The sequence below is a fragment of the Apostichopus japonicus genome, chromosome 9 (assembly GCF_037975245.1).
Source record: "Apostichopus japonicus isolate 1M-3 chromosome 9, ASM3797524v1, whole genome shotgun sequence".
In the NCBI taxonomy this organism is placed as follows: Eukaryota; Metazoa; Echinodermata; class Holothuroidea; order Aspidochirotida; family Stichopodidae; genus Apostichopus; species Apostichopus japonicus.
In genome coordinates, this window is record NC_092569.1 from 32,354,964 (window position 1) to 32,499,142 (window position 144,179).

Sequence of the window (144,179 nt, forward strand, 5' to 3'; positions counted from 1 at the left end):
CAAAGCGAACGCATCAGGCTGACCAAGCAAGTTATGAAACCTTCTGTACCAATATTGTAGATCTGTGTGATGGGAAGAATCTAAGACTAAATTGCAAAGAAATCTAAGGAAATGAGAATATAAATATTAAACATGAAGGTCTCATATCCTGTAAGTTAACAAAAATCTCAATTAAAGATGCGGAAGTAGAACGCACTCGTCATACAGTATATCTAGGTGTTTATATGATGATAAACTAAGTTTCACTGGTCATATAAGCAGAATACTGAAACGGGTGAACTTCATCAAACAATTAGTATTATGTGAGAAACTAATTATAAAAAACGACGTGTAATATGCAATTATATAGAACATCTCGCAGTGCATAAACACTCGTACCATCCGGCGCCAGTAACACCTATACGTGAAGAACCTGTCTATTTACAGAACAATTGTAATGATTTAAAAGATTGTCAAGATATTCATTGATTTACCATGCAATTCCCCCCAAAAAATACTTTACATAGTAAACATGAAACTAGCAATCTAAGTAGGTCTTTATTTTGTGCCACGAGTTTTCACAATTCCGTTGATGACAATATTTGCAAAAAACTCACACACAGTTTACAATAAAATAACCCGATTTAACTATCAAGCCTGAACCGTTTTCATCGGTTTGTTTTTTGTTTTTACATTACTTTTTTGTTCTTTGTTGTACAAATCAGACTATTGGAAACAACATATTGAAGTTTTTTAATTGATGGGGATCCTATGCTATTGAGCAAATTCTCGTCTACAAACAATCACCAACTTACCAACAACTAATAAAGTCAAAATTTCCTATTGGTCGCTCTTAGGAAGTGACTCAAGAGTTTTCATAAAATTCATTATACTGGTAGTCCATCCTCTTCCGAACTAGATGTACAAACTCTGTGCAAACTCTAAACACTATGGCAGACACCGGTCTTGTTGGGTTTCTACCAATTTAGCCATATCACGACTAAAGTGAGCATTATCGTCACTAGTTGAAAAGACATGTAACTGAAGGGAAACAAATTCCAAAAGGTAACCAATGGACCATTGGGACCACATTAGTCCAATTTTTTCTGTTTTTTTTTTTTTTTAAATGTGATGCAAGACTGCTATTGACAAATTATTGTATACGAACTGAATCCTCGGTACAAAGAATCAGTTAAACAAGAACAGAAATAAAATGTTAAATATTCTTTAACTGATTCTTTCATTTTAATCATGTACACAAACTCCCCGAACTATTAATTTTATGATAAATTGTCGTTATTTTGTGTCTGTTTATCCAATAACTGTGCATGTAATTATCGACCTGTATTGTCACTATATACCATTGTCTGCTCAAATCAGTTTTGTCACAAATCTTGAAATTTTGCAACAGACATATTGCCTATTTACATGTCTACCACAGACAATATGTCATATTAATATTTAACCAGTTTCTGTCTGTCCTAGAATGAACATATGAAAAAGCTTATTCGTAGATACCTACGTCAAAAACATAACGATATTAGCGATTTTATTATTTTTGTTATCGTTCATTCACTGTCAATTTTATAGCATCTGCTGTAACTTATTTTATTCTTCGATGCTTACTAACAACTGCTTTAATTCGGGAGGGGAGGTTGCCTACTTATTCTTTGTGTTTACCCTTAAAGATTGGAAACACGACAACCTTACAAGAAAAAAATATAAAATATGACAGTCACAGTGTATGAGAAGGTTGTTTACTACTGTCATCAGTGACGTCACATAGAAGTGGGGGTCATTCTTGCCAGTATCCCTCGGTGCCCCACCCAGTGGTAGATACAGAATTTCTCAGAATAGTTATTACGTGAGAGAAGTATCAATTGATATCGAAATTATACAAAGATAGTCGTCCGTCAGAAATCACAGGTAAATAGAAAAGGAGTGCCCTGACGCGAAACAAACATTTTCTTTTGTTGAAAAATCCTTTTTTCAGAAGCAGAGGTTTAGGCACTCCAACCCACTCCCTGGATCCACTCTGCATATGGCGTCTCATCATTCTTCCCTTATGTGTTGCGCACCGTGGTTAGTAATAGCAACTGCAACTGACGAAACGTTTGCGGAAACTTGCTCGCGGTGATGAAATTGTTCTTTCCATTTGAGGCAATGCGGCTTAGCAATCGGTGTCACAGGAAACATTTAATATTTAGAAACAGCCGCAACCTTAATGGTCCGTTTTGTTTTCCTAATATTTCGTTAGTTCATAGGCTAAATTAGCATATATCTTTCGATACATTATCCGAGTACTTAGGGGTAGAGAAAATCTTGGTGCCAATTTTTTTGAGTAGTATTTTTGTAGTATGTGTTAGTAGTAGTAGTAATATATTTTGGAAAATATAAATAAATTAAAATATAAACAAATAAAATAAATAAACATGACATCTATTTTGGCTTCCTTATGTTTCGTTAGTTCATAGGCTAAATTAGCATATATATAGCCGAAGGTTAGAAGGTCATTTCGGTTAGTAAATTTTACAAATATAGTCATTATTGGCACATTGCCAAGGTTCTGGATTCGATCTCAGGCCAGGTCGTAGATATGTGGGTTTTTCATCCAAGAGCAATCTACGGTTTGCCCATCTGAAATGACTTTCTAAGTTAAAAAGATTCCAAATTTGAGTTACAAGTATGAACTGGAAGCCACCCGACGTGTAAGTTGTAATCCATAAGCCCCATCGGTCTTCTCCCATGTACAATAGTGGTCGCTTAAACGTCGTAAAAAAATAAGTGCATCATATGGACAATACAAGACAAAAGACGAAAACAAAAACAATATATTGCTGTTTTTCTTACTTTCATGTATTTGCCAAGATTGGTCTGTTAATTTTAATACCACAAATTGGGTTAAGTGAATTTCATTTATGCTTCTTATAATTTTTTTTTTTCAATATTAAGATTAAATTAGTAACAGTTGATTTTTCAAGAGTAACTTCAGATGCTTTACTTATTATTCAAAAAGTATTGAATTATTTTTCAAACCACCGCAAGATAGATGTATATTAATTACAGTGTAATATTCCTTCTCTTCAAACTTCAAAACAAAGTCACCACATTTTGAATGCATATCCTTAAAGCTAATTGACGGTTCGAGGACGTAATTTCATTTCTGTATATTTCACGTTATAACTACCTCCTGGGAGATTATTCCATTTAATGGTTTTGTAAGAGTCTTGACTGTCGAAGTAGAGACCGTTCATGTGACAATAGTAATAACAATTGTTGAACCACCAGCCTCCATGATATTTAGATGCACAGTTAGTACTACTAGCTTTGTCGTTGTCACGGTCCCGGGTAGAGAAGGTCATGTTTTTGTTATAAGTACCCAAGTAGTCATCACCTAAAAACAAGAATGAACAGAAATATCTTTGAAACTTTCCGAATGAGAAAACACCAAATGAAAGTTATAACTTCTGAATAGAATCTGTGATATTTTAGCTATACTTATAAACTGATTACAGGGTATTTTTTTAAGCCTCGACGCAGAAATAAGGAAACAAGTGTGAAGTTTACATAAATAACATTTTCCATCCACCTATTGGGTATTTATGCACTTAATCCACAACGTAGCTTACTATTTTCGAATTTTTTATCTGCAAAATCGCATTTTTTGTGTCTTCTTGATATCATGACATACATATCAGTGGTTTCATGAATGCATTGAAATTTGTTGTTAACACTTTCAACCGTTTCCCGTTTACTCCACTTAAAATAGCTGGATTGTACCTTTTTTTGCATTCTGACCAAATTATCTAATTTTTACCATCGAGTAATCACCTTTAGTGGTTTTAAATCAATACAAAACTTGGTGTCCCACAAATTTAATATTTCATTGAGAAACCTTGAAATTTATAATTATGATTACTTTCATCTTCCCGGGTGCGGCTTCACAGGAATAAGGTAACATTCTAATTATTTTCTATGTAAGTTATCTGTCATCTTACGGTCAAAACTGGTAAGGCCTAAATGTGGAATGGGTTTTGCTCATAATTCAAGTTGTTTCGTTTTCCTTTTTGTTCATCAGCTACTGATATTGCTAATAAACAGTGATGAAACATAAAATAAGCGATACCAGAGTTATTCATTTTTTTAAGTACGTCGTTTTCTTGTTGTTTATGTGAATATCGATTATTCTCCCTAAATTATTTCCATGAAAATAACTCATATTTCACAGCTTTGTGTTATAATTCAATCTTGTAATACTAACTGTGCACAACTAATGAAGAACAGCACAATGTTGCTTGGTCATTTCTAAATGGTTTTACTTTACCTTCATCTTAGTCTCTCTAAAAAGAATGGTTCGTGGAGACATAGACGTTGCGCTACCCATCAAACAGTAAATGGTCTCAATTAACCCTGAGGAAACATTTTCTTACATATTTTGAACGTTCACTTAAAACAAATTAATAAGTGTTTTCACTCATTTGAAGGGATTAGTGATCTGTTCTATACATGTTAATATTGTACATTAAGCTTTAACATTTCTGTTATGAAAGGAAGGACTTTCAACGGATGTCTAATTTAAAGCTCGAATTGTGAGCCTCAGGGACTTCCTGATCGGAAAGACTGTCGATTAGAGTGAAAACGTGTTTGACAGCTCACCTTGCTACGCAGATTATATGGAATGTTGTATCAATCGTTCGAAATGTTATGTAAATGTACATTAGGGGTGAGTTGAATGAACTAAAACATGCGTTAAATATACTAACTTGATGCTGTGCTTTCAGGCAGATAGGTACCAAGATCTGTCATTCTATATTTACTGATTTCATCGCTGATTCTGAAGAGGTCGTACTTGGCGAAGTAAGAATTACCATTCCTGCTGACCAGGTCGATACGTAGCTCGTAGTCACCCTGGTTAGTCAAGTAGGATAACTTGTCGTTACCGAGCCAGAATTCTCGTTGTAAAAACCCAAAGCCGTCTCTGTAGTCGTCCCAACGTCGGTAAAAATCTACAGCTCCATCAATCCTACGTTGAAATACACTCTAAAAACAAAAGAGTGAACTTTTCACTCTTTTCACGGAGTGAAAAAAATTTAACTCCAAAGGAGCGGAAATTCACTCCATTAGACAACAGAAATCTTCGTATTTCAAAGCTAAAGTACTTAATATTCACTCTTTACAAAGGAGTGAACAAATGAGCCAATCAAATGCTAAGAACGCTCACTCTTACTTTGGAGTGAAGGATCAACCAATCAGTCAGTACGCTTTTCTTCGAATACAGAAATATTTGTAGTTACGCCATTTGTTTTACTCGTTTGCCTTCGCTCGTTCTTGTCGTTTTACATCTTAAAACATGTCAGTTTCGCAGTGGCTTGAAGAAAGCGGATTTGGACGTGATGGTATTCAGTTGTTTGGAGGTAAGGTTAACAAGCAAATGTTGAAAGAACGTGAAATTATATAGAATTTAGAAGGTTGCCATGGCCGCAGGTCGTCGTTGCCTACAGTCGATTGGCTAGGCTCTTAAACGTTACGCTTAACAGTGTAGCGGAAACATTTTACATTAGGCTTGGTACCATACACATTAACACATTGGCTAGTTGTTTGGAGGCACAAGCACTCGTAACGTTATGTATAGGTGTATAGTATATAAACACGCCTACATAACGTTACGAGTGCCTGTGTTCGGAGGTAAGGCCTATGCCTAAGGCTAATGTTAGGCCTATGAGTAATGGGCCAGAAGTTAATGCAGCTAAGGTCCAGGAATTGTTTTTTCTTAATGAACGTTTTCCTTTATGATTTTTTGTTATTTCACGTATCAAGATGTAACGTCACAAACTGAAACAGAGACAGCAGAATTACCAGGTTGTTTTTGGATACATTTATTCACAGGTGGAAAATTCGGAATAAGGGGAAATTTCCTGAAAGAAAATTACAAAATAATAGTAGAAACAATCAACTTCGGACGACAAACAATTGCAATGTTCAATCATAACTATCATGAATAGCAATAGCTAATAATATACAGTATATGTATGTCCCTCTTTACAAAGTTCACTAGGTCTATATCAATTTAACCTCAATATACGGGAGAAAAATACTAGCCTACATGGCATTAAGGTTAAATAGCATTTACAGTACAAACAATTCAGGTATGTTTATGGTCCTACGCAGCTGAGAAAGAAACTTATGCCAAAAGATTGCATGACCTTCTAACCCCTTAAAAGCGAATATCCGAAGAGAGTTACAAATGCCTATACACAGTGTATGGACATAGCAAATGAAACACCCTCCAAAGCAAACACAAGATTCATCTACTTTAAGATGGGTTCTATCTGTGATGTTGAGTAACTTCTTCATTCATAGTATAGACAGCAATGAGTAATAATGTAGAAAACCAGTCAGGGTCTGAAAGGAATATCAATAATTATAACGTTGCCCTTTACCAGTTAATTATACAACAAAGATGTATCCCCTTTCACTATTTAATTCACAAGGGAATACAAAATTAATATGGACAGAAAATAGAATTAATCTATCAACTGTGTTGGAAAATCTGAATGATTGCTTACAACAGGGATGTTAATGGTCCTATGCAGCAGAGAGAGAAACTTATGCCAAAAGATTGATTGAACTTCTAAGCCCTAAAAGGGAATATCCTAAGAGCGTTATATATGACTACACACACTGTATTGTTCTGTTAGTGCAGTACCAAAGGTAAGGACCATTTGTTGTGTTTGGTGTAAAGGTTATTACCCTTCCTGCTTCAACTGTTGGATAGTTTTTAATAGACAAAATTGATAGTGATGTAAAGACGTTATTTTGTCAACTAAAGTGTACCACAGAATTATAAACTAAAAAAATCTGTCCATTATATCCATAACCACACATTTTTAACTGGGTAATAATGATTTGAAATAACTTTGTCGTTTCAGGTAGGCTGTGTGCACCAACGTTGGCCAATTTGTTAAGGAGAAGCCCCTGAAGTGTACCCAACCTTTTCTGCTGGGCCAAGGTCCAGACAGGAGGCCAACCCAATTCTTTTTCATTTTTGATTCAACAAGCTCACCAGTTTGGGACTCCATCACAGTTGCAATTGGCAGGATTTTTAAATTTCACTTGTTTTAATATTCATTTTGCCATTCCATTAACAACATTTTACAATTATATTTTTGAAGGGCTAATATTTAAGGTGCATAGTAAGACCAGATAAGGTAAGTCCGAAAGTTAGGTCTCTGAATGTTTCTCTGGCAAATGTGTGAGCATTCATAGATTCAAAGATTAAAGGTATGTAGACAGGTAGCTATTACTTCAGTTGAAATATCATAACCCCCCCCCCCAAAAAAAAAGTATATATATATATATATATATATATATATATATATATATATATAAATATATATATATATATATATATATATATATATATATACTTTTTTTGGGTGGGGGGGGGGTGGTTTATGATATTTCAACTGAAGTAATAGCACCCTGTCAGAGGGGTTATGACATTTTGCTATCAAATTTTGTCAGCTTAAAATTAAAGTGGATATTACTTGAAAAGTGCAGCTGCTATTTTGACTTTTCAGAGACCATCTTACTCAGAATTACATATACTTCTATATGAATGGGAACTTTGACCTGTCTGTTTACCTTTAAATTCCAACTTTGGTTATTCTTTATTAACAAGTCTGATAGTTTTAAGAAGCATATGAAGGTGTGTTTTATTCATTACGTACTGCTATGTTAGTAATTAAAAAGTTTAATTTAACCTTTAATGAATGATGCATTCTTTGTAAAGGAATTATTCAATAGCATATTATGAACTCAAAATTTAGACTACTTGACTAACTTTCTATTTTGGTATATTTTTCATTCATCTTTATTACTTTACATGGTACCAATTAGAGCGGGAGCCCAGAGGGTTTGGTTAGCTGGGAAGGTAACCAATTGCCTTATACGTCACAATGTTCACAGTGCATTCCTGTATATGAAACCAGACGACTGGCAAACCGGCTGTGGTGGGTGTGGCTGGGAGAGCAATGTTAAAGTCACCTAATAGCTAACCTAGATCAGCTTTCATGGTAACCACATCAAAGTAAGTACAATGTGTCAGGTACAGTATGGCCCCAAGAGCAACAAATGGCCATCGCCAGTAATTATTGGTGGTGGGGTACCCCTGCCAGTCATCAATAATTGACCCCTCACGGCTGACCTAGGTCAGCTCACGAGGTAACCAATTGAAACCTACTGGAAAATGATGGTTAGGACTTCAGATACAAGGGATGGGCATTGTCAGTGATTTTTATTGGTGGGGTACCCCTGCCAGTACACCCCCAAAATGCCCCTCCTCTCATTGACCTAGGTCAGCTCATGAAGTAACCAGTTGAAAACTACTGGAAAATGATTGGCAGGACTCTATGTGTAAGGAATGGGCATTTCCAGTAATTTATATTGGTGGGGTACCCCTGCCAGTAGACCCCCAAAATGCCCATCCCCTCATTGACCTAGGTCAGCTCATGAGCTAACCAGTTAAAAACTACTGGAAAATGATTGGCAGGACTATATATGTAAGGGATGGGCATTTCCAGTAATTTATATTAGTGGGGTACCCCTGCCAGTAGACCCCCAAAATGCCCATCCCCCTCATTGACCTAGGTGAGCTCATGATGTAACCAGTTGAAACCTACTGGAAAATGATAGGTATCACTTCATATGTAAGGGATGGCCATTTCCAGTAATTTATATTAGTTGGGTAACCCTGCCAGTAGACCCCCAAAATGCCCCTCCTGTCATTGACCTAGGTGAGCTCATGAGCTAACCAGTTAAAAACTACTGGAAAATGATTGGCAGGACTATATATGTAAGGGATGGGCATTTCCAGTAATTTATATTAGTGGGGTACCCCTGCCAGTAGACCCCCAAAATGCCCATCCCCCTCATTGACCTAGGTGAGCTCATGATGTAACCAGTTGAAACCTACTGGAAAATGATAGGTATCACTTCATATGTAAGGGATGGGCATTTCCAGTAATTTATATTAGTTGGGTAACCCTGCCAGTAGACCCCCAAAATGCCTATCCCCCTCATTGACCTAGGTGAGCTCATGATGTAACCAGTTGAAACCTACTGGAAAATGATAGGTAGGACTCCAGATTTAAGGAGAGTCATTTCCAGTAATTTCCACTGGTGGGGTACCCCTGTCCATTGTCCCAATTGTCAATTGTACTAAAAACAGTGAAAAAATTAAAGTTTACCTCTAATAATAGGTCTTCATATAAAGTTAGTACACATACTGACATAGGGGAGGGTTATAAAAAGTCATAACTTCTTTCTTTCATTGCATGGAATTTGTTTATTCACAGTGGTTATCGAGAGGTCAAAGTCAATGATCAGAGTTTATATATAGTCCTCTCAAAGAAACCAAGTTTCAGGTCATAGGTCGTAGATTATTGTTTTATGGTTTTTCACAAAAAATTTCCCCATGCTAAAAGAAATTGGAATGGCAACAAAAATCACAAACAGTGAATCATTCACCAGATTAATATATTTTTCCTTGACCCCTGGAAACAGGCTGGTGACACTGGCATGGACCACGTGTTTCAATCAGACAATCACCTTGGCATTAGTAAAGCTACGGTAACTTGAACGGACCACTTCAGAACAGCTGAATGAAATGAACGTAGACTGTCAAGAACATACTTCCTGAATAACCACACAGGTTGTATTCAGTCATTTGAGGCCACCTATGAGTGGTTACACTGTATCTGGGGTGTTTCGGGGAGTTTGGGGTGTGAGCTATAATATAATGTGAGACAGTGGTTGGAGATGTTGGGACAATGGACAGGGGTACCCCACCAGTGGAAATTACTGGAAATGACTCTCCTAAAATCTGGAGTACTACCTATCATTTTCCAGTAGTTTTCAATTGGTTACACCATAAGCTCACCTAGGTTAATAGGGGGGGGGGGGGGGGCGGACTCTGGCAGTGGTGGCCCACCAATATAAATTACTTGAAATGCCCATCCCTTACATATAGAATCCTGCCAATCATTTTCCAGTAGTTTTTAACTGGTTACTTCATGAGCTGACCTAGGTCAATGACAGGAGGGGCATTTTGGGGGTCTACTGGCAGGGGTACCCCACTAATATAAATTACTGGAAATGCCCATCCCTTACATATAGAGTCCTGCCAATCATTTTCCAGTAGGTTTCAACTGGTTACTTCATGAGCTCACCTAGGTCAATGAGGGGATGGGCATTTCTGGGGTCTACTGGCAGGGGTACCCCACCAATATAAATCACTGGAAATGCCCATCCCTTACCTATAGAGTCCTGCCAATCATTTTCCAGTAGATATTAACTGGTTACTTCATGAGCTGACCTAGGTCAATGACAGGAGGGGCATTTTGGGGGTCTACTGGCAGGGGTACCCCACTAATATAAATTACTGGAAATGCCCATCCCTTACATATAGAGTCCTGCCAATCATTTTCCAGTAGGTTTCAACTGGTCACTTCATGAGCTGACCTAGGTCAATGAAGGGATGGGCATTTTGGGGGTCTACTGGCAGGGGTACCCCACCAATATAAATTACTGGAAATACCCATCCCTTACCTATAGAGTCCTGCCAATCATTTTACAGTAGTTTTTAACTGGTTACTTCATGAGCTGACCTAGGTCAATGAGGGGGAGGGGCATTTTGGGGGTCTACTGGCAGGGGTACCCTACCAATATAAATTACTGGAAATGCCCATTCCTTACACATAGAGTCCTGCCAATCATTTTCCAGTAGTTTTCAACTGGTTACTTCATTAGCTGACCTAGGTCAATGAGGGGAGGGGCATTTTGGGGGTCTACTGGCAGGGGTACCCCACCAATAAAAATCACTGGCAATGCCCATCCCTTGTATCTGAAATCCTAACCATCATTTTCCAGTAGGTTTCAACTGGTTACCTCATGAGCTGACCTAGGTCAGCCGTGAGGGGTCAATTATTGATGACTGGCAGGGGTACCCCACCACCAATAATTACTGGCGATGGCCATTTGTTGCTCTTGGGGCCATACCTGACACATTGTACTTACTTTGATGTGGTTACCATGAAAGCTGATCTAGGTTAGCTATTAGGTGACTTTAAAATTGCTCTCCCAGCCACACCCACCACAGCCGGTTTGCCAGTCGTCTGGTTTCATATACAGGAATGCACTGTGAACATTGTGATGTACAAGGCAATTGGTTACCTTCCCAGCTAACCAAACCCTCTGGGCTCCCGGTCTAAATGCATCTGTTTAAAAATTGGACACTCTTAGACTGTTTTCAGACGCCACCACTATTTTGAACTTTGAAACTCTGTTATGAGTACCCTATAACATGAAATTCTTTTAGGTGGGTATTGTTTTCAAAAAGCAAATTGAATTGTTGTGATCCAATTCCCATAGTTAAAATATTTAGATATTTTTTTTTATTTAAATATATTTACTAGTGCCTTAATATGAATTAATAATACGTGGTATGTACTGAGTTAATTTCCTTTCATATGTTTGCATAAATTACTATTCTAAACCTAAAAGTGTTGCCACCCAGAGGGTTGACGGGTTTAGATGTACATAGGATGGAGCGTTTAATTACTATCTGTCAGGAATTAACCATTTTGCTGTAAAATATCGGTTCACCAGTCATAAACAGTAGTATCCCAGTGTGATTGTTGTTCTTCATACATTTTTCACAGATTTATAAAGACACCAAAACGAGTTCGAAAATGATAAATGTTTGCATATTGCAAATTGAAATTGTAAGATTGAGTTATTTGCAAAAACATTTTTGAGGTATTGCCAGCACACTCTGGTACATGTTTCATAGACGTAACTAGAATTATTTTTTAATTATAAGAAAATCACATTTGTATGAGAGGAACATACAAGTGGGGTGAGTGAATCATTCATTGCAAATTTTTGTGCCTTTGTATGTTTGTAATTTTGCTTCATTCTGTGTTTGTATATGAAACTTGGTATCATTTTCACTATTTAATATATATTTAGTACCATAAATTGTTGTCTTTGTCCTTTTTTATATTTGTTAACAGTGTCTAAATCTAGTAAATCGTCTTATCATCAGCGTAGTAGCCCATTCCATTGTCTTGATCTTTGGATGCATCCTTGTTTAGCAATATTTCTGTGAATAGATAGGGCCTTTCCATTGAGTCTCAAACTCATTCTATCAATCCCGTCCCTCAAAATCAGCTGTAAAATATCATTAACTCTTTAAAGAGTGAAATTCACTCTTTTAAAAGAGTGATTCTCACTCTTTCTAGAGTGAAAAAGCCCACTCTTTCAGAGTGAAAAGCTCACTCTTTGAAGGAGTGAACATTCTCACTCTTTTGAAAGAGTGAATTTCACTCTTCATGGAGTGATCACTCACTACACTCTCAGAAAGAGTGAGAATTCACTCCAAACGAGTGAAAATTCACTCTTTTGTTTTTAGAGTGTACCTATTGGGAAAAACAGGTATGATTTCAATGATCAAATATATGACCATATATATCCTGCATCCATTGTGTATTTGATAAATCAACAAATTAATAACAGGTTAATATACAACCTCCCACCCCAAATACGAAACAAGAAAAAAACCGTCTCGAACTCACCGTCCATCCGCCTCCATCTATTGAATTATTACAGTGGACGTTGAAAGGTTCAGGAGCACCGTCTGGCTGAATCATGAAAATACCAGAGTCAGTTTGATCATCACATTGTTCATAGACTTCCTTGCAATCTCTCGGATACTGAGGCTCTTGGTAGTAGAAGTAAGAGGAACCTGATGAAATAGTCGTCGAGATGAAAATACAAAAATGTGTGTTGTAGAAAACTCTCTTAATAACCAGATTAACCAGATATAAGTAATTCAGAGATATGATGCCCTTCTTAAATAGAGATATTTACCTTTTTGTTTCCCTTCACATTGATACATTATAATACAATCTAAAATGTATATTTATAAAGTTTCTATCGTTTTTTCTCACAAAAGGCGATGACATCTCGTAAAAGTATGTTAAAAAATTAATTTTTGTAATAGCTAACATTTCGTAATAGTTAATATTCGTAATAGCTAATATTCAAATAACTCCATTGCTCAAAACAATTTTTTAAACTATAAGGCTAGGTAGCAAAAGCTAAACTTTAACACGGGTTTGATGTTTAATACTAAAACTTAGAAATAAATCTTAAGAATTAACACTGTCACCCAATTCAAACACACAAAGAACTTAATAGTTAACTTTTGAAAACAATTACTTACTTTCAGTCTCTCTTCTTTGTCTGTTTCTGCTGATCTTTTCAGAAGGTCCCATATCATTCTGTAAACAAAATAAATTATGACAATCGAAGATTTATTTTTTTAGGGAGAAAGCTGTTAAAAATATTTAGGGAAAAGTATACACCGTAAAACACAGCCAAAAGACACAACCAATTTTAGCTGCAGGTTTATGATAAACATATAAATGTTATCAGCGTATTTGTTCTCCCTGGGATAGTTCTCAACATATTTTTTCAATGATTATCCAGTTACTATAGTCCATAACATAACGATAGTATTCTCAACAAAAAAAATTGCTAGATGACCTTATAAATCACGGAAAGTGAAATTTCCCCATTCTTTATAATATTTAAAGCAAAAATCGTATTTATAACATTATCCAGAAGGTTAAGTTCTTTTATTAATTTTAGTATCATTTAGGAATCTTTATAGACGAGGAATCATACCAATTTCTTTAAGAATCAATCTCAAATAAATGACATACGTCATTAACACGTAAAGATAGCAGAGAGATTAAACTTAGAATGTTGTATATCAATTAACAAAAAGTAATAGAATATAATACCATCAGTATGACCTGATAACGCTAGGAACAAGAACAGAACATCTACAACAACAAAAATACTGCCACAAGGTAAATTGCTTGGATGAAGAGTAAAGTTTGCCCATTCTGCGATATTTACAGAAAGAAAAATTGTATAACTTTAAATTATTCAGAATACATGTTTATTTATTTTAACAATTAACAAAACGATTATAAAATATATTAAATTAAAGATATAGTGATAAAGAAAGTTGCACTATGTAATTTTATCGAGTTTGATTTCGATAGCATTTTTATTTCAAACTTTCAAACTTAATTGAGATCTTAAAAAAAACATACATTCAACGGTTAAATTGCCAATTTGAAACGCACTGCTATTTCTTTTTTAATGTCGATGGAATATTCAAAATAACAAATTTAAACTAAAACTAAAAATTCCAATTTCAATTTCAATTTAAAAAGTTAATATTTTAAGCAGCGCGTATTTGACCAATTTATGAGTAAACCAAAGTTTAAGGATCGCAAGAATGAATACTCATATTAGTATAGATTGAGTATACAAATGAACAAGTAAGGGTGTACACGAGAGTTTAGATATTATTATAAATATTTAATTCACATGAAAAACTCACTTAATCACAGACTACATGACTGTCTTCAAACAAGCTAGTTAGAACAAATTTGATTAAGTACATTCTCAACTAGATTTCAATCTACAGTTCTGAGAATTTGTTGAAACGAGACCCATTTTATTAAGAGAGTTTGCTTCAAAAATTATCTTAAATTGAGTCGTCGAAAGATCAAATACTACTATATATGTTCGAGTTGGGAATAAATTTGTTGTATTTAATTTAAATTTAAAATTTAAAACAAAGTGATACAAGTGTTTAGAGTGTGTTTTTGTAAGTAATACAAATTGTTGTAGGTGATAAATATCTAATGAATCGTTCAAATTTATTTCAGAAACAAGATAGTATCATTTTTTCTTCTTTTTTTATGTCTGTAAATTACAAATTTAACACTAACGGGAACAATTAAGAACTAACTTCGATCCTTGCGGACTAAATGTTAGTATATTATGTTACAGATCTGACTAATTTATAAATAAAATCGCTCTCGTTCGGAAGAATTGAGTCTTATTAACAAAAAACTCATATAAATAACTGGGATTATAGTTAAGAGTTGAAATGATACCTAGATTATTAGAATACAGAGTTGCTTCATATATCTGTTTTGGTCTTGCTTTAGTATAAGTCGTTTTTTTTTTAAGTACTTTGAAAAAATTGCTTTTGCAAATTTAAATTTTGCTGCAGCTTAGCAAAAATACGCTTCGAAAAGAAGTTAAAGAACAGAAAGCAGAGAGATTATACGTTAACATTAAGCCATTGTCTATTACCAAACGTTAAAACGTGAAAATATTTGAAGACTTACCACCTGTCCCGATGATTCGGTGAAATCCAACCGTTGCAGGCAAACACCAAAGACGCACAAACACAGCAACGTCAACTTCATTTTTTATGGTGGAAGCGATGAACTTTACAGAATGAAGTGATCTGATGAGAGTCTATCAGCAGAATGAAGAAATCTCAACTAAACACGATACATCTTATGAATCAAGGAAACAGTTGACAAGACTAAGGAGACCTTGAATTATCTCATAGCATTATATGAATATTCATAAACTTCAATTGTTATGAAGATAAACATATGGATAAGAAGAAAAAACTTGGTACAAAATGATGAACTTGATGTGGTGGTTGGTGTGAGAACCGTAGATAGGATGTTGGAAGACTTTACGTATACTCATGAATTATGTATGAGATCGTCATCAAGCAGGTTTGGGACAAGTTAAAGTTGTACGCATACACGGAAGAGAAGATTGATCTCTATTTGTTATGAGTAGTGAAAAGAAACCTTAGCAATCAGGCAGCATTAAAATAGTGCGCCATGAGATCGTTATGATAAAATCAATATAAATACTAGGGAAAACATTTAGTTATCATTTTCTTAGAAATAATGCTGTATACTGACCGGATGCTATCTTTGAATGGCAAAATTTGTTAATTATATTCATTACAGGTAATCATTGTAGACGTTTGTTTGTAATGACTAACTATACAGTGTTTGGGTAACATACTGCAGTATTTGATGTGAGTGAAACAATAATCAGGTTAAATTTCTACATACAAATACAGACTATGTCTGCCATCATCGCTGTCGTCATTTTTTTTATTCTCTCATCTTGTTTTCTGATCTCTTGAAAATGAGGACTTCTTTTCTGACATAACATGTTATAGCGACATACATTTAACACATTAAAAGTTTTGATGAATTTTTTTTTATTGCTGCAAATATTGGACTAATACGAGTCACCATGCAATATGAATCCTAACGTGATAATATGAGTCCTCATGTTATCCGGTATGAATCCTAACGTGATGATATGAGTCCTCATGTTATCCGGTATAAATCCTAGCATGAAGATATGAGTCTTCATGGTATCTGGTAAGAATCCTATCGTGATATCACTCCTCGGGCTCTATAACTTCTGCATGTTTTCAGCTAGGGTAGCTTCGATTTATAATAACAAAAGATCTCGGTTTTAAATATTACCGGTACTTAAATGTCGAATTGTGAAATTTGGTAAGGAAGCATGCCAAATTAATTGCGCCATCATATCAATTATAAAGGCCCATGCTAGAGTACAACTACACTACACAAACTGCAATCACTCTCGGCTACTATGTTTCAAATTAAAACAACGTAATTTAGCTTATGTTCTTCTTAAGAAATATTGCAATAACATGAATGTTTTTTTGAATTTGTTAACAACTATTAATGATTGCTTGGAGAATTATTAATGGATAATGTACTATAAACTAATGAACATGATTGTATATGTTTATAATTCGTATTCCGGCAGAAAGAGTTTCCAAGGGTGTTAACGCATAAAAGAAAATATGGACTAGCTTTCGTATGGTATTTTGAATGATCATATTTCTATATTCTACAAATAATATGGACAATGAAGCTGAATGGTGCAAATAAGTAAATAACGAAGGGTACAGTTAACTTAAGGCGCCAGATAGAAAGAATTAACTAAACTATTAAGACTGTGTCTGAAATCGATGAACTCGATGGTGCAGTAGAGTTGGGCCTTTGCGTTGCTCCGCAATATAGAGTGCTTCATCGAAAGGCACGACGGGGAATTAATAAATAATTAAAAGTCCATCCAAGGACATTTCTAGTTGTTATATTGGGGTCCACTTCAATTCATTGGTTGGATGTCAGATATGGTATGGAAAAAGGAAAGTCCATTCCGGAGTAGAAATGATGAGATAATTAGATGAAAAGAAAGTCACTAAAGACTTGAAGATCCTTCAGTCGAAACTGAACGGATTCACAGAACGTAGTGACGATAGGAATATAACGGGTAACGCATTATATCTATAATTATAGTACTGTAATTTAAAAGTGTAGGCTATAAATTATATAGGCTAACCTAGTATGGTGGTAACATCATTTGCGCACTTAATGTTCTATATTTATGTATTTCTCCCGTTTTGAAAGTTTAAAAGAAAGTAGGCATTGCGTACAGCTCCCTACTCTAGGCTAGGCCTGTATCGAAAAACTGCACATTCTAACCTTGAAACTTGGAATGCATTCATGCCTAGGCTATATCGAAAACCTGCAAATACTAACCTTGAAAAGTAGATTCATAATGGGAAACAAGTCAGAGCTTTCACCCAAGTAGCCAATATAAAAACTTGCTAGTCCAAAGTCGAATTGATTCAGGCCTAGCATAGGCTCGCCAATACCGAAAACCTGCAAATAGGCATATTACTACCTTGAAAGAATGGATTCATAACTGCCAATTCTAACCTTGATTAGTTGAAATTGAATGGGTTCAGGCCTAGGCAATATCGAAAATTGCAAATACTAGCCTTGAAAGTTGAATGGAATTCATAATGATGGCAAAGAAGTTGGAGCTGTCACCCAGTATATATTAGTTCAAAATTGGTCAAGCACGTGTGATGCTACGGTGAATAGGAATTATTTCATTTAAGTTTAAACGGTGACGCACTAACGACAGTGTCGTAAGGGCGGGTTAGCCCATGGATGTGTATACGACTATACGCTACGTTTCACAAACCTACACACTAGCAGCTAGAGTCCATGGTGGGTGTGCAATAAAATCATGCACGATTAGGATACGCCTAAGCTGTATCTGTGATAAGCGAGTTCACCATTTAGAGCATAACGGTGCAATGTGGCAAAGGTCAAAGGGCCAGCTATACCAAACAACGCTCCGCGTTTATTTTTGATTGTTTCGTAACAAACACGATATATGCGTACACTGTGACGTAGTTTTAGAAATCGATTTTGAAGTTGTTTATTGTAACAAAATATTACTATGTGCGCTCACTGTATGTTACAGCTGACCTTTGACATTTTCCCACAATGCATCAATGTCTCTAACGGTGAACTTCCTTATTACGTCACACTGGCGACCAGTTGTAATTCGAGTTAGCGGGCTCCATTGACAAGTTTAATCAAAATTTGTCTTTCCTCGCCGAGTTTATTTCTAAAAAATGATCATAAATATTGTCCATGCTGAAGGATGTGCTACGCACAGTGTTGTAAGAAAAAGTTATTTATAAAGGTGGATAAGAATCGTACAACAACAGGCCACTATGTGGCGTGTAAAGAATTTTAGTATGTGTTCACAGAACAGTGACTCTTTGTGGAGGAAGCTGGTCATTTGGACGTTTCGCCCAACATTCCTGGATGTTTCGCCCAAATTGGCAGTTCTTAGGTGGATGGGATAGCTCAATGACAATATAATAATTAATATACATTACATATTAAATTTCCAACCCCAGGAATTATTATTAGTATTTATGTAACACGGCCAACCTTTAATTATTTTATTAATCAAACCACCCAAAATATATTTATAAGCACTTAAATTAATAAAGGATCCAGCCTTCCTGCCTTTAATTATTGATGAAGCCCCAAATTGAATTTCCAAAACTCACCAAAAGAATTTTGGTGGTAAAACTAATTTGATACTAGTGCTAGGCCTAAGATTAAGAAACATTTCTGGTCGGAAGAAACGTCCAGGCGTGTTGGGCAAAACGTCCAAGTGGGTTTGGCGAAACATCCAGACAGGTTGGGCGATGTGTTACAAGTTGGGTGAGATAACAGTTGGGTAAAACATCTCGAAAGCGTTGTGGAGGTTTCAAAACCGTAACAGACAGTCATGGCATACCATGACTATACCAATAACGCAGTATCATTATCACCCCCAGACGTATTTAGTCCTGAGATATAGCGTAAAATTACATCTTTGCCGATGAAGCGGAATATTTTTACTTAAATTTCTGGCCTGTGCGTGCTCCACGACCTCGAAATAAAGCTAAATTGAGACAGCATAGGATATCACCAGGGACGATGGCTTGGCCACTTTAACGTCATATTCGGGCAGCGAGGCTGATCGTGCCAGGAAAAAGCTCGTCGGCTTTTCAAGGATTATGGCCCCTGAAAATCACGGTCCAGACGTACTTAAAATCTGCAACCTTTCTAGATGTCGTCCTAGACCTAAAGTCAGGCGCCTAATAACCCTAAAGAAAACCAAACGACAAGCCAGTTTACATCAACCGCCATATTAACCATACTTCACCTATCACAAAGGGCCATCGGCAAAAGAACCTCTATACCCTCTCATCAAGCCATGATATTGTTTAAGAAGCAGCACCCGTCTACAACGCAGCCCCCTGGAAAGCTGGATAAAGGGGGAAATTGAATACACACCGAAGAGCAGCAACGATACCCAGAAGAAAAAAAAAGAGCCAATAATATGGTTCACCCCTCCAAACAGTAAAAGCGTTAAAATTAAGGTGGGTGCGCAGTTTCTGAAACTCGTTAAAAAGCATGTCCCTAGTGACCATGTCTTACACAAGATATTTAATAAGACCAACATCAAAAATGGCTACAGCTGTATGTATGAGGAATATGCTGCAAATAATAAAAGTCCGCAATAACAAGATCATATCGAAAGCAAACCCAGAGACCAGAGAAAAAGCTTGCAATTTCAGAAAAAAAGAGCGACCGCCTGCTTTGCGGGAAGTCTCGCCAGCGATATAATCTACAAAGCAAAGGTTACTACTGGGCAAGACACAGCCGTGTATCTCACTGGCTATTGGAAGCTTTGAGGCTATGTACAACAACCACACCAAATATTTACGCAACGAGCGTTACCAAAAAGAAATTGATCTCTCAAAACATATTTGAGACTTAAAAAGAAATAAACTTGGTCACTGAATTTCTTGAGAAATCCAAAAGCGCTCTAATATGCATCAACGCAATCACGACAACGCAATCAACACGCATAGCGAATTTGTATCCCAATGTCGTCATGGCAACCGTTCAAAGAAGCCCTCTGAAAGCGTCGAAAGGAAATAGTCGTCATACAGTCGTCAAATGAAAACAATTTTTACTTCGTATATAAGTACTATTCCATTCCAAATAATGGGTTAATTAATGAGTACAACTTGTACATGTAGGCACTTGCACTAGCCTAAACCCAATAATTTTGAATATGATTTGTACAGTAAACTTAAGACTGCATATTGGAGATTTATTTATGAATTTAAGAGATATACCATTATCTATTCGCCATTGTTGATCTTATATCTGATCGTTTTCTTGCTTTCCTTACTTCATTATTGCCTTTGTAAAGTTAAATTTGAGACGTGTATGAAAAAGTCACCAATAAAGGAGGTTTTAACATCTCAAATTGACCAGGAGTTTATCGATGGTTAAGTTTTATAGATCCATGTACACACCCATCACTCTCTATCTAGTACGGATTCATATCCAGTGTTGCTCGAGCTTTTTTCACCCTACCTATTTGTGAAGAGTTATTGTAAGTCCATCGTATTTTTTTTATTTGGGTGGGGATGAACTATATTAAGCAAGATTTACCTGTCTTCTGTTAAGTCAACGACAATGGCATCTTGGTGAGCATTGGGAAATTATAGTTTTATTATAGCTATGGATAAGAGAGAGAAACAATTTTTCCTGGTCTGAGAGGTAAGAATAGAGTCCAGGATTGATATTCAATTCCACCTGGGCTCATACATAAGTTATGTGGTCCCACAAAAGAACTATTTGCTGTCATGCAGTGCCTCCCGTTTTCATGACATGGTTTTAGTAGGAGTTGTAAAGTCTTTACTTTTGAGGTGAAAGGAGGGGAAGGTTCGATATGGGCAAAGTTTAATAGCCATTTGTGTCCAGGGTTTGGATGCCACAACAATTTTACTGTCCTCTAAAAATTGTGTTTGACATGTTTGCACTGCAAGACTGCCTTTTTTCAGTTAGAGAGACAGGACTGATTCCGTATATTGTGGAAGGTAGCAAAATGATATTTAAACGCGGCAATGTATTATTCTGACGAATATGTACCATAATTAAATAATACATACTAATATATATATATATATATAAATGATATTTAAATATATTAAATATATTTGTGTATCTTGGGTCACGTACAGGAAAAAAAAACATGGCATTATTGTGAGATACTCATTTAAAAAATCTCTAGCCCACGGAAATATATTATTGTAAGAATGTTAAAACATATTACTTTCATTTCTTCAATACGTAAGACGATGATCATGTTGATTTGAAGTATGTATAAGTTATATATGTTTAAGGTATTGAAAGAACTATTAACTGTATTGACCAGGCCCTAACAACTCGCTGCATTGTCTTAGGTCTTTCAAGTCTTAATAAATACAAAGTTTCTCTACACTTTGATAACAATGGGATATATGACGAAATAGTCCAAACAGTTTCAGTGTTGCTGATGTGAATCAAAGTACATTTAACATAAATAAAGATCGTTACACATTATTTTAATTTTGTTGAAAAACCCATAAGCTTTCAAAAACAATGAAAACAAGAATACAATAAAAAGGGTTCTTTTCTTTCATATTTATTTTCGATAGGTTTCTAAATCTTTTGACAGAGTAAGAGCTTATTAAATATGAATAATGTGAAGTTTACAACATTGGCTTGAGATTTTTCAGTATCATCGAATCTGTGTCGCATAGTTTCTTATGGAACAGTAAGGTTTAGAAATTTGTTAATGGATATCCGCAAAACATATTTAGAGAAGTCTCTACTTTTTTACATGTATACCTCTCCTTTCTAACTATCTCGCGGAAACGGGGCGTAGTTTCATTTCTGTATATTTGATGTTATATTGCCCACCTGGAAGACTGTACCAATAAATGGTCTTGTAAGAGTCATGGCTGTCGAAGTAGAGACCGTTGAGGCGAGAGTAATAACAAGCATTGAACCACCAGCCACCATGATCATAAGATGCACAGTTATAACTACTATGCTTGTCATTATCCCTGTCCCAGGTAGAGAAGGACATGTTTCGATGATAAGCCATGCGGTCAGCATCTATCATGAAGAAAGAAGATAATACATTGTAGTTAGCGAAATCGTCATATTAGTAAATGAGAAACTTACGAAACATTTTCTTGTATCAAAACATACCAGATTTTACGATGAAGCATTCCACAAACTTCATCAAGGTGGATTAAGAAAATCGATATGAGTCATTCTCAAAAGGGAAATAATGATGCAATATTTACACAATATTGGAAACACGTTGTTGCAAAGACTTTGTTTTTAATCCAAGTACAGGTAATTCGTTTATTGTAGTCCGGAACATTTTACTTTTTTTATTTAAATAATTCCATTGTTTCATCTGTACACGTTTTAAATATTTGGCTACTTTCATCGTTTCTCAATTGTAGTAGTAACAGATAAGTCACCGCTTTTCTTATACATATTCTTTATCGGAAAAGACGAGGGAAATGAGTAATTTCCGATTTGTAAAAACTGGTGACTCGAAGCCACTTATTTTATGTGTTTTCCGTTGTTCTAGTTGTTAATTTTTGGCGTTGATTGTATTTAATTATAGTCTTATTTCTCTAGAAGAGAAGATAACACGTCTTACTTCTTGTTAAAAAATCGCATATCTTGTTTATTTTCCTCTTGTTATCAAATGTATATGTATAAATAACAGTGCAAAGTGTGTTGACTTTCATAAAGCAATATTTTAATGTAAAGTACATTAATGGGGCTTTAACGTGTGTTTGTTTGTTGTTGGTTTTTGTCACCGATAGAGTAATTCGTACGTTATTATCTTCCTACATTATCGAAAAACTCAAAGAGCACAAACAACCCTTGCTAGCATTGGTACAGTTGTAAGCTTACATGATGAGGTCACAATCTGTGTATTGCAATCCCCTCTGCTTGCCTTTGCCAACATCCATGGGGATTTTGTTTTTGTGAAGAATATAGGCAAAGGAAAACGTTTACTTATGTTCATGCAAATGGATTTTCCTTCGGATGTACTCTTAAATTTAGCCCTTAATATGGTAGTAAGTTACCCCGTAACAATAACATCGAATAGGAGGAAAGAGTAAGGAGCTCATTTATATTTTTACGTTAGGTTTCGCCTGAGGTTAATACTATTGTAGTTTACATTATCCAATCGAATTTATGATCGCATTTCATTTACTTTATGTTTGCATTAACAAAAAATGGAAAAGAATTACATTTCCCTCATAACACAATAAAAGATACTTTGGGTATAATGAGACTATTAGCATGTAATTGATTTTCACTTCCAAACTACCAATTTAAGCTTTTTAACCTATTTCGAGCAACATTTTTGTTATAAAATGTCTGTCCCATGCGTCAAGTGTTACTATTCTTGTATTAATTCCTTGCAAATATCAAATATACTAACTTGCTGTGCTTTCAGGCTGATAGGTTCCAAGATCTGTCATTCTATATTTACTGATTTCATCGCTGATCCTGAAGAGGTCGTACTTGGCAAAGTAAGAATTACCATTCCTGCTGACCAGGTCGATACGTAGCTCGTAGTCACCCTGGTTAGTCAAGTAGGATAACTTGTCGTTACCGAGCCAGAATTCTCGTTGTAAAAACCCAAAGCCGTCTTTGTAGTCGTCCCAACGTCGATAAAAATCTACAGCACCATCAATTCTACGTTGAAATACCTGTTGGGGGAAAAACATGTATGATTTCAATGATCAAATGTATTTATAATTCCGATGAGTTCAACTCCATAATATTCATATAAAGGCTGATATATATTTAATGTCATTCGAAGATGTATACAGTATACGTACACATGCACATACCTTTCGTAGCCCATAGTTCATTTTCTGGGAGTGACTGAAAAATATTCATTGTTAACAACAATTTCATTGTTTGCCGATGGTTGCAATTCTTCAGCCCAAAATTAATATTGGTTAACGAAGACAAATACTTAGGATTTGACATTCCGTACAATCGCCCCCCCCCCCCCACCCGCCTCGCTCACACCGTAATCACGAAACAAGAATAACACAAATTTAGCCAACTCACCGTCCATCCACCTCCATCTATTGAATTATTACAGTGGACGTTAAAAGGTTCAGGAGCACCGTCGGGCTGAATCATAAAAATACCAGATTCAGTTTGATCATCACATTGTTCGTAGACTTCCTTGCAATCTCTCGGATACTGAGGCTCTTGGTAGTAGAAGTAAGAGGAACCTGTAAGACAGTATTGGGGAACAAAAACCTTTGTCTGACTTTATCAGATAAAAAATAGTGTCCATCACTTTGCACATGAATGAGTATTTTCAGTTGCAGTAATTTCCGAGTTTGTTCCAAATAGTTAAAATAACATCGAAATAGTTGATGTCTTTACGTATCAGGTAACAGTTCTATTCCACGACTTTAGCTAAAATGAAACTCTGTCTTTATATCACTTTACTCTGGTTACATACTATATATATACATAGTATACATACTATATATCGCAAAAGCGATTAGATACCTCTAAGTAAGAACGTATAATTGGGAGAAATATAAAATTATTATCAAGCATCAATAAAACATGCTACGTAAATCTCTAAGAAAAGTGAGGCACCATTTTAACTAGCTTAATTACCTTATGATATAGTTAAGGCTAAAACAATTGGAAATACAAGATATACAATATGAGAAAAACCAAAGACCACCACAACCTCTATCGCCCCTACCCCCCCCAATTCGATCCCTACCCCCCCCCCCCCAATAAAGCTTACTTTCAGAATTTCTTCTTTGTCTACTTTTAATGTTGCTTTCAGCGATGTTCAAATCATTCTGTAAACAAAAATGGAAGAAGTACACATATTTGTTTGAAGACAGGCGAAGAATTGGACATTTTTTTCTAGTTTAAGCTGTTGTAATGATTGCATGTTATGTACATTCTAAACCAACATTGTCCACTATACGTGATCTTACAGTACAACTCATGAAGTCGTAAATATATTGAATCTCTGCTGCAATCATTACTATTTCTTAATAGTTATGACGAATTATAAGGTGCATAGCAATAGCAGAATTATTAAGAACATCAATTTTCGGCGAGTATACAGAAAAAAACGAGCTACATCATATGGGATATAGCTCTATTGCTTTACACAACTGCATAACAATTAAATTATTAGAAACAAAACTGTGGGTGACGAACACAGAGAAGCTGTATGGTTTTCTTACCATTAAATGAGAAGTAAAACAACATATACTAATATATGATAATTAAATAATAAATACGTTGACATGTCGAACGTCTTACTAACAAATTATGCACATAAGCATGGGCGTCAATCCAGGGGGGGACGGGGGGACACGTCCCCCCCACATTTCGATGGATGGTTGAAACAATATCAAATGTCCCCCCCACACATTTGGAAAAAGAGTAGTGTCGTGGCTCTATTTGGTTACGGCTTACACATCTTAGGATTCATATCCTCGAATATCACTCAATGTTGCTGAATGGAGAATTCCACCCAGATCTCGTGAGTTGGTACCCTGAGCTCTCCAACAATCTTAAGCTTAGTCTGCCTTTATTTCGAGGCCAGTTAAATTCGTTGTCGGTTGAAGGGTATGGACAAATATTCAAGTTGATGAATCCAGTGGTACGGGCTATGTTTGGTGAAGTCGAAGCTCTTGCGGTTGCTCCTCGTCTCCTCTGCCAGTTCGACGGAAGCCGAGAGATCTTTTAGTGCTCTGAGGCGTTTGAAGACAAGGCTACGGAGCACCATGACTCAACAGAGGCTGAACCATGTGATCGTGTTCCATATTCAGCGCGCAGGGACGGCGTTAGAGGGGGTGTGTAACGACTTGCCCGATAAATATAACCAAAATTTTTCGCGCGCTTCGCGCGCATCACACATGGTCATGTGCATATCATACAAGCATGCATCGGTTTTAACATCGCATGCAAATAGCACACAATCATTTTCCGTCTTATTACCCTTCCGTATTGGTGATAATTGTTGGGTAATAATAATATCAGTATAACCACTGAAAAACACATTGCAAATTATCAAAAAAGCTATCAGCATATTGCCCGAATTTCACAAAAATATTTGCTTGGGGTGGGGGGGGGGCAATAAGTTTTTGAAATGAGTGCCAGTGGGTACAAATGTATCGCAACAAGTTCGTAACAGAAGTGCAGTCGCGAAGGATTGGGTTTTCTGACTGGCACTGACCGTATCGTTGACGAGTAGCGGGAGGGTGGGGGTACAAAGCAGCAGTTGGAATTTTCTGGCTTCAAAACCGATTTTCAGCCACTACACCCCCCCCCCCAATCATCAGGCCTTAGCTACGTCCCTGAGTACATGGTGGTTACATAGTACGCTCCGACCAGAATTCACCCGATAACCAGATGCAAATCCACCTAGCAACCGAGGTAACTTGCTTCAGGACTCCAACGAATTAACAACCACTGATTTATTTTCATGCCTTCATCACTTTAGCCACCACTCACATGGGACCTATTCTAAGTCTGACGATACATGCGCATGTGTGAGGTCCTGAAAACATAATAAAAGTTGTTTGTCTTGCTATCCTTGTTTTCAAATTTCATGTAAATGTATTCTCGTAGACCTAGCAACCTAGTTTAACATGCTGGCGCCAAATTTGCGCTAAGCTCGCTATACGAACTCGGATATGGGCTGTGCCTTATTAGTTAGTTATTTAAATTATTAAAATGGCGTATGAGGAAATGCACCATTTTGTGGTATGACTCCCAGGACAGAAAGTCGAGAAACTCACATGCAGTCGCGGCGGATAGCTTCCTTCACCTATATGTCCGGGGAAATTTTGGGACATCGTTCCGATAGACCAGAGGTGGGCAACCTGCGGGCCACATGCGGCCCGCCAGTGATTTTTTTTGCGGCCCGTGAGATGTCTCAAGAAAAAGAAAAAAATCAATCTATTTTGCATCATCACCAAAAACGAGCTAGCTGTTTAGAATTTATCTGCACTTATGATGCTGTCAGGTTGATCTATTATCACCATTAATTATCAACAGGACTGTATTGACATTATGGTTTTGTGAATACAGATTAAGTACACACACCTATTGCTTGAACGTCCTCGGAATCAAAGGTTTGAAATCAGCAGCAGGCCGTTGGTTAGGTGCGGCCTTGTCAATCTTTCACTCCTAAAATCTGGCCCATTCATTCAAAAGGTTGCCCACCCCTGCAATGGGCCTATATCTGAGGCCCTGGGGTCAGTGGCGTCGTGCCCATTGGGGCCCGGGGGCACAGGCCCCCCCCCCCGAAAAAAAATCAAAGGTGTCATAAAATTTTGTCATAATTTAAAAAAAAAGTGTTTTCGAAATCGAAAAGTAGACTAAATATTCAATTGCTCTTTGATGGTCGTTGCGGATTTTCCACACACCTCAAAGACGACATATCGGGATTAGTAATGCCATTACCTTTGAATATGTTTGTCCTAAGCTCGCGTTTGATACAGTCTCAATTAACCTGGAAAATAATCACTTCGTTATCGCGCGTTTTACCTTAGGTTTCGCTACTTTCACTTTTTCTGCCCATGTTTTCAAACGGCATGGCTTTTTCTTCACCCAGTCACCACTTCTCACGGGCATGGGCGGCAAGGGCGGCGGAACCGGGGGGCACAGGGGGCACGTGCCCAAACTTTTCCCCAGGTTAAAAATGTGCCCATTTTCTACATAAAAATTGAGGATTCTCAAGTTAGCAAGAGGCCAGGGAACCAGAATGAACACTCGGGAAGGGCCTTTTTCCGGCCATCTGAGGGGTTTGTAAAACCAAAAATTTTCTACTACGCTCTGCGCCAACCGATGGTGGCGCTCCGCTCAGATAGTCGTGCATACAACTTTGCAACTCCTGGCTACGCCTCTGACTCTTAGTGAATTTCTGTGGGTCAAACGCAAAGCTATTTCGAATGAAACAAATTTGTTAAGATATTAACAAGAAATAAACTCTAATTCGGAAGATTCCTACATTAGCAATTAGCATGATTTCGCCTCATTTTGTCTCAAAAGAAAACTTGTTCCTTGTTTCCCAATTTGCACATTGGATATTGCAGTGCTAGTATGCATATTTTCCTTGAGAGGGGGGGAGGGGGGCGTTGATGGAGTGATGTGTGTACAAATAAGATAATACAATAAGAGTTGTAAAGGGTACTAAATATATAAGGCTGCATCAGTCCAATCGAATTGCTGCAAAGTGCCCTTTTATGTCGGTGCCCCCCCCCCCAGATTAAAAGTGCTTCCGCCGCCCTTGATAGGCGGTGATCATGGATCAGCCAACACGAAAATGTTTCGATATCTTAAATGTTGGGCGCTTCTGGGAGACGAGGAATTGGTAAACTTAGGAATAAATGGCGATCACTTCCTTCGAGAATATTTCCCAAAATAAAAAATTGCTGGAAATTTTTATCAATTTTAGGGATGTTGCTTTCTGCCATAATGCACGGGAAGTGCCGTTTCCTGCAATCTGAGGGGTCTGCCAGAAAAAAAATTTTCTTGTACGCTGCGCGCCAACCGATGGTGGCGCTCCGCTTAGATAGAACTTACGGCCGGAATACTCGGATCGATTCCGTCCCCCCCCCCCCCCACGTTTCAAATCGGATTGACGCCCCTGCACATAAGTGTCAGTTCCATATATATTGCTAGAAACAGATGTTTTTTAAAACCATAATTGAATTTAAAGAAATGGTCGAAGGACTGTTGCGGCTTTCAAATCAAGTTCACACCAAACAAACAAAAATCAACTTTTCACTATCACACGAGCTGATACGAAGTTATTCTACCCTTACTAAAAACGGTCAAAAGACAATTACTTTTGTCTAATTAACCCTTTGATCCAACCACAATTAAGAAAGAATTGAAACAACATGCTAACGGATTAATGCAATATCACCTAGTTGACCAATTGACGCAACTTAATTCTGCAAAGCCTAAAATGAGATCAAGAAAACTTTTCCGAGGATTTTACTAGCACAATTAGAAACTGAATGGTAATTTCGCTATAACATCATTATGTAAAAGGGATATATCATGCAGGACGTTGGTTTTATTACACTGCTTTTCATCTACTATAGATGCAAGTCACACTTTGAGAAAATGTTTTATGTGGTAAATGTGTTCTGAATTTGATAAAAAGTTTCGAAAATAATGAAGCAACAGAACTGAGCAATATTTCAAAGAAAAATCATATCTGATTGAGTTATATAAATATATCAATTAACAAAAGGTATAATAATACATTTATAGCTATAAAATTACTAAAATTGAAACTAAATTTTTACTTTATGTTGATGATGATCTTAACAGAGTAGTTTTAGAAACGTTCACGCAAGCTTTTTAATTGTTCAGAAGATATGTGTTTTTCGAAAGTTTTTCAATTTCGTGATCAGTGATATGAAAAAGTCCAACGTCAACAGTAAAATCCTAATCAGGATAGAGCTAACATGTATAAAGCCAAACTCTGAGCGTTAAATGAAAATAAGACATTAGGCAACATATGACACCCGATGTACACAGTGAACATAGTACCTACTGTATATCCTAAAGTTTTGTACCTCATTAAAAACTGGGTGGTTCTATAAATCGGTAGCATGTGCTATTACAGGATTACAGTAAGAACTGGGGATATGTGTAATCCCAACAAGTGCAGTTTAATAAATTTGTCCTTTAATGAATTTTGTTAATGAATTTGTAACCCTTATAGCACATGCTACCGATTACACAGATTTATTTGCACGATCCAGGTTTTACCGTAGTAAAAACCTTTAAGAGTTACAGTACTTACTGTGATCTCTGTGTGAATCGGATAAATATGGACATGCAGAGTTAAAATAGCTTTGAAGTCACTTTGCAGGCGAAGGTTAGGATAAATATAATGTACCTAATGTGAGATTTTTTTTCTTTTAACTTATATTTATCGTTCCTCCATCTTAGTAAATATCAACAAGTGAAAAAGAAGAAACAAAAGAAGTGGTATTATCTAAATTAGAATTTCACTGACTGTTTCTAAATAAGGACATCACAATACTATACATTCAATTTAAATAAAGTGATTATAATCACACAAGAAAGTTCTAAGTCCGTACAAAGTGTGGAAGTAAACGTACAATCAGGTATACTAAATATAACTAGCAATATAAAATATTTCTCAACAAATGAGAATTTGCAAAATATCTCTAGATTTCTGTTGTGCAGTATTTATATCTTATAATTTCTAACTAAGAGTGAATATCACGAAGAGATTGTTTGTATGATGTGAAATTTTAATTACGAATTTTGTTAACAATATGCAGGTTACGGAACGAGCTTCATGATACGTTTAGTGATTTGGGGGTTATTTTACGACATACGGTAATACCAACTTCAAATTGCTCTCCATTTAAAATGACAAGAGGAATAACACTGTAATAAATCTTATCAAATTACTAGTGACTCAGAAATCGTTAGATACAGTATTACGAAAACAAAAGGGTCTAATCGCTTCAAACGAACTATTTGTCGTTTTAACAAATTGATTTGCACTGATCTTCTTGACTTTATTTCCTTTTTTCAAAACAATTGTTATCAACTTAGTTATTTTCAACAACAAAAAATCAGTCATAATTTAATTCACTTTGATAAAAATATGATGAAGCATTTATAATGATGTGAATGGACTAGATTTAGCAAAATCGTTAAACGGGGAATTTCAATAATGCTTTGATTCGAGCGCAAATGTTAAAAATCTGCAGAATTATATGAATGAGCTGAAAATAAGTCAAAGATAATGTCAGGAGAAAGCAAAGAATTATCGCGCAATAATTGAAGCAGAATTTCACATTTACCAAGCCTTGACGACAATGATAAAAACCGTGAAATGTATGTAAACTTACCATCTGTCCAGATGTCTCAGAGAAAACCAACTCTTGTAGAAAAGCACCAAAGATGATCAAACACAGATATGTCAACTTCATTTTTTTTTTTTTGGTGAAAAAATGAGACTTTTAGAATGAAGTGAACCAGAACGAGACTGACAACAGAATGGAGAGATCTCAGTTTAACGCGATATATCTCACGCAACAAGCAAAATATTTGACAAGACTAAGGAGAACGTTAATGTTCTGACATCATCCAAAATTGTTCCTATTTTTGTAGAGAAGGAACTCTGTTATGATGGCTGCTGCAAGCTCCGTAGGTAGGATGTTCAGAAAGTAAATACTTATATTTATACATGCTGTTATTTTGAGGATATGACATACGCGAAGAAAGAAAGCTACTCATTCCTCTTATTTGGATTTGCGTAAGAGTGTGCAATTTGCAACAATGTGCATTTGTCAAAATTTCAACCAAAAAATGAATAAAAGAGACTCCAGAAAATTGCTAATTACATAATTATGTATTGTTTGTCACAATTTACTCATTTACTGAAGAAAAAATCATTGATATTAATTAAGGTCAGCTCACAATAGCTAGTTCATTACATTATAGCAACCGTTATCTCGCCATTAAAATATACGCCTTAACAGAGACTGGTTGTTAACTCACATGCCAGAATGACCAATGAATTTGTTTGTATAGGAGGGAGATGAAATGTTTATCAACAGTAATGACTTTATCGTCGTCATTTGTCTTAATACGATCACATAAACAAAATTTCGTGACATCGTACGAATAACAGAGGCATTGGTGAAAAGAAATGTTCCAGGCATTGTTACGGCGCCCTGAAACACATAAATTACATCGCAGTATAGGAGATAATCTGTTGCGTAGCGGAATGAAGTTGGTAACAACCTGGTGGAAAGTGGAACATGGTTATGAGACAATAAACACTATCATAGCTGTACCCACATCAGTGTCGTATAAGTCACTGTGGATTAATACCTAACATTATTATACTATAATAGACACATTCAAAGATATTTCAAGCACTCGCCATGTTGTCAGCATATTTCCGGTTAGAAAAACTCAGTAATTGCAATTTGTCAGACTAACCTTACTTCTCATCTGGCATTTTCATGACAAGACATAACCCAACAATGTTCCTGTAACGCTCTATATCTTAGCCTACATTATCACGTACATAACCAACTTTGAATGGGAATAAACTACTCCACGCAATGAATCCGTCACTGAAAGTTGCTTTCCAGAACACAGTTGAATACGGCCTTCACCGCTTATTCCCCAAACAATGGGAATTTACTGTCTTGGATCGAGAATTGGCTTGGTAATAAGAAACAGAGGGTGGTAATTTAAAGGCTGTGCTTCTTCTTGACAGGACGTCACTAGTGGGGTTCCACAAGGGTCTGTTTTGGGTCCCTTGTTGTTTGTTGCCTGTATCAATGACATTGACGGAGATATTTTGTGTACAGCTAAGAAGTTTACTGATGACACCAAATTGTATTCTGAGGTCTCTTCCAAAAGCTATGCTGAGAAATTTCAAACGGATTTGAATATGGTTTTTACTGGTCTCAGGGATGGCAAATGCTTTTAATAACGATAAATGCAAGGTGATGCTTATTGGTAGTAGTAACCAAAAGTATACCTACAATCTTAAATGGTGTGGAGTTACAGGAGGTCTTTGTTTAAAGAGACCTAGTTATCTACATTGACTCATCTCTGCATTATAACCTTTGTCTTGAAGCTGCTTAAAGAGGTAATAGGGTTTTAGGTATGATCAAGAGGAACTTCAGTTTTCTGAAAGAGGACATAGTAGTTAGGCTTTATAAACAGTTGGTTGGGCCTCATCTGGAGTATGCTGTTAGGCTTGGAACCCACATTTTGCTAAGGATAAGGAAGTACTTGAAAAGGTCCAGAGGAGGGATACTAGGATGATTAGATCCTTAAAGGGTGTGCCTTATTATAGGCGGTTACAACTGCTTCAAAATTCAAATTTATAGTTGGGGTTTTCCTGAATGGTTCATACAATGACGTCTGTGTGTGTTTCACGACATGGAAAACGGTGTCCCATCAAGTCAAAGTGACGACGATGGTTAAAAACATTGTTTATAAATCGTTAGTTGTTTGATTACAAGACTTTTGTTCATAAGTAGTAGATGGTCAAGTTTTCTCGAATAAATTTCCAATAACGAAACCCTTTAACTATTTTTCAATTGGTAGACGCAGTTGAGGTACCTTTTACAATTTCAGAGCTACAAAGTTTGCAGAACGGTATAGTGATATTTATGGGATGTGTAAACGCGGTAAATTAAATGTAAAGATATCAACATTCTGAGGAGATTTGAAGAGGTCACAAGGTTAGATATCCAAATGGTAATACGAAGTTTACCATATCGTTGCGAACGCCTGTGTGTCAGACCACAAACGTTTTTATCTTTGTTTACTTAAAGTTATGTTACCTTCTATCGGATGATGTCATGTGATCATGACGTTAATTAAAGTCTGTGTGTATTATTCTAGTACGCAGCTGCCAATAACTTTCTGATCAACTTTCTCCCATGACGTATTAAAAGGAAAAGATTGAAAGGAAATTCCATCCGATCAGAAATGATATTTAGACGCGGCAATGTATTATTCAGACGAATATGAACCGTGACTACATATATATATGTATATATATATATATATATATATATATATATATTATATATATATATATATATATATATATTCACATACATAATACATATTAAATTCTAAACTATATATATATATATATATACATATATATATATGTATATATATATATATATATTTATATATATAAATATATATATATATATATATATGTATATATATATATATATATATATATATATTATATATATATATATATATTCACATACATAATACATATTAAATTCTAAACTATATATATAAATATATATACATATATATATATGTATATATATATATATATATTTATATATATAAATATATATATATATATATATATATATTTATATATATATATATATATATATATATATATATATATAAATATATATATATATATATATGAGCATGAGGTATAGTGTAGAACTGTAGCACTCCTGTGTGTCAGACCACAAAGTTATGTTACCTTCTATCGGATGATGTCATGTGATCATGACGTTAATTATAGTCTGTATATATATATATATATATATATATATATATATATATATATATATATATATATATATATATATAATGTAGTTCTACACTGTACCTCATGCTCATAGAAAATGGCCCCAAACCACACACATTTGAACAGTACAAACACGTTTGTGACGCCTTTGATTCAGTATGCTTCCATACATCAAACACTGATTAGGCCACCCTTACTCACTTGAACTTATGGCTGTTGATATTTAACCATCGAAGGCATAAAGCGTTGTTTATGTATTTGGGGTCACTAACAGGAAGACAAAATGAGAGTATTGTAAGATACTCATTTAAAAAAATCTCTAGCCCACAGAAATTTGTAATTGTAAGAATGTTAATACATATTGCTTTTATTTCTTTTATACGTAAGATGATGATCATGTTGATTTGAAGCATGTATAAGTTATATATGTTTAAGATATTGAAAGAACTATTAACTGTATTTACCAGGCCTTAACAACTCGCTGCATTGTCTTAGTTCTTTCAATCTTAATTAATACAAAGTTTCTCTACACTTTGATAACAATGGGATATATGACGAAATAGTCCAAACAGTTTCAACAAGTTTCAGTGTTGCTGATGTGAATCAAAGTACATAAAACATAGATAAAGATCGTTACACATTATTTTAGTTTTGTTGGAAAAATCATTAACTTTCAAAAACAATGAAGACAAGTATACAATAAAAAAGGTTATTTTTTCATATTTATTTTCGATAGGTTTCAAATCTTTTGACAGAGTTAGAGCTTATTAAATATGAATAATTTGAAGTTTACAACGTTGACTTGAGATTTTTCAGTATCATCCAATCTGTGTCGCATAGTTTTTTTGTGGAACCATAAGTTTAGAAATTTGTTAATGGATATCCACAAAACACATTTAGAGAGGTTTCTACTTGTTTACATGTAAACCTCTCCTTTTCTAACTATCTCGCGGAAACGGGGCGTAGTTTCATTTCTGTATATTTGATGTTATAATTCCCACCAGGAAGACTATACCAATAAATGGTCTTGTGAGAGTCATGGCTGTCGAAGTAGAGACCGTTGAGGTTAGAGTAATAACAAGCATTGAACCACCAGCCACCATGATCATAAGATGCACAGTTATAACTACTATGCTTGTCATTATCCCTGTCCCAGGTAGAGAAGGACATGTTTCGATGATAAGCCATGCGGTCAGCATCTATCATGAAGAAAGAAGATAATACATTGTAGTTAGCGAAATCGTCATATTAGTAAATGAGAAACTTACGAAACATTTTCTTGTATCAAAACATACCAGATTTTACGATGAAGCATTCCACAAACTTCATCAAGGTGGATTAAGAAAATCGATATGAGTCATTCTCAAAAGGGAAATAATGATGCAATATTTACACAATATTGGAAACACGTTGTTGCAAAGACTTTGTTTTTAATCCAAGTACAGGTAATTCGTTTATTGTAGTCCGGAACATTTTACTTTTTTTTATTTAAATAATTCCATTGTTTCATCTGTACACGTTTTAAATATTTGGCTACTTTCATCGTTTCTCAATTGTAGTAGTAACAGATAAGTCACCGCTTTTCTTATACATATTCTTTATCGGAAAAGACGAGGGAAATGAGTAATTTCCGATTTGTAAAAACTGGTGACTCGAGGCCACTTATTTTATGTGTTTTCCGTTGTTCTAGTTGTTAATTTTTGGCGTTGATTGTATTTAATTATATTCTTATTTCTCTAGAAGCGAAGATAATACGTCTTACTTCTTGTTAAAAATTCGCATATCTTGTTTATTTTCCTCTTCTAATCAAATGTATATGTATAAATAACAGTGCAAAGTGTGTTGACTTTCATAAAGCAATATTTTAATGTAAAGTATATATCGAGGGGCTTTAACGTGTGTTTTTTGTTTTGTTTTTTTGTCACCGACTGCGTAATTTGTACGTTATTATCTCTCCTACATTATCGACAAAACTCAAAGAGCACGCACAACCCTGGCTAGCATTGGTATAGTTCCAAGCGTACAGGATGAGGTCACAATCTGTGTATTGTAATCCCCTCTGCTTGCTCTTTGCCAACATCCATGGGGATTTTGTTTTTGTGAAGAATATAGGCAAAGGAAAACGCTGACTTATGTTCGTGCAAATGGATTTTCCTCGGATGTACTCTTAAATTTAGCCCTTAATATGGTAGTGAGGTACCCCCGTACAATAACATCACATAGGAGTAAAGAGTAAGGAGCTCATTTATATTTTTTACGTTAGGTTTCGCCTGAGGTTAATACTATTGTAGTTTACATTATCCAATCGAATTTATGATCGCATTTCATTTACTTTATGTTTGCATTAATAAAAAAATGGAAAAGAATTACATTTCCCTTATAACAGAATAAAAGATAATTTGGGTATAATGAGACTATTAGCATATAATTGATTTTCACTTTCAAACTACCAATTTAAGCTTTTTAACCTATTTCGAGCAACATCTTTGTTATAAAATGTCTGTCCCGTGCGTCAAGTGTTTCTATCCATTTATTAATTCCTTGCAAATACCAAATATACTAACTTGCTGTGCTTTCAGGCAGATATGATCCAAGATCTGTCATTCTGTATTTACTGATATCATCGCTGATCCTGAAGAGGTCGTACTTGGCAAAGTAAGAATTACCATTCCTGCTGACCAGGTCGATACGTAGCTCGTAGTCACCCTGGTTAGTCAAGTAGGATAACTTGTCGTTACCGAGCCAGAATTCTCGTTGTAAAAACCCAAAGCCGTCTTTGTAGTCGTCCCAACGTCGATAAAAATCTACAGCACCATCAATCCTACGTTGAAATACCTGTTGGGGGAAAAACATGTATGATTTCAATGATCAAATGTATTTATAATTCCGATGAGTTCAACTCCATAATATTCATATAAAGGCTGATATATATTTAATGTCATTCGAAGATGTATACAGTATACGTACACATACACATACCTTTCGTAGCCCATAGTTCATTTTCTGGGAGTGCCTGAAAAATATTCTTCAACAACAATTTCATTGTTTGCCGATGGTTGCAATACTTCAGCCCAAATTAATATTGGTTAAAGAAGACAAATCCTTAGGATTTGACATTCCGTACAATCGCCCCAACCCGCCTCGCTCACACCGTAATCACGAAACAAGAATAACACAAATTTAGCCAACTCACCGTCCATCCACCTCCATCTATTGAATTATTACAGTGGACGTTGAAAGGTTCAGGAGCACCGTCGGGCTGAATCATGAAAATACCAGATTCAGTTTGATCATCACATTGTTCGTAGACTTCCTTGCAATCTCTCGGATACTGAGGCTCTTGGTAGTAGAAGTAAGAGGAACCTGTAAGACAGTATTGGGGAACAAAAACCTTTGTCTGACTTTATCAGCTAAAAACTAGTGAACATCACTTTGCATATGAATGAGTATTTTCAGTTGCAGTAATTTCCGATTTTGTTCCAAATAGTTAAAATAACATCGAAATAGTTGATGTCTTTACGTATCAGGTAACAGTTGTAATCCACGACTTAAGCTAAAATAAAACTCTGTCCTTATATCACTTGACTCTGGTTACTTATTATATCAGTTCGAATCTACACACGTTTGGACTGTTTCTTGTAATATACAGAAGATGCAGCTACTTAAGGACCTTGATGGTTCCTTATAAATATGTAATTGATGACTAGAAACTGTCAAATTATGGATAATTTAGTATGAAAGTTGAATTTGTATTTGTTGACGGTATTTTGATTCTCCAATTATATGTTATGAAATGATCCAGGATGGTGTACACATGGCAATGGTTATTTTCTGATGCAAAAGCGATTTGATACCTCTAAGTAAGAACGTATAATTGGGAGAAATATAAAATTATTATCAAGCATCAATAAAACATGCTACGTAAATCTCTAAGAAAAGTGAGGCACCATTTTAACTAGCTTAATTACCTTATGATATAGTTAAGGCTAAAACAATTGGAAATACAAGATATACAATATGACAAAAACCAAAGACCACCACAACCTCTATCGCCCCCTACCCCCCAATTCGACCCCTACCCCCCCCCCCCAATAAAGCTTACTTTCAGAATTTCTTCTTTGTCTACTTTTAATGTTGCTTGCAGCGATGTTCAAATCATTCTGTAAACAAAAATGGAAGAAGTACACATATTTGTTTGAAGACAGGCGAAGAATTGGACATTTTTTTCTAGTTTAAGCTGTTGTAATGATTGCATGTTATGTACATTCTAAACCAACATTGTCCACTATACGTGATCTTACAGTACAACTCATGAAGTCGTAAATATATTGAATCTCTGCTGCAATCATTACTATTTCTTAATAGTTATGACGAATTATAAGGTGCATAGCAATAGCAGAATTATTAAGAACATCAATTTTCGGCGAGTATACAGAACAAAACGAGCTATATCATATGACATATAGCTCTATTGTTTTGCACAACTGCATAACAATTAAATTATTAGAACCAAAACTGTGGGTGGCGAACACAAAGAAGCTGTATGGTTTTCTTACCATTAAATGAGAAGTAAAACAACATATACTAGTATATGGTAATTAAATAATAAATACGTTGAAATGTCGAACGTCGTACTAACAATTTATGCACATAAGTGTCAGTTCCATATAAATAGCTAGAAACCGATATTTTTTAAACCATAATTGAATTTAAAGAAAGGGTTGGAGGACTGTTGCGGCTTTCAAATCAAGATCACATCAAACAAACAAAAATCAACTTTTCACTATCACACAAGGTGATATATACGAAGTTACTCTTACTAAAAACGGTCAAAAGACAATGGGTTTTGTATAATTAACCCTTTGAAGTTTGATCCAACCATAATTAAGAAAGAATTGAAAGAACATGCTAACGGATTAATGCAATATCACCAAGTTGACCAATTGACGCAACTTAATTCTGCAAAGCCTAAAATGAGATCAAGAAAACTTTTCCGAGGATTTTACTAGCACAATTAAAAGCTGAATGGTAATTTCGCTATAACATCATTATGTAAAAGGGATATATCTTGCAGGACGTTGGTTTTATTACACTGTTTTTCATCTACTGTAGATGCAAGTCACACTTTGAGAAAATGTTTTATGTGGTAAATGTATTCTGAATTTGATAAAAAGTTACGAAAATAACGAAGCAACAGAACTGAGCAATATTTCAAAGAAAAAGCATATCTGATTGAGTTATATAAATATATCAATTAACAAAAGGTATAATAATACATTTATAGCTATAAAATTACTAAAATTGAAACTAAATTTTTACTTTATGTTGATGATGATCTTAACAGAGTAGTTTTAGAAACGTTCAAGCAAGCTATTTTAATTGTTCAGAAGATCAGTGTTTTTCGAAAGTTTTTCAATTTCGTGATCAGTGATATGAAAAAGTCCAACGTCAACAGTAAAATCCTAATCAGGATAGAGCTAACATGTATAAAGCCAAATTCTGAGCGTTAAATGAAAATAAGACATTAGGCAACATATGACACCCGATGTACACAGTGAACATAGTACCTACTGTAAATCTTAAAGTTGTGTACCTCATTACAAACTGGGTCGTTCTATAAATCGGTATCATGTGCTTTTACAGGATTACAGTAAGAACTGGGAATATGTGTAGTCCCAACAAGTGCAGTTTAATAAATTTGTCCTATAATGTAATTTTTAATGAATTTGTTACCCTAATAGCACATGCTACCGATTAAACAGATTTATTAGCACGATCCATGTTTCACCGCAGTAAAAACCTTTAAGAGTTACAGTGCTTACTGTGATCTCTGTGTGAATCGGTTAAATATGGACATGCAGAGTTAAGATAGCTTTGAAGTCACTTTGCACGCGAAGGTTAAATATAATGTACCTAATCTGAGATTTTTTTTCTTTTAACTTATATTTATCGTTCCTCCATCTTAGTAAATATCAACAAGTGGAAAAAAAGAAACAAAAGAAGGGGTATTATCTAAATTAGAATTTCACTGACTGTTTCTAAATAAGAAAAACAAAATACTACATTCAATTTAAATAAAGTGATTAGAATCACACAAGAAAGTTCTAAGTCCGTACAAAGTGTGGAAATAAACGCACAATCAGGTATACTAAATATAACTAGCAATATAAAATATTTCTCAACAAATTAGAATTTGCAAAATATCTCTAGATTTCTGTTCGGCAGTATTTACATCTTATAATTTCTAACTAAGAATCAATATCACGTAGAGTTTGTTTGTATGATATGAAATTTTAATTACGAATTTTGTTAACAATATACAGGTTACGGAACGAGCTTGTTGATACGTTTTAGTGATTTGGGGGTTATTTTACGACGTACTTTCATGCCAAATTTAACTTGCTCTCCATTTAAAATGACAAGAGGAATAACACTGTAATAAATCTTATCAAATTACTAGTGACTCAGAAATCGTTAGATACAGTATTACGAAAACAAAAGGGTCTAATCGCTTCAAACAAACTATTTGTCGTTTTATTGAATTGAACTTGAAATTGATTTGAACTGATCTTCTTGACTTCATTTCCCTTTTTTCAAAACAATTGTTATCAACTTAGTAATTTTCAACCAAAAAAAAAATCAGTCATAATTTAATGCACTTTGATGAAAATATGATGAAGCATTTATAATGATGTGAATGGACTAGATTTACCACAATCGTAAAACGGGGAATTTCAATAATGCTTTGATTCCAGCGCAAATGTTAAGGTTGTTTTGCTAGTGTTGGAAAGGATTATTGTTTACGGTTTCACCAACGCTTAGGTGGGTGCCTATTATGTTCTTAATACGACATTTACTGAGTTACAGTCAATATCCAACATGATTGCAGAAAGAAAAAAATTCTGCAGAATTATATTAAACAGTTGAACATAAGTCAGAGATATATGATAGGAGAAAGCAAAAAATTACCGAGCAATAATTGAAGCAGAATTTCACATTTACCAAGCCTTAACGACAATGATGAAAACCGTGAAATGTATGTAAACTTACCATTTGTCCAGATGTCTCAGAGAAAACCAACTCTTGTAGAAAAGCACCAAAGATGATCAAACACAGATATGTCAACTTCATTTTTTTGTTTTGGTGAAATAATGAGACTTTTAGAATGAAGTGAACCAGAACGAGACTGACAACATAATGGAGAGATCTCAGTTTAACGCGATATATCTCACGCAACAATCAAAATATTTAACAAGACTAAGGAGAACTTTAATGTTCTGACGTCATCCAAAATTGTTCATATTTTTGTAGAGAAGGAACTCTGTTATGATGGCTGCTGCAAGCTCCGTAGGTAGGATGTTCAGAAAGTAAATACTTATATTTATGCATGCTGTTATTTTGAGGATATGACATACGCGAAGACAGAAAGCTACTCATTCCTCTTATTTGGATTTGCGTAAGAGTGTGCAATTTGCAACAATGTGCATTTGTCAAAATTTCAACAAAAAAATGAATAAAAGAGACTCCAGAAAATTGCTAATAACATATTTCTGTAATGTTTGTCACAAATTATTCATTTACTGAAGAAAAAATCATTAACTTTAATTAAGGTCAGCTCACAATAGCCAGTTCATTACATTATAGCAACCTGTTGAGACTTCTAACTACGTTATCTCGCCATCAAAATATACGCGTTAACAGAGACTGGTTGTTAACTCACATGTCAGAATGACCAATGATTGTTTATTTTGTATAGGAGGGAGATGAAATATTTATCAACAGTGATGACGTTATCGTCGTCATTTGTCTTTATACGATCACATAAACAAAATGTCGTGACATCGTACGAATAACAGAGGCATTGGTGAAAAGATATGTTTCAGGCATTGTTAGGGCGCCCTGAAACAAATAAATTACATCGCAGTATAGGAGATAATCTGTTGCGTAGCTTGGTGGAAAGTGGAACATGGTAATGAGACAACATACACTATCATAGCTGTACCCACATCAGTGTCGTATAAGTCACTGTGGATTAATACCTAACATTATGATACTACAATAGACACATTCAAAGAAAATTCCATCACTCGCCATGTTGTCAGCATATTTCCGGTTAGAAAAACTCAGTAATTGCAATTTGTCAGACTAACCTTACTTCTCATCTGGCATTTTCATGACAAGAAATAACCCAACAATGTTCCTGTAACGCTCTATATCTTAGCCTACATTATCACGTACATAACCAACTTTGAATGGGAATAAACTACCCCACGCAATGAATCCGTCACTGAAAGTTGCTTTCCAGAACACAGTTGAATACGGCCTTCACCGCTTATTCCCCAAACAATGGGAATTTACTGTCTTGGATCGAGAATTTGCTTGGTAATAAGAAACAGAGGGTGGTAATTTAAAGGCTGTGCTTCTTCTTGACAGGACGTCACTAGTGGGGTTCCACAAGGGTCTGTTTTTGGGTCCCTTCTTGTTTGTTGCCTATATCAATGACATTGACGGAGATATTTTGTGTACAGCTAAGAAGTTTACTGATGACACCAAATTGTATTCTGAGGTCTCTTCCAAAAGCTATGCTGAGAAATTTCAAACGGATTTGAATATGGTTTTTACTGGTCTCAGGGATGGCAAATGCTTTTAATAACGATAAATGCAAGGTGATGCTTATTGGTAGTAGTAACAAAAGTATAACTACAATCTTAAATGGTGTGGAGTTACAGGAGGTCTTTGTTGAAAGAGACCTAGTTATCTACATTGACTTATCTCTGCATTATAACCTTTGTCTTGAAGCTGCTTAAAGAGGTAATAGGGTTTTAGGTATGATCAAGAGGAACTTCAGTTTTCTGAAAGAGGACATAGTAGTTAGGCTTTATAAACAGTTGGTTGGGCCTCATCTGGAGTATGCTGTTTAGGCTTGGAACCCACATTTTGCTAAGGATAAGGAAGTACTTGAAAAGGTCCAGAGGAGGGATACTAGGATGATTAGTTCCTTAAAGGGTGTTCCTTATTATAGGCGGTTACAACTGCTTCAAAATTCAAATTTATAGTTGGGGTTTTCCTGAATGGTTCATACAATGACGTCTGTGTGTGTTTCACGACATGGAAAACGGTGTCCCATCAAGTCAAACTGACGACGATGGTTAAAAACATTGTTCATAAATCGTTAGTTGTTTGATTACAAGACTTTTGTTCATAAGTAGTAGATGGTCAAGTTTTCTCGAATAAATTTCCAATAACGAAACCCTTTAACTATTTTTCAATTGGTAGACGCAGTTGAGGTACCTTATACAATTTCAGAGCTACAAAGTTTCCAGAACGGTAAAGTGATATTTATGTGATGTGTAAACGCGGTAAATTAAATGTAATGATATCAACATTCTGAGGAGATTTGAAGAGGTCACAAGGTCAGATATCCAAATGGTAATACGAAGTTTACCATATCGTTGCGAAGGCCTGTGTGTCAGACCACAAACGCTTTTATCTTTGTTTTCTTAAAGTTATGTTACCTTCTATCGGATGATGTCATGTGATCATGACGTTAATTAAAGTCTGTGTGTATTATTCTAGTACGCAGCTGCCAATAACATTCTGATCAACTTTCTCCCATGACGTATTAAAAGGAAAAGATTGAAAGGAAATTCCATCCGATCAGAAATGATATTTAAACGCGGCAATGTATTATTCAGACGAATATGAACCGTGACTACATATATATATATATATTCACATACATAATACATATTAAATTCTAAACTATATATATATATATATATATATATGAGCATGAGGTATAGTGTAGAACTGTAGAACTCCTGTGTGTCAGACCACAAAGTTATGTTACCTTCTATCGGATGATGTCATGTGATCATGACATATATATATATATATATATATATATATATATATTTATATATATATATATATATATAAATATATATATATATATATATATGTATATATATATATGTATATATATATATACATATATATATATATATATACATATATATATATATACATATATATATATATATATACATATATTTATATCTATATATATATATATACATATATATATATATATATATTTATATATATATATATATATATATATATATATATATATATATATATATATATATATATATATATATGAGCATGAGGTATAGGGTAGAACTGTAGAACTCCTGTGTGTCAGACCACAAAGTTATGTTACCTTCTATCGGATGATGTCATGTGATCATGACGTTAATTATAGTCTGTGTGTGTATATATATATATATATATATATATATATATATATGTATATATATATATATATATATATATATATATATATATTTATTTAGACAGTACAATGTAGTTCTACACTGTACCTCATGCTCATAGAAAATGGCCCCAAACCACACACATTTGAACAGTACAAACACGTTTGTGACGCTTTCGATTCAGTATGGTTCCATATATCAAACACTGATAAGGCCACCCTTACCCACTTGAACTTATGGCTGTTGATATGAACCATCGAACGAATAAAGCGTTGTTTATGTATTTGGGGTCACTAACAGGAAGAAAAATGAGAGTATTGTAAGATACTCATTAAGAAAAATATTCTAGCCCAAAGAAATTTGTAATTGTAAGAATGTTAAAACATATTGCTTTTATTTCTTTTATACGTTAGACGATGGTCATGTTGATTTGAAGCATGTGTAAGTTATATATGTTTAAGATATTGAAAGAACTATTAACTGTATTGACCAGGCCTTAACAACTCGCTGCATTGTCTTAGGTCTTTCAAGTCTTAATTAATACAAAGTTTCTCTACACTTTGATAAAAATGGGATATATGATGAAATAGTCCAAACAGTTTCAACAATTTTCAATTTTTCTGATGTGAATCAAAGTGCATTGTACATAGATAAAAATCGTTACACATTATTTTGGTTTTGTTGAAAAAATCATTAACTTTCAAAAACAATGAAAACAAGTATACAATAAAAAGGGTTCTTTTCTTTCATATTTATTTTCGATGGGTTTTTAAATCTGTTGACAGAGTTAGAGCTGATTAAATATGAATAATGTGAAGTTAACACATTGACTTGCAGTTTTTCAGTATAATCGAATTCGATTATCTGTGTCGCATAGTTTTTTATGGAACAGTAAGTTTGGAAATTTGTTAATGGATATCCGCAAAACACATTTAGAGAAGTCTCTACTTGTTGACATGTATGCCTCTCCTTTCGCACTATCTCGCGGAAACGGGGCGTAGTTTCATTTCTGTATATTTGATGTTATATCGCCCACCAGGAAGGTCATACCAAGAAATGGTCTTGTAAGAGTCATGGCTGTCGAAGTAGAGAGCGTTGAGGTTAGAGTAAATACAAGCATTGAACCACCAGGCACCATGATGATGAGATGCACAATGATAACTACTATGCTTGTCATTTTCCCTGTCCCAGGTAGAGAAGGACATGTTTCGATGATAAGCCATGCGGTCATAATCTAGAATGAAGAAAGAAGATAAAACATTGAAGTTAGCGTTATCGTCATATTAGTAAACGAGAAACTTACGAAACATTTTTCTTGTATCAAAACATACCAGATTTTACGATGAAGCATTCCACAAACTTCATCAAGGTGGGTTAAGAACATCAATATGAGTCATTCGCAAAAGGGAAATATTAATGCAATAGTTACACAATATTGGACACTCGTTGTAGCAAAGATTTTATTTTTAATCCAAGTACAATTCGTTTTTTAAATATTTCCATTGTTTCATTTGTACACGTTTTCAATATTTGGCCACCTTCGTCATTTTTCATTTATAGAAGTAACAGATAGGTCACCGCTTTTCTTATATAAAGGCCTATTGTTATCGCAAAAGACGAGGGAAATGAATTATTTCAGATATGTAAAAAGTGTTGACTCGAAGCCACTTGTTTTATGTGTTTTCCGTTGTTCTTGTTGTTAATATTTTGCGTTGATTGTGTTAAATTATATTTTTATTTCTCTAGAAGCAAAGATAACATGTCTTACTTATTGTTAAAACTTCGCATATCTTGTTTATTTTCCTCTTCTTATAAACTGCATATGTATAAATAACAGTGCATTGTGTGTTGACTTTCATAAAGCAATATTTTAATGTAAAGTATATTAATGGGGCTTTAACGTGTTTGTTTGTTGTTGGTTTTTGTCACCGATAGAGTAATTCGTACGTTATTATCTCTCCTACATTATCGACAAAGCTCAAAGAGCACGCACAACCCTTGCTAGCATTGGCACAGTTGTAAGCTTACAGGATGAGGTATCAATCTTTGTATTTACCCCATGATTGCCCTTACCGTTCGCTTGCCAACATCCATGGGGATTTTGTTTTCGTGAAGAATATAAGTAAATGAAAACGGTTTCTTTTGTTCGTGCAAATATATTTCCTTTGGATATACTCCTAAATGTAACCCTTAATGTGGTTGAAGGTACCCCCTCCTAATAACATCGCATAGGGGAAACGAGTGAGGGGCTCGTTTATGAATAGTCTAACGTTAAGTTTTACCTGTACTTGAAACCATTGTTGTATACATTATCAAAACGAATTTATGATCGAATTTCCTTTAATTTATGTTTACATTAACAAAAGATGGAATAGAATGATATTGCCCCAAAAACACAATGAAGGTGACTTTGGACCTAATGACATATTAGCATATAATTGATTTTAACTTCCACACTTCCAATTGATTTTGTTACCCTCTTTCGAGCAACATCTGTGCTATAATATTGCTAAGTAGAATTTCTCTCCCATGCGGTAACTGTTTGTAGAAATGTATTAATTACATGAAAATACAAAATAAACTAACTTGTTGTGCTTTCAGGCAGATAGGTTCCAAGATCTGTCATTCTGTATTTACTGATTTCATCGCTGATCCTGAAGAGGTCGTACTTGGCAAAGTAGGAAATACCATTTCTGCTGACCAGGTCGATACGTAGCTCGTAGTCACCCTGGTTAGTTATATAGGATAACTTGTCGTTACCGAGCCAGAATTCTCGTTGTAAAAACCCAAATCCGTCTTTGTAGTCGTCCCAACGTCGGTAAAATCCACAGCTCCATCAATCCTACGTTGAAATACCTATTGGGGAAAAAACAGGAATGATTTAATGAGTTAAACTCCGTAATATTCATATAAAAGCTGATATATATGTAATATAAATTCAAAGTTGTCTACAGTATACTTACATATACCTTTCGTAGCACGTGGTTCATTTTCTGGGAGTGACTAAAAAATATTCTTCTACAACAATTTCTTTGTTTGCCGATGGTTGCAATACTTCGGCCCAACATTAATATTGGTTAGCGAAGCGAAGACAAAACCTTAGGATGTGACATTCCGATCCTTAGAGACATTCTTCAGATACAAACTAACAAAATGAGCTGATAACACAGATTGGTAAATTTCTTTACTTAATACATCTGCCCTACTGGAGGATCTCAATAATATATAAAGACGTGTATGGCTTCTATACATTTGTTGCATCCATAGTGTATTTGGGGAATCAACAATTTGATAACAGCTTAATGTACCACCCCCCCCCCCCAACCCTCGCTCACATCCCAAACACGAAACAAGAATAAAACCAATTTCGCCAACTCACCGTCCATCCGCCTCCATCAATTGAATTATTACAGTGGACATTAAAAGGTTCTGGAGCACCGTCGGGCTGAATCATGAAAATACCAGATTCAGTTTGATCATCACATTGCTCGTAGACTTCTTTGCAATCTCTCGGATACTGAGGCTCTTGGTAGTAGAAGTAAGAGGAACCTGTGAGACAGTATTGGGGAACAAAAACCTTTGTCTGACTTTATCAGCTAAAAAATAGTGTCCATGACTTTGCATATGAACGAGTATTTTCAGTTGCAGTAATTTCCGAGTTTGTTCCAAATAGTTATAATAACATCGAAATAATTGATGTCTTTACGTATCAGGAAACAGTTCTATTCCACGACTTAATCTAAAATAAAAATTCTGTCCTTATATCACTTTACTCTGGTTACTTTATATATCAGTTAGAATCTACACACGATCGGACTCTTTCTTGTAATATACAAGAAGATGCAGCTCCTTAAGAACCTTGCTAGTTCCTTAGAAATATGTAATTGATGACTAGAAACTGTCAAATTATGGATAATTTAGTATAAAATAGTATTTTTGTTTGTTGTCGTTACTTAGATTCTCCAATTATATGTTATGAAATGATCCAGGATGGCGTGCACATGGCAATGGTTATTTTCTGATGCAAAATATTCTTGTAGCAGGAATGTTATCTTCCATAACACTATACTCGGATAGATGGGCCTATTTCAATTTGTGTGTGTTATAATTTGTTGTCATATTAAAGCGATTTGATACCTCTAAGTAAGAACGTGTAATTGAGAAAAACTATACACTACTAGCAAGCATCAATGAACCATGCTACGTAAATACTAACCATCTCTAAGAAAAGTGAGGCACCATTTTAACTAGCTTAATTACTTTATGATAGAGTTAAGGCTAAAAAATTGAAAATAAAAGATATACAATCATAAGAAAAAACAACAACAAAGACCACCACAACCTCCACCCCCCCCCAACTTCCACCCTTCCCCAATTCAAACCTACTTTCAGAGTTTCTTCTCTGTCTGTTGCTTTCAGCGAGGTTCAAATCATTCTGTAAACGAAAATGGAAGAGGTACACATATTTGTTTGAAGACAGGCGAAGTATTGGACATGCTTTTTATTTTTTTATTTTAAGCTGTTGTAATAATTGCATGTTATGTTCATTCTAAAACCAAGAGAGTTCACTATACGTGATCAAAGAGTACAACTCATGTAGTCGTAAATATATTGAATCTCTGCTGCAATCTTTACTATTCCTTAATATTATCACAAATTATAAGGTACATAGCAATAGCAGAATTATGAAGAACATCAATTTTCGGCGAATATACAGAACAAAGCGAGCTATATCATATGCGATATAGCTCTATTGTTTTGCAAAACTGCATAAAAATTAAATTATTAGAAACAAAACCATGGGTGGCGAACACAGAGAAGCTGTATGGTTTTCTTACCATTAAATGAGAAGTAAAACAACATATACTAATATATGATAATTTAAATAATAAATACGTTGACATGTCGAACGTCTTACTAACAATGTATGCACATAAGTGTCAGTTCCATATATATTGCTAGAAACCGATGTTTTTAAAACCATAATTCGAAGGACTGTTGCGGCTTTCAAATCAAGTTCACACCAAACAAACAAAAATCAACTTTTCACTATCACACGAGCTGATACGGAGTTATTCTTACTCTTACTAAAAACGGTCAAAAGACAATTACTATTGTTTAATTAACCCTTTGAAGTTTGATCCAACCACAATTAAGAAAGAATTGAAAGAACATGCTAACGGATTAATGCAATATCACCAAGTTGACCAATTGACGCAACTTAATTCTGCAAAGCCTAAAATTAGATCAAGAAAACTTTTCCGAGGATTTTACTAGCACAATTAGAAACTGAATGGTAATTTCGCTATAACATCATTATGTAAAAGGGATATATCATGCAGGACGTTGGTTTTATCACACTGTTTTGCATCTACTATAGATGCAAGTCACTCTTTGAGAAAATGTTTTAAGTGGGAAATGTGTTCTGAATTTGATGAAAGTTTCGAAAATAACGAAGCAACAGAACTGAGCAATATTTCAAAGAAAAAGCATATCTGATTGAGTTATATCAATATATCAATTAACAAAAGGTATAATAATACATTTATAGCTATAAAATTACTAAAATTGAAATTAAATTTTTACTTTATGTTGATGATGATCTTAACAGAGTAGTTTTAGGAACGTTTAAGCAAGCTATTTTAACTGATCAGAAGATCAATGTTTTTCGAAAGTTTTTTCGTGATCAGTGATATGAAAAATTCCAACGTCAACAGTAAAAATCCTAATCAGGACAGAGCTAACATGTATAAAGCCAAATTATGAGCGTTAAATGGATAATAAGACATTAGGCAACACATGACACCCGATGCACAGAGTGAACATAGTACCTACTGTAAATCTTAAAGTTGTGTACCTCATTATAAACTGGGTCGTTCTATAAATCGGTAGCATGTGCTATAATAGGATTACAGTAAGAACTGGGAATATGTGTAATCCCAACAAGTGCAGTTCAATAAATTTTTCCATTAATGTCATTTTTTTAATGAATTTGTAACTCTAATAGCACATGCTACCGATACACAGGTTTATTAGCACGATCAGTGTTTTACTGTAGTAAAAACCTTTAAGAGTTACAGTACCCACTGTGATCTCTGTGTGAATCGGTTAAATATGGACATGCAGAGTTAAGATAGCTTTGAAGTCACTTTGCACGCGAAGGTTAGGATAAATATAATGTACCTAATGTGAGATTTTTTATTCTTTTAACTTATATTTATCGTTCCTCCATCTTAGTAAATATCAACAAGTGAAAAAGAAGAAACAAAAGAAGGGGTATTATCTAAATCAGAATTTCACTGACTGTTTCTAAATAAGAAAAACAAAATACTACATTCAATTTAAATAAAGTGATTAGAATCACACAAGAAAGTTCTAAGTCCGTACAAAGTGTGGAAATAAACGTACAATCAGGTATACTAAATATAACTAGCAATATAAAATATTTCTCAACAAATGAGAATTTGCAAAATATCTCTAGATTTCTGTTGTGCAGTATTTATATCTTATAATTTTTAACTAAGAGTGAATATCACGAAGAGATTGTTTGTATGATGTGAAATTTTAATTACGAATTTTGTTAACAATATACAGGTTACGGAACGAGCTTCATGATACGTTTTAGTGATTTGGGGGTTATTTTACGACGTACTTTCATGCCAAATTTAACTTTCTCTCAATTTAAAATGACAAGAGGAATAACACTGTAATAAATCTTATCAAATTACTAGTGACTCAGAAATCGTTAGATACAGTATTACGAAAACAAAAGGGTCTAATCGCTTCAAACGAACTATTTGTCGTTTTAACAAATTGATTTGCACTGATCTTCTTGACTTTATTTCCTTTTTTTCAAAACAATTGTTATCAACTTAGTAATTTTCAACAACAAAAAATCAGTCATAATTTAATTCACTTTGATGAAAATATGATGAAGCATTTATAATGATGTGAATGGACTAGATTTAGCAAAATCGTTAAACGGGGAATTTCAATAATGCTTTGATTCGAGCGCAAATGTTAAGGTTGTTTTGCTAGTGTTGGAAAGGATACCAGGTTGAATAAAAAAAACACATCTATATTGGCTTTATTGTTTACGGTTTCACCAAAGCTTATAGGTGTGTGCCTATTATGTTCTTAATACGACATTTACAGACGTTACAGTCAATATCCAACATGATTGCAGAAAAAAATAAAAATCTGCAGAATTATATGAATGAGCTGAAAATAAGTCAAAGATAATGTCAGGAGAAAGCAAAGAATTATCGCGCAATAATTGAAGCAGAATTTCACATTTACCAAGCCTTGACGACAATGATAAAAACCGTGAAATGTATGTAAACTTACCATCTGTCCAGATGTCTCAGAGAAAACCAACTCTTGTAGAAAAGCACCAAAGACGATCAAACACAGATATGTCAACTTCATTTTTTTTTTTTTTTTTTTTGGTGAAATAATGAGACTTTTAGAATGAAGTGAACCAGAACAAGACTGACAACAGAATGGAGAGATCTCAGTTTAACGCGATATATCTCACGCAACAAGCAAAATATTTGACAAGACTAAGGAGAACTTTAATGTTCTGACATCATCCAAAATTGTTCCTATTTTTGTAGAGAAGGAACTCTGTTATGATGGCTGCTGCAAGCTCCGTAGGTAGGATGTTCAGAAAGTAAATACATATATTTATACATGCTGTTATTTTGAGGATATGACATACGCGAAGAAAGAAAGCTACTCATTCCTCTTATTTGGATTTGCGTAAGAGTGTGCAATTTGCAACAATGTGCATTTGTCAAAATTTCAACCAAAAAATGAATAAAAGAGACTCCAGAAAATTGCTAATTACATAATTATGTATTGTTTGTCACAATTTACTCATTTACTGAAGAAAAAATCATTAATATTAATTAAGGTCAGCTCACAATAGCTAGTTCATTACATTATAGCAACCGTTATCTCGCCATTAAAATATACGCCTTAACAGAGACTGGTTGTTAACTCACATGCCAGAATGACCAATGAATTTGTTTGTATAGGAGGGAGATGAAATGTTTATCAACAGTAATGACTTTATCGTCGTCATTTGTCTTAATACGATCACATAAACAAAATGTCGTGACATCGTACGAATAACAGAGGCATTGGTGAAAAGATATGTTTCAGGCATTGTTAGGGCGCCCTGAAACACATAAATTACATCGCAGTATAGGAGATAATCTGTTGCGTAGCTTGGTGGAAAGTGGAACATGGTTATGAGACAACATACACTATCATAGCTGTACCCACATCAGTGTCGTATAAGTCACTGTGGATTAATACCTAACATTATAATACTACAATAGACACATTCAAAGAAAATTCCATCACTCGCCATGTTGTCAGCATATTTCCGGTTAGAAAAACTCAGTAATTGCAATTTGTCAGACTAACCTTACTTCTCATCTGGCATTTTCATGACAAGAAATAACCCAACAATGTTCCTGTAACGCTCTATATCTTAGCCTACATTATCACGTACATTACCAACTTTGAATGGGAATAAACTACTCTACGCAATGAATCCGTCACTGAAAGTTGCTTTCCAGAACACAGTTGAATACGGCCTTCACCGCTTATTCCCCAAACAATGGGAATTTACTGTCTTGGATCGAGAATTGGCTTGGTAATAAGAAACAGAGGGTGGTAATTTAAAGGCTGTGCTTCTTCTTGGCAGGACGTCACTAGTGGGGTTCCACAAGGGTCTGTTTTGGGTCCCTTCTTGTTTGTTGCCTGTATCAATGACATTGACGGAGATATTTTGTGTACAGCTAAGAAGTTTACTGATGACACCAAATTGTATTCTGAGGTCTCTTCCAAAAGCTATGCTGAGAAATTTCAAACGGATTTGAATATGGTTTTTACTGGTCTCAGGGATGGCAAATGCTTTTAATAACGATAAATGCAAGGTGATGCTTATTGGTAGTAGTAACCAAAAGTATACCTACAATCTTAAATGGTGTGGAGTTACAGGAGGTCTTTGTTTAAAGAGACCTAGTTATCTACATTGACTCATCTCTGCATTATAACCTTTGTCTTGAAGCTGCTTAAAGAGGTAATAGGGTTTTAGGTATGATCAAGAGGAACTTCAGTTTTCTGAAAGAGGACATAGTAGTTAGGCTTTATAAACAGTTGGTTGGGCCTCATCTGGAGTATGCTGTTTAGGCTTGGAACCCACATTTTGCTAAGGATAAGGAAGTACTTGAAAAGGTCCAGAGGAGGGATACTAGGATGATTAGTTCCTTAAAGGGTGTTCCTTATTATAGGCAATTACAACTGCTTCAAAATTCAAATTTATAGTTGGGGTTTTCCTGAATGGTTCATACAATGACGTCTGTGTGTGTTTCACGACATGGAAAACGGTGTCCCATCAAGTCAAACTGACGACGATGGTTAAAAACATTGTTTATAAATCGTTAGTTGTTTGATTACAAGACTTTTGTTCATAAGTAGTAGATGGTCAAGTTTTCTCGAATAAATTTCCAATAACGAAACCCTTTAACTATTTTTCAATTGGTAGACGCAGTTGAGGTACCTTTTACAATTTCAGAGCTACAAAGTTTGCAGAACGGTAAAGTGATATTTATGTGATGTGTACACGCGGTAAATTAAATGTCATGATATCAACATTCTGAGGAGATTTGAAGAGGTCACAAGGTCAGATATCCAAATGGTAATACGAAGTTTACCATATCGTTGCGAACGCCTGTGTGTCAGACCACAAACGCTTTTATCTTTGTTTTCTTAAAGTTATGTTACCTTCTATCGGATGATGTCATGTGATCATGACGTTAATTAAAGTCTGTGTATATTATTCTAGTACGCAGCTGCCAATAACTTTCTGATCAACTTTCTCCCATGACGTATTAAAAGGAAAAGATTGAAAGGAAATTCCATCCAATCAGAAATGATATTTAAACGCGGCAATGTATTATTCAGACGAATATGAACCGTGACTACATATATATATGTATATATATATATATATATATATATATATATATATATATATATATATATATATATATATATATATATATATATATATATATTCACATACATAATACATATTAAATTCTAAACTATATATATATATATATATATATATATATGTATATATATATATATATATATATATATATATATATATATATATATTTATATATATATATATATATATATATATATATATATTCACATACATAATACATATTAAATTCTAAACTATATATATATATATATATATATATATGTATATATATATATATATTTATATATATATAAATGTATATATATATATATATATATTTATATATATATATATATATATATATATATATATATATATATATACATATATATATATATATATATATGAGCATGAGGTATAGTGTAGAACTGTAGAACTCCTGTGTGTCAGACCACAAAGTTATGTTACCTTCTATCGGATGATGTCATGTGATCATGACGTTAATTATAGTCTGTATATATATATATATATATATATATATATATATATATATAATGTAGTTCTACACTGTACCTCATGCTCATAGAAAATGGCCCCAAACCACTCACATTTGAACAGTACAAACACGTTTGTGACGCCTTCGATTCAGTATGCTTCCATACATCAAACACTGATTAGGCCACCCTTACCCACTTGAACTTATGGCTGTTGATATTTAACCATCGAAGGCATAAAGCGTTGTTTATGTATTTGGGGTCACTAACAGGAAGACAAAATGAGAGTATTGTAAGATACTCATTTAAAAAAATCTCTAGCCCAAAGAAATTTGTAATTGTAAGAATGTTAATACATATTGCTTTTACTTCTTTTATACGTAAGACGATGATCATGTTGATTTGAAGCATGTATAAGTTATATATGTTTAAGATATTGAAAGAACTATTAACTGTATTTACCAGGCCTTAACAACTCGCTGCATTGTCTTAGGTCTTTCAAGTCTTAATTAATACAAAGTTACTCTACACTTTGATGAAAATAGGATATATAATGAAATAGTGCAAACAGTTTCAACAATTTTCAGTTTTGCTGATGTGAATCAAAGTACATAAAACATAGATAAAGATCGTTACACATTATTTTAGTTTTGTTGAAAAAATCATTAACTTTCAAAAACAATGAAGACAAGTATACAATAAAAAAGGTTATTTTTTCATATTTATTTTCGATAGGTTTCAAATCTTTTGACAGAGTTAGAGCTTATTAAATATGAATAATTTGAAGTTTACAACGTTGACTTGAGATTTTTCAGTATCATCCAATCTGTGTCGCATAGTTTTTTTGTGGAACAGTAAGTTTAGAAATTTGTTAATGGATATCCGCAAAACACATTTAGAGAGGTTTCTACTTGTTTACATGTATACCTCTCCTTTCTAACTATCTCGCGGAAACGGGGCGTAGTTTCATTTCTGTATATTTGATGTTGTAATTCCCACCAGGAAGACTATACCAATAAATGGTTTTGTGAGAGTCATGGCTGTCGAAGTAGAGACCGTTGAGGTTAGAGTAATAACAAGCATTGAACCACCAGCCACCATGATCATAAGATGCACAGTTATAACTACTATGCTTGTCATTATCCCTGTCCCAGGTAGAGAAGGACATGTTTCGATGATAAGCCATGCGGTCAGCATCTAGAATGAAGAAAGAAGATAATACATTGTAGTTAGCGAAATCGTCATATTAGTAAATGAGAAACTTACGAAACATTTTCTTGTATCAAAACATACCAGATTTTACGATGAAGCATTCCACAAACTTCATCAAGGTGGATTAAGAAAATCGATATGAGTCATTCTCAAAAGGGAAATAATGATGCAATATTTACACAATATTGGAAACACGTTGTTGCAAAGACTTTGTTTTTAATCCAAGTACAGGTAATTCGTTTATTGTAGTCCGGAACATTTTACTTTTTTTATTTAAATAATTCCATTGTTTCATCTGTACACGTTTTAAATATTTGGCTACTTTCATCGTTTCTCAATTGTAGTAGTAACAGATAAGTCACCGCTTTTCTTATACATAATCTTTATCGGAAAAGACGAGGGAAATGAGTAATTTCCGATTTGTAAAAACTGGTGACTCGAAGCCACTTATTTTATGTGTTTTCCGTTGTTCTTGTTGTTAATTTTTGGCGTTGATTGTATTTAATGATATTCTTATTTCTCTAGAAGCGAAGATAACACGTCTTACTTCTTGTTAAAAATTCGCATATCTTGTTTATTTTCCTCTTCTAATCAAATGTATATGTATTAATAACAGGGCAAAGTGTGTTGACTTTCATAAAGCAATATTTTAATGTAAAGTACATTAATGGGGCTTTAACGTGTTTGTTTGTTGTTGGTTTTTGTCACCGATAGAGTAATTCGTACGTTATTATCTCTCCTACATTATCGACAAAACTCAAAGAGCACAAACAACCCTTGCTAGCATTGGTACAGTTGTAAGCTTACAGGATGAGGTCACAATCTGTGTATTGCAATCCCCTCTGCTTGCCTTTGCCAACATCCATGGGGATTTTGTTTTTGTGAAGAATATAGGCAATGGAAAACCCTTACTTATGTTCGTGCAAATGGATTTTCCTTCGGATGTACTCCTAAATTTAGTCCTTAATATGGTAGTAAGGTACCCCGTAACAATAACATCGAATAGGAGTAAAAAGTAAGGAGCTCATTTATATTTTTTTACGTTAGGTTTCACCTGAGGTTAAAAACATTGTTGTTTACATTATCCAAACGAATTTATGATCGCATTTCATTTACTTTATGTTTGCATTAATAAAAAAAATGGAAAAGAATTACATTTCCCTTATAACAGAATAAAAGATACTTTGGGTATAATGAGACTATTGGCATATAATTGATTTTCACTTTCAAACTACCAATTTAAGCTTTTTAACCTATTTCGAGCAACATCTTTGTTATAAAATGTCTGTCCCATGCGTCAAGTGTTTCTATCCATTTATTAATTCCTTGCAAATACCAAATATACTAACTTGCTGTGCTTTCAGGCAGATATGATCCAAGATCTGTCATTCTGTATTTACTGATATCATCGCTGATCCTGAAGAGGTCGTACTTGGCAAAGTAAGAATTACCATTCCTGCTGACCAGGTCGATACGTAGCTCGTAGTCACCCTGGTTAGTCAAGTAGGATAACTTGTCGTTACCGAGCCAGAATTCTCGTTGTAAAAACCCAAAGCCGTCTTTGTAGTCGTCCCAACGTCGATAAAAATCTACAGCACCATCAATCCTACGTTGAAATACCTGTTGGGGGAAAAACATGTATGATTTCAATGATCAAATGTATTTATAATTCCGATGAGTTCAACTCCATAATATTCATATAAAGGCTGATATATATTTAATGTCCTTCGAAGATGTATACAGTATACGTACACATACACATACCTTTCGTAGCCCATAGTTCATTTTCTGGGAGTGACTGAAAAATATTCTTCAACAACAATTTCATTGTTTGCCGATGGTTGCAATTCTTCAGCCCAAAATTAATATTGGTTAACGAAGACAAATCCTTAGGATTTGACATTAAGTACAATCGCCCCCCCCCCCCCACCCGCCTCGCTCACACCGTAATCACGAAACAAGAATAACACAAATTTAGCCAACTCACCGTCCATCCACCTCCATCTATTGAATTATTACAGTGGACGTTGAAAGGTTCAGGAGCACCGTCGGGCTGAATCATAAAAATACCAGATTCAGTTTGATCATCACATTGTTCGTAGACTTCCTTGCAATCTCTCGGATACTGAGGCTCTTGGTAGTAGAAGTAAGAGGAACCTGTAAGACAGTATTGGGGAACAAAAACCTTTGTCTGACTTTATCAGCTAAAAACTAGTGAACATCACTTTGCATATGAATGAGTATTTTCAGTTGCAGTAATTTCCGAGTTTGTTCCAAATAGTTAAAATAACATCGAAATAGTTGATGTCTTTACGTATCAGGTAACAGTTCTATTCCACGACTTTAGCTAAAATGAAACTCTGTCTTTATATCACTTTACTCTGGTTACATACTATATCAGTTAGAATCTACACACGTTTGGACTGTTTCTTGTAATATACAAGAAGATGCAGCTCCTTAAGAACCTTGCTAGTTCCTTAGAAATATGTAATTGATGACTAGAAAACTGTCAAATTATGGATAATATAGTATGAAAGTTGAATTTGTATTTGTTGACGGTATTTAGATTCTCCAATTATATGTTACGAAATGATCCAGGATGGCGTGCACATGGCAATGGTTATTTTCTGATGCAAAATATTCTTGTAGCAAGAATCTTATATCACACTATACTCGGATAGATGGGCCTATTTCCTTCTCTTTTTGTGTGTGTTTTAATTTGTTGTCCTATTAAAGCGATTTGATAACTCTAAGTAAGAACGTATAATCGGGAGAAATATAAAATTATTATCAAGCATCAATAAAACATGCTACGTAAATCTCTAAGAAAAGTGAGGCACCATTTTAACTAGCTTAATTACCTTATCATATAGTTAAGGCTAGAAGAATTGAAAATACAAGATATATAGAAAAACCAAAGACCACCACAACCTCCACCGCCTCCCCCCCCCCCCCCCACATAAAGCTTACTTTCAGAGTTTCTTCTTTGTCTGCTTTTAATGTTGCTTTCAGCGATGTTCAAATCATTCTGTAAACGAAAATGGAAGAAGTACACATATTTGTTTGAAGACAGGCGAAGAATTGGACATTTTTTTTTAAAGTTTAAGCTGTTGTAATGATTACATGTTATGTACATTCTAAACCAACTTTGTCCACTATACGTGATCTTACAGTACAACTCATGTAGTCGTAAATATACTGAATCTCTGCTGCAATCATTACTATTTCTTAATAGTTATGACAAATTATAAGGTATATAGCAATAGCAGAATTATTAAGAACATCAATTTTACAGAACAAAACGAGCTATATCATATGAGATATAGCTCTATTGTTTTGCACAACTGCATAACAATTAAATTAAAAGAAACAAAACTGTGGGTGACGAACACAGAGAAGCTGTATGGTTTTCTTACCATTAAATGAGAAGTAAAACAACATATACTAATATATGATAATTAAATAATAAATACGTTGACATGTCGAACGTCTTACTAACAATGTATGCACATAAGTGTCAGTTCCATATATATTGCTAGAAACCGATGTTTTTAAAACCATAATTGAATTTAAAGAAGTGGTCGAAGGACTGTTGCGGCTTTCAAATCAAGTTCACACCAAACAAACAAAAATCAACTTTCACTATCACACGAGCTGATAAGGAGTTATTCTTACTCTTACTAAAAACGGTCAAAAGACAATTACTTTTGTTTAATTAACCCTTTGAAGTTTGATCCAACCAGAATTAAGAAAGAATTGAAAGAACATGCTAACGGATTAATGCAATATCACCAAGTTGACCAATTGACGCAACTTAATTCTGCAAAGCCTAAAATGAGATCAAGAAAACTTTTCCGAGGATTTTACTAGCACAATTAGAAACTGAATGGTAATTTCGCTATAACATAATTATGTAAAAGGGATATATCATGCAGGACGTTGGTTTTATCACACTGTTATGCATCTACTATAGATGCAAGTCACTCTTTGAGAAAATGTTTTAAGTGGTAAATGTGTTCTGAATTTGATGAAAGTTTCGAAAATAACGAAGCAACAGAACTGAGCAATATTTCAAAGAAAAAGCATATCTGATTGAGTTATATAAATATATCAATTAACAAAAGGTATAATAATACATTTATATCTATAAAATTACTAAAATTGAAATTAAATTTTGACTTTATGTTGATGATGATCTTAACAGAGTAGTTTTAGGAACGTTTAAGCAAGCTATTTTAACTGATCAGAAGATCAATGTTTTTCGAAAGTTTTTTCGTGATCAGTGATATGAAAAATTCCAACGTCAACAGTAAAAATCCTAATCAGGACAGAGCTAACATGTATAAAGCCAAATTATGAGCGTTAAATGGATAATAAGACATTAGGCAACACATGACACCCGATGCACAGAGTGAACATAGTACCTACTGTAAATCTTAAAGTTGTGTACCTCATTATAAACTGGGTCGTTCTATAAATCGGTAGCATGTGCTATAATAGGATTACAGTAAGAACTGGGAATATGTGTAATCCCAACAAGTGCAGTTCAATAAATTTTTCCATTAATGTCATTTTTTTAATGAATTTGTAACTCTAATAGCACATGCTACCGATACACAGGTTTATTAGCACGATCAGTGTTTTACCGCAGTAAAAACCTTCAAGAGTTACAGTACCCACTGTGATCTCTGTGTGAATCGGTTAAATATGGACATGCAGAGTTAAGATAGCTTTGAAGTCACTTTGCACGCGAAGGTTAGGATAAATATAATGTACCTAATCTGAGATTTTTTTTCTTTTAACTTATATTTATCGTTCCTCCATCTTAGTAAATATCAACAAGTGAAAAAGAAGAAACAAAAGAAGGGGTATTATCAATATTAGAATTTCACTGACTGTTTCTAAATAAGAAAAACAAAATACTACATTCAATTTAAATAAAGTGATTAGAATCACACAAGAAAGTTCTAAGTCCGTACAAAGTGTGGAAATAAACGTACAATCAGGTATACTAAATATAACTAGCAATATAAAATATTTCTCAACAAATGAGAATTTGCAAAATATCTCTAGATTTCTGTTGTGCAGTATTTATATCTTATAATTTTTAACTAAGAGTGAATATCACGAAGAGATTGTTTGTATGATGTGAAATTTTAATTACGAATTTTGTTAACAATATGCAGGTTACGGAACGAGCTTCATGATACGTTTAGTGATTTGGGGGTTATTTTACGACGTACTTTCATGCCAAATTTAACTTTCTCTCAATTTAAAATGACAAGAGGAATAACACTGTAATAAATCTTATCAAATTACTAGTGACTCAGAAATCGTTAGATACAGTATTACGAAAACAAAAGGGTCTAATCGCTTCAAACGAACTATTTGTCGTTTTAACAAATTGATTTGCACTGATCTTCTTGACTTTATTTCCTTTTTTCAAAACAATTGTTATCAACTTAGTTATTTTCAACAACAAAAAATCAGTCATAATTTAATTCACTTTGATGAAAATATGATGAAGCATTTATAATGATGTGAATGGACTAGATTTAGCAAAATCGTTAAACGGGGAATTTCAATAATGCTTTGATTCGAGCGCAAATGTTAAAAATCTGCAGAATTATATGAATCAGCTGAAAATAAGTCAAAGATAATGTCAGGAGAAAGCAAAGAATTATCGCGCAATAATTGAAGCAGAATTTCACATTTACCAAGCCTTGACGACAATGATAAAAACCGTGAAATGTATGTAAACTTACCATCTGTCCAGATGTCTCAGAGAAAACCAACTCTTGCAGAAAAGCACCGAAGATGATCAAACACAGATATGTCAACTTCATTTTTTTTTTTTTTTTTTTTTTGGTGAAATAATGAGACTTTTAGAATGAAGTGAACCAGAACGAGACTGACAACAGAATGGAGAGATCTCAGTTTAACGCGATATATCTCACGCAACAAGCAAAATATTTGACAAGACTAAGGAGAACTTTAATGTTCTGACATCATCCAAAATTGTTCCTATTTTTGTAGAGAAGGAACTCTGTTATGATGGCTGCTGCAAGCTCCGTAGGTAGGATGTTCAGAAAGTAAATACTTATATTTATACATGCTGTTATTTTGAGGATATGACATACGCGAAGAAAGAAAGCTACTCATTCCTCTTATTTGGATTTGCGTAAGAGTGTGCAATTTGCAACAATGTGCATTTGTCAAAATTTCAACCACAAAATGAATAAAAGAGACTCCAGAAAATTGCTAATTACATAATTATGTATTGTTTGTCACAATTTACTCATTTACTGAAGAAAAAATCATTGATATTAATTAAGGTCAGCTCACAATAGCTAGTTCATTACATTATAGCAACCGTTATCTCGCCATTAAAATATACGCCTTAACAGAGACTGGTTGTTAACTCACATGCCAGAATGACCAATGAATTTGTTTGTATAGGAGGGAGATGAAATGTTTATCAACAGTAATGACTTTATCGTCGTCATTTGTCTTAATACGATCACATAAACAAAATTTCGTGACATCGTACGAATAACAGAGGCATTGGTGAAAAGAAATATTCCAGGCATTGTTACGGCGCCCTGAAACACATAAATTACATCGCAGTATAGGAGATAATCTGTTGCGTAGCGGAATGAAGTTGGTTACAACCTGGTGGAAAGTGGAACATGGTTATGAGACAACATACATTATCATAGCTGTACCCAAATCAGTGTCGTATAAGTCACTGTGGATTAATACCTAACATTATAATACTACAATAGACACATTCAAAGAAAATTCCATCACTCGCCATATTGTCAGCATATTTCCGGTTAGAAAAACTCAGTAATTGCAATTTGTCAGACTAACCTTACTTCTCATCTGGCATTTTCATGACAAGAAATAACCCAACAATGTTCCTGTAACGCTCTATATCTTAGCCTACATTATCACGTACATAACCAACTTTGAATGGGAATAAACTACTCCACGCAATGAATCCGTCACTGAAAGTTGCTTTCCAGAACACAGTTGAATACGGCCTTCACCGCTTATTCCCCAAACAATGGGAATTTACTGTCTTGGATCGAGAATTGGCTTGGTAATAAGAAACAGAGGGTGGTAATTTAAAGGCTGTGCTTCTTCTTGACAGGACGTCACTAGTGGGGTTCCACAAGGGTCTGTTTTGGGTCCCTTGTTGTTTGTTGCCTGTATCAATGACATTGACGGAGATATTTTGTGTACAGCTAAGAAGTTTACTGATGACACCAAATTGTATTCTGAGGTCTCTTCCAAAAGCTATGCTGAGAAATTTCAAACGGATTTGAATATGGTTTTTACTGGTCTCAGGGATGGCAAATGCTTTTAATAACGATAAATGCAAGGTGATGCTTATTGGTAGTAGTAACCAAAAGTATACCTACAATCTTAAATGGTGTGGAGTTACAGGAGGTCTTTGTTTAAAGAGACCTAGTTATCTACATTGACTCATCTCTGCATTATAACCTTTGTCTTGAAGCTGCTTAAAGAGGTAATAGGGTTTTAGGTATGATCAAGAGGAACTTCAGTTTTCTGAAAGAGGACATAGTAGTTAGGCTTTATAAACAGTTGGTTGGGCCTCATCTGGAGTATGCTGTTTAGGCTTGGAACCCACATTTTGGTAAGGATAAGGAAGTACTTGAAAAGGTCCAGAGGAGGGATACTAGGATGATTAGATCCTTAAAGGGTGTGCCTTATTATAGGCGGTTACAACTGCTTCAAAATTCAAATTTATAGTTGGGGTTTTCCTGAATGGTTCATACAATGACGTCTGTGTGTGTATCACGACATGGAAAACGGTGTCCCATCAAGTCAAACTGACGACGATGGTTAAAAACATTGTTTATAAATCGTTAGTTGTTTGATTACAAGACTTTTGTTCATAAGTAGTAGATGGTCAAGTTTTCTCGAATAAATTTCCAATAACGAAACCCTTTAACTATTTTTCAATTGGTAGACGCAGTTGAGGTACCTTTTACAATTTCAGAGCTACAAAGTTTGCAGAACGGTATAGTGATATTTATGGGATGTGTAAACGCGGTAAATTAAATGTAATGATATCAACATTCTGAGGAGATTTGAAGAGGTCACAAGGTTAGATATCCAAATGGTAATACGAAGTTTACCATATCGTTGCGAACGCCTGTGTGTCAGACCACAAACGCTTTTATCTTTGTTTACTTAAAGTTATGTTACCTTCTATCGGATGATGTCATGTGATCATGACGTTAATTAAAGTCTGTGTGTATTATTCTAGTACGCAGCTGCCAATAACTTTCTGATCAACTTTCTCCCATGACGTATTAAAAGGAAAAGATTGAAAGGAAATTCCATCCGATCAGAAATGATATTTAAACGCGGCAATGTATTATTCAGACGAATATGAACCGTGACTACATATATATATGTATATATATATATATATATATATATATATATATATATATATATATATATATTCACATACATAATACATATTAAATTCTAAACTATAACTATATATATATATATATATATATATATATATATATATATATACATATATATATATATATGTATATATATATATATATATATATTTATATATATATATAAATATATATATATATATATATATTTATATATATATATATATATATATTTATATATATATATATATATATATATATATATATATATATATGAGCATGAGGTATAGTGTAGAACTGTAGAACTCCTGTGTGTCAGACCACAAAGTTATGTTACCTTCTATCGGATGATGTCATGTGATCATGACGTTAATTATAGTCTGTATATATATATATATATATATATATATATATATATATAATGTAGTTCTACACTGTACCTCATGCTCATAGAAAATGGCCCCAAACCACACACATTTGAACAGTACAAACACGTTTGTGACGCCTTCCATTCAGTATGCTTCCATACATCAAACACTGATTAGGCCACCCTTACTCACTTGAACTTATGGCTGTTGATATTTAACCATCGAAGGCATAAAGCGTTGTTTATGTATTTGGGGTCACTAACAGGAAGACAAAATGAGAGTATTGTAAGATACTCATTTAAAAATATCTCTAGCCCACAGAAATTTGTAATTGTAAGAATGTTAATACATATTGCTTTTATTTCTTTTATACGTAAGATGATGATCATGTTGATTTGAAGCATGAATAAGTTATATATGTTTAAGATATTGAAAGAACTATTAACTGTATTTACCAGGCCTTAACAACTCGCTGCATTGTCTTAGGTCTTTCAAGTCTTAATTAATACAAAGTTACTCTACACTTTGAAATGGGATATATGATGAAATAGTGCAAACAGTTTCAACAATTTTCAGTTTTGCTGATGTGAATCAAAGTACATAAAACATAGATAAAGATCGTTACACATTATTTTAGTTTTGTTGGAAAAATCATTAACTTTCAAAAACAATGAAGACAAGTATACAATAAAAAAGGTTATTTTTTCATATTTATTTTCGATAGGTTTCAAATCTTTTGACAGAGTTAGAGCTTATTAAATATGAATAATTTGAAGTTTACAACGTTGACTTGAGATTTTTCAGTATCATCCAATCTGTGTCGCATAGTTTTTTTGTGGAACCATAAGTTTAGAAATTTGTTAATGGATATCCACAAAACACATTTAGAGAGGTTTCAACTTGTTTACATGTAAACCTCTCCTTTTCTAACTATCTCGCGGAAACGGGGCGTAGTTTCATTTCTGTATATTTGATGTTATAATTCCCACCAGGAAGACTATACCAATAAATGGTCTTGTGAGAGTCATGGCTGTCGAAGTAGAGACCGTTGAGGTTAGAGTAATAACAAGCATTGAACCACCAGCCACCATGATCATAAGATGCACAGTTATAACTACTATGCTTGTCATTATCCCTGTCCCAGGTAGAGAAGGACATGTTTCGATGATAAGCCATGCGGTCAGCATCTAGAATGAAGAAAGAAGATAATACATTGTAGTTAGCGAAATCGTCATATTAGTAAATGAGAAACTTACGAAACATTTTCTTGTATCAAAACATACCAGATTTTGCGATGAAGCATTCCACAAACTTCATCAAGGTGGATTAAGAAAATCGATATGAGTCATTCTCAAAAGGGAAATAATGATGCAATATTTACACAATATTGGAAACACGTTGTTGCAAAGACTTTGTTTTTAATCCAAGTACAGGTAATTCGTTTATTGTAGTCCGGAACATTTTACTTTTTTTTATTTAAATAATTCCATTGTTTCATCTGTACACGTTTTAAATATTTGGCTACTTTCATCGTTTCTCAATTGTAGTAGTAACAGATAAGTCACCGCTTTTCTTATACATATTCTTTATCGGAAAAGACGAGGGAAATGAGTAATTTCCGATTTGTAAAAACTGGTGACTCGAAGCCACTTATTTTATGTGTTTTCCGTTGTTCTAGTTGTTAATTTTTGGCGTTGATTGTATTTAATTATATTCTTATTTCTCTAGAAGAGAAGATAACACGTCTTACTTCTTGTTAAAAATTCGCATATCTTGTTTATTTTCCTCTTCTAATCAAATGTATATGTATAAATAACAGTGCAAAGTGTGTTGACTTTCATAAAGCAATATTTTAATGTAAAGTATATATCGAGGGGCTTTAACGTGTGTTTTTTGTTTTGTTTTTTTGTCACCGACTGCGTAATTTGTACGTTATTATCTCTCCTACATTATCGACAAAACTCAAAGAGCACGCACAACCCTGGCTAGCATTGGTACAGTTCCAAGCGTACAGGATGAGGTCACAATCTGTGTATTGTAATCCCCTCTGCTTGCTCTTTGCCAACATCCATGGGGATTTTGTTTTTGTGAAGAATATAGGCAAAGGAAAACGCTGACTTATGTTCGTGCAAATGGATTTTCCTCGGATGTACTCTTAAATTTAGCCCTTAATATGGTAGTGAGGTACCCCCGTACAATAACATCGAATAGGAGTAAAGAGTAAGGAGCTCATTTATATTTTTTACGTTAGGTTTCACCTGAGGTTAAAACCATTGTTGTTTACAATATCCAAACGAATTTATGATCGCATTTCATTTACTTTATGTTTGCATTAATAAAAAAAAATGGAAAAGAATTACATTTCCCTTATAACAGAATAAAAGATAATTTGGGTATAATGAGACTATTAGCATATAATTGATTTTCACTTTCAAACTACCAATTTAAGCTTTTTAACCTATTTCGAGCAACATCTTTGTTATAAAATGTCTGTCCCGTGCGTCAAGTGTTTCTATCCATTTATTAATTCCTTGCAAATACCAAATATACTAACTTGCTGTGCTTTCAGGCAGATATGATCCAAGATCTGTCATTCTGTATTTACTGATATCATCGCTGATCCTGAAGAGGTCGTACTTGGCAAAGTAAGAATTACCATTCCTGCTGACCAGGTCGATACGTAGCTCGTAGTCACCCTGGTTAGTCAAGTAGGATAACTTGTCGTTACCGAGCCAGAATTCTCGTTGTAAAAACCCAAAGCCGTCTTTGTAGTCGTCCCAACGTCGATAAAAATCTACAGCACCATCAATCCTACGTTGAAATACCTGTTGGGGGAAAAACATGTATGATTTCAATGATCAAATGTATTTATAATTCCGATGAGTTCAACTCCATAATATTCATATAAAGGCTGATATATATTTAATGTCATTCGAAGATGTATACAGTATACGTACACATACCTTTCGTAGCCCATAGTTCATTTTCTGGGAGTGACTGAAAAATATTATTCTACAACAATTTCATTGTTTGCCGATGGTTGCAATTCTTCAGCCCAAAATTAATATTGGTTAACGAAGACAAATCCTTAGGATTTGACATTCCGTACAATCGCCCCCCCCCCCCCACCCGCCTCGCTCACACCGTAATCACGAAACAAGAATAACACAAATTTAGCCAACTCACCGTCCATCCACCTCCATCTATTGAATTATTACAGTGGACGTTGAAAGGTTCAGGAGCACCGTCGGGCTGAATCATAAAAATACCAGATTCAGTTTGATCATCACATTGCTCGTAGACTTCCTTGCAATCTCTCGGATACTGAGGCTCTTGGTAGTAGAAGTAAGAGGAACCTGTAAGACAGTATTGGGGAACAAAAACCTTTGTCTGACTTTATCAGCTAAAAACTAGTGTACATCACTTTGCATATGAATGAGTATTTTTATAAGTAGTTAAAATAACATCGAAATAGTTGATGTCTTTACGTATCAGGTAACAGTTCTATTCCACGACTTTAGCTAAAATAAAACTCTGTCCTTATATCACTTTACTCTGGTTACTTAATATATCAGTTAGAATCTACACACGTTTGGACTCTTTCTTGTAATATACAAGAAGATGCAGCTACTTAAGAATCTTGCTAGTTCCTTAGAAATATGTAATTATGACTAGAAACTGTCAAATTATGGATAATTTAGTATGAAAGTTTAATTTTTGTTTTTTGTCTTTACTTAGATTCTCTTATTATATGTTAAGAAATGATCCAGGATGGCGTGCACATGGCAATGGTTATTTTCTGATGCAAAATATTCTTGTAGCAAGAATCTTACATCACACTATACTCGGATAGATGGGCCTATTTCAATTTGTGTGTGTTATAATTTGTTGTCATATTAAAGCGATTTGACACCTCTAAGTAAGAACGTATAATTGGGAAAAACTATACACTACTAGCAAGCATCAATAAACCATGCTACGTAAATATTAAACATCTCTAAGAAAAGTGAGGCACCATTTTAACTAGCTTAATTACTTTATGATAGAGTTAAGGCTAAAAAAATTGAAAATAAAAGATATACAATCATAAGAAAAAACAACACCACAACCTCCAACCCCCCCCCCTTCCACCTACCCCCATTAAAACCTACTTTCAGAGTTTCTTCTTTGTCTGCTTTTAATGTTGCTTTCAGCGAAGTTCAAATCATTCTGTAAAGGAAAATGGAAGAAGTACACATATTTGTTTGAAGACAGGCGAAGAATTGGACATTTTTAAGCTGTTGTAATGATTGCATGTTATGTACATTGTAAACCAACATTGTCCACTATACGTGAATTTACAGTACAACTCATGTAGTCGTAAATATATTGAATCTCTGCTGCAATCATTACTATTTCTTAATAGTTATGACAAATTATAAGGTACATAGCAATAGCAGAATTATTAAGAACATCAATTTTCGGCGAGTATACAGAACAAAACGAACTATATCATATGAGATATAGCTCTATTGTTTTGCACAACTGCATAACAATTAAATTATTAGAAACAACACTGTGGGTGACCAACACAGAGAAGCTGTATGGTTTTCTTACCATTAAATGAGAAGTAAAACAACATATACTAATATATGATAATTAAATAATAAATACGTTGACATGTCGAACGTCTTACTAACAATTTATGCACATAAGTGTCAGTTCCATATATATTGCTAGAAACCGATGTTTTTTAAAACCATAATTGAATTTAAAGAAATGGTCGAAGGACTGTTGCGGCTTTCAAATCAAGTTCACACCAAACAAACAAAAATCAACTTTTCACTATCACACGAGCTGATACGAAGTTATTCTTACTCTTACTAAAAACGGTCAAAAGAAAATTACTTTTGTTTAATTAAACCTTTGATCAAACCAGAATTAAGAAAGAATTGAAAGAACATGCTAACGGATTAATGCAATATCACCAAGTTGACCAATTGACGCAACTTAATTCTGCAAAGCCTAAAATGAGATCAAGAAAACTTTTCCGAGGACTTTACTAGCACAATTAGAAACTGAATAGTAATTTCGCTATAACATTATTATGTAAAAGGGATATATCATGCAGGACGTTGGTTTTATCATACTGTTTTGCATCAACCATAGATGCAAGTCACTCTTTGAAAAAATGTTTCAAGTGGTGAAAATGTTATAAATTTGATGAAAATAACGAAACAACAGAACTGAGCAATATTTCAAAGAAAAAGCATATCTGATTAAGTAATATAGGCTAAATAAATCAATTAACAAAGAGTATAATACCACGTATTAAGCTATTAAATTAATAAAATTAAAATTATATTTTATGTTGATGATGATGATGATTTTAACAGAAAAGTTTTAGGAACGTTTTAGCAAGCTATTTTAACTGATCAGAAGATAAATGTTTTTCGAAAGTTTTTAAATTTCGTGATCTTTGAAATGAAAAGTTCAACGTCAACAATATAATCCTAATCAGGATAGAGATAACATGTATAAAGCCAAATTCTGAGCGTTAAATGGAAATAAGACATTAGGCAACATATGACACCCGATGTACAGAATGAACATAGTACCTACTGTAAATCTTAAAGTTGTGTACCTCATTATAAACTGGGTCGTTCTATAAATCGGTAACATGTGCTATAATAGGATTACAGTAAGAACTGGGAATATGTGTAATCCCAACAAGTGCAGTTCAATAAATGTGTCAATTAATGTAATTTTTTAATGAATTTGTAACCCTAATAGCACATGCTATCGATACACAGGTGTATTAGCACGATCCATGTTTTACCGTAGTAAAAACCTTTAAGAGTTACAGTACTTACTGTGATCTCTGTGTGAATCGGTTAAATATGGACATGCAGAGTTAACATAGCTTTGAAGTCACTTTGCACGTGAAGGTTAAGATAAATATAATGTACCTAATGTGAGATTTTTCGTTTAACTTATATTTATCGTTCCTCCATCTTAATAAATATCAACAAGTGAAAAAGAAGACACAAAAGAAGGGGTATTATCTAAATCAGAATGTCACTGACTGTTTCTAAATAAGAACATCACAATACTACATTCAATTTAAATAAAGTGATTAGAATCACACAAGAAAGTTCTAAGTCCGTACAAAGTGTGGAGGTAAACGTACAATCAGGTATACTAAATATAACTAGCAATATAAAATATTTCTCAACGAATTAGAATTTGCAAAATATCTCTAGATTTCTTTTCGGCAGTATTTACATCTTATAATTTCTAACTAAGATTGAATATCACGTAGAGTATGTTTGTATGATGTGAACTTTTAATTACGAAATTTGTTAACAATATACAGGTTACGGAACGAGCTTCATGATACGTTTTAGTGATTTGGGGGTTATTTTACGACGTACTTTCATGCCAAATTTAACTTGCTCTCCATTTAAAATGACAAGAGGAATAACACTGTAATAAATCTTATCAAATTACTAGTGACTCAGAAATCGTTAGATACAGTATTACGAAAAGAAAAGGGTCTAATCGCTTCAAACAAACTATTTGTCGTTTTATCAAATTGATTTGCACTGATCTTCTTGACTTCATTTCCCTTTTTCAAAACAATTGTTATTAACTTAGTAATTTTCAACAACAAAAAATCAGTCATAATTTAATGCACTTTGAAGAAAATATGATGAAGCATTTTATAATGATGTGAATGGACTAGATTCACACAATAGTAAAACGGGGAATTTCAATAATGCTTTGATTCGAGCGCAAATGTTAAGGTTGTTTTGCTAGTGTTGGAAAGGATACCAGGTTGAATCAAAAAAAAGACATCTATCTTGGCTTTGTTGTTTACGGTTTTACCAAAGCTTAAGTGGGTGCCTATAATGTTCTTAATACGACATTTACTGACGTTACAGTCAATATCCAGCATGATTGCAGAAAGAAAAAAAATCTGCAGAATTATATGAATCAGCTGAAAATAAGTCAAAGATAATGTCAGGAGAAAGCAAAGAATTATCGAGCAATAATTGAAGCAGAATTTTACATTGACCAAGCCTTGACGACAATGATAAAAACCGTGAAATGTATGTAAACTTACCATCTGTCCAGATGTCTCAGAGAAAACCAACTCTTGTAGAAAAGCACCAAAGATGTTAAAACACAGATATGTCAACTTCATTTTTTTGGTGAAATAATGAGACTTTTAGAATGAAGTGAACCAGAACAAGACTGACAACAGAATGGAGAGATCTAAGTTTAACGCGATACATCTCACGCAACAAGCAAAATATTTGACAAGACTAAGGAGAACTTTAATGTTCTGACGTCATCCAAAATTGATCATATTTTTGTAGAGAAGGAACTCTGTTATGATGGCTGCTGCAAGCTCCGTAGGTAGGATGTTCAGAAAGTAAATACTGATATTTATGCATGCTGTTATTTTGAGGATATGACATACGCGAAGAAAGAAAGCTACTCATTCCTCTTATTTGGATTTGCGTAAGAGTGTGCAATTTGCAACAATGTGCATTCGTCAAAATTTCAACCAAAAAATGAATAAAAGAGACTCCAAAAAATTGCTAATAACATACTTCTGTAATGTTTGTCACATATTACTCATTTACTGAAGAAAATATCATTGATATTAATTAAGGTCAGCTCACAATAGCCAGTTCATTACATTATAGCAACCTGTTGAGACTTCTAACTACGTTATCTCGCCATCAAAATATACGCCTTAACAGAGACTGGTTGTTAACTCACATGTCAGAATGACCAATGATTGTTTATTTTGTATAGGAGGGAGATGAAATATTTATCAACAGTAATGACGTTATCGTCGTCATTTGTCTTAATACGATCACATAAACAAAATTTCGTGACATCGTACGAATAACAGAGGCATTGGTGAAAAGAAATATTCCAGGCATTGTTACGGAGCCCTGAAACACATAAATTACATCGCAGTATAGGAGATAAACTGTTGCGTTGGTAAGTTGGTAACAACCTGGTGGAAAGTGGAACATGGTTATGAGACAATAAACACTATCATAGCTGTACCCACATCAGTGTCGTATAAGTCACTGTGGATTAATACCTAACATTATTATACTATAATAGACACATTCAAAGAAAATTCCATCACTCGCCATGTTGTCAGCATATTTCCGGTTAGAAAAACTCAGTAATTGCAATTTGTCAGACTAACCTTACTTTTCATCTGGCATTTTCATGACAAGAAATAACCCAACAATGTTCCTGTAACGCTCTATATCTTAGCCTACATTATCACGTACATAACCAACTTTGAATGGGAATAAACTACTCCACGCAATGAATCCGTCACTGAAAGTTGCTTTCCAGAACACAGTTGAATACGGCCTTCACCGCTTATTCCCCAAACAATGGGAATTTACTGTCTTGGACCGAGAATTGGCTTGGTAATAAGAAACAGAGGGTGGTAATTTAAAGGCTGTGCTTCTTCTTGACAGGACGTCACTAGTGGGGTTCCACAAGGGTCTGTTTTGGGTCCCTTGTTGTTTGTTGCCTATATCAATGACATTGACGGAGATATTTTGTGTACAGCTAAGAAGTTTACTGATGACACCAAATTGTATTCTGAGGTCTCTTCCAAAAGCTATGCTGAGAAATTTCAAACGGATTTGAATATGGTTTTTACTGGTCTCAGGGATGGCAAATGCTTTTAATAACGATAAATGCAAGGTGATGCTTATTGGTAGTAGTAACCAAAAGTATAACTACAATCTTAAATGGTGTGGAGTTACAGGAGGTCTTTGTTGAAAGAGACCTAGTTATCTACATTGACTCATCTCTGCATTATAACCTTTGTCTTGAAGCTGCTTGAAGAGGTAATAGGGTTTTAGGTATGATCAAGAGGAACTTCAGTTTTCTGAAAGAGGACATAGTAGTTAGGCTTTATAAACAGTTGGTTGGGCCTCATCTGGAGTATGCTGTTTAGGCTTGGAACCCACATTTTGGTAAGGATAAGGAAGTACTTGAAAAGGTCCAGAGGAGGGATACTAGGATGATTAGTTCCTTAAAGGGTGTTCCTTATTATAGGCGGTTACAACTGCTTCAAAATTCAAATTTATAGTTGGGGTTTTCCTGAATGGTTCATACAATGACGTCTGTGTGTGTTTCACGACATGGAAAACGGTGTCCCATCAAGTCAAACTGACGACGATGGTTAAAAACATTGTTCATAAATCGTTAGTTGTTTGATTACAAGACTTTTGTTCATAAGTAGTAGATGGTCAAGTTTTCTCGGATAAATTTCCAATAACGAAACCCTTTAACTATTTTTCAATTGGTAGACGCAGTTGAGGTACCTTATACAATTTCAGAGCTACAAAGTTTGCAGAACGGTAAAGTGATATTTATGTGATGTGTAAACGCGGTAAATTAAATGTAATGATATCAACATTCTGAGGAGATTTGAAGAGGTCACAAGGTCAGATATCCAAATGGTAATACGAAGTTTACCATATCGTTGCAAACGCCTGTGTGTCAGACCACAAACGCTTTTATCTTTGTTTTCTTAAAGTTATGTTACCTTCTATCGGATGATGTCATGTGATCATGACGTTAATTAAAGTCTGTGTGTATTATTCTAGTACGCAGCTGCCAATAACTTTCTGATCAACTTTCTCCCATGACGTATTAAAAGGAAAAGATTGAAAGAAAATTCCATCCGATCAGAAATGATATTTAAACGCGGCAATGTATTATTCAGACGAATATGAACCGTGACTACATATATATATGTATATATATATATATATATATATATATATATATATTCACATACATAATACATATTAAATTCTAAACTATATACATATATATATATATATATATATATATATATATATATGAGCATGAGGTATAGTGTAGAACTGTAGAACTCCTGTGTGTCAGACCAAAAAGTTATGTTACCTTCTATCGGATGATGTCATGTGATCATGACGTTAATTATAGTCTGTGTATATATATATATATATATATATATATATATATATATATATATATGTATATATATTTATTTAGACAGTACAATGTAGTTCTACACTGTACCTCATGCTCATAGAAAATGGCCCCAAACCACACACATTTGAACAGTACAAACACGTTTGTGACGCCTTCGATTCAGTATGCTTCCATACATCAAACACTGATTAGGCCACCCTTACCCACTTGAACTTATGGCTGTTGATATTTAACCATCGAAGGCATAAAGCGTTGTTTATGTATTTGGGGTCACTAACAGGAAGACAAAATGAGAGTATTGTAAGATACTCATTTAAAGAAATCTCTAGCCCAAAGAAATTTGTAATTGTAAGAATGTTAATACATATTGCTTTTATTTCTTTTATACGTAAGATGATGATCATGTTGATTTGAAGCATGTATAAGTTATATATGTTTAAGATATTGAAAGAACTATTAACTGTATTTACCAGGCCTTAACAACTCGCTGCATTGTCTTAGGTCTTTCAAGTCTTAATTAATACAAAGTTACTCTACACTTTGAAATGGGATATATGATGAAATAGTGCAAACAGTTTCAACAATTTTCAGTTTTGCTGATGTGAATCAAAGTACATAAAACATAGATAAAGATCGTTACACATTATTTTAGTTTTGTTGGAAAAATCATTAACTTTCAAAAACAATGAAGACAAGTATACAATAAAAAAGGTTATTTTTCATATTTATTTTCGATAGGTTTCAAATCTTTTGACAGAGTTAGAGCTTATTAAATATGAATAATGTGAAGTTTACAACGTTGACTTGAGATTTTTCAGTATCATCTAATCTGTGTCGCATAGTTTTTTTTTGTGGAACAGTAAGGTTTAGAAATTTGTTAATGGATATCCGAAAAACATATTTAGAGAAGATTCTACTGTTTACATGTATATGTCTCCTTTCTAACTATCTCGCGGAAACGGGGCGTAGTTTCATTTCTGTATATTTGATGTTATAATTCCCACCAGGAAGACTATACCAATAAATGGTCTTGTGAGAGTCATGGCTATCGAAGTAGAGACCGTTGAGGTTAGAGTAATAACACGCATTGAACCACCAGCCACCATGATCATAAGATGCACAGTTATAACTACTATGCTTGTCATTATCCCTTTCCCAGGTAGAGAAGGACATGTTTCGATGATAAGCCATGCGGTCAGCATCTATCATGAAGAAAGAAGATAATACATTGTAGTTAGCGAAATCGTCATATTAGTAAATGAGAAACTTACGAAACATTTTCTTGTATCAAAACATACCAGATTTTACGATGAAGCATTCCACAAACTTCATCAAGGTGGATTAAGAAAATCGATATGAGTCATTCTCAAAAGGGAAATAATGATGCAATATTTACACAATATTGGAAACACGTTGTTGCAAAGACTTTGTTTTTAATCCAAGTACAGGTAATTCGTTTATTGTAGTCCGGAACATTTTACTTTTTTTTATTTAAATAATTCCATTGTTTCATCTGTACACGTTTTAAATATTTGGCTACTTTCATCGTTTCTCAATTGTAGTAGTAACAGATAAGTCACCGCTTTTCTTATACATATTCTTTATCGGAAAAGACGAGGGAAATGAGTAATTTCCGATTTGTAAAAACTGGTGACTCGAAGCCACTTATTTTATGTGTTTTCCGTTGTTCTAGTCTAGTTAATTTTTGGCGTTGATTGTATTTAATTATATTCTTATTTCTCTAGAAGCGAAGATAACACGTCTTACTTCTTGTTAAAAATTCGCATATCTTGTTTATTTTCCTCTTCTAATCAAATGTATATGTATTAATAACAGGGCAAAGTGTGTTGACTTTCATAAAGCAATATTTTAATGTAAAGTATATTAATGGGGCTTGAACGTGTTTGTTTGTTGTTGGTTTTTGTCACCGATAGAGTAATTCGTACGTTATTATCTCTCCTACATTATCGACAAAACTCAAAGAGCACAAACAACCCTTGCTAGCATTGGTACAGTTGTAAGCTTACAGGATGAGGTCACAATCTCTGTATTGCAATCCCCTCTGCTTGCCTTTGCCAACATCCATGGGGATTTTGTTTTTGTGAAGAATATAGGCAATGGAAAACCCTTACTTATGTTCGTGCAAATGGATTTTCCTTCGGATGTACACCTAAATTTAGTCCTTAATATGGTAGTAAGGTACCCCGTAACAATAACATCGAATAGGAGTAAAAAGTAAGGAGCTCATTTATATTTTTTTACGTTAGGTTTCACCTGAGGTTAAAACCATTGTTGTTTGCATTATCCAAACGAATTTATGATCACATTTCATTTACTTTATGTTTGCATTAACAAAAAATGGAAGAGAATTATACTTCCCTCATGACACAATAAAAGATACTTTGGGTATAATGAGACTATTAGCATATAATTGATTTTCACTTCCAAACTACCATTATAAGCTTTTTAACCTATTTCGAGCAACATCTTTGTTTTCTGTCCCATGCGTCAAGTGTTTCTATTCATTTATTAATTCCTTGCAAATACCAAATATATACTAACTTGCTGTGCTTTCAGGCAGATAGGTTCCAAGATCTGTCATTCTGTATTTACTGATTTCATCGCTGATCCTGAAGAGGTCGTACTTGGCAAAGTAAGAATTACCATTCCTGCTGACCAGGTCGATACGTAGCTCGTAGTCACCCTGGTTAGTCAAGTAGGATAACTTGTCGTTACCGAGCCAGAATTCTCGTTGTAAAAACCCAAAGCCGTCTTTGTAGTCGTCCCAACGTCGATAAAAATCTACAGCACCATCAATTCTACGTTGAAATACCTGTTGGGGGAAAACATGTATGATTTCAATGATCAAATGTATTTATAATTCCGATGAGTTCAACTCCATAATATTCATATAAAGACTGATATATATTTAATGTCATTCGAAGATGTATACAGTATACGTAGACATACACATACCTTTCGTAGCCCATAGTTCATTTTCTGGGAGTGACTGAAAAATATTCTTCTACAGCAATTTCATTGTTTGCCGATGGTTGCAATACTTCAGCCCAAATTAATATTGGTTAACGAAGACAAATCCTTAGGATTTGACATTCCGTACAATCGCCCCCCCCCCCCAACCCGCCTCGCTCACACCGTAATCACGAAACAAGAATAACACAAATTTAGCCAACTCACCGTCCATCCACCTCCATCTATTGAATTATTACAGTGGACGTTGAAAGGTTCAGGAGCACCGTCGGGCTGAATCATGAAAATACCAGATTCAGTTTGATCATCACATTGTTCGTAGACTTCCTTGCAATCTCTCGGATACTGAGGCTCTTGGTAGTAGAAGTAAGAGGAACCTGTAAGACAGTATTGGGGAACAAAAACCTTTGTCTGACTTTATCAGCTAAAAACTAGTGAACATCACTTTGCATATGAATGAGTATTTTGAGTTGCAGTAATTTCCGATTTTGTTCCAAATAGTTAAAATAACATCGAAATAGTTGATGTCTTTACGTATCAGGTAACAGTTGTAATCCACGACTTAAGCTAAAATAAAACTCTGTCCTTATATCACTTGACTCTGGTTACTTATTATATCAGTTCGAATCTATACACGTTTGGACTGTTTCTTGTAATATACAGAAGATGCAGCTACTTAAGGACCTTGATGGTTCCTTATAAATATGTAATTGATGACTAGAAACTGTCAAATTATGGATAATTTAGTATGAAAGTTGAATTTGTATTTGTTGACGGTATTTAGATTCTCCAATTATATGTTATGAAATGATCCAGGATGGTGTACACATGGCAATGGTTATTTTCTGATGCAAAAGCGATTTGATACCTCTAAGTAAGAACGTATAATTGGGAGAAATATAAAATTATTATCAAGCATCAATAAAACATGCTACGTAAATCTCTAAGAAAAGTGAGGCACCATTTTAACTAGCTTAATTACCTTATGATATAGTTAAGGCTAAAACAATTGGAAATACAAGATATACAATATGAGAAAAACCAAAGACCACCACAACCTCTATCGCCCCCTACCCCCAATTCGACCCCTACCCCCCCCCCTCCAATAAAGCTTACTTTCAGAGTTTCTTCTTTGTCTACTTTTAATGTTGCTTGCAGCGATGTTCAAATCATTCTGTAAACAAAAATGGAAGAAGTACACATATTTGTTTGAAGACTTGAAGAATTGGACATTTTTTTCTAGTTTAAGCTGTTGTAATGATTGCATGTTATGTACATTCTAAACCAACATTGTCCACTATACGTGATCTTACAGTACAACTCATGAAGTCGTAAATATATTGAATCTCTGCTGCAATCATTACTATTTCTTCATAGTTATGACGAATTATAAGGTGCATAGCAATAGCAGAATTATTAGAACATCAATTTTCGGCGAGTATACAGAACAAAACGAGCTATATCATATGAGATATAGCTCTTTTGTTTTGCACAACTGCATAGCAATTAAATTATTAGAACCAAAACTGTGGGTGGCGAACACAAAGAAGCTGTATGGTTTTCTTACCATTAAATGAGAAGTAAAACAACATATACTAGTATATGGTAATTAAATAATAAATACGTTGAAATGTCGAACGTCGTACTAACAATTTATGCACATAAGTGTCAGTTCCATATAAATAGCTAGAAACCGATATTTTTTAAACCATAATTGAATTTAAAGAAATGGTTGGAGGACTGTTGCGGCTTTCAAATCAAGATCACATCAAACAAACAAAAATCAACTTTTCACTATCACACAAGGTGATATATACGAAGTTACTCTTACTAAAAACGGTCAAAAGACAATGAGTTTTGTATAATTAACCCTTTGAAGTTTGATCCAACCATAATTAAGAAAGAATTGAAAGAACATGCTAACGGATTAATGCAATATCACCAAGTTGACCAATTGACGCAACTTAATTCTGCAAAGCCTAAAATGAGATCAAGAAAACTTTTCCGAGGATTTTACTAGCACAATTAAAAGCTGAATGGTAATTTCGCTATAACATCATTATGTAAAAGGGATATATCTTGCAGGACGTTGGTTTTATTACACTGTTTTTCATCTACTGTAGATGCAAGTCACACTTTGAGAAAATGTTTTATGTGGTAAATGTATTCTGAATTTGATAAAAAGTTACGAAAATAACGAAGCAACAGAACTGAGCAATATTTTAAAGAAAAAGCATATCTGATTGAGTTATATAAGTATATCAATTAACAAAAGGTATAATAATACATTTATAGCTATAAAATTACTAAAATTGAAATTAAATTTTTACTTTATGTTGATGATGATCTTAACAGAGTAGTTTTAGAAACGTTCAAGCAAGCTATTTTAATTGTTCAGAAGATCAGTGTTTTTCGAAAGTTTTTAAATTTCGTGATCAGTGATATGAAAAAATCTAACGTCAACATTGAAATCCTAATCAGGATAGAGCTAACCTGTATAAAGCCAAATTATGAGCGTTAAATGGATAATAAGACATTAGGCACAATATGACACCCGATGTACACAGTGAACATAGTACCTACTGTAAATCTTAAAGTTGTGTACCTCATTGCAAACTGGGTCGTTCTATAAATCGGTATCATGTGCTATTACAGGATTACAGTAAGAACTGGGAATATGTGTAGTCCCAACAAGTGCAGTTCAATAAATGTTTCCATTAATGTAATTTTTTAATGAATTTGTAACCCTAATAGCACATGCTACCGATACACAGGTTTATTAGCACGATCAGTGTTTTACTGTAGTACAAACCTTTAAGAGTTACAGTACCTACTGTGATCTCTGTGTGAATCGGTTAAATATGGACATGCAGAGTTAACATAGCTTTGAAGTCACTTTGCACGCGAAGGTTAAATATAATGTACCTAATGTGAGATTTTTTTCTTTTAACTTATATTTATCGTTCCTCCATCTTAGTAAATATCAACAAGTGGAAAAAAAAAGAAACAAAAGAAGGGGTATTATCTAAATTAGAATTTCACTGACTGTTTCTAAATAAGTACATCACAATACTATACATTCAATTTAAATAAAGTGATTATAATCACACAAGAAAGTTCTAAGTCCGTACAAAGTGTGGAGGTAAACGTACAATCAGGTATACTAAAAATAACTAGCAATATAAAATATTTCTCAACGAATTAGAATTTGCAAAATATCTCTAGATTTCTTTTCTGCAGTATTTATATCTTATAATTTTTAACTAAGAGTGAATATAACGAAGAGTTTGTTTGTATGATGTGAAATTTTAATTACGAATTTTGTTAACAATATGCAGGTTACGGAACGAGCTTCATGATACGTTTTAGTGATTTGGGGGTTATTTTACGACATACGTTAATTCCAACTTCAACTTTCTCTCCATTTAAAATGACAAGAGGAATAACACTGTAATAAATCTTATCAAATTACTAGTGACTCAGAAATCGTTAGATACAGTATTACGAAAAGAAAAGGGTATAATCGCTTCAAACAAACTATTTGTCGTTTTAAGAAATTGATTTGCACTGATCTTCTTGACTTTATTTCCTCTTTTTTCAAAACAATTGTTATCAACTTAGTTATTTTCAACAACAAAAAATCAGTCATAATTTAATTCACTTTGATGAAAGTATGATGAAGCATTTATAATGGTGTGAATGGGCTAGATTAACCACAATCGTAAAACGGGGAATTTCAATAATGCTTTGATTCGAGCGCAAATGTTAAGGTTGTTTTGCTAGTGTTGGAAAGGATACCAGGTTGAATAAAAAAAAGACATCTATCTTGGCTTTGTTGTTTACGGTTTCACCAAAGCTTAAGTGGGTACCTATAATGTTCTTAATACGACATTTACTGACGTTACAGTCAATATCCAGCATGATTGCAGAAAGAAAAAAATCTGCAGAATTATATGAATCAGCTGAAAATAAGTCAAAGATAATGTCAGGAGAAAGCAAAGAATTATCGAGCAATAATTAAAGCAGAATTTCACATTGACCAAGCCTTGACGACAATGATAAAAACCGTGAAATGTATGTAAACTTACCATCTGTCCAGATGTCTCAGAGAAAACCAACTCTTGTAGAAAAGCACCAAAGATGATCAAACACAGATATGTCAACTTCATTTTTTTTTTTTTGTGAAATAATGAGACTTTTAGAATGAAGTGAAGCAGAACAAGACTGACAACAGAATGGAGAGATCTCAGTTGCAACAAGCAAAATATTTGACAAGACTAAGGAGAACTTTAATGTTCTGACGTCATCCAAAATTGTTCATATTTTTGTAGAGAAGGAACTCTGTTATGATGGCTGCTGCAAGCTCCGTAGGTAGGATGTTCAGAAAGTAAATACTTATATTTATGTTTGCTTTATTTTGAGGATATGACATACGCGAAGAAAGAAAGCTACTCATTCCTCTTATTTGGATTTGCGTAAGAGTGTGCAATTTGCAACAATGTGCATTTGTCAAAATTTCAACCAAAAAATGAATAAAAGAGACTCCAGAAAATTGCTAATAACATACTTCTGTAATGTTTGTCACAAATTACTCATTTACTGAAGAAAAAATCATTGATATTAATTAAGGTCAGCTCACAATAGCCAGTTCATTACATTATAGCAACCTGTTGAGACTTCTAACTACGTTATCTCGCCATCAAAATATACGCCTTAACAGAGACTGGTTGTTAACTCACATGTCAGAATGACCAATGATTGTTTATTTTGTATAGGAGGGAGATGAAATATTTATCAACAGTGATGACGTTATCGTCGTCATTTGTCTTTATACGATCACAGTCATAAACAAAATGTCGTGACATCGTACGAATAACAGAGGCATTGGTGAAAAGATATGTTTCAGGCATTGTTAGGGCGCCCTGAAACACATAAATTACATCGCAGTATAGGAGATAATCTGTTGCGTAGCGGAATGAAGTTGGTAACAACCTGGTGGGAAGTGGAACATGGTTATGAGACAACATACACTATCATAGCTGTACCCACATCAGTGTCGTATAAGTCACTGTGGATTAATACCTAACATGATACTACAATAGACACATTCAAAGAAAATTCCATCACTTGCCATGTTGTCAGCATATTTCCGGTTAGAAAAACTCAGTAATTGCAATTTGTCAGACTAACCTTACTTCTCATCTGGCATTTTCATGACAAGAAATAACCCAACAATGTTCCTGTAACGCTCTATATCTTAGCCTACATTATCACGTACATAACCAACTTTGAATGGGAATAAACTACTCCACGCAATGAATCCGTAACTGAAAGTTGCTTTCCAGAACACAGTTGAATACGGCCTTCACCGCTTATTCCCCAAACAATGGGAATTTACTGTCTTGGATCGAGAATTGGCTTGGTAATAAGAAACAGAGGGTGGTAATTTAAAGGCTGTGCTTCTTCTTGACAGAACGTCACTAGTGGGGTTCCACAAGGGTCTGTTTTTGGGTCCCTTGTTGTTTGTTGCCTATATCAATGACATTGACGGAGATATTTTGTGTACAGCTAAGAAGTTTACTGATGACACCAAATTGTATTCTGAGGTCTCTTCCAAAAGCTATGCTGAGAAATTTCAAACGGATTTGAATATGGTTTTTACTGGTCTCAGGGATGGCAAATGCTTTTAATAACGATAAATGCAAGGTGATGCTTATTGGTAGTAGTAACCAAAAGTATAACTACAATCTTAAATGGTGTGGAGTTACAGGAGGTCTTTGTTGAAAGAGACCTAGTTATCTACATTGACTCATCTCTGCATTATAACCTTTGTCTTGAAGCTGCTTAAAGAGGTAATAGGGTTTTAGGTATGATCAAGAGGAACTTCAGTTTTCTGAAAGAGGACATAGTAGTTAGGCTTTATAAACAGTTGGTTGGGCCTCATCTGGAGTATGCTGTTTAGGCTTGGAACCCACATTTTGCTAAGGATAAGGAAGTACTTGAAAAGGTCCAGAGGAGGGATACTAGGATGATTAGTTCCTTAAAGGGTGTTCCTTATTATAGGCGGTTACAACTGCTTCAAAATTCAAATTTATAGTTGGGGTTTTCCTGAATGGTTCATACAATGACGTCTGTGTGTGTTTCACGACATGGAAAACGGTGTCCCATCAAGTCAAACTGACGACGATGGTTAAAAACATTGTTCATAAATCGTTAGTTGTTTGATTACAAGACTTTTGTTCATAAGTAGTAGATGGTCAAGTTTTCTCGAATAAATTTCCAATAACGAAACCCTTTAACTATTTTTCAATTGGTAGACGCAGTTGAGGTACCTTATACAATTTCAGAGCTACAAAGTTTGCAGAACGGTAAAGTGATATTTATGTGATGTGTAAACGCGGTAAATTAAATGTAATGATATCAACATTCTGAGGAGATTTGAAGAGGTCACAAGGTCAGACATCCAAATGGTAATACGAAGTTTACCATATCGTTGCGAAGGCCTGTGTGTCAGACTACAAACGCTTTTATCTTTGTTTTCTTAAAGTTATGTTACCTTCTATCGGATGATGTCATGTGATCATGACGTTAATTAAAGTCTGTGTGTATTATTCTAGTACGCAGCTGCCAATAACTTTCTGATCAACTTTCTCCCATGACGTATTAAAAGAAAAAGATTGAAAGGAAATTCCATCCGATCAGAAATGATATTTAAACGCGGCAATGTATTATTCAGACGAATATGAACCGTGACTACATATATTTATATATATATATATATATATATATATATATATATATATATATATATATATTCACATACATAATACATATTAAATTCTAAACTTTTTATATATATATATATATATATATATTTATATATATATATATATATATATATATATATATGAGCATGAGGTATAGTGTAGAACTGTAGAACTCCTGTGTGTCAGACCACAAAGTTATGTTACCTTCTATCGGATGATGTCATGTGATCATGACGTTAATTATAGTCTGGGTATATATATATATATATATATATTCACATACATAATACATATTAAATTCTAAACTATATATATATATATATATATATTTATATATATATATATATATATATATGAGCATGAGGTATAGTGTAGAACTGTAGAACTCCTGTGTGTCAGACCACAAAGTTATGTTACCTTCTATCGGATGATGTCATGTGATCATGACGTTAATTATAGTCTGTGCATATATATATATATATATATATATATATATATATATATATATATATATATATATATATATATATATATATATATATATATGAGCATGAGGCTTAGTGTAGAACTGTAGAATTCCTGTGTGTCAGACAACAAAATTATGTTACCTTCTATCGGATGATGTCATGTGATCATGACGTTAATTATAGTCTGTATATATATATATATATATATATATATATATATATATATGTATATATATATATATATATATAAATATATATGTATATATATTTATTTAGACAGTACAATGTAGTTCTACACTGTTCCTCATGCTCATAGAAAATGGCCCCAAACCACACACATTTGAACAGTACAAACACGTTTGTGACGCTTTCGATTCAGTATGGTTCCATACATCAAACACTGATTAGGCCACCCTTACCCACTTGAACTTATGGCTGTTGATATGAACCATCGAACGAATAAAGCGTTGTTTATGTATTTGGGGTCACTTACAGGAAGAAAAATGACAGTATTGTAAGATACTCATTAAGAAAAATATTCTAGCTCAAAGAAATTTGTAATTGTAAGATTGTTAAAACATATTGCTTTTATTTCTTTTATACGTTAGACGATGATCATGTTGATTTGAAGCATGTGTAAGTTATATATGTTTAAGATATTGAAAGAACTATTAACTGTATTGACCAGGCCTTAACAACTCGCTGCATTGTCTTAGGTCTTTCAAGTCTTAATTAATACAAAGTTTCTCTACACTTTGATAAAAATGGGATATATGATGAAATAGTCCAAACAGTTTCAACAATTTTCAATTTTGCTGATGTGAATCAAAGTGCATTGGACATAGATAAAAATCGTTACACATTATTTTGGTTTTGTTGAAAAAATCATTAACTTTCAAAAACAATGAAAACAAGTGTACAATAAAAAGGGTTCTTTTCTTTCATATTTATTTTCGAAAGGTTTCTAAATCTTTTGACAGAGTTAAAGCTTATTAAATATGAATATTTTGAAGTTTACAACCTTGACTTGAGGTTTTTCAATATAATCGAATTTGTGTCGCATTTGTTTTTTATGGAACAGTAAGTGTAGAAATTTGTTAATGGATATCCCCGCAAAACATATTTAGAGAAGTCTCTACTTGTTGACATGTATATCTCTCCTTTCTAACTATCTCGCGGAAACGGGGCGTAGTTTCATTTCTGTATATTTGATGTTATATCGCCCACCAGGAAGGTCATACCAAGAAATGGTCTTGTAAGAGTCATGGCTGTCGAAGTAGAGAGCGTTGAGGTTAGAGTAAATACAAGCATTGAACCACCAGGCACCATGATGATGAGATGCACAATTATAACTACTATGCTTGTCATTTTCCCTGTCCCAGGTAGAGAAGGACATGTTTCGATGATAAGCCATGCGGTCATAATCTAGAATGAAGAAAGAAGATAAAACATTGAAGTTAGCGTTATCGTCATATTAGTAAACGAGAAACTTACGAAACATTTTTCTTGTATCAAAACATACCAGATTTTACGATGAAGCATTCCACAAACTTCATCAAGGTGGGTTAAGAACATCAATATGACTCATTCGCAAAAGGGAAATAATAATGCAATAGTTACACAATATTGGACACACGTTGTAGCAAAAATTTTATTTTTAATCCAAGTACAATTCGTTTTTTAAATATTTCCATTGTTTCATTTGTACACGTTTTCAATATTTGGCCACCTTCGTCATTTTTCATTTATAGACGTAACAGATAGGTCACCGCTTTTCTTATATAAAGGCCTATTGTTATCGCAAAAGACGAGGGAAATGAATTATTTCAGATATGTAAAAAGTGTTGACTCGAAGCCACTTGTTTTATGTGTTTTCCGTTGTTCTTGTTGTTAATATTTTGCGTTGATTGTGTTAAATTATATTTTTATTTCTCTAGAAGCAAAGATAACATGTCTTACTTATTGTTATAACTTCGCATATCTTGTTTATTTTCCTCTTCTTATAAACTGCATATGTATAAATAACAGTGCATTGTGTGTTGGCTTTCATAAAGCAATATTTTAATATAAAGTATATTAATGGGGCTTGAACGTGTTTGTTTGTTATTGGTTTTTGTCACCGATAGAGTAATTTGTACGTTATTATCTCTCCTACATTATCGACAAAGCTCAAAGAGCACAAACAACCCTTACTAGCATTGGTACAGTTGTAAGCTTACAGGATGAGGTATCAATCTGTGTATTGTAATACCCCATGATTGCCCTTACCGTTCGCTTTCCAACATCCATGGGGATTTTGTTTTCGTGAAGAATATAAGCAAATGAAAACGGTTTCTTTTGTTCGTGCAAATATATTTCCTTTGGATATCTCTTAAATGTAGCCCTTAATGTGGTTGAAGGTACCCCCTCCCAATAACATCGCATAGGGGAAACGAGTAAGGGGCTCGTTTATGAATAGTCTAACGTTAAGTTTTACCTGTACTTCAAACCATTGTTTTATACATTATCAACACGAATTTATGATCGAATTTCCTTTAATTTATATTTGCATTAACAAAACATGGAATAGAATGATATTGCCCCAAAAACACAATGAAGGTGACTTTGGACCTAATGACATATTAGCATATCATTGATTTTAACTTCCACACTTCCAATTTAAGTTTGTTAACCTCTTTCCAGCAACATCTTTGTTATAATATTGCGAAGTTGAATTTCTCTCCCATGCGTCAACTGTTTGTAGAAATGTATTAATTACATGAAAATAAAAAATAAACTAACTTGTTGTGCTTTCAGGCAGATAGGTTCCAAGATCTGTCATTCTGTATTTACTGATTTCATCGCTGATCCTGAAGAGGTCGTACTTGGCAAAGTAGGAAATACCATTCCTGCTGACCAGGTCGATACGTAGCTCGTAGTCACCCTGGTTAGTTATGTAGGATAACTTGTCGTTACCGAGCCAGAATTCTCGTTGTAAAAACCCAAATCCGTCTTTGTAGTCGTCCCAACGTCGGTAAAAATCCACAGCTCCATCAATCCTACGTTGAAATACCTATTGGGGGAAAAACAGGAATGATTTAATGATTAATGAGTTAAACTCCGTAATATTCATATAAAGGCTGATATATATGTAATATAAATTCAAAGTTGTCTACAGTATACTTACATATACCTTTCGTAGCACGTGGTTCATTTTCTGGGAGTGACTAAAAAATATTCTTCTACAACAATTTCTTTGTTTTCCGATGGCTGCAATACTTCAGCCCAACATTAAGCGAAGACAAAACCTTAGGATTTGACATTCCTATCCTTAGAGACATTTCTTCAGATACAAACTAACAAGATGAGCTGATAACACAGATTGGTAAATTTCATTACTTAATACATCTGCCCTATTGGAGGATCTCAAAATATATAAAGACGTGTATGGCTTCTATATATTTGTTCGGCCATAGTGTATTTGGTGAATCAACAATTTAACAGCTTAATGTACCATCTTATCATCTACCAGCTTAATGATAACAGCTTAATGTACCACCCCCCCCCCCCCACCATCAAGAATGAAACCAATTTCGCCAAATCACCGTCCATCCGCCTCCATCTATTGAATTATTACAGTGGACATTAAAAGGTTCTGGAGCACCGTCGGGCTGAATCATGAAAACACCAGATTCAGCTTGATCATCACATTGCTCGAAGACTTCCTTGCAATCTCTGGGATACTGAGGCTCTTGGTAGTAGAAGTAAGAGGAACCTGTAAGACAGTATTGGGGAACAAAAACCTTTGTCTGACTTTATCAGCTAAAAACTAATGTACATCACTTTGCATATGAATGAGTATTTTCAGTTGCAGTAATTTCCGAGTTTGTTCCAAATAGTTAAAATAACATCGAAATAGTTGATGTCTTTACGTATCAGGTAACAGTTCTATTGCACGACTTTAGCTAAAATGAAACTCTGTCTTTATATCACTTTACTCTGGTTACATACTATATCAGTTAGAATCTACACACGTTTGGACTGTTTCTTGTAATATACAAGAAGATGCAGCTCCTTAAGAACCTTGCTAGTTCCTTAGAAATATGTAATTGATGACTAGAAACTGTCAAATTATGGATAATTAAGTACTAAAGTTAACTTGTGTTTGTTGTCGTTACTTAGATTCTCCAATTATATGTTTTGAAATGATCCAGGATGGCGTGCACATGGCAATGGTTATTTTCTGATGCAAAATATTCTTGTAGCAAGAATGATATCTTACATCACACTATACTCGGATAGATGGGCCTATTTCCTTCTCTTTTTTTGTGTGTTTTAATTTGTTGTCCTATTAAAGCGATTTGATAACTCTAAGTAAGAACGTATAATCGGGAGAAGTATAAAATTATTATCAAGCATCAATAAAACATCTACGTAAATCTCTAAGAAAAGTGAGGCACCATTTTAACTAGCTTAATTACCTTATCATATAGTTAAGGCTAGAAGAATTGAAAATACAAGATATATAGAAAAACCAAAGACCACCACAACCTCCACCGCCTCCCCCCCCCCCCCCCACACACACATAAAGCTTACTTTCAGAGTTTCTTCTTTGTCTGCTTTTAATGTTGCTTTCAGCGATGTTCAAATCATTCTGTAAACGAAAATGGAAGAAGTACACATATTTGTTTGAAGACAGGCGAAGAACTGGACATTTTTTTTTAAAGTTTAAGCTGTTGTAATGATTACATGTTATGTACATTCTAAACCAACATTGTCCACTATACGTGAATTTACAGTACAACTCATGTAGTCGTAAATATATTGAATCTCTGCTGCAATCATTACTATTTCTTAATAGTTATGACAAATTATAAGGTACATAGCAATAGCAGAATTATTAAGAACATCACTTTTCGGCGAGTATACAGAACAAAACGAGCTATATCATATGAGATATAGCTCTATTGTTTTGCACAACTGCATAACAATTAAATTATAAGAAACAAAACTGTGGGTGACGAACACAGAGAAGCTGTATGGTTTTCTTACCATTAAATGAGAAGTAAAACAACATATACTAATATATGATAATTAAATAATAAATACGTTGACATGTCGAACGTTTTACTAACAATTTATGCACATAAGTGTCAGTTCCATATATATTGCTTGAAACCGATGTTTTTTAAAACCATAATTGAATTTAAAGAAATGGTCGAAGGACTGTTGCGGCTTTCAAATCAAGTTCACACCAAACAAACAAAAATCAACTTTTCACTATCACACGAGCTGATACGAAGTTATTCTACCCTTACTAAAAACGGTCAAAAGACAATTACTTTTGTCTAATTAACCCTTTGATCCAACCACAATTAAGAAAGAATTGAAAGAACATGCTAACGGATTAATGCAATATCACCTAGTTGACCAATTGACGCAACTTAATTCTGCAAAGCCTAAAATGAGATCAAGATAACTTTTCCGAGGATTTTACTAGCACAATTAGAAACTGCATGGTAATTTCGCTATAACATCATTATGTAAAAGGGATATATCATGCAGGACGTTGGTTTTAGTACACTGTTTTTCATCTACTATAGATGCAAGTCACACTTTGAGAAAATGTTTTATGTGGTAAATGTGTTCTAAATTTGATAAAAAGTTTCGAAAATAATGAAGCAACAGAACTGAGCAATATTTCAAAGAAAAATCATATCTGATTGAGTTATATAAATATATCAATTAACAAAAGGTATAATAATACATGTATAGCTATAAAATTACTAAAATTGAAACTAAATTTTTACTTTATGTTGATGATGATCTTAACAGAGTAGTTTTAGAAACGTTCAAGCAAGCTATTTTAATTGTTCAGAAGATCAGTGCTTTTCGAAAGTTTTTCAATTTCGTGATCATTGATATGAAAAAGTCCAACGTCAACAGTAAAATCCTAATCAGGATAGAGCTAACATGTATAAAGCCAAATTCTGAGCGTTAAATGAAAATAAGACATTAGGCAACATATGACACCCGATGTACACAGTGAACATAGTACCTACTGTAAATCTTAAAGTTGTGTACCTCATTACAAACTGGGTCGTTCTATAAATCGGTATCATGTGCTATTACAGGATTACAGTAAGAACTGGGAATATGTGTAGTCCCAACAAGTGCAGTTTAATAAATTTGTCCTATAATGTAATTTTTAATGAATTTGTTACCCTAATAGCACATGCTACCGATTAAACAGATTTATTAGCACGATCCATGTTTCACCGCAGTAAAAACCTTTAAGAGTTACAGTGCTTACTGTGATCTCTGTGTGAATCGGTTAAATATGGACATGCAGAGTTAAGATAGCTTTGAATTCACTTTGCAGGCGAAGGTTAAGATAAATATAATGTACCTAATGTGAGATTTTTTTCGTTTAACTTATATTTATCGTTCCTCCATCTTAGTAAATATCAACAAGTGAAAAAGAAGAAACAAAAGAAGGGGTATTATCTAAATTAGAATTTCACTGACTGTTTCTAAATAAGGACATCACAATACTATACATTCAATTTAAATAAAGTGATTATAATCACACAAGAAAGTTCTAAGTCCGTACAAAGTGTGGAGGTAAACGTACAATCAGGTATACTAAATATAACTAGCAATATAAAATATTTCTCAACGAATTAGAATTTGCAAAATATCTCTAGATTTCTTTTCGGCAGTATTTACATCTTATAATTTCTAACTAAGATTGAATATCACGTAGAGTATGTTTGTATGATGTGAAATTTTAATTACGAAATTTGTTAACAATATACAGGTTACGGAACGAGCTTCATGATACGTTTTAGTGATTTGGGGGTTATTTTACGACGTACTTTCATGCCAAATTTAACTTGCTCTCCATTTAAAATGACAAGAGGAATAACACTGTAATAAATCTTATCAAATTACTAGTGACTCAGAAATCGTTAGATACAGTATTACGAAAAGAAAAGGGTCTAATCGCTTCAAACAAACTATTTGTCGTTTTATCAAATTGATTTGCACTGATCTTCTTGACTTCATTTCCCTTTTTCAAAACAATTGTTATTAACTTAGTAATTTTCAACAACAAAAAATCAGTCATAATTTAATGCACTTTGAAGAAAATATGATGAAGCATTTTATAATGATGTGAATGGACTAGATTCACACAATAGTAAAACGGGGAATTTCAATAATGCTTTGATTCGAGCGCAAATGTTAAGGTTGTTTTGCTAGTGTTGGAAAGGATACCAGGTTGAATAAAAAAAAAGACATCTATCTTGGCTTTGTTGTTTACGGTTTTACCAAAGCTTAAGTGGGTGCCTATAATGTTCTTAATACGACATTTACTGACGTTACAGTCAATATCCAGCATGATTGCAGAAAGAAAAAAAATCTGCAGAATTATATGAATCAGCTGAAAATAAGTCAAAGATAATGTCAGGAGAAAGCAAAGAATTATCGAGCAATAATTGAAGCAGAATTTTACATTGACCAAGCCTTGACGACAATGATAAAAACCGTGAAATGTATGTAAACTTACCATCTGTCCAGATGTTTCAGAGAAAACCAACTCTTGTAGAAAAGCACCAAAGATGATAAAACACAGATATGTCAACTTCATTTTTTTGGTGAAATAATGAGACTTTTAGAATGAAGTGAACTAGAACAAGACTGACAACAGAATGGAGAGATCTAAGTTTAACGCGATACATCTCAAGCAACAAGCAAAATATTTGACAAGACTAAGGAGAACTTTAATGTTCTGACATCATCCAAAATTGTTCATATTTTTGTAGAGAAGGAACTTTGTTATGATGGCTGCTGCAAGCTCCGTAGGTAGGATGTTCAGAAAGTAAATACTTATATTTATGCATGCTGTTATTTTGAGGATATGACATACGCGAAGAAAGAAAGCTACTCAATTCAATTCAATTTCTTTATTCCAGTATAAATTATAAAATTTATAAATAGGACACATAAAAATGATACATAAAAGACGTAAACATGTACAAACATGAAAGCATGAACAAAAACAAGAAATAAGATAGAGGATAGAGAAGTTTTAAAGATTAAAAGGATTATAACAGAGATTCTAAGAACCCATTTTGAATATAAATGGCTGCTCTGTAGATAAATGAGTTCTTAAAAAGCATAATTCTAAAAGATGGCAAGATAGTAGGATTACGTAAATTGTACTTGTTGGTTCTATTGCACAGAGAGATCATCTCTGAGTGAAGTGGGTGATCTTTAGAACTATCTATATTCTTATTTCTCATTCCTCTTATTTGGATTTGCGTAAGAGTATGCAATTTGCAACAATGTGCATTTGTCAAAATTTCAACCAAAAATGAATAAAAGAGACTCCAGAAAATTGCTAATTACATATTTCTGTAATGTTTGACACAAAGTACTCATTTACTGAAGAAAAAATCATTGATATTAATTAAGGTCAGCTCACAATAGCCAGTTCATTACATTATAGCAACCTGTTGAGACTTTTAACTACGTTATCTCGCCATCAAAATATACGCCTTAACAGAGACTGGTTGTTATCTCACATGTCAGAATGACCAATGATTGTTTATTTTGTATAGGAGGGAGATGAAATATTTATCAACAGTGATGACGTTATCGTCGTCATTTGTCTTTATACGATCACATAAACAAAATGTCGTGACATCGTACGAATAACAGAGGCATTGGTGAAAAGAGATGTTTCAGGCATTGTTAGGGCGCCCTGAAACACATAAATTACATCGCAGTATAGGAGATAATCTGTTGCGTAGCGGAATGAAGTTGGTAACAACCTGGTGGAAAGTGGAACATGGTTATGAGACAACATACATTATCATAGCTGTACCCACATCAGTGTCGTATAAGTCACTGTGGATTAATACCTAACATTATAATACTATTATAGACACATTCAAAGAAAATTCCATCACTCGCCATGTTGTCAGCATATTTCCGGTTAGAAAAACTCAGTAATTGCAATTTGTCAGCCTAAACTTACTTCTCATCTGGCATTTTCATGACAATAAATAACCCAAATTTTTTCCTGTAACGCTCTTATTCTTACATTATCAAGTACATAACCAACTTTGAATGGCAATAAACTACTCCACGCAATGAATCCGTCATTGAAAGTTGCCTTCCAGAACACAGTTGAATACGGCCTTCACCGCTTATTCCCCAAACATCATGTTATGTTACTTATACTTCGAGACCTCCGGCTCCCGGCGTGCATACTACGTGTCTGTAGTAGGCAAGCTACGATTACAGGTCTTATCAAACAAACCTCACGGATAAACTGCAGAGGCATACGGATTACCCAATCACATCAGTGTACCTGGTACGTAAAGTATATCGTACAGTACTATAGCTTCATCATAACCCATTCATTGTATGCAATCTAGTTTATCTGAGTGTTTACAAACGAAGTAACCGTGTTCGAACTTGGCCATGGAGCTCGACAGAATAATCTGTTTTTCGCTCCTTCTCGTTTTGAAAGTACACCTGTCTGAGGTAAGTGCATATTTTTAATTCTTCTACATGTTAGTTTTATAGTAACCTTTAACCAAACTTAAGTCTGCCTCCCGATTGAAAATGATCTGAACTGATTTTATCACACTCACTTGCCCTTTCACTTGGCTCTTCAGACCATGGAAGTACCAGTTTGTCCAGACACTACCAAAGGGCCTGGCATATATTCCGCGGAACATTAGATTACTTAAATATTATGTGCGTATATCAATAACTGTAAACATGGCTGCTGCGATGCCGGTAATATTTCGTTTCGTTGGCATGTTGTATTTAAACCTAAACCAGTTTTAAAAGTTATAACATTGTCATTTATTAAACAAAGAAACCCTGATAGGAGTTTTTTTTCTGACCGAATGAAGATTTACGGGTACGCCATTAACAATGTCGTTCCAATCGTATCATATGCACGTCACGACCAATTTGTAGTAGCGGTAAGCACATTTATACGGAAACCGGAAAATTTCGAGCTTCCAGAAATCCAAAAGTTCCACTTTGGCCTAAACTTTTCTAAATATTGTTTGGCTATACAAGCGTATGCCATTACACCTTAATTGACGGTTGTTATAAAAAGAACATTATTATTAATAAGAAATAAGCGTCCTCACAGTCACTTACTTCAACAATTGACCTGTTAGGAGGGACGTAACCCGGGGGAGCAATGTGAGCTCACCGCCCCCCCCCCTTTGAGTACCCCGGAAAATAAAATATCGATACGTGTTTGGAAAACAAGATTCCGAAGCAGATGCAATATTTCTTATTCTAAATGCACTCTGACCAGGTGGGTTTAATGAAGAAAAGCTGTCGCAATCGAAATAAAGAAACTTATTTTCTGTTGCCCTTATGGCGCTTACGATTTACCGTAAAATAACTGCGACCCCCCCCCCATATCAACATGTTCATTACAAAAATGTAACCTATATGTACTCGTACCGTCCATTTTTTAACCCAATTCCACTGAGGAAACGTCTGGAACATCTGTTTATTCAATGCAATGGACGGAAATGAAACAATCATGTAAGCTACATCGGTGAGACTAAAATAAAGATACTATTCAAGAGAAGAAACCTGTGAAAGTAGTCCTATGCCTCACGGTCGTAAACAAAACAGAGAGATTTGATTGGCGCATGATCTGTTAGTCGGGGCTTGCAAATTTTGATTGAAATTTGTAGAATCTACGGACTAATTAATAAATCTGGCGAATTTTATTCAGCTCAAAATGTTTAACGACAGTTAACTTAATAAAAATAATGAAAATTACTATGAAAATTGCATAGAACGGTGTCATTTTCATTGAGCATTTAAGGTCATTCAGCTGGAAAGATCGAAGTTTAAATTTGGCAAACACACATTGAGACTTTAACTATAAGCAGGAATGTCATTAAAGCCCTCTTTTCAGGTTGAAGGAAGCTATGCGACCCTTCTAAATCATTCCCCTGAAAGTTCTTCTGCTACGTAATACAATACTCTTATTATTGTTTATATCCTGCAACGTGTGAGACATTTTGGGCACAACTTTTCTTTGTACGTCATGGCGCTCCGTTAAATGTAATAATGCTCCCTTTGTGAGAAGTGCCTCTTTTAAATATTCTGCTCCCCCCGCCCGTATCAAATTTCCGGCTTCGCCCCTGTCTGTTAGTTCTACGCCCAACATTAAACAATGCGTAAAGCGACTCTTAACAACCGAGCCTGGATGTCAACAATGCTTAGAAATAGCCCATGAATATTCATTATCATCAAAAGACTGGTGTTATCCCAGCATGAGAAAGCTGATACCCTTACATGTGGGACGATTCGAACAAGTTATCATCAACCATGAGCCATATACGTTTGCATATTTTTAGGGAGCCAAAAATCCAGCAAAGCTTATACTTGTTCTATCGGATGGTCTAAGATGGGATGGATACAATCTCAACCTACCAAACCTGAAGAAGATGGAAGAAAAAGGTGTTCGTGCCGATTGGCTGAATGGTGTCTTCATCACCATGACAATCCCGAGCACATATTCTATAGCGACAGGTAGGTGAAATGTTTACAGTATGACCGGGTCATCATGCGTATGAACAAAAGCAATGCTCTGTTGAGGTAACGTTTACACATATCGCCCAGGTAGTACGCGTGAAACTGTTGCCAGACACTGGCTTACTGTATGTACACAGACACGCACCCCTGGAGCCGGAGGTCTCACAGTATAAGTAACAAAACATGATGTTTGGGGGATAAGCGGTGAAGGCCGTATTCAACTGTGTCTTTTAAAGGTCAAGGGTTCATGTCAAACATACATAAATATGCAGTTGTGCCAACAGAACAAAACGTTTGTTTTGGTACGTATATAGTATCACAAGCATAATAGTACAATACACCCAAAGAAAATCTGCGTAAATTCCGCTGGCTATCGGACTTCGGTGTTTACATAGGAGATTACTAAGACGGTTTGTCACACAATATTACCAGTAAATGTAGTATGGAATTCGAAATCAATTGATGAAAAAGAAAAGGAATTCAACATGTTCGAAGTGCTCAATCGAATTCGGATAAGTAAATTACGCTATGGACATGGACAACACATTGAAGTATCTTTGTATTTCTTTTATTGATGCAATCAGAAGAGCTGATCCATAATTTGAACTCCCTATTGACTATTGACAATGTCACGTAATTATACTTCTGAAACATAAAATAACATAACGTAACAAAAACATGTCAAGTGAATGATTCTTGTAAGGTTGTACTGTCTACTCGTTCATACATTTAGCAACATTTGTTGCTCTAGACTCAACAATGTATCAAGCTATGAAACTGGAAGTTACACCCATTGCGTTTCGTTTCACAATCACTCTACTGCATATATTGTTTCAACCTTATAGACGTCGTTATAGGCTATCCCACTGTGAAAATGATTTGATGCAGTCCCTAGTCTTCATTGATCAATAATATACCGCTGCCTAGAGCATGCTGTTATCCAAAATACATTTTTAAATTTACAAAATAAATTCGAACCGTAAGGTGAAATTTCTCTCTCTCCACTTCTGTCTCCACCCACCTCTCCATTTCTCTATATCTCTCTACTTCTCTCTCCATTTCTCTATCTCTCTCTACTTCTCTCTCCACTTCTCTGTATCCCTCCTTCTCTTCACAGGTTTATATCCCGAGAGTCATGGAGCTCTGCATAACGTCTACTTTAATAAGACTACCAAAGAGAGAACATATAAATTTCAGGAAGCCCTCAACATCACTGAATGGTTCGATACTGGTGCTGAACCAATTTGGGTGACCGCCAAAAATGCCGGTAAGACAGTTGGGAGTATCATGTATGTGGGTACAACAGTTCCTATAAAGGGGGTCCTACCAGACAGGGTCATACCAATCGCTCCTTATTTCTGGGAAAGCTATTCCCTCCAAGATCGAGTACGGGATGCCGTTAATTGGATCTCGAATGATTGTGACGTAGTTCTTTTGTACTTCAACTTGCCTGATTTTGTTCTCCATTCCCACCTCATCAAGGATCCCGAGGCCGCGGAAGCTATGGCCGAGGTCGATCAGCAAATTGGATATCTTTTCCAATTAATCGATGAAGCAGGTTTATCGGAGGAAGTAAATGTCATTCTTGCTGGTGATCATGGGTTTGTGGATGTAGAACCGAGAAAATTTATCCGTTTGTACGATTACATCAATGAATCAGATGTTGATTTCATTGTAGCTGATTATGGACCATTCTTCCAGCTAACACCAATCGATGGGAAATTGGAAAGTGTAAGTCTGTGCAGCCTTATCGCATTTACATGTTACATTATATATGAATATAGCATTGAAAATCAACAAGTAATATAAAGTCGTATAATGCTCAACACATGGCGGTTATTAACAACCAAGTCTTCGAGTGAGTTATCAAAAATCATACTTGAATCTAATCCAAGAAAAAATATTTACAACACAGTATATGATATCATTAAAAGTAGAGAAACATTCACCATTCAAGTTAATTCAAGACATAACGAATCGAAAACGGTTCAACAGTTGTGCCTCGGGGATTCAAGTTGTATCATTTAGCTATTACATATCTTGAAGCACGATATAAGTATTCGTCGAACTTTCAACGTGTAAATGCAATCTGCATTTGTGAAATTTATTTGCATTCAGTAGGCCTAATAAGAGGTTGAAAGAAACTCCTCCAATGTCAGGTAGCGCACGTGTAAATAGAAGCTTCCCCACATATGAGTTCAGAGTAAGTCTACGTGACACGATATAAATCAGCTTATACCTAAAAAAGTACATACGCTGACTATTCAGGTCTACCAAATAAGGTAAAATCACAATTGCTCGTGTAACTGGCACACCACTGTACACGTGTGCGTGTGCATCATTTAAAGTGTCTACATGAGGAATATGACACAGTCGCAATCATAAATACAGCTCATGTAATGGCACATGTATATCATGGGCGGAGCATGCGTGTATGCAGTCGAAACAGCTGACATCCATGGGACGAGTCGTCCTGTTAAATAGACTACAGGAGAAATATGACACAGTTGCAATCATAAATACAGCTCATGTAATGGCGTGTGCATCATGGGCGGAGCATTTGTTTATAAAGTAGAAACAGCTGACATCCATGGTACGAGTCTCCTGTTAAAGAGACTAATCACTGATAGATATCCTTCCTTTCATACAGATTTACCAAGCTTTAAGGACAGCTCATCCGGCTTTACATGTTTACAGGAAGGAAGAATTCCCAGAACGTCTCCACTATGCTAATAATCCTCGTAATTTACCAATCATCGGTTTCGTTGATCCAGAGTGGCATCTCCACACGGTAAATGAAGTTTTTGCAATCAGCTCAGCTTTAAAATTCATAATTAGATCACCCACATATATCTTAACAAATAACAAATAACAATACTTGTTTAAGGAGTTTAAATCACTGACATACTGTTTCAATTCCATTCTATGTCCATCGCTGTGCCGTTAAACTTTGTACACTGTGCTGTGGGGATCGACCGCAGCTGTATGTACTGACTGTACACTAGTGTCTAATTACCGACGGTAGCAAGTTGTGTGTGTATTTTCTGGGATCGATGGTGGTGTCTAACACTTCTGTTACACCTCTTTCGAAACTAGGTCAGATTACCGGCATTAGACTTTTCTTTTTGCGCGAGTCTTCACACCCTTTTGTCTTGCAGACATTACCGTTAATGAGAATAATATTAACATTAACATTGTAATTATAATTATTTCATATCTATTACCGTTTGAATTTGTGCTTTTAAGAAACAAATTCAATGTAGATATGTTGTACACCGTTACAAAATCATTGCATATTAGACCAGTTTGTATCATAATTTATCACAGTAGCAACTTTGCTAAAAGCTTTTGAAATTATTGTCAAGTGCTAGAAGGTTCTGGTCCTTCCAAGTGATTCACAGGGCATAGGGAGGGTCAGGGTGAAATATAAATGAGGATGTGTTATGTAACTAGCTCAATTGATTACTGTTGCCAACTTTCTATCTCTTTTGGATATTTCTAATTAAAACAAATGGACTTAGCAACGTCCATAGAGTAACTAAATTGATTAGTTGTAGCATCGTTTGTCTTTAATTCCAAGAACCAATTAAAAATCCAGGTTGAGAAGTAAAATCCCGAAGTTTTAAAATTGCCGAAGTTTCAGTATACCTCTCTCGAACACGAACACTTACACACTCTAATCCAACAGGCTTCAGTAGTTTAACAAAGGAATACAGGTTTTTCTTTTTTTCTTTAATTATGAAACTTGTTTATGATTATTGCAGAATAAGTAAGCCCTTTGTACATAAAAAGATTTAACAGCAAGGTACCGTTTGATGAATCTTGAAACCCTACCATTACGGTTTGCCTGCAATCAGGGCTAAAAGCTTACTTAGTAGAACAGAGAATAAAGATTTATTTTATTCTCTTTTCAATTTGTTAATTGATTTCCCCGTCATGTTCCGTTGTTTTGATTTACTTATATAATTAAGTTTGAATACAAATACGTCCTATCTTGAAATTCAACAGTTCTATACAGTATCCATGCATTCCTGTTGTATATATTGAGCTATTAAATACCAACAGTAATGTTTGATTCTGGATAAACAATAATATAATCAAGGCATGTTTTCTACGTTGAAAGGGAGTTGTCAAGTTATAAATAGTTGCTAAATGTTTCAGAATGAATTTTGTTTTTGTCTGTTGTTGATCTCGATTTCTTTTTAATTTCACATATTTGCTTTAATTTCACCCATATTTGATTGATAGACCTGGGACCCTGAGAAGCAGCAAGTTTCCGGAGGTAACCATGGGTACGATAACCGGTGGATGGCGATGAAATCGTCATTTTATGCACAGGGACCATTTTTCAAGAAAGGATATCGGGCTCGCCCATTAGAGTCGGTATGGTGTAACATTCTGCCACAAACTTTACGTGATTTATGAAGTAAATATCGTCCCCACCCCCTAACCCCTCCCCCCCCCCACGAAGAGCTAAAACAGTAAGTTAAATTCATGCTTTGTATACGGATTCACTTAAGTTTTGTGAGTACAATAACTATACTGTTTTCTTGTAGACGTGTGGATCCATGTGAGTTCTAGTAGAGTGAGCTCAACAATGGTCGCAATTTAGTTTAAGAACGCATTCAAAGTTAAGTTTGTGTGCTTTCTTGCATTAAATGTTTTCATTGAAATGGGCAAGAATGCTTTTAATATTTGGTGATATTTTAATCTAATCTTTCGGTGTATTATTGGAAAATTCCAGGACTTGTCGCTGTAGCTTAATAAGATCACGTCACATAGGCTAAAGATCATTATGTATGTCTTATAGTTGGGTGGACAAAGAGCTTTCTTATTGATATCTACATTATCCATAAGTAGTATTAAAAGTTTGTGTAATGGAATGACCTATGCTTTCTCTTCGTTGCAACACTAAAAATTTGGACAGAATTCCATTTTGAGGACATATATATCACTTTGGGGACGTATACACTTTGAGGACAAATACCATACGGATCGAATTAAGACATCGTGCACGTATGCGAGCGGTCAACTTGAAATTTTTCTTAAAGATTGTTTTATTTTTTATTTATTACAGGTTGATATTTACAGTATGATGTGCGAAATACTCAATATACAACCAGCTCCAAACAACGGGTCACGTAACCGTTACGTCGACATGATCAGTTCGGGAGACAAATCACGAATGCCATTGTCGCTATTACTACCTTGCGTGATTCTCGTGGTGGGTTTTGGCCTATGATAAATAAGACAGCGACGTATTGTGTCCTTCGGGCCTTATGATAATTATCTACTAGTCGCTTTTATACTCTTTTTTTGTGTATTTTACTCTTTGGAATTATCCTTACACTTCATATACGTACGGAAAATCATTAATATGGGTCTGGTAGCGACTTTTGAGTTTCACCGGCTCTTATTTGTTTGTTCTAATATGCAAGGGTATTTAAGCTGCATTAATTCTCTAATATAGCATTGTTTATACGGCTATACCTGATTCTCAATCATTCGACTGATTTTAAGGTTCAAACTATCTTTCAGATATTGAAAACTTCCAAGTATCATCTGTTATTATGTATTTGATATGCACTTTATACAAAATATGAATGGATTATTTAGTCAATCTTACTAAAATTTTGCTTCGAGAAGCAACAGAGTGAAATGCAACATAGCTTCCATTTTAGTAAGAGAGTTGCTTGACGCTATCAAGAAATATATACTACACAACGTTCTACTTTGAAGCAGACTACATTTAAACTATTTAATGCAAGCTTTAGCAACATCTTGAACATTGAAAGAGTGAAACAGCGCATAGCAATACCCAAGATTTTTTTTTTTTTTTTGCCACAAATGTACAAAGTGTAGGGAAGTCTTCCATAAAGCTTAAAAGCTTAACAGTGTGGAAGACTCCCTGAAGAAAGAAAAGGAAAGAAAATATATATGTATAAACACATATACATAAATACAAATACAAGTTAAATGTTCAATATATATATATAGTAATTACATACATATAGTCAGTAACTAGCTATCATTTCCAAACAAAACCACTTCTTAAAGGATGTGACTGACTTTTTACTCTTTAAATCGTTCCTTAGAAGATTCCATGTTTTTGTTGCACGGTTTTGTAGGCTTACAGTTCCAATGGCGGTATTGTAGAGATTATAGTTGGCATGATTAGCATGCCTCGTGTTATGATTATGTACATCTCTGTTACTGGTTAAAAAATAGTCACAGCAGGGAGTTGTTATGTAACAACTCCCTTGTCAAAGGCAGCTGGTAGTAATCCATTTCAGGTCTTGTAGGCAAATAATGCAAGCTTAACTTTAATGAGATCGTGCAATTTTAGTAAGTTGAGTTTACTGGTGTGCTCACGTCGGGCTGAGTGTGTTATGTGGCGAATGGCTGCCTTTTGGAGTATTATAAGATTGTTAAGGTTGGAGTTGTATGTACCAGACCAAATAATGCAGTTACAATATGCAGTTACAAATATCGCGTCCAAGGGCGGCGGAAGCACTTTTAAACTGGGGGGCACCAACGTCGAAGGGCACTTTGCAGAAATTCGATTGGACTGATGCAGCCTGATATTTAGTACCCTTTATAACTCTTATTGTATTATCTTATTTGCGTATACACATCACTCCATCAACGCCACCCCCCCCCCCCCCCTCAAGGAAACAAAGCATACTAGCACTGCAGTATCTAATGTGCAAATTGGGAAACAAGGAAAACGACAAAATGAGGTGAAATCATTATAAAGTCCAAGTCCCTGGACACGCGATCGATCCATGCATGAAAGCAAATGAAATATGTCAAAATACTGAAAGAAAAGTAATTTTCTCTGTGTTTTTCAATGGTTAAACTGATATTATTATGATCAATATTATTGTAACGACTTCCCAATAATTATAACCAATTTGGAAGGGTTATAACACGGCAATTGATTGTATGTTATTGGCATGCGTTGTAATAACCAACGCATGCCTATATGATATGCACATTAACATGTTGAACGCGCGCGTAGCGCGCAAAAAACTTTGGTAATATTTTTCGGGCAAGTCGTTACAGCCCCCCCCCCCCCAATCAAATTGGGCTCCTACGCCTGTGGTAGTAAACATTTAAAACTTTCCGAAATATTTCATTCGACGTGGGTTTCGCTTTGTAAACTTTTTTTTTTATTTAGAAATTTTTATGTAGAAAAGGGCACATTTTTAATCTGAGGAAAAGTGGGCGCACGTGCCCCCTGTGCCCCCCCCCCCGGTTCCGCCGCCCTTGATCGCGTCATCACCCGATACTCATAGCTGGTACAGTAACTACTGTTCATGTCCTGTTACACATGTTACCGTGTTACGAACACAAAGTAGAAATTACTGATGCACGTTTATTGGACATGAGCAAGTTAACAGATTTGCGGTTCTTACAGTGCCACCCTTGTAACACATGTTACCATGTTACGAACACAAAGTAGTAATTATTGATGCACGGTTGTGGGACATGAACAGTAGTTGCTGTACCAGCTATGAGTATCGCCTGTATAGCATTGTGAGTAATACGATATGTTCTTCGTACGAGTGACACGAATTAAAATATTGCTACAACTATACCTGGCTCATTTGTGGAAACGAAAAAAAAAATGGGGCTATTCATTGTATAGTGCGTGCATTCTCTGCAACAGAATGTATGAATAACTTAACATTTACCATTACTTATATCACACAAGCATCTGACATTACTAATAAAAACTAACGTTGGCACATTAATTGCGCTTTAAACTGCTGTTAATATCATATGAAAGATTGAAGCATGATTCTATTCAACCATATCTTACTCAATCATTGTTTTAAAAGAATATGTCGCTACGCCCTATTAGTTTCTGCTTCCTCAACCAGAGATTTTTTAAGAAATGTTAATCAACTCGTGGTGAAGAAATAATTGGAAGTGAAATCCTTTTTCAGATGACATATTAATTATATGCATCTAAGTTGGATAAAACAAACTAAAGTTGATACAAAGGTTACTTAATCGTGACTCATTATGTTGGGCGGCTGTATACCCACTGTTTAGTATCACCATATGCCATGGTATAAAAAGAAATAGACCCAATGTTTACTTCTCTCTTCAGATCGCTAACTGCCTTCGTAAGTGAAAACTGTTTACTGTTGTCTTTCTCACACATATCTTTCTTTCTCGAAAGAGGTATTTTTACTGCGTTTATCTATACAATGAAGTTTAGTTCATGTTATTTCCTAATGTGTGGCTCTAATATACAGTACACAAGGCATTCCATATGTTTGTTCTTTTATTTCTCTGGGCACAACTTTCACCCTGAGTCCACGTCATATACAAACACTTATCAAGTTGCGTGTCGATATTTTCATATATTCACATAAGAATAAAAATTTTCACTGCGTTAGAGCATTAAGTTTACAGATTTTATTTATATACCATATTACGATATTTATTTTGATCGTTTATATGGTTCTACATATTACGATATGTTTTTTGATCGCTACTTCTATAGTCATAGCATTACAGGAAATGAACGTGGTTTATTCCTGTATTTTGCTTCTAAAAATAACAGAGCTTTGCTAAGAAAGAGAGAAACCAATAAAGAGGATAGATACTACTTTGTAATTAAATAGTATTTAAAATTGCATATTTTCATCATCAAAGAGCGGAGTTACTTTCACATTGCCAAACTATTGTTTTCAAATCTGAATAGAAATACTTTTTTCTTTAAACAATAAGAGATGCGTCTTTGGTCACTCATTATTTCATCTCATATCATCCATATTTTGGCCTTGTTAACAAAACTCAAGGCTAAAACAAAGCGAATAAACGCTCTGCTTATGAATCACATTGGTCTCTTTGTCTTACATTGTTATCAGTTGACCAGCCTATAGTGAAAACATACATAAGGATAAGAAGCTCAAAAAACAACTATTTAGTCTATAAAGAAATAAATATATTTCCTTTTGACTTATTTATATATAACTAATATATGGACAATCTGAAAACCTTATTATCATGAAACAAGTTCGAAGAAGCACAATATACGGTACCCCTTTAACTTTGCAACAATAGCTGATGTAACTTATATACGGAAAAGATTATTAGAAAACAAATAACAGGAAGCCATAGTTGCCAATTACACAGTGTCAACGCGGACATAGTTGTTTGTAAAATATGATTATATTGTTTGTAAACTATGCATTATATATGATTTAATACTAGCACAATTACCGAAAAACAACCTCTTAATTGTGTATCGATAGCAACTGTGTTAAAGGTATTCAGATTTGGAGACAATGGTTTGACAATGTAAAAAAGGAACTTCGTTCTATCATGATGATGATGATGGTGATGACAGATATAGGGAGCTGCATCCATTGCCTGATGACATAGTATATTCCACATAATGTGTACTCTCTTTCTTAGCTCTATTTTCTGGAGAAAACAAAACAAATGAATAAACCCCCTTTATTATCCAATCCCTATACACGTTGTGTAATTAGGATGACACATTGTAATCTATCGAGCATTATTTGCAAAATTGCCACTAAAATTGCAGCCCACCTCACACCCATCGAGGCACTGAACTGAAACTTGGTGGGTTCGTTTGGATTACTGGGGCGAGTGAGAAGGGAGGGAGGTTGCCATAGGGTGGCTAGGTGCAGTTCACCATTTCAGCTACTTTGAAGGGTGTGAAGACTCGCGCAAAAAGAAACGTCTAATGCCGGTAATTTGACCTAGTTTCGAATGAGGTGTAACAGAAGTGTTAGACACCACCATCGATCCCAGAAAATACACACACAGCTTGCTACCGTCGGTAATTAGACACTAGTGTGCAGTCAGTACATACAGCTGCGGTCAATACCCACAGCACAGTATACAAACGATACAGCGATGGACATCTCAGGTCCAGCTAAAGATAACAATTAAGATATCACGTTTCATTACTGTCTGCATTTTGTAGCGACACGAACAAAACGTCACTTGCAAGCAACATAAAGTTAACTTTTTTCAGATGGCCGCACGCGGTTTGGAGCGAGTCTTCAATGCCTTTAAGGCAATATTCTTGAAACATATGTTAATGATGAATATCGCCCTCTTACTCACTTCGAGTACTGAAACTATTGAAATATATAGCATTCCCTTTACTTTACACATCACTGGTACACGTGTGTTACAATCATTCCTATTTCGGATGGCGTAGGGACCAATCAAATAATGGGGAGAGAGGGTGGTGGTGATCGGGAATATTCGCATAAAATTTTAGACTTAATTTCTAGATTGTGCGGTGGAACGGATGGGCTATTGGGAGTTTCAAACTTAAACTCATATTTTCGACCATTTCACTTAAGTTACCCCAATATCAATTGTTTTGCAAAATGGTTAATTTTGATTCTACCTTTACTTTCAGTTTTCGAAAGTCGAAACCTCGTGGACCAGGACAAAAAAAATGATATCTGAATTTCGACATTTTATCTCAAGATTTTATCTCGAAAAAATCTAGCGAATTTTCGACCTTAGTCCAAATATTACGGTTTCCTTTTTTGGTATTTTGGGTGTGTCAGTGACATGAAGAGACTGCAATCGATAACGAATTCGATATGTGATGCTGATAAGTTTCGTAACATTTATATTTATACTAATTACTTTATACTAATTAATGGAGCATGTATACACGCTCACCTGGGCATCTATTAATCCCTTGAAAGTCGAACTGTATTGTAGAATAAAAGCATCTCTTTGCTTCATTAATGAATGTTATAAGCTTAATGTATAACTATACTTTGAAATGATGTCAGGTAAACGCCACAAACGATAGGAAAATATTCAATGCAAAGCGTCATTGCGATAAATTGACAGTTAAGTTGGAATCAAATTTCGGTGTACGAAACTATTGAAATGGTCACTTCTCTGTTTCAAACCGGCTTCAAAGAGACACCGACTAAACATTATTAGCTGAATTTTGATCAACTCTGTGAAAGTGAACTAGTTTAGAATCTGATTGTGTATGTATTACCTCTTTTATTGGTTTAGATAAGAACCCCCCCCCCCCTTCTCCTCCTTTTTTCTCTCTTTTTTTGGGGGGCTTTACTTACGAGACCAAAGTAGATTAAGGGATCACACTTTGTAAGAGTACAATAGAACGGTAAATGACACTTGCTAAACTAAATACTGTGGTGATGACAATATCGATGTTTGGCTCGACATTCAGAGTTACAATCAACAAAGGAACGATTTAAACCTGAAAGGAGAACTAAAAACGGGAATTCACTCAAATTACAATTAACCAATTTAAGACTTACGCGAATCATTGACTTAAAGTTGTGATATTATAGGCGCCTTGGGGGTGAGTGTCCTAAGAACTTCAATGCTACTCTATTGTATCAGCTAAAGTACAGTAAGGGTGTCCATTAGAATTAGGAATTTAAGAGAAGTTTGTAACCTGCATTGCCGTACAAATGTGGCCAAGTTTGACCTCTGCCCTATGTTCTACCCTCTCCCCTACGTGTGACATTTGGCGTTTTCCGTTGATTATCACTATACAAACTTTTAGAGTCTGATGAGCTACATGCCTTGGGGTGTTCGAAAGGATTTGATAATCTCGATGCTGCATGTTTTTTTTTTTGGAGTGTGGGGGGTATTTACCCCTATGACATTTGACCCTATAACGTCGATCGGCCTGACGGTTTAGAAGAATTTCGTGGCACATACATACACAGACACACACACTACATATACAGTAGGCTTCTAACCCCTCCCCTCCCCCCCCCCAAGCAAAATGATATGTCCACCACCGTGTTATTGTAGTGTTAAGTTTCAGTTCAGTACTACGAGGAGTGTGAAGTGGGAGCGAAGTTGGTATCATTTTTACAACAAATTGTCACTAGAGTATATTATATCTCAATCCTCAGTAACTTTATATTGGCCAAATATCAAAAGAGCAACGTTTTCATACAAAGTCCCCGACTGCGTGAATTGACTTCCTTTGAACACTTGTTACGAGAAATACCCAATATGTGCCGATTTGTAGTTACCTATAGGCAAACTAGAATCGAGGCTGTTGTGTTGGTATAACCTGTAGTGACTATTGTCTATTGAGGTAGTAAAAGCTAGCGTGCAAGTTGGAAACAAGCCGAGGTCTTTGGGAACCACGTCACACATGATCAATCTATTGTTCCATTCTTCCGTTGTGTTATAAAATTCACTGTTGGGGTATATGCTATAAAATCGCTTAACTCAGATTCGCATGGGCGATTGTCAAATATGTAGCGAAATGCGGAAACGAACGACATTGACCTTTTTTCCCCAAATTTCCAACAATTGCGACACTATAAATTCGGAAATTGCGAAACGAATGGCGCCGCCTATAGACTAACGCCGATAGCTTCAAAAGTAAAATTCAGGCGTTTCTGGGGTTCAATGAGGGTGTGATCTGATATTGATATTCTAATGCTGATGTTAATTTATAATATGCAGACATCTTCCTGCCTTAGTTGATGCTTTGTGAAACAGAGGGCGTTCCTTGATAATGTATAGTTTGAAATTCAGTTACGTAGAGGCTATTATTGTTATATATATAAATATCGCCATTAGTAGGAGTCGAGCGACGAACTCACGAAAAAGTATCAACCAACAACCGAAACGTTTATCTGCTGTGTTTATTCGGTCCGTGATCTAAGCACAATTGGAAAGAAGCAGCAATGAGCTTTGCTTGTCAAACACGAAGATCAGATATGTGCCATTGATATGCGCAGTGAGACAAACTCACTTTCAACGCGAGAATGTAGCAACTTTAAACCAATCAAAGTACTCGATTTGGTCACAAGATGACATGGACCAATCAGGTTGCAACAACATATACTCTTCTTATAGAATCCATTTAGTTATAATGGTAAATATGCATAATTATATATCCTGTGGTGGCATGAAAAATGTATATACGATCGACGTAGTAGAGTCAAAGGTCACAGGTAAAAGAAAAAGCATTATGATCATTACATGCGAAGAATTGAGTTTTGTAATAAACTTCTATTAAATTCGAGGTCATTTATACATGATATGTAGGCCTATAACATATTACTCTGTATGTATATAACTGCTATTATGTACCAAACTTGTGATGTGTCTCTTCTGGTATTAGTACTCTAGCCTCTACACCGAATCGTCCCCATGGATTTGTACTTGTCCTCGTGCTTACAACAATGTGGACATTTAGTATATAGAGTAAATAGAGTAAACTTATACAGTATATATAAAGTATTCATGATTAAAACTTTTTACTCGTACTCATGCCAAGGGGATGTCTGTAGGCCCTACTTGCACTCTCTACTTACATGATAACATACTATTACTACAAGTCTGTTTCATAGCAGTTAATACATGGCGGCACCAAGGTGGGAGGTGGGCAAGTTAGGAATCTTCCCCAATCATGATGCTTTCCCCAACCCCGTGACCCCCACCCGGAGTAGGGTCCAGGGAAACAAATATGGAAACTACTTGCCACCTAACTATGATGTGGATTATATACAGGTGTGTTTCGCATCTCCACCCCCCCCCCCCAAAAAAAAAAGGCTGCTTGCCTTGTCATCCACTCCTATAACAAGAACAGATTTCACGTGAGATTTTATCATAATTTTGGCTTCAAGTCTAACAGAGGGTGGTCAGGATATCAACATTGATTGGGAATATGACTGACATTAATTGGTCGATTTATTCATTGATAAAATGACATGCTACTATCAAACGATATTCATCAATATTTGACATTTTACAGTGTGCTTTAATTTCATCAGTGTACATGTACCAAATTAACATGCTGTATATTGTTATTGTTATTGCTTTCGAGCGTCACTGTCTGGGTGTTCTGCGGCTGTAAATCATTCACACTTCGCTGAAAATATTTTGGAACAATTTCTCGTAAACACAGTGAAGTTCTGGATGTATTGATGCACCATCATTCAAACACCGTTATGGTACCCGGTCCTTGTGTGATTTCCACGCAACTCTTACTGTGACATCGTACGCCTGTTTTTTTATCTGAATTAACACCCAAAACCACAAGTAGTAGCTGTACTCACTTCCTCACTGAGCCTAGGGTCATCAGTATTTGAAGGGGGCGGTGTGGGTGAAGGGAGCTCAAACGTTCAACATGCTTGAAATTGTTTTACAAATACCAGAAATTTAGTAAATCTTGATACGTATTCAGGGGCGTAGCGAAGGTTTTTTTGTTGGGGGGTGTGGAGAATTTGATTCGCCGACGGACCTGGAAGTGGTGACTGAAATGGGGGAGGGGTCTAAGGGGAGGGGGTGTCCCCCTCCCCTTTGGAAAATTTTTAGTTTTGAAACGTCCTTAGATGCAATCTGGTGTATATTTTAAGTCAAATTTGATTTGCCGACGGATCTGGAAGTGGTGACCGAAATGGGGGAGGGGTCTAAAGGGAGGGGGTGTCCCCCTCCCCTTTGGAAAATTTTTAGTTTGAAACGTCCTTGGATGCAATCTGGTGGATATTTTAAGTCAAATTTGATTTGCCGACGGATCTGGAAGTGGTGACTGAAATGGGGGAGGGGTCTAAGGGTAGGGGGTCTACCCCTCCCCTTTGGAAAATTTTTAGTTTTGAAACGTCCTTAGATGCAATCTGGTGCATATTTTAAGTCAAATTTGGCACGGAAGAAGCTCCCGTTCTCCTTTTCTCTATTCAGCTTTCCTTCTTTCTTCCCCTTCCGCTCTCTTCACCTTTTCTCCTTTTGCCGACAGACCCAAAATTTGCCGACAGCGACCAAATTATTGGGGGGTCACACCCCCCCCCCACCCCCCCCCCCGCTCGCTACGCCCCTGTACGTATTACGTAGAGATCACCAGTTTGTTGACCTCGATCATACTATAGGAAGTAACATTGTGATCATGATGTATGGGAGATGGGATTGGGTTTGCCCAGGAACCACACTTGTTCAGTAGTTATGAATTTACTGACTCCCCGCTTGAAATTGATGTCGTCGATCATTCTACCCCCCCCCCCCCCAATCCCACCCCCACTCCCACCCCCGGTCCCCACGAACCCTGGGTGATTGTGGTCCTGCTCACGACCAAATTCAATTTACACTCACTCTCAATTTAGGTATTTCCTTCCATATAGATAAATTAGGTGGTTATTATACTACTTGTATTCTGAACATCATTTTGAGGCTTATAACCTTCAAGAAATAACTTTGGTACTCATTCTTCAAACCATAACTTTGAAGGCAATGACGGGGTACTGCTTCCAAGCGATACTATATCTAATATAAGTGCACTGGCTCGAAAGTAACACCCGGTTGCTGCACTGTATAGGAAACTACTCAAGTAAAACCACCAGTCATTTTACAAAGCAAACAGGCTTTTAATTGGGGGATTATCGTCTTCGGCTCAATTACCGGAGGTATGGAATTCATTAATCCAGTCATTGTCATTATCGGCTCACATCTAATGAGGCTTGACTTTCTTGGTTATAAAAAAAAGAGAAAATCACGTGAAGTTAAGAAGTTAAGTCATTATTCATACCCAAACAACTTGTTTTATTCCCCGTTATAGGTTAAAGCTTTTGTATCTGGCAGATATTAATCCGCCTGTCATGGCTTTATTCATTATGTGTGAAAAGAAGAAACTTGAGAATCCTAGTAAGTGTTTTGAACCAACAGATCTGAGAATATCTATAGATTCACGTAACCTTCAAAAGCATCATTTTCACCTTGTGAGCTTAGCTCAAAAGGATCTATCAAGAAGAGAAAGGAAAAATTTTCCTCTATTTTAAAAGCCTTTGGCTACTATAAAGTGACAAATTGCTAGATTTTTCAATGATTGTATAGGGTCGCATTATCTTACAGACCCCACAGGCCATATCTATAGCAAAATGAACAGAGTCGTGTATGAAAAGGAATTGTTCCCATATTCAACCTAAGGTTACGTTTCCATTGAACGAACACGTTAGGGAATAGAAATAAAAGTCTCTAAGAAGTGCCACGAAGGTATATACACCCCAGGATCAGTCAAGCGAAGCTTTCACCAGTTACGGTTGAACGCCAAGGGAAAACAGTTGATCGAGTCAAAGTTATTATTTCTATAAGCCTGAAGCAGAAACCTTTCGACAGTATTTGTTAACTAGCAGACTCCCTTCCTTTCAATAGCGAGGAGCCGACAGGTCCTCCTGACATTTACGATTTTCAGCTCGGATCTTTCAAGGTTTAGTACAGGTGAGTAGATTATATATATACACCACTATATCCGTTTGCTTGTTTTATCTGGTGACTTTTCAAACTTAAAAGTAAACAATTCTCTATAGTATTTCGATTTCCCTAGTTAACATACACAAACACTTATTGATTTATTAATTAATTGTTTATTATTTGTTATAATAGTTTGACATTGGCGCCAGGGGATTGTTCAACAATAATTGAATCTATAGGACTGCGAGAACTTGATTAATGTTGTAGTTTTACATTGAAATATATATGCTACCTGAGCCATGAGGTTTACATAATGTCTTCTATAAGGGGGAAAGCTTCAAAAACACTGTCTAGGGAGTACAGTTGAGGTTAATAACAAACAAACACAACACATACTCTAATTATTACATATAAAGTAACATCTAATTCCACCATCGACTTTGAGGGGTTGGTGGAGTTCCGGTGGGTCATGGCTCCATCCTGATTGAAGGCCATTGGTCTTGTGCCTAACGCATTGGGGACCGCTTGTCTTTTGCAAAGCACGTTCTATGATCATTTAGTCTTTGTCACGGCTGCAAGTTTATACAAATTTGCAAAGAGTAAATATTATTGGTGCTAAACCAGAGTCTGAGAAATCGCTACTCGGGGTTGGGTAACGTTATTGAATTCGACAAAAAATTTGTCTGGACGACGAAATGCTTACAACCGAAGGGTACTGTTAAACAACAAGTGGTTCTTGCTCATTAACCTTCACTTGGTAAAACAAATCAACTAGGGCCGTGTCTTATAATTAAGTTAATTGCAATCTAGTTTGGATTAACGTAATCGTAGGATTGCTTAAACTCTTTATATATTTTGTATTTGTTTATATTTTTTATTATGACCATCAATTTTTAGAGATTAGTTTATCGTACTCATACTTATATAAATAAGATATCAACATCATATACGCTCCAGCATGTTTATAGGCCATATTTGTTTTCCAACGAGAACCCATAGGTTTGACATTATCATCCTACTAGCAGGACTCAAAGGTTAACACGTATAAATGTCATTGGATGAATATCATTCAATGACTAACAGTACTACAATTACACAGACAACTGTCAGCGTTAACAACTCATGAGAATGGACATGTTTTGGACTGGAACAGGAGTGGGTCAGTGCGGTTTATAATGTTGCAATCTATAACCGTTTTTACTGTTAACCCACTTTTATCCACCGTTTGCACTGGTAGGAAAATAATGTTCTGCCCAAAGCTGTCACCATTCTTTTTTTTTCAGAATCAATTTCAGATTGCTTTTTTGTAAGTAACATTTTGCCCCATGTCAGAGATAACGAGCGCCATTTACGAATAGCTGCATATCATGCACTAACCCACCCCCTTCCTTCCCGTTCCCCGCTGGAAGTCGCCACCCCACTCACCCACCTACCCACATAAAAAAGTACGTTTTCTTTCAGAGAAGTTGTGACATTTTTAGGCTATCAAACCTTTAATTTAATGTATATTGCAAACTCAGGAACCTAAAAGGGTTGCCAGATATATCGTTCTCCATGCTATATACCCACATCCTACCATTGGGAACGGAAGATAGTTTGTTATGTTTTGTTATTTCATGAGAGCATTAACTAAATCACAGCTGCAGGACTGTATCTCTTTATCCTTTTCCGTCTGTGTAGTGACTTTTCATTCTCTTCCAGCAAAATTGCTCTCAAGTTTATCACCTTTCCATTTACCGTACGTTTAATCCTGACCCGTCAATCAACTTTACTCTGTCTTCATAGCCGGTGGCTGGTTGAACTCAAACAAAACAATGTTTTTGTATATCTATCAAATACAATAAACGAAAGTTCAAAACAAACCTAACAAAGAAAATATTGAGACTTAAAGAGAAAAAAACCCTTAAAGAATGATAACTGTTGGCGTTACCATAGTATGGTATAGTTATGTGCCTTCCTGTTAACGTCAATGGCGTGACATATCATAGGCGTAGGAACAGGTGGGGTGAGAGGGGCCACTACCACCACTTTCAAAAAAAAAAGTTGGGAGCTGGAGTATATGCTTCTATCATGTAACTTTTTCACCTTAAAATACAGCCCACGGGATGCTAAGTCATTCCGTTTATTCCAATAGATATGAACAAATGAAGTACCAGGCAACAAATAATAAATTGGTCCTTTGACACAGCTATAGTCATATGTCTAATTTTCAAATTAGGTATTTTATTCTCCAAAATTCGACAAGAAAAGTCCAAATGTCCATGAAACATAATGACTGAATCCGTGCAGTTTACTGAAGATTTAAATTTGGACATAAGATAGTAGATATATCCAATGTCCCATTTGGGACACTATGGAGCCTACATAGCTCAAATTCGTCTGGTGATGACCCCAGACTCCAGCGGTTTTCTGCGCCTCTCACTCTTTAATTGCCACTCGCTGGTCAGTGATGGTACATTCATATAACACATCACAGTAGATCGTGCCAACAAGTACGGGGAGTGGTGAAGCTAGCAGTGATCAAAGAGACTATATGCAAATAGTGATACCAAAACTGTAATATATAGGTTAAAATGGAGTACAAAGTTTGAAACTTGATAAATGGACTTATCAACATTTCTTCGACAGTATCGTACAATTATGTTCATGATATACATTTCTTGATAATGGTGATGTATATACCACTACGATGTCCTTATACCGAAACGTTCACACTAGTTGGTGTATTATGGGTATTAACGTCAACTTGCTATAACGTTAGCACAATATTTTAAAGTATGAAAACGTTGTGACTGCGTTATTGTACTCGTGTTGCTAAAGAACCACGAATCCGGTCGTCTGCTTCTCGTTTCTATGTACTTTGTGTATACAGTATCCTGATAAGCTACGTGCGTTATATACGTTTCTACGTGCTACGTGCGTTATATATATATATATATATATATATATATATATATATATATATATATATATATATATATATATAGACGCCGATGAAAGCAGCAGGCTATAGGGTTTAATTAATTAACCAATGACATTTCGTTCATTCTGCATTATTCGTAAATGATAAAAAAAAAGTAATAAATAACATTGGTCGCTTTAAACTTTCTTCGGGAATCTATGATAAGGAAATGCATCGTGAACTTTTAAACAACTAGTTGTCCAAGAAAAGTTAATAGCTTGTAAAATAGCTTATGTACTTATTTGAAGAAAAAAAACTATTGTGTACTCATTGGAAAAATGAAAACATTTCCCTGTTCCTTACTGGTATTGTGGTACAATTTTACGTGGCATAACACGTGTACCTGACATAACCTATGCATATTGTGTAAATTGTGTAACTTTATAAGTGATTTTCCATAGTACGCCATGCATGTTGTTGTTAACTGTGTAACCTTAAGCTACGTGATCTTTCCATAGGACACCATGCATGTTTGTGATAACTGTGTAACCTTAAAGGATTGGTTCAGTTGTCATACATGTTTATGTTATATGAAAGAGGACAATAAAAGAAACACAATGGTGAAAAAAACTGTTCAAATATCTTTTTCGGTTAAAGAGATATTCAAGTGTAAAGTTTTATCAGATTGTGTATAGAAACTGCTGAAATGTGACTAGCTGTGATGTCACATCCTCACATTCCTTTAAAGTCTTTGTTTTTTCTCTAAGTATTTTGTGAGATTCATGACTTTCAACCAAAAGATATGTCAGGAGATCTCATATTTGCCAAAGGAAGCATTTTAGATTAAACATCTGAATAATTTTTTATTATATTATTTTCATGTGTGTTAAAAAATGTAAATAATTTTTACAGAAATATATTCACACATGCTAAGGAAGTGAGGATGTGACATCACACCCTCACAGTTAGTCTTTCTACACCAGTCATTTTCAAAGAAATTTTGATATCTTCAAAGTGTCATATCTCCTTAACAGAGCATGCTATCATGGTAGTTTCTTCACTGTTCTTTTTGTCTTTTTGTGCTCTTTCATACAAAATAGATAAGTCAAACACCTGAACCAATCCTTTAAGCTTCGTGGTCTTTCCATAGGACACCATGCACGTGACACTTGCACGTAAATCGTCCCATCCACTGTTTCAAATCAATACTAAATCTATATTGTAGTATTCACTCCCCAACTATCTGTAAAACTCATCTTAAGTTGTTTCATAATATTTAAATGTTGGCAAATTGGCATACTATAGATGATGCAATTATTGGTTTTCACAGACTTATTTATTTAATTATTGCTTCTTTTTTTCTTTCTTTTTTTCTTAGCTTAGTTTTGTTCCATCTATGTGTATTATAAAACTGCAGGTTTCATTGATCATGCTATTGTAAATCCAGTTCTATTTAACTAACAGTACAATGCAACCCACACAATATTCTTTGTTCCAACTTCAATAGTAGGCTATATGCCCTCATAAAGCAACCTGTAATTTTGTAATATAACTAGTACACCCACTCTCACACTATACTATTGAAAGAACAGATAACGGTGAACTATAGTCGTTTAGTTTCACATTTAAAAGTATCTACTATATATATACATATATACCATGCATACACATATATACTAAGCATACACATATATACCATATTTATGGACAGGTGTCAACCAACCGTTTATAGTTCATATAGTACTAAGGTTCACTGTTATATATAACTCGCTTCGGTTGGTCCAATCAGTTAAGTTTAAATCATTTCACAATAGCCCACTAGATTTCCAGTGGTTGGCCAAAGGAGATTTCCTGGAGTTTAGATAGAACATTGCTAAATCTTTCCTGGCTTATCGCTATACGGTACTTTTTTTCAGGCCGCAAGGTTGTGTTATTTTGTCTTTTCTGCTGCATGTATGCAAAATACATTACAGACAATTTCACCGAAAGCAAAACACAACTTGACTACACTCAATCTAGTCTTCATGACGCTACTAGTTGCACATTCATACACCGGACGTTTCTGAGAACTGAAGCAAAAAGGTAAGTTTATCAAAAGTTTAAAGTATTTAAGCATAACTAAACGTCGTGTGCTTTATATGTTCTGAAACCAATGCTTCGTAATGCGTTGTAATTCGCATTAGTTATACATATTTACCTTTTTTGTTATTAGTCAATTGATGCTGGGCACGAGCTGACTACTTTGTTTTCCTTTCTTTAATTATTACTATATCAAACATTTCCCGACGGGTGATATATAGCGTTTTAGGGGAGGAGGGGGGTGTTTGTGTGTGTGTTGGGGGGGGGGGAGGGTTATACCTATGATGTTTAAAGTAATTTTAGTTTATTTTGTCATCACATCCACACAATTTAAGTACAAGTTATGCAGTACTCGATCAAATTCATTGCGGTAATTTGCCACCTCCGACCAAATGCAAAATATATGTAAGAAAGAAAAACAGGTGTACTGATTACAGTGAAAAACACTGCAGAGGAAGTTGTTTGACTCACTCAAACAGAGGATCATGACTTTCTCTTCCTTAGGATATATCGGTTTACTTTGTAAACATAAGATTGCTTAACTCTATAAGTTGGATTTTTCTATGGGAAGCTAAAAGTAAAATCAAAAAATTCTCAACAGCTGTGTGCAGTGTACGTAAAGTACTGCATTGTCTAATCCAGTCGACAAACATAGCAAGTAAACAAGCACTTGACGAATATTAACGAATCTTGGTTTACTATATAGAGTTATAGACACACGGTAAGTTACATTGCATAGTCTATACATGGGCAGTTGAACAAGAGTATACAGGGACCCATGTGTGCAGGGCTTAACGTGAACATATGGTTGTTGACCCAAATGGGAAGGGTTAATGCACCAAGATTGGTGTTATATCTCTATACTCATTAATATCGACTTTGTTCTAAAATCCAATCTGCATTTGGTTTATTTGCTATTTATCACTGACATGCTCGTTATCGTGTAATTTTCATTAGAAAAATTAAGATTCTTCCAATATCATCCTTCAACTTTCGTGAAATGTTTTCATATGAATGTCACTACCTATGAAACAATAAAGTAGTGCATTTAATTGGTCGGACGGATACTTGTCTGTATTGATCATATCGCAATATGTGTTTCGGATGTTTCGGATGTAAAAACGCCATCCCCCCCCCCCTCCCCTCTCAACCTCCGCTTTATATGCGGACACCCTAACCACTATAGGCTATCGACGCTGATTGTACGTCCAGAGGTTCGAAACTGTTAACTCGTGTTCTAAATCGCAATGCATTGACAAAAAAAATAAAAATAAAGCGGAATAAAACATAACAGTAGTCGAAACAATGACTAATGCCATGCAATAAAATACTATACAAGCGATGTTTTATTTTCGTTTATATGAAATGCTTGCTTCATTTGTTTTTAAGTAAAAGGACTCAGGGTGGATGGTTTCATTGTTTCACCATAGCAGTAGAAAAAATACCTTCGCTATTGTTATGGCTTGCAGGAATCAAGAAAAGATTAAATCAAGGTAACGCGTAAACATTGTCAGAGTTTAGCAAGCTGACACTAAAAAACAATCTAATAACAGCAACTTTCTTAGGCTATTTTGATTAATCTTTCTTTCAACAATGAAACGATTTCTTCTAAATCTCTCTCACGATCAGAAGCTTTTATGCTTATCTCATTTGCACGACTGAGTCAACTTAAAAAAAAAAAACCTCCTCCACTTGCGTGGTTGGTTGGTTGCTCAATAAATTAAACACAAAACAGACTTGATAGCGTAACTGGATTATGGCGACCTCACGAGCTTGATCAACGAACCATTACGGTATAAACAGACGGAAGTGAAACCTGAGTGAAAACTTGAGGATGTATACGTGTTTGCTAGCTTCTTTGTTGACTTTTAGAGTGTAGGCAATGAAAGTTAACTTAGCTTAGTTCAGATCCTAATGTTAAACAACTCGAACCACATAAACACTTGACACTGTTTCTCCAAAGCATTCCCATCCTTTTAAGTTTTGAATGAGGAGAGAAAGAATCGGTGACATATTAACTCGATGAGTCGTGAATTTCGTTCCAGAATCCGAAGTTTAAGTGGTTATTTTCCTTACCGATTTCAGAGGACAGAAGGCTGATTAATCTTTGGTTAAATTTAAAATACTTGTATACTTTCATCGACTTCACCACTGCGTTATAGGTAAGCATTAATTTACCACCAAAAAAAGAGATACTTTATGTCTTTCATTCAAGAAATTGGAGGACAGTAGAAACGTTTTTGTGATCATGCGCAAAGATATCACGGCTAAAAAAACCAAGAAGTGATTACGTTTAATTTTATAGATATCATATTGGCATAAATACCGTGTATCTACAGAAGTGGGGCAGCTGTTAACGTTTAAAAGTTATTATTCCTAATAAAATCTCTTACCATTCAGCACGTACCGCAAATATGAGCCTGAAATGAAGTTAACGTTGCTTTCATAAAATAAAACAATATGCTGCATATGTCAATAGAAAAATTGACAATTCATACCGGACCCCCACAACCTTCTAAAAACGATCAGTTTTGCAATAGCTTCCGTTAAAAACAATAGCTTCAAATATTGAAGCTATATTTTATATCAAGTTATATCTGCCCAATTTTTTATCTGGGCCAGATCTGGATTTTTATATCTGGCCCAGATCTGGGATTTCGGTAAGGGATTGGAGGACAGTAGCAAAGTTTTTGCGATCATGTGTAGAGATATCACGGCTAAAAAAAACCAACAAGTGATTACGTTTAATTTTATAGACATCATATTGGCAAATAATACTTCTATCTACAGAAGTGGGGCAGCTGTTAACGTTTAAAAGTTATTATTCCTAATAAAATCTCTTACCATTCAGCACGTACCGCAAATATGAACCTGAAATGAAAAATATGCTGCACATGTCAATAGAAAAATTGACAAATTGACAAATTATACCGGACCCCCCACAACCTTCTAAAAACGATCAGTTTTGCAATAACTTCCGTTACAAACAATAGCTTCAAATATTGAAGGACAACAAGAATACTGTGCGTAGGCATTCTCCTCATGGTGCTGGCCATTTTCATCGAGATATATAGCATATTGCTAATCAGGCTTGCCAATCACCCATTTCCGCTCAACATTTTATTTGCACGTGAAGCATGCCATTGACACCTTTAAAATAATTTGTTGTCAACTCTCCATATAGTTGACTCGAATTTTGAGAGGCGGAATAGTTCATCAAGGTGCGTAAACAAAGCAAGGCACCCCCTTTGTGTCACAAATTGTATATACTCTATTGTATTGGCATCTTCACACTGTGTGGTATGTGGAGAATGTCTGTTGTCACTACACATTGTAACAACCACGTTGCATATTGCATTACGATATTACGATTTGACGAAGGTAGTTATTTGAATTGCAGCAAGTTGAAACTCAAACATTGATCACCTTACATTTATACAAACTTTATATTACCTGTTTGCTTTTGTAAGACGCCTACATATGCGGTATCGTAATAAAATTGGCCCCCAAGTGATTAATACAGAGATTACATGAACTACTGTAAATCTTAAAGGTATATACTGTCTTCTATGTGTGTGTCGGGGGATAGGCTATATAATTATGTGGTGGAGGTGAGCGATAAATCCAATTGTGTGACAAAATTGGTTCAGTATTTACTTCAAGGAGGAAGTTCCGAATAGCAAAACCCTACTCCACGCACGTATATGTTGTCTTCCAAACCTAATTCCTTTGATACTTGAGGGTATTTATGTTAATTTTTTCAAACATATAATATTAACCAACTGAACTTGTTTGAATTTTGCGTTGAACTTTGCTACAGTCGTGAGATATCATACTCAACCACTAAAGGGAAAAATTGATAAACGTATGATCTTAATTCTTTAGTTTTCCAAATTTGCAATTGGAGGCCGTATCCTCCACCCATGAAAAATGTGCATGAAATATGCGAAGGTCTTACGAAGAGATTAAACATGATAATAGTACGCATGCTCAGAGTACAAGTCGTAGCTATAAAAATATTGTCATAAAAATGACAGGAGTCTAAGTTGGTTATATCATTAACAGAATAGTCCAGAGTACAATTTATATTTGACAAATGCAAAAGACGAGCATATACTTAGCATCGTGGTGAAATTGTGTAACTGAATTCATCGATTGTTGAGTCGAGATATAGTTAGCTGAAAAAAGTCTGGAATTGTCACATGTTGTACCATAAGTGAGCTTGAAGCCAACAGGTGTGATTTCATAGTTTTACACTGACAGAGAAATGTTTTGTCTCCTTTTTCTTTCAATCTCCCACCCCCCCCCCCTCCTTTACATCGGATCTGGTATGGTTCCAACTTTGGTTAAGGTGATGTGAAGTTATCCAATGACCGTAGCGTATTCATATGCAATTGCATAACATTTCTGAAGAAGAAAGTCTGGAAGTATATTTTAATGAAATGCATAAGACATATTTATCGGTGTTCATCTATGACATCATACCTCCTTGGTTGAAGGTCAACTTTGGTACAAAACCCGTCCACTTCAAATGTTGTTTTGTCGAAAACGATACATTGGAATTGAAAGGGAACTTTACCAGGATGCTTAGAATATCTTCCTCTTTTTCAGCCAATTATAGAGTTTTACATTGACTATTCTTCTCAGATTATTTAATATCTAACTGGGCACCGATATTATCTTCTAGGTAATAGTAATTTGTGGTGTCTTTAACGATCCGTTTGAGGATGACGTTATAGAAACTCGTAAGCGTCCTGTTGACAGAATCAGTGTTAAATGCGGTGAGGATTATGACCTTTGACATCAAAACAATGCCATTAGCATGTTACTGTGATCGGGTAGTGATCACGTGATGATGGCCGACAGTTCCGACTTATTAATCCGGGGTTATTTTAAATCCTTTCTTAGTTATTTATGCAGTGAATACACAATGTCATATTCTTCTCATCTGTAAGGAACACTAACGTACGACTTTTTATGTCAAAGTTTCAGGCAACTATTTGGCGTTGATTTGTTGTTTTTGTTCAATGTTCGATTTGACTATTCGAATTCATTCCATTTCAATGTTTGACAAGACAACTACCAACACGAATAACCCCTAAAAGTAGTCAAACATTGTGAAATATTAACTAAATAAGCTACTCAGCCTGGTATATTCAATATATATATATATATATATATATATATATATATATATATATATATATATATATATATATATATATATATATATATATATATATATATATATATATCTATATATATATCTATATATATATATATATATATATATATATATATATATATATATATATATATATATATATATATATATATATATACATATTTAAAGCAAGTGTCTGGTAGACGATATTGTTTGTTTTGTTTTTTCTTTAAATTGAATGCAAATAATAATAACCCTCCGATTGGTGTTAAATCGGTGGAAATATTATTTACTTTAATAAATATTATATTTAAGAGGCAGTGTTTTACCTCGATCTGGTAATTGCTAACTTCCTAGTAATAGTTACTTTTTTAATACTGAGTATAGATTTAATAAAACTGCAGCAAACAAGCCGGCGAGCATTTACGAACAGTAACTTTAAAAGGTTGTAAGATATAGTGCTAAGCAAATAGTGTAAACGTGGAGGGTGCGGGGGTTACTAGCACGCACATACTTGCTGCAAACTTCGTATGGTCATAAAGTAACAAAAGATTGGCAATGCTATATAGTGATCGATATAATTGTGGTTATAACGACGCCATTTTTTTTTTTGTATGAAGGCACTATATGAACCTGGCTTGTCAACAGTGTCACTAGCTATCTCACTCACAAAAGAGGTAGGTTTTCAACTGATTATTGCTTCATTCATAACCTTTCACACCTTTTATGAAGTCATTTTGATATCCAGTAACTCTATGACAGACGCCTCATACCTGCAGTGACTAACCTTGAGTCTTATTGACTTTCCACAATTTCATTTCTAACCTTATCGCGAGTATCATTCATCTATCTTAAGAATTTCGTCTTTTGTTTTACTATTGTTTGTGTGTCTTTTATTCTCTCGTTTTCTCTCTCAAACCATAATCAAGGTTATTTCTATAAGATAATCCATTTAAAATACGATTGACGTAAATCAAAACCACTGCTATTTTTTTCATAAGGCGTAACAATACTTATAGACGTGCAAAACAGAGACCACACAGGAACGTGACTGGGTGCGAAGTTTGCATAGTTCTTTGTAACATATCTGTATATTACTAGTTCTTTATTTCTTGATTTCCAAAATTAACATTCTAAGTTCATTCTTACTGTTACTGTGCTGTATTTGTACTTTAATTGGCGTGGGAGGAGTTTGGGGTAATGAAAGAGAGCGTCCATATAAACGTTATATGTACCATGAAGAGAAAGCTCTTATTGTGACGTCAAGTTTCGTCATTTGTGGACATCATGACGTCACTATATTATTTTAGATTACGTTAACTTCAAGTTCACTTTTAATGAAATCTATTTAAATGGAATAATAAGCTGGCTCGCACTGAGCAGGAAGGGGGGGGGGGGGGGCTGAAGCGGCAAATAACAAATTTACTGTAACCGAAATATGCATCAATTTTGTTTTAAACAAATATTTCGAAAGTGATTTTAAGTTTAGGTTGCGTTTATTTTGATTGAACGTAGTGACTCGAACATTAAAGAAAATGATCTGTCTAATGGCGATGTTTCACCAACCGGTAACCCCTAGTGATCGATCTTCTTATTTAATAAAACTTTAGGATGTACAGCTCCAGGGTGTAATCATGTCTGGTGATGAGGAGGGGGGAGGGGGGGTCATGGCTACAGCGCTAAAGCCAGGACAATTAAGGGGACCGAGAAGCATTGGATACATAACACACTACAAAAGAGTTGAGTCAATTTTATAGCCAGTACTGGATACGTAGGCCTATGTATCCAACTAACGATGGGTAAATTGTTGCTAGTTTGAAGTTCAATGCAGCCAATTTTTAATGTTTGCCCAACTTATTTTTGAGTCTATTGTATTCTATTTTCCGTATAATAAACTTAAAGGAAACGAGGGACTTCAAACTATGGGCCAATATCACATCGTAATAGTCCACCGGGCCCCGCGCGGCTCTCGGCTCTCGGTGCCCACTGGCTGTAATACTATATGGAAGAGTGATACCAAATGAAAGAAAAAAAAGTGTTAAAAATAGGTTCCTTCAAAACGAATTAATACGAAACAATGAAACTGATGTGCATAATTATGATGCCATAGGAATACAAACAGAGGGAAATAATACACACTAGCAAGTACAGTTCACCTCTCAAAAAGGAAACAATATAAGATTGATTTATTGGTTGAAGTATTTTCGGTTGAGATTGACCTCCAAACGTTTTCACTGGATGTATATACTGTTGGGTAGTTAGCGGAATTCAATATGGTAACGTTATTTTGTTCCATGCCGTATGTCTCTGCAGACCACACACCTGGAATAATATTGCACTATAGTCTATACTAAAGCCTGAAACATTTAAGCTTTTACATGCATGGTATAGTTTCCAGCAACTGCACTAAACTGAATATACTGTTTAGGCTACATGAGAGAAATACGCTAGGTAGTTTGTTTGAAGTTAAAACAGCAACAACGAATACTAACGTCAGTGTTCTTTTTATGATTTGTGTTATTTAATTCGATGCGTCGTTCCTTACAAGTTACACAAGTGGAATCGAAGTATATAAACTGTAAATAAAACAATACTGCAGGACGCTTAATGACAAAAAAAAAAACCTTTTGTAAATATTTCACAATCTAAAGAAATGAAGATTAGTTATTTTAAAAGTATGAATAGTCATGATTTTCGTTCTTCTTCTTCTTCTTGTTATCATCCATACACTGCATTTAACTTTGCTAAGGCACTAAAGAGACCGGGGATATGGTGGGGGGGGGGGGCTTAGAGGCTTTTAAGCTATGGATACCGGTCGAATCTTGATGCACATGCCATGTTAAATATCCTATATCATAAATACAATTCTCATTCATGTTATATAAGCACGCTACCACCCCCCCCCCTCCCCTACCAGGGGATATCTTCCTCCGTCACAAAAGTGAAGGGAGAAATAGGAAAAAGTCTATGTACAGACACACACAGAGAGACACGCACGCACACACGCACATAGATTGCAAATAAATCCAGCTGAGCAGATGAGGAAACGGAAAGTGCATTAAGAGGTAGCGTATATGGCCACCACATATACAGCGACGTGTGTACGTCATAGTGATGCGGACTTGTTGTGGTCGCATATAGGTGAGCCCACGTAATCGAGCCACTGAGGTTGGTGAATAGCATCCTCCGGTGATTAATGGTTGATTCTTGAGTGTTTTCTATTGACTTAATTGAACTGAGGACCTACCTCAAACACAAATATTGATCAAGCACTTAGCGAATACATTCTAAGGGATGGTCGAATATGGGCCATTTGAACTAACCAGGAGAAAGTTAAGACGCTATTTTGTTCCGCCTATAATTTGCATGTCAAGAAAGTTGCTTTAAGGTTCCCCTTAATTGCTGTATTTCCTTGAAAATGTTAATTGCCATTACTGGTATCCCCAAATATGCTAGCAAGTCAAATATGGTCACAGATATGTTTAACCTTTAGCAAACATTTTACTATAAAAACCTCAAAGAAGCAGGAGCAAACATGTCCCTTCCCCCCCCCACACCTCCCCCTCACACCCCCACCCCTCACACCTCCCCCCCACACATAATAGCGAGATCACTTTTTGTAGGCGAATGCTGTAACCAAGCCTGTGATAAAGTACCAAATAGAGCAACGTTACATTTCACACATCGGCCTATGCGTGTCTAACCGAATGATCAGCCATAACCGCAACCTAGAATGTTGTGTTCTTTACCGTCACAATACAAACAGATAGATGTATATGTCACTTCAAATTGATTTTACCAAGTGTATCACCATGCCGCAAACCTATTTAATATGATATTGCTTACAGTTTTTCGTGTCAATATTTGCACTAGTTAATACAGAATTTACGCCAATTGAGCTCAGTGATACGTGCGTATAGCGTACACTTTCAATATACAACGTTTGTTCTCGATTGTAATATCATGACGGGGGGCGTGCTAGCAATCATGAAAGCACACACAAAATGATAATATGATACCGTGGGTCATAAAATATCAGTTCAAGAACTTTATCAGGTTAACAAGTTAGTAACGATTGCATCAAAGGTAAAACGAGGTTACGCAATTCTAAAGAGAAGTTTGCTTTAGCTCCTCAAAGTTCTCCGTTCGCTAAGCCACAAATAGGGCAGCTTTTGAAAGTCGGTCAAAGACAGACTTGTCTATCGTGTAGTCTGTTGAGGACATAGAATGCGAGGGGTGGGGACAAACCTTGCGTATGTTTCTACACCCTGCGGAATTCGATCATCCATAAGATAAATTAGACCCCATACGAAACGCATTTGTCAGTGGGAAATTCCCTCATTCTGAAGACCGAAGTACAAAGTAGATTCGGTATTTTTTTTCTGAGAAATCCACTCTTTGTTGCTAAAATTCGCGAGAAGCTCTAACCATATATAGTATAGGACCAATACAAAGTTGCACCGGAGAGGAGAGCCTTCCATATTCCTATTAATGCAACGTTGAAAAAACAACATTCTTTTCTTTTCACATATTTGGAACAGTGGCCACGTCGAAATTTCTGGACACACATCGCGTGAATCAACACTACCCCCCTCCCACCCTCCCCTCCCCCACTTCCACATGCATGCACCCAACACAAATCTAACCCTCGGTATACAAACATGTCACTGAATGTTGCCGTCCATAAAAAGGTGTAATCATAACATAAAGAAAATATATGTGTATGTGTAAATGTATTGTTATATTTTCACCTATATATTCGACTCTGTGAAGTGCATACCCGTGTTACATCAGGGAGTCAACTCCTTGGTTACATCTTCTTCTGTTTGATAAAACAGATGTCAATTTCCGTCCGTAGAAATGAAACATTTAAAACGTGCCCAGAATAAGAGAGAAATGAGATGGAAGCTGCGATATTGCAGGTCGTGAAGACACCTCATTTTCCTTCGGTTCGGGTTACCGGCGCCTCTAGCTTATAAAACCGGCGAGTTCAAAGACAAGTACACGGGCTGTCAACTGTTGTAATCTGAGAGCGAATGTTGCAAAGAGCAATTTCAGCAGGTTTTAGGAATACTTAAAATACCATAATAAGGTGCAACTGTTGATACTTTTAGAACCTGGGGAGCTCAGTGCCTGATAGAACGTAGCTCGCTTTCGATTGCGTAAGTACCTACTCAATTCTTAGAGTGTATATAGGCGTGCTTAAAAGTCTGTCAAAATTTTACATCGATATTGTTAACGTTTTAGTACTTTTTGACATTGCAATGCAATAACATGCAATGCAGGTCATTGGCTCACAAGTCAAGATTCATTGCAAATAAAGGAAAGAGGGTTTTTATTCTTCAGGGGTGGTGGGGGGTGGGGATTTCCTACATGTTATCTTCATAACTATGAAAAAGATTCTGAATGGGTGATATTTGTTTTCTTAGAATGAATTGGAAGCTTTGATATGTACCGCACTATAGCTAGCTGTACTGCAGGATCATTGTGAAATTACATGGAGTTTTAAAGTTCTCATGTCAGTGGTCAGTGATCTTATAAAACCAAATTCTGTGTGTTGGGATTAAGGAAGGATTAAGGTAATTAGGGACTAAAGGCATCATCTCGCCATTTTTGAAAAAAAAACTTTAAAACTTTGAAAAAACACAAGTGTACCATATATATAGTTTAAAACACCTTGCAATCTTGACCAACGAATTCGATGTTGGTCAAAATATTTACAATAACAACACATATTTCTTTGATTAGTAACGTTCTTATTTTCTTTGATTCACTATAAGTTAACGACCTGTCAATTCACCTCCACCATTCCCGTTTGTATTGTAACAGGAGCTAGGCAACCAGTAGGTCAATTCTTTGATAAAGGAAAACAATAAAAGTTGGATATTGTATCCCATACTCCATTGACCTGTTCTTTTATTTTTATTTCTTTCTTTTATTTGTCCGAAATGATACAAATATATAGTTTCAGGCGGAAAGCATAGAGAATTGAAAAGTTTAACAATCGGACAGGTCAAGGTGATTCATAACTTTAAATCCGGACATTGTACTTCGAAATAATTTGCAAGCTTTGATTTCTCGTCGAATAAAAAAATGGGCTAAATTAATATTTTTCAACTTGTTTAATGTGTAGAACAGAACATTTTGTGATGAATCCAGTTAGTTCATATTTCAGGTTTGTATGTGATTTATCGTTTGATTTTAAAAATTACACCATCAAATGATACCGATAATTAAAACAAGATTAAGACTTAAGCGATCCATAATTTGAGGGTGATGAATTCCCCTTATTTTATTCTGTGTGTGTGGGGGGGGGGGGCAGTAGCATACGTACGGTTGTGCCCTTGCCGCACATTTCATCAAACAATAAAGGAACTGAGATGAAATAAAAGGAGATCATTTTGGAATATTCATAAAACGGAGGAAATGATTATGTATGACGATTACGACATAATACAATAACCGAAAATCATTTCGATTGGACAGCGGTCCTTGTAAAGTAAACCCTTTATTGATTAATAGGTGACTGCTATTGTCATATTGAAGAGTTCTATGTACAGGCCGATTGTAACGTGTATCAAGGGATCAACTATGATGCTGAAATAATAATACATACATCTTTTCAAGCACAATTGTAAACAATACCGTATATGGAGAGGCTCGTCCAGCCATTTACGTATGGACCATCCTCATTCCAACCCTATGAAAACACATTCCCTCCTCGGTGACTGGTTCTTACCATACTATTTGTTGAGGGCAATCCACTATTATACAATTGAATTACAAATCCCACTAGATTTCCATTGAAATCCTTCCGATTGTAAGCCCTTTTTTTTACCTTTTCTTGCAGCGGGTCTTAAACAATTAAAGCTTGTAGCTTGTAATCCTATTTTGTAAAACCTGTCTGACAATAAAGTCACTCACAATTGCCTCGAATGCGAGGGCGATAGCAAGTTTTTTATCAGTTTTTAGTACTACTTTTCTTACATGGAGAATTCCATTTTCCAGACTACTGACAAGACACGGGTGATTTTTAATGACCTTCTAAAGCTCAGACTGGATTTCGAAACCCACGTTTCACTTTGACTTATAGATGAGAAAGCCCCTTTAACATATCGTAATTTGATGGAGGAAAAGTAAGTTATCTTGCTATTCTGCAATTCCCTTCGCAAAATCAACACCCTGTTTCGAATCCCCGTCTCTACAGGATTATTAGGATTATTAATTATACTACATATTTTTGTGACCATACTAAGCTGTCGATGTTAACTTACCCTGACCACAAAGGTCAAACCACACTGGACCACTGGTGTTCCTTTCAGACACCATTTATAATAAATGACAATTTACATTCACACCTGTCAGTAATGACTATACAATGATATTTCTATTGGTTACATTTTCAATGTCAAATTATTGACGGTCTGACCTACTAATTACGTAGTCGCTGTAATTAGGTCGTTTGATGTTTGATGTTTGTTGCTTGTTTTGGGGTTTGTTTATTTGTTTGTTGTTTATTTGTTGATTTTTCGTCCATTTTTGTCCCCAATACTTTCCGTTGTCTCACTTTTCATCAAGTATTTTAATTTCTTCCGTTATTTTCTGTTTTTTTTTTTTTCATTTCTTAAAAAAAGTCATCAGTTTTGACCCCAAAATATGCTATAAAGTCAAATAATGGTCACCCATGCTCCAACTTCAACAGTAATTTACTAACAAAGTACTTATTTACCTCACTTCAATCATTTCAATGTACAAATTAACACGCCTCGATATCTGCAAGTAACTTGGAGATGCAACCAAGAAAGTACTTTTTATGTTTGTAGCAATTTTGTTTTGGTAGCATGCTCAAATTTATGAGATGATGGTTTGGTTTGTATCACCCTGTGAATACCACATATACTCACGATTAGAATCTTTTACTTTTATATGCATTTTCATAAATACAATATGAATATCTACTTTTCCACTTGTACTCATGTTACTGTTTAATAATACTGTACAAGGTTAGTGCGTAGTAAGTCTTCGACCCTAATATTGCTGAGCACTCTGCCCAAAATGCGAAAATTCTTTGCTGTGGAAGTTATTTGCAATAGCTTAGATTGTGACCTTGCAAACAGAATTGATCGATAAGTTATTCATTATTATTTAGTGCTAGTTACGTCATCGAATATGTTGAATATTCATTTACGGCTCATGATTGCACTTAACCGCTATAATGTCCCCCCACCCCCCCCCCCCCCCTCACTTTTACATGTCTAGCTTGCCTGCCACGATTCCTTACCAGGTCCCAAACACACCTCTTTGGTGGATTTAATGGGTCTTTCACCTCAAACTATATGTAAGGTTGTTCTCGCGGTAAATATATTTACCGTTCCTTTGCTAGGAGTTAGTTATAGTTACTACTGCACTGTATTTTTTCAACAAATACTGAACAATACACAAACAAACGCATAACAAAGACTATTGTATTATAAATTTGACCCGGCAAGTAACAAAACACGTATATAGGCGTAAAAAGACAAAGGAGGCTAGCGTGTGGCTTTTATATTACCAAGCTTTTGTAACGCAAGTTATCTAAGTTTAGCTTTGTATTCAAACAATCTCGTATCGTTACAATTTTTAGTTTTTGACATAAAAGAAAAAATATCCCGTCATTATATGTCGAAAATTAAATTAGTTGTGTAAAGATTAACCTTTTCAAAAACAGTCGACAACGAGCAATACACCACCCATAAGGAATGCCAATTGTGTACTAAAGATATAACAATTCGACCCTGGAATATAGGCCCTAGTTATAATAATATTTATTTATTTTATTGTGCATATACTTCTATATGTCAACTCTCTCTGTAATGTATATTGCGTGTCAATAAAAGCGGTGATCGTTGTTTGACTTCTCTCTCTTTTATAACCTAACATTGTCTCGGGAGAGATATTGTTATATTTTCAATTTCTCAAGTCAACATTTTCTCAAAGAGGATAAATTGCAGTCAGTTTGCATAATTGTGTGTAACCCAACTAAACGTTGGAGTTAAATGAGCTTCGACTGAGCTACCGTACCGTACCATAGCCAGATTATATTTTGTCATTTCTATGAGCAATGAATGGAATTAACATGTTTAGAAATTCTATCAGTTAGAATTCCACCCCCATATACCCCCCCCCCTGCCACCATCAACCCACCTCTCCTCTTCAGTACTAGGTATGGACGCAAGTTGGCGCTCGCGTGGAGTAAATATTTGCGGATATAACTATAACCCCACCCCCTCAACCCCCTACAAACAATAGACGTATTTATAAAGCGTGTACCAATTATAGACCTAACTTATAAACGTATATCTGCTTAATGATGCACCCTTCCACGTATGTGTGTTTTTTCTTTCCTTTTTTCTTTAGAGGGGGGCCATCCCACCCCCCCCCCTCCCTTCTGTAAATCCTTTACCTGGTTACGTTTAACAAGTTTTTGGACTCTTTTTTATTCTTTTGTTTTTGGTCACTATTCTGCTAACGTCCTTTATTACAATCAGTGGCGTATCTAGAATAGTTTGCACTCTAAGAGGATCCTTCCTTTGACACCCCGTGTATGGGACGCCGTCCTGCGGGAGGGGTCTAGGGTCTTTGACAATTCTTTTTTATTTTTAAGGTGGTTTGAATGCAAAATGATGCTATCTTTGGCAAAGCTTTGAACTGATTATTTGTTTAGGAATTCACATTCTCATTTCTCTTATTTATTTCTTATATTTGTTTGGGGGCGCTGTGGCATGGCACCCCCTGACTGGTACCCGGGCGGAGCGCCCCGCCACTTATTACAAGTTACAATGCATAATTCCTGCATGGCTCCACAACAGACAATTTAATTTGGAAGTTTTGCTTTCCAAAGAGGGAAAGGATTACCTCTTTTCCATCTCTAATTGCAACACCAGCTGTATTAATATTTCCTTTTCCTCTGAATTTGCCATTAAAAAATGAAGGTCAAATTTAAGTAATGACATTATAACATTTTAACATAAGATCTGTAGCCAAGAATCTAGGTTAATTTCTCACATTCCTGATGTCCGATTTTGTGGGTCACGTCAAATTGTTACTTTACCAAACCCTAGCCGGATACAATACAACAAGTTAAATGGCGAACTAATACACTGTTTGGTTTGAATTTTGATCTCTCCTTTGTAGCAAAAACTATAAAATATGACCTGTGTTTTGTTGTTTTTGCTTTGGTAGTGGTTTTTCTTCGTTTTCAAGCATGAAAAAAAAAATTCCTTTCTTATGTTATACCTTACACCCTTTTGACTAAAGATGGCATGTCACTTAAAAGCATGGGCCGTGCCGCATGTATTTTATACTCTGGTTTCGTAGGTGTTGGGGTGGGGTGGTGTGGGGTGGGGTGTTGTGGGCTTGGTGGAAGCATGGGATCATCAGTCAACCAACATCCCCCTCTCATTCCCCACTCCGACCCACAAGCACTCACTGATGACAGAAACCATATAGTCAGTAGCGTATAGACTCGGTATTCTATGACGTCACACTATTACAACCTCATTACATTGTATACCCTCAATATGCGACTTAATTGTGATTTCCCTCCGCTTCAAAGATCATATCGAAGTGTGGTAAACATCGTAGAGATTATAGAAGAAAAGATCGAAATTTGAGATTAAGCTATAGTTTATTAAAGTTTTTTTTTTTTCGTTAAGTGGTCAATCTTAAAAATTTGACCAGGAACTCAGTATCCGATTTCTCTTTTTGAAGTTGAATCTTTCTTACGGCTTTAAAATATTGTCACCTGGTGGAATATCCAAGGTGGTCAAAGGCCCTCCGGACACTCTCCATCGTGAAAGTTCAAAAACTGTAATAGTATAGCACATATACTCTGTTCTTGAAGATTTCTGAGTTTACTAGGTCACCATCGGTTGAAGCTAGCAACCTACGTCTACATCGATATTCATTAACACGTTTTAGGGGACGTTTATGGAGAGAGACAGCTACAAGATTTGAAAGAAATGGGTTTAATTTTGACATTTCCAATGGGATTAGGTTCCGTAGTTGGTTACAGTCCGCTAGTCGTATTAAAAATCGTGCTCTTTAAAGGTTCTACGTTCTTCAAGATCTCTAAAGAACGCCGAATCAGGGTTCATAATTTGACATTTTAGGAGCAATAGATCTGCTACACTGGGAAAAACTGAATACGAATTGCATGAGAGAACATGTCGATTTTGAGCTTGATTTTTGGAAACCACTCGTAATTATAATATAATATATGCATACATTAGGAATAACAATAATATTATTTGGTCATGTGAAAAATCCGATGGATATAGCATATGGAGTTTCTGACTCGTATCTTGCAAAATCACAAATCATGAATATGTATGAACTTAGTTATATTAGTAGCTAATTGTAATTTTTTTTCTCGGCGATTAAAAAAATTCAAATGAAGTAAATGCAAATGAGGGTAATGTTATTCCAGGAACATCTGTTATGAAAGTAATAGGCCTTTGATAGCTATAATAAACTGCTGATGTTCCTACTGTTATTGAGAAAACACGAGCTGATGAAGGAATTGCAATGAATAATTTATTCTGTTATCACGTGATATTGCTAGGAGAAATTATTATAAACATATAATCGTTTTTTTTTATTATTATAATTATTTTTCTATTAATTATTTTAAACCGATCATATTTTATAACCAACGTTGTCTTTACTGTGTGTACGTGTGCATAGGTTGTACTGTGCTGTAAGTTCAAATTTCTATAAGGTGTTAAGTTGTTAAGAAGGTTAACTAGGCGACAACAATCTGTTCTTCGTAATTATATCTGCCGCCTCCGTATTATCTCGTGTTTTGCCCTAGAAAACACGAGTTTATAATAAAGATGTATAAAACATTGGCGTGTTAACTCGTGTTTTAGTTCGTCTTCTTTAATCCTATAAAACTAAGTCTTTTGTTCTCGGAGGTGTCAGTGAAAGAACACACACTAACAATTCTCAATGACGTCAAAAGAATAAAAACAAAATCATTTGTCAGTTGGCTTATATGCTTTGGCTTTTGTAACCTACATCTCTAAAGAAGATACAGTAAAGGGTAGAAGGGTATATCATAGATCACGGTAGGCTACTTCGGGTTGAAATCATGTTTAGCTATATACCAGGCATTCCGAGATTCAGAAACTTTGTGTCCCGGAAAGTACAAACATTGCTACACTTCTTTCTTCCTTTTCCCTCTCTCTCTCTTTCTTCTTATTATTATTTTGTTGGCAACCTTTCTAAGCTTATTTGCCTAATTTCACGGGCCGGTTGCTGTTTGCTTATTTGTTTACCTGTTCATCTTCTTTTTGGACAAAAAAAACCTAAAAGATAAATGATTCCCGTATGTAGCTTATTGTTCCTTTAACAGCCGATTATAGGCCCTTCATGCGCTATTATACCAACATATTGTAGATTTAATTAATTATCAGCCGATTTGATCCTAATAAAAATACAATCTTGAATGTCCCCCACGCTCCCCTTTAACTTAGGAGTACCCCCTCGGAGAGTCGGTAAGTGTCCTTAACGAGAGAACATGCTGACAGTAGGTGTGATCAGGTAAGACGATAGCTTCTGTGATCACGTCCAATCTTTTCTAGAAATTGATGTTTGAAAGAGTCACTTGTCTACTCAGGTTGGGCTAACGAGGAGCCGCCAAATCTCGGGCAATCCTGTAACTGCTTTGGTATGTAGCCCACAGGTGTATTGCATCACACTTGTCAGCTGGTAGCTTCCAGTGAGTCTTTCGTTCCGACGTATAATATGAAACGAAAGGGGTCACGGTCATATAGAGTCATGTTATATGTAGTACCGTGTAGTATCTTGTTCATATTATAATCACCGCATTGTAACTATGCTGGTACGCAGGTGTGGTCACGTGATTCATAAAGAATGTATCACATGTATGACATTCATAATGAAACCCGCTACACTTACTCGAGTAATGTATTGGTGTTATAATAACCTAATGAGGTATAACCTTACCTACATTATGGTAGCCAAAATTGCGAATACTTCATCTCGGAAACTACAGTAGTTGGGATTCAGGGAAATTGATCACCCCTCCCTGTGTACCCTCTCTACTTGTCTTCCCTCTCTATACCCCCCCCCCCTCCCTCCCACCGTTCATTTCCAACTCATACTGCATCTCAACCGTCACACCTCTTCCCCATTGGGAATATGCAATGCGGTAACAACAACATTTCAATAAATTCCTACAATATCATGAGCGAGGTCTTAAACATTAACCTTTAGCATAGAAATTACCCCACATTTTTTATGGTGTTTTTTTTTGGGGGGGGGGGGGCAAACCTTTCACGCTTATGGCAGGCCCTTATGGCAGGCCCTGTAATATCATACTTCTCATTGCGTTCTTCGGTGGTCCATGTTAATACATTTAGTAATCTCATGAACATTTGGTAATCTTACCTTAGAACGGTAAAGTATATCTGGTACCTATATAATGATCAGATAATTGGGACAAATTCGACGCAGTTTTGACAGGAAACAAAAGCTTACAGATCAGTTATCGTGAAGCACATAGGCGTTGCCAAGTGAACAGATAACAAATATCAAATTATCAACATTTTTTTTTTTATCGGCGGCGGTATCACGCGTAAAATCAAGGTATTCCCATAGCGGATGCAGTACAAATTATAGCTTAATGAACGAAACAATAACCGTAAAGAATGTAATGGAATTATATATTGCGGCGGTTTCGATTTGTAGGTCAAAAAGTCAAGTTATACGCCAATATAGTTTAAAGTTTGAAGGAAAAACATCTAGTGATGTTAACCAGTATGCGAAGATCATGTAACAGGCAAAAGGTGTTCAGAAAATCATGTTTATCTCAACAATAAAAATTATCAAATTTAGGCAATTTTGCCTTTTTTTTCACTTCTCATGCATGTGACACTATGTGAAAATACACATATCAAGGTGAAAGTGAGATATTATACCTACTGATATTTAACCTATAGGTTACAGTAAAACAAAAGATGTTGACTTCAGTAATTAATTTCATAATTATTTTTTTCCTTTTTTTTCCCTTTTTTTTTTAATTCGGGAGACGCTTTTTTGGCAGCTATCTTGGTTGTTGAAGACACTTAATGAAGATACGAGCTTTAATAATGACCATAATTGAGGAAGTGATTGACTTCCTTTATATTGATTAACACGGCTGTCCTATTATTGTATATGATCTCATTAATTTTTGTATTTACATTAAAGAACTTCCATTCTGAGAAAAATTAGGCATGTTTACATTCTGCCGTTGTAAAGCCGATCACGTGAAGTCCCCCCCCCCCCCCTTCCAAGTGTCCGTACCTCAAAAATACATTGTGTCGATCATAAACTTAAAATTCAAACTTCAGATGAATGCGTCGCAGTACCCTAGGATATATGTAATATACTTCGGGTGTTTGTTTATTTAACAAAGTCATTATTAGTGTTGTTCTAACTAATAACTTCCCGTCAACCCTTTATGAATGTTTATTTGAATTGCGTCCGTCATATATGCTACGAATCACCTCCCCCCCCCCCCAACCCTCTGTTTTTTTTTGTCCAGTGATAATAATGGAAACTCTATAATTGCATTCGCATAGAACCTACTTGATTTTGTTATTAGAGTGGTCTGTAAGGTACTTGAGGTACAAGAACGTGATGTAGTCTATATTATATTGTACCAAGTTTAATAATGATACTCCATTGACTTTGCACGTAACCTTCAATACAGCATAATAACCGGCGAGCGTTCTTATACAAGCTATCACTTCTCGTATATATATATATTTGTCCTTCTCTGACTCGCTTAAACATTTCGTGACATTTCTTTTACTGAATCATAATATGGAATGCTTAATATTATCGTCATTTCCTCGGTATTCAAGATCGTATAAGACGAATAAATACATTTATATTAACTTCGAAACAGTATCAGACGACACTCGTTGCCAAGAGGCCGTGTCCTCGTTGAGGGCATTGACTTCCCGCCAAAACTTACATTAAAGGCCATCCATGTTATTTAAAACGAGTGTTAATAAACATTTGGGTAGAACTAAAATGTCATCTATTCGCAGTGTTATTCGCGGTATACAACATTGTTGATAACTGTTGTATTGTTGTTATATTGTTGTAGTACCGTGGACAGAACAAAACAATAAGCCAGCGATTGTTGATATCAGCGTAAGAACGTATATAGAATAACAGCTAGCCGGTAAGATATGATGTTTCAAATGGGTACTATTACGGCATGTCGCATTTTGGAACACTGCTTTAGAAAGAGAATTGTGTGTTTGGACTCGATTTGAGTTCAATTTTAAAATCATAGAGGAATCCTTGTTTGGTAATCTTAAAATGAGTTATATTCATTTGTCAATTAAGGAGAGATTCTCATCAACGATTGGTCGAAGTTTGAATCAACTGAATGGAATCCCCTAATACAACCTTATCGAAAGTCGAAGAGAAACTACCTCCACCGCTCCCTCACACACATCCAAACACTGAAAGGAAATTAGGGTTTTCTTGCATTTCCAGACTATTTAAGCTCCTTAATTGGCCTACCACGAACCCAGATAACTCTCTATTGTCCTCTTGCCCTCACTAAAATAGTTGGGGGGGGGGGGCAAGGGGTATCCAATTTGCATGCCGCATGAAATGTGTTACAGTTTACATGCGCTCTGACAAGAGGGTGTGCTACGGTTCGCTCGTTGAAACTCATGGTTTTTATTATAATAAAGTGTAGTACCGTGGTTATATACTCTTAGGCCTAACCCTTTAACTAACGTAGCTTGGAGAGACAAGAGACAGTGTTTATCTCGATCATCAATCTTCTTTTCCTCAGTTTTTGTTTACACGTTTGTCAGTGATAACACGTACGGAAACATTTTCAAAAATAATTATAGAAACATTTTTAAATAAACTGATAACAAACGTCCCAAATGGATCCTTCTGTCGATGTGATGTGACATAAGGATAAATGATAACTTTGACAATTCAATTCAGTTTAAAATATTACGCCATTCAAATGAGCTCTCGGCAAGTTATTCGAACAAATTATTCGTGGGGAGTTGTGGCATAAATGAACGAGATACACATATATATATATATATATATATAGGCCTATATATAGGCCTATATATATATATATGTTATATCAATTGATAGTTGTTCAAGTCTAGTGGCGTCTTTAGTGGAGGGAGGAATGGGGAAACGTCCTAGCCCAATATAAAATATTAGGTCATCCCCCCACCTCGAAAAAAAATTGTCATGTCAAAAGAATAAATAGGTAAAAAATAAATAAGTAGGACGGAAGATACCCAACTCTTCTACTGACAATAGTACTTACATCTACCTCCCCAAACCTCTGCATGATTTGAAACTGATATTCCTTCTTAAAACGATGCAATTTCCATGCCCTCTCCCCATCCCCGCCCTCCCCCCCCACATTTTTACCCCCACCAGGAGCCCTTTGGCCAGCCCCTGGAACCCACGCCGACATGACCTCCCGCTCCGCTATGACTGGCGCCTCGCCAGATTGTTTTAACCTCCTTCTTAGCAACCCTCCAGTACCCCAAACCTTGTACTCATTCTGTTGCCTACCCCCCCCCCCCCCCCATCACACACACACTTCAAAAATGTTTGGCGACTCCACTGTTCATGTCAACATCTCCTATTTTGATTTACATTTTTAAGTTTATGTTATAGGTCTTGGTGTTTTTTTCTCTCGTTTTATGGTAACACTCTCTAGATTCCCTCACAACTATGAGTAGCTATATATACCTCAAAGGAACTTAACTACTTCGGTTCTCGAGTGAATTCAGGCAGCAATGTTATGGCAGTTTATGTTATAGGTCTTGGTGTTTTTTTCTCTCGTTTTATGGTAACACTCTCTAGATTCCCTCACAACTATGAGTAGCTAGATATACCTCAAAGGAACTTAACTACTTCGGTTCTCGAGTGAATTCAGGCAGCAATACTATATTTCTATCTGACGGAGAGATAATCTTATAGCTTAAGCTATTTATTGGTTGAATGCCTTTATTCTTAGTATTTTCCGCCTTAGCTAAGAAGAAGGAGTTTTGTACATCCCCGGTGACTATAACATTTATCTCTCTATTGTATATTGTTCCTCTTCATTGTTAACTTTAAAATAATCTAAAAATCCCTATGGTAATCATTTGTTATATGGGGAAGAAAGGCGCGACAGAATTATCGATCGGTCTATTAGAATACGATTTAGCTGATATTGGAAGGAATTGATGTGTAACTAAGAAACATTAGTTTACATACAACTGCTGTAGAGCGCTTCATTAGCTCTCGCAACAAATTTGACTATAGTGAAGTATTGATCATTACGGGGTTGGGGGGGGGGGGTGACAGTCATGTGACTCTGTAGTTAGAGCTAGCTCCTCAGATGAAGCTTATTTCATAGGTGACCAAACATAATATAAAGAAGTATATGGGGATTAATTGATCCCACTTGTGTAAAGCAAAGGAGACACTTTTGTACGTCTCTGTCAACGTTTAGGCTCTTTTTTTTATTCCCTTATTGATGCGAGAAAAACAAAACCGTTACACATCACTTCAGAGACCGATAATGACAAGATAAGATAGGGTTTTGATTACACACAATAAAGCAACGTTTTACAAAAAGTGAGATTTCAAACAGCCACACGGTTCAGTCATGCGAAGCCTGTCACGCAGTCGAGTATATAGTATAGAGATAAACGGTTAGTGTCATTTAGTAGGCGGACAGCCCCGTAACAGGATAGATATTGCTTGGAGACTGAAGAGGGCATTCGGTACAACGAGTGATTCAGCGACAGAAACTACCGGCATATAGTCTCATTCAATTCAGGAATTTCAGAATCTGGATGAAAATCATTTAATTTTTTTAAGTATTTTGCGTTGGATTTGCTCGGCGATTCGTTCGGATTTTTTTTTTATGTTTAGAAGAATTCAACGGTAAGTGGGTTTTGCATATTCATACGTATGTCTACTTATATTCTACACGTGTTCTCGGCACAGGAATTAAGAATGTAGGGTATACATTCCATTTTATAAATGATATCTAAATGATTTCCTTTTTTAAATGACTATAACGAATATCATAGAGCCGTAAAATAAAATTCAAACTCTAAACAACGGCTTCAAAAGCCATTCAGAGTGGCCTCACATGTTACATATAACTTTAATTCCAACTAACTTGTTCAGGTGTCGTGTAGCAGTTCAATTAAACATATTAAAAACATATAATTAGGAATTTGTTCTGTCTACAGCCGTGTTATTTCTCTCAGATTCTCCACCTGTGTAAAAAGGTGTTTCTTCATTCCTCCCCCCCTTCCAATATTTCATCAAAAATTAACGTACCACATATTTTTTCAATCACTTTGTTTCACATTCAATCAATGTTCATGTTATCTCTTACGATTCACTCTACAATACACAAAATAATATGTTCATGGTTATCTGTAATCATTGGATACGGAATAATAACAGTATAGGCTACGAGTGTGTCCCATTTAGTGGATGTTGAGGAAGTGACCCTCCACCACCCCATGCCTCCACCCTCCCCACCCCTCACACACTCCAGTGTGCAGGACGCTTCCAAAAGTGATTTTTGTAGTTTATGTATAAAGTTTACTCCTAACTTTGAGATCATTTAAATCCGATGTTATCTATATTCGAGCTTTAGTTACTCGCGGCTACCTTTGTTCAGGTAATACAATTCTGAGGTGATTCAGAAACAACTGCAATCCCCGTGGTTCTACTTCACTCATTGCTACCCTTGTTTAAACAACTCTTCCACCATGTTACACCTTGTTCAAGCAGCTTTTCCCGTAAGTCGGTTATCACCCAATACATATATATTCCTATGTACGTTCTCAGGGGCGAGTGTTCACTATAGAGTACAAACTACACCTCTTACCGATTCCCCTTAATCATTTGTTCAAGCAACAATATATTTCTCGTTTGTCGGCGGTCAACTACAGCAAATTCCTTGGTTCTTGTATTTACTGCTATCAGTCTTGGAGCCCTCCCCCTCCCTCCCCCAACCCCCCTCTCCATATCTTAATGGTACCCCAGTTCGTTTTTCCGTCAGGATGTAATTTGCCAGGGTCCACATCCAATCTGTCAACTATTAAAGTTACACGTATCTTTGCTTTTGTTTATCGCTGAACAGAGGAAGGTGACGATCTCAAGGGTTAGTCTTGTTCAAGAGGTACTCTTGCGCAAGACTGGCGTGCTTGCGTGCTTACACACCCTATTTTTCACAGACGTTGGCAGTCAATAACAGCACGTGTCAAACACCATTTTGTCTTTACTTTTGTTAGCTTTTCGTTCTCATCTTAAATAAAGGCGTCACTTTAGCCACACTTTGGACGTGGCGTCAAGTTCGTCGTAGATTCTTCTCTCTTTGTTAACTCTGTTATGATTACAGTTTTATTGTCACCAAATAGCTAAGGTGGTGAATCCTTCTGTGAATCTACAGGGGACCACGTCGTTGTGGATGACTAAATGCTTTGTTCTCAAAATGACACCAAGGCTTAAAAGAGAGAACATTACATTTGATAATTCTTGCCACGTATATTTCCATTCCTATAGCTTAGACATTTTCAGAGGTTTTCATATCCACGTATTTTTCCAGGGTTTCCATTAGAATGGGGTTACTAGTAACAGCTCCGTCATTGTCTGTCATTATACAACCATACACACTGCTCTGCCCAACTAGAGTCACGTGCTGGTTATCCAGGTCACGTGAGGAACCTAAGCTAGTCCCTGGATCTGTGTTCAGTGCTACCGTATATTTGCGCTAGGATTTCTTCATTTGCTCATACAACCTATGTTCTTATAACTCCTTTCAATTTGTATTCAGGTGCTATCTTTCTTGCCTTTTTTTATTTTTTGTTTCGTTTTTGGACTTTACATCTGTTGTTCATGTTGCCTCCTTGTCAGTAAATAACAACACTTTACTGCACCACACTGTTTCATGCCTCTTGTTTTGGTATGCCTGCATGACCATGACCATGTTTCACTTACAGTAATAGATATTGACAGTTGAAGTTGCCACGTTTTGTGTCAGTGTGCATCACACCTCTTTGCTTCAAGTTCACTTTTGGTAGAATATCAGATAATTACAACTGTCAATATCTCAAAAACGGTACATATGAATTGAATGTAAATTTCACCATAATGGATCGATTATGTTCCTCTTTAACATATAAAATACAAATTTTGACCGGGACTATTCTTTGAACACCAGATTCAGGCCAACGTAAGAGCTATAACTTTGTCGTATTCACCAAACCGAAAGTATTTTCTCTCATACAAATTGATTTTGTGAAAAAGTAACAGTACCGTTATAACAGTTATTGAAAGTTAGTTATGTTGCAAACAAATGCAACGGCCTTTAATATACATGGTGACAAAAGTTACTCTTCAAACATAGAGGCTTTTTTTAGGGCCCTTAATCTCCGATAAGTGACGTGAAAGGTGCATTTTGCTCTGGGTTTGAAACTTTCAGTTATTCAGACCAAGCTTCCATACAACACTTGTGTATATTTGTATCCCCTTCATTTAACATACCTATACGTGCACGTATATGGTTATAAAACAAATTGAATGCATCTTATATAGTTAGCTATTGCCCGTTTAACCCGAAACAAAGTGAAACCTTCATCAGGTCTCCAAGCAACACAATCATACCTCAATCAAATAATTGTGACATTAATCGAGAACAAAAGATCAAATAATTGTGACATTAATCAAGAACTAAATACACCTTTCTCTATCTCAATGAGACATCTTTGACAGAAATCAATCGTGTTCAAATTTTATCGAAATCA

The 144,179-nt window shown here is 35.1% G+C and overlaps 7 protein-coding genes across 19 annotated transcripts in view; 2 read left to right on the forward strand and 5 right to left on the reverse strand.

Annotated features, from left to right (window-relative positions):
- Positions 1–2,813: 2,813 nt before the first annotated feature.
- On the reverse strand, positions 2,814–15,405 carry LOC139973288 (fibrinogen-like protein A). Its single transcript, XM_071979853.1, has 5 exons — positions 15,258–15,405; positions 13,265–13,322; positions 12,613–12,784; positions 4,743–5,014; positions 2,814–3,373 (listed from the first exon to the last, which is right to left on the reverse strand). Exons 1-5 carry the CDS (start codon positions 15,336–15,338, stop codon positions 3,111–3,113), a joined length of 846 nt encoding a protein of 281 aa, XP_071835954.1. The 5' UTR covers positions 15,339–15,405; the 3' UTR covers positions 2,814–3,110.
- A 6,407-nt stretch (positions 15,406–21,812) lies between these two features.
- On the reverse strand, positions 21,813–31,289 carry LOC139973293 (fibrinogen-like protein A). Its single transcript, XM_071979859.1, has 5 exons — positions 31,142–31,289; positions 25,012–25,069; positions 24,306–24,475; positions 23,665–23,935; positions 21,813–22,304 (listed from the first exon to the last, which is right to left on the reverse strand). Exons 1-5 carry the CDS (start codon positions 31,220–31,222, stop codon positions 22,048–22,050), a joined length of 837 nt encoding a protein of 278 aa, XP_071835960.1. The 5' UTR covers positions 31,223–31,289; the 3' UTR covers positions 21,813–22,047.
- A 3,755-nt stretch (positions 31,290–35,044) lies between these two features.
- LOC139973294 (fibrinogen-like protein A) lies at positions 35,045–52,112 on the reverse strand. Of its 3 annotated transcripts, none has more exons than XM_071979861.1 (5): positions 51,960–52,112; positions 38,438–38,495; positions 37,529–37,698; positions 36,900–37,170; positions 35,045–35,534 (listed from the first exon to the last, which is right to left on the reverse strand). In XM_071979861.1, the coding sequence occupies exons 1-5, from the start codon at positions 52,038–52,040 to the stop codon at positions 35,278–35,280; spliced, it is 837 nt and encodes a 278-aa protein (XP_071835962.1). In that variant the 5' UTR covers positions 52,041–52,112; the 3' UTR covers positions 35,045–35,277. The 3 variants fall into 3 exon arrangements, with proteins under 3 accessions (XP_071835962.1, XP_071835964.1, XP_071835961.1); XM_071979863.1 differs by lacking the exons at positions 37,529–37,698; positions 38,438–38,495 and adding exons at positions 47,992–48,161; positions 48,999–49,047 and having other exon boundaries at positions 51,960–52,110; XM_071979860.1 differs by lacking the exon at positions 51,960–52,112 and adding an exon at positions 41,386–41,504.
- A 3,711-nt stretch (positions 52,113–55,823) lies between these two features.
- On the reverse strand, positions 55,824–72,389 carry LOC139973295 (fibrinogen-like protein A). 3 transcript variants are annotated; one of them, XM_071979866.1, is made up of 5 exons: positions 72,251–72,383; positions 59,298–59,355; positions 58,315–58,484; positions 57,677–57,947; positions 55,824–56,312 (listed from the first exon to the last, which is right to left on the reverse strand). In XM_071979866.1, the coding sequence occupies exons 1-5, from the start codon at positions 72,329–72,331 to the stop codon at positions 56,056–56,058; spliced, it is 837 nt and encodes a 278-aa protein (XP_071835967.1). In that variant the 5' UTR covers positions 72,332–72,383; the 3' UTR covers positions 55,824–56,055. The 3 variants fall into 3 exon arrangements, with proteins under 3 accessions (XP_071835967.1, XP_071835965.1, XP_071835966.1); XM_071979864.1 differs by lacking the exon at positions 72,251–72,383 and adding an exon at positions 62,093–62,245; XM_071979865.1 differs by lacking the exons at positions 55,824–56,312; positions 57,677–57,947; positions 58,315–58,484; positions 59,298–59,355 and adding exons at positions 65,843–66,332; positions 67,700–67,970; positions 68,332–68,501; positions 69,297–69,354 and having other exon boundaries at positions 72,251–72,389.
- A 3,478-nt stretch (positions 72,390–75,867) lies between these two features.
- LOC139973291 (fibrinogen-like protein A) lies at positions 75,868–93,082 on the reverse strand. 3 transcript variants are annotated; one of them, XM_071979858.1, is made up of 5 exons: positions 92,934–93,062; positions 79,267–79,324; positions 78,358–78,527; positions 77,722–77,992; positions 75,868–76,361 (listed from the first exon to the last, which is right to left on the reverse strand). In XM_071979858.1, exons 1-5 carry the CDS (start codon positions 93,012–93,014, stop codon positions 76,105–76,107), a joined length of 837 nt encoding a protein of 278 aa, XP_071835959.1. In that variant the 5' UTR covers positions 93,015–93,062; the 3' UTR covers positions 75,868–76,104. The 3 variants fall into 3 exon arrangements, with proteins under 3 accessions (XP_071835959.1, XP_071835958.1, XP_071835957.1); XM_071979857.1 differs by lacking the exon at positions 92,934–93,062 and adding an exon at positions 82,239–82,396; XM_071979856.1 differs by lacking the exons at positions 75,868–76,361; positions 77,722–77,992; positions 78,358–78,527; positions 79,267–79,324 and adding exons at positions 86,316–86,809; positions 88,166–88,436; positions 88,969–89,138; positions 89,960–90,017 and having other exon boundaries at positions 92,934–93,082.
- A 1,550-nt stretch (positions 93,083–94,632) lies between these two features.
- LOC139974137 (ectonucleotide pyrophosphatase/phosphodiesterase family member 7-like) lies at positions 94,633–105,347 on the forward strand. The gene is made up of 6 exons (XM_071981074.1): positions 94,633–94,918; positions 96,778–96,952; positions 98,073–98,686; positions 99,606–99,746; positions 101,204–101,338; positions 102,033–105,347. Exons 1-6 carry the CDS (start codon positions 94,856–94,858, stop codon positions 102,195–102,197), a joined length of 1,293 nt encoding a protein of 430 aa, XP_071837175.1. The 5' UTR covers positions 94,633–94,855; the 3' UTR covers positions 102,198–105,347.
- A 7,300-nt stretch (positions 105,348–112,647) lies between these two features.
- Positions 112,648–144,179, forward strand: part of LOC139973585 (ectonucleotide pyrophosphatase/phosphodiesterase family member 7-like) — a 44,448-nt gene continuing 12,916 nt past the window's right edge. The window contains exons 1-3 of one of the 7 annotated variants that reach the window (XM_071980375.1): positions 112,649–113,191; positions 117,983–118,148; positions 123,930–123,986. The gene's annotated coding sequence lies outside the window, so the exon portion shown is untranslated. Of the gene's footprint in view, positions 113,192–117,667; positions 118,149–119,994; positions 120,308–123,929; positions 123,987–141,018; positions 141,298–144,179 lie in introns of those variants that run through there. The other 6 variants (XM_071980377.1, XM_071980379.1, XM_071980382.1 and 3 more) reach the window with 6 other exon arrangements.

What these genes read in the sequence shown, in the direction of transcription:
- LOC139973291 (XM_071979858.1), bottom strand. Translation starts at nt 93,014, where the DNA reads ATGAAGTTGACATATCTGTGTTTTATCATCTTTGGTGCTTTTCTACAA. An exon ending in CTGAAACATCTGGACAGATG is followed by an intron (nt 79,325 to 92,933) that starts GTAAGTTTACAT and finishes TTTTGTTTACAG; the next exon opens with AATGATTTGAACATCGCTGC. An exon ending in TAGATGGAGGTGGATGGACG is followed by an intron (nt 77,993 to 78,357) that starts GTGAGTTGGCTA and finishes TTCCCCCAACAG; the next exon opens with GTATTTCAACGTAGAATTGA.
- LOC139974137 (XM_071981074.1), top strand. Translation starts at nt 94,856, where the DNA reads ATGGAGCTCGACAGAATAATCTGTTTTTCGCTCCTTCTCGTTTTGAAA. An exon ending in CACATATTCTATAGCGACAG is followed by an intron (nt 96,953 to 98,072) that starts GTAGGTGAAATG and finishes TTCTCTTCACAG; the next exon opens with GTTTATATCCCGAGAGTCAT. An exon ending in CAGAGTGGCATCTCCACACG is followed by an intron (nt 99,747 to 101,203) that starts GTAAATGAAGTT and finishes TTTGATTGATAG; the next exon opens with ACCTGGGACCCTGAGAAGCA.
- LOC139973293 (XM_071979859.1), bottom strand. Translation starts at nt 31,222, where the DNA reads ATGAAGTTGACATATCTGTGTTTGATCATCTTTGGTGCTTTTCTACAA. An exon ending in TAGATGGAGGTGGATGGACG is followed by an intron (nt 23,936 to 24,305) that starts GTGAGTTGGCTA and finishes TTCCCCCAACAG; the next exon opens with GTATTTCAACGTAGAATTGA. An exon ending in TCAGCCTGAAAGCACAGCAA is followed by an intron (nt 22,305 to 23,664) that starts GTTAGTATATTT and finishes TCTTCATGATAG; the next exon opens with ATGCTGACCGCATGGCTTAT.
- LOC139973288 (XM_071979853.1), bottom strand. Translation starts at nt 15,338, where the DNA reads ATGAAGTTGACGTTGCTGTGTTTGTGCGTCTTTGGTGTTTGCCTGCAA. An exon ending in ACAAAGAAGAGAGACTGAAA is followed by an intron (nt 12,785 to 13,264) that starts GTAAGTAATTGT and finishes CTATTTCATCAG; the next exon opens with GTTCCTCTTACTTCTACTAC. An exon ending in GCCTGAAAGCACAGCATCAA is followed by an intron (nt 3,374 to 4,742) that starts GTTAGTATATTT and finishes TCTTGTTTTTAG; the next exon opens with GTGATGACTACTTGGGTACT.
- LOC139973294 (XM_071979861.1), bottom strand. Translation starts at nt 52,040, where the DNA reads ATGAAGTTGACATATCTGTGTTTGATCGTCTTTGGTGCTTTTCTACAA. An exon ending in ACAAAGAAGAAATTCTGAAA is followed by an intron (nt 37,699 to 38,437) that starts GTAAGCTTTATT and finishes ACTGTCTTACAG; the next exon opens with GTTCCTCTTACTTCTACTAC. An exon ending in TCTGCCTGAAAGCACAGCAA is followed by an intron (nt 35,535 to 36,899) that starts GTTAGTATATTT and finishes TCTTCATGATAG; the next exon opens with ATGCTGACCGCATGGCTTAT.
- LOC139973295 (XM_071979866.1), bottom strand. Translation starts at nt 72,331, where the DNA reads ATGAAGTTGACATATCTGTGTTTTAACATCTTTGGTGCTTTTCTACAA. An exon ending in ACAAAGAAGAAACTCTGAAA is followed by an intron (nt 58,485 to 59,297) that starts GTAAGCTTTATG and finishes ACTGTCTTACAG; the next exon opens with GTTCCTCTTACTTCTACTAC. An exon ending in TCTGCCTGAAAGCACAGCAA is followed by an intron (nt 56,313 to 57,676) that starts GTTAGTATATTT and finishes TCTTCATTCTAG; the next exon opens with ATGCTGACCGCATGGCTTAT.